This window comes from Monodelphis domestica, chromosome 2 (genome assembly GCF_027887165.1).
Source record: "Monodelphis domestica isolate mMonDom1 chromosome 2, mMonDom1.pri, whole genome shotgun sequence".
NCBI lineage: Eukaryota > Metazoa > Chordata > Mammalia > Didelphimorphia > Didelphidae > Monodelphis > Monodelphis domestica.
In genome coordinates this window covers 79,807,567-79,951,745 of record NC_077228.1, presented here as the reverse complement: position 1 = coordinate 79,951,745, position 144,179 = coordinate 79,807,567, and the positions used below count along the sequence as shown (strand labels likewise).

Genomic DNA, 144,179 nt, shown 5'->3' with positions numbered 1-144,179 from the left:
AATTGACTAGATTTGGCTGATGCAGTATTAATGAACCCTGAGGTCAGGTCTTCCCCAGTTGGCAGCAGAAGCTGAAGGTAAAGGTGAAGGTGTGGAAGCTAAAGGAAGCTATGCTTCCTGCCCTGTTATTAAGGTATTCTATGAGGACTGCAGCCTTTGCCTGAGGATCTGAGTCAGTTGGTGTAGAAGGAATACTGGATATTGAGCTTCCCTGCCCTCTGAAGGCTTCTTATCTCTTATCTGCCCTATTGATAGACTAGACTAGATTAAGCTGGGGCAGATATGATCTGTTGGATGTGCTCTGAGGCCAAAACCTCAAGAAGTTGAGGCCCAAGATGGATAATAGTGTCGACAACTAAGCTGCCCTCCCCTTTGCACCTCTCCTCCAGCTATCTCCTTACTGGCTGTGGTCAGAGCCCTGAGCCTGACACAGCTGTGGCAGCAAGGCACTCCCTCTGGGCTGGAGCCCTCACACCAAGATTCCAGTGACCACTGAAGACTCAGCACAGTAGGTGGGGGAGGAGTCCTGGGTCCTTCCTTCTTCCTTTTCCTTAAATCCAAGAATTCATCCCTCTCTGCATACCTTTTAAGTTGAATAGAGCAGGAGGTTCTGCCCTTTTGTTATATTTGGTTTTCTGTTCCCTCAAAGCACTTTGTTTTTGATTGGTGTGGAAGGGTTTTTTCAGAGGTCTGGACTTTTGCTGCTTCTAAGTGGCCATCTTGACTCTGCCTCCCACCCTTCTATTTCTTAGCAGTATATTGATATAGCTGAGTTATTTAAAGATAAATAATGTCAATGACTACTGCCAGTGGAATTAACATCATCTACAAACCTGTCACCTTCCCAGTGGAAAGATGAAACAATTGACCCACATAAACTCTCTAACACAGGATTACAGTTGCCCTAAAGAGATTTCCTGGGCAATCTTGCCGAATGGGGTATTTACTGTGCTCTACCAATGTGCTAAAGAGCTGTGAAGGGCACCAGTGTCCCTTTTTCTCCCCACAAGAATCGTATTAATTATGACTGTGCTTGGTACTAGCCAAAACATTATGATACAGTCTAGGCTGTATCCTTTAAAGACAAATAATCTGAGACCTATTTGGATATCTGTGTAGGAAGCTTCTAAAAAGGACTTTTGAAGGTATAAAGACCTGGATGGTATCATATAGTGATGTTTTTTGACAAGGCAGCTTTGGGTTGAAAAATGAAAAAATAGAGAGACACACATTTGAATGAGAGGTGAAGATGCTCTTAGCTGTCATTTCCAAGAGAACCCAAGAGATTCAAAACAGTTCATCCATGGGTAGAGGGTGATAGAGAAAGAGACTTAGTACTGGATTCAAAGAATGGGAGAATGGATACTGAAGTGATTTGGTTTCCTTGGCCATTACATCTGCCTGCCTCTGGGATATTCTGATGTGAGGTAGGATTGAAACAGACGGAATTGATCTGAATAAGGCTATAATGGGCTTTCCTGTCCTTCCCATTGAGCCCTAGATAGAATTGATTTCCTGCCAAGTTTCTCTATTCTATTAAGTCTATTCATAATTCTTGATTTAAGACTGACTCACTCTAGATATAAAACCACAATTGATCAAAACTTCTTTGTAATGATGTATAGCCTTATTTGTGAACAAGGTGGTTAGTAAGAGAAAGATGATGGCTAAAATGAAAATCCTAGCTAGGGGCTCCAAGAAAAGGAGAGAGAATTTCAAGAAGCTTTTAAAAGAATCTTTTTTTTAATTAAAAAAAAAAAAGCAAAATAAAACTAGATAGAGGTTTTTCCCTCTGCCCTCAAGCTAAAGCAAGTCACTGGCCATGGCATTTTGATGGAGCCCTTTCCACATTTTTAGGAATTAAAAAAATCTTATCAGAATTTATGAACTTTCTCTAGGAAAACAATGTCAGGAATTAAATCTCCCCCTCCCCCCCAATTTTCAAAGACCTGAGTACTTTGAGTTAGGAAACTGGGTAAAAGTTCAAAAGGGATCTCCAAATTCCTAGAAAAGAATGGGGATGGGAGAAACCCGACAGAGCATGGACACCTTAATCTGGTTAAAGTATTGGTCATTGCTAATCTACACCCTTGACTATATAGAATGGTTCAGGAAAATGATTCTCCAAGGTAAATTGACTTTCTAAGTGACTATTGTTCTGTCTGATAAATTAGTTACCTGAACTTTGTTATTGTGTTTTATCTTATGGTAAATTTTTTCTGAAAGTACTTGTAACTTTAAAATGGCTGTCAAGAAGAGACTTCCAAAAGTAGGCTGGAACTCTATCCCTTTGCATTTTTTCTCTTTTTAAGCAGAAACTTAGAATTGGGATAATTAAATTAATTAATTTTTTCCCCTGGAAGGCTTATGTCTCAAACTCAGAGTGCAGAATTTTCTTTGACACTCTTTTAAGAGTTGGGTGGGGTGGGGTGGGCCAGTTAACTAGAATGTGGTTAAAGTCTAGTGGTTGAAAGAAAGGGCATGGCTTATGAAGTCCAGCCCACTGGCATTCCAAGAGTGAGGGCCAGCTAGAGACAGCAGGAAGGTTTTCTTTCTCCTTTGTCTTACACAGCTGACTCTGCTAAAAGACATAAGGCTACCTCTATAATAGCCGCTCATATAGTCACCACTCTCATTCAGGACCTCATCTCTTCACCTGGGATATTGTAATGGCATCCCAATTGGTCTTTCTGCCTTCCATTTCTTTCCTCTCCACTTTATCCAATTTAAGTTTCTAAATTAATCCATATAAACACAAATCATTCTCCTTCTGCTGAACATCCAAACTCCTCTGACTCCTTATTGCTTATGTGATAAAATACACTTGTATTTTATTCAAATACATTTGTATTATTATAACCTGGTCTGGTACTGGCTCAAAAAAGGTGCTTAATAAATGTTAATTGACTGACATATTTTAGACCCTCTGCAATGTTTCCAACTGACCTTTCTAGCTTCATTTAATATAAATCTCCATTACACCTTTTATGTTCTAGCTAAACTACAGTAATAGCCAGAAAGTTCCCTTATCTTATCCTGCCCTGTATATTTGCATAGGTTGACAGCTCCCCTCTCCCTCCCCTTCAAACACTCATTCCAGCTCTCTAACAGTTGAAATTCTCTTATTTTGAGGCCCAGCTCCAGTGCCATCTCTTTCATGAAGAATTCTCTTGTTTCTTCAGCTGAAAATAATCCCTCTCTCCTCAGACTTTCTAATCGTATTTTGTCTGGCTTTCTATCTTGCCCTTATGAATCTTATTTCATAGATGTATGTGTGTGTATAATATATATAATGTATATTGATACATATATTACACACATATTTATAAACTATTTACAAAATATGAAATATAACATTTAAAAATTACAAAAATATAAACTTTAATTTAATTTTTAATTAATATTTATTTATTTATTCAGTCATTCATTCATTTATTTGTTTGTTTGTTTATAAAACAAGGACTACTCTGACTCTCACCACCTGAAGGGAAGGTAGGTTACATTTCTTTTCTCTCTCCTGGGTATTCTCAGGGAACTTTTTTCATCTCTGCTTGTTCAGAGACTAGCACAGTGCTTTGCACCTAGTAGGGAGTTTAAAAATATTTTCTAGTTTGAAAATATAAGCACAATCATGTATAGTAAACAATATATAGAAGAAAGACTGGTCCCTGAAACCGTTATTTCCACTTGTGATTTATGAATCTTTTTTCAGAAATCAAAGATATCCTTAACTAAAGACTCTCCATCATACCTAAACAAATCAGCTGTGGCTAGAGTTTTTGCTGAATGCTTTCTGGAAAGGTTGAATGGATAAGTTTTTGTATATCCAATGCCTGGCACATAATAGGTGCTTAATAAATATTTGTTACTTCCTGTGTGACTCTGGGCAAGTCACTTAACGCCAATTGCCTTGCCCTTCCCACTCTTCTGCCCTAGAAATGATGCTTAGCATCAATTCTAAAACAAAGGGTAAGAGTTATGGGGGGGAAATGCCAAATGATTGATGTCCTCCAGAAATGGTGTTTTATGTACTTACTTGATTTTTGCTGGCAATTTCTAATCCTCCCTTGTTGAATTGTGCTGAATTTCCTTGTTCCCAGAAACTGTGTGTCAATTAAGATGAGTTCTACTTCTCTCTAGGTTTTCTTTCATTTGAGACCTTGCTTCATAGCTGTAATTGTAGTCAAGGGTATTTTTCATCTGTAGTCCTTTTGTATATTTTGTCATTTTTGCCACTTTCTTTGCTCCTTTAGCTGTGATTTTCTTCCTTATGAGCATGCATATATATATATATATATATATATATATATATATAATGTCCTTCCTTTTCACGGATAATAACATGGATTTAGAGCTGGAAAAGTCGTCATCTAATCTAACACTTCCATGTTACAGATGAGGAAGATGAGGTCCTGAAAGATAGGTGACTTCCCTAAAGTATTAGCTATGGATTTCCTCTATCAACCCTTTCTTTTCATCTCAAAACTTCCTTGACCCCATCCCCAGCTCCCTCAACCTTCACTCAGGTCCCTGATGAGATAGCTCTTCTCCTTGCCAAGCTCACTCTCTCTTTCCCTGTACTTGCCAAATCTGACGTTTTCTACGTTTTCAACGTGTACAGCTCCTGCATCTGATCCCTTCCACCCAGCCTTTATTTTAGTTCAAGCATTCATCATTTCTTGCCTAGTTACTGCAAGAGCCTCTTAACTTGTCTGTCTCCTTGTCTTTCTCTTCTGATCTAGTTTATCCTTCATACAACTGCCAAAATGATTTTCTTTAAGTATAAATCTGACCACATTGCTCTCCTGCTCCATAAACTCCAGTGGTTATCTATTAACTATAGGATAAACTATAAACTCATCTATTTGGCCTTTAACAGACTGGACCCAACTATCCTTCCATTATGCCCTCCTCACATTCTACAGTCTGGTCAAAGTGGCCTTTTCTCTGTTTCTCACTCTCAGCACTCCATTTTTGTGCCTATACAATACCCTATGCCTGCAATGTGCTCCCTCCTCAGCTCTGCCTCTTGGAAGTTCTTTCAAGGTGCAACTCAAACTAAATTCTACATGATGCCTTTCTCGATCCCCACAGTTGCTGATGTCTTCCTTTCCTGATCTGTATTGAGTTCGCGTTGTATTGTTCTGTACCTGTTTCTTTGGTATACATGCGCTGTGCACAGACAGGAGACTCAAAGATAGCTCCCACATTGATAATGTCTTTTCCTGTCCATTAAAATGTAGTGACTTTTAAAATTCTTATGCTATTGTCTGATGCTCAATATGTCAAGTGCTACTATTCTTTTTGTGTTTTTTTAAAGAAAATATTCATGATAAAAGATTTGAGGTATTTGTATAATCTACAAGTCTTGGACCTCTTTCTTCTTCCTGAACCATTTTTTCTCAATTATTTATCCCAATCCTCATCTTTTCCTCCCTTTGAATTGATGTCATCAAATATCCAAGTGTATATACATATTTTTGTATATATAAACATGTATATACATGGATATATATTAGACACCCACATAAACATATATATTATGTATTACAATGATGGACCTTTTGCAAATACTTATTATTAGTACTCAAATCCATTGTGAACAAATGTCCTGTGAAATACTGTTTCTTATAGCCTTGGGGTTCCTTTGCTGCTCTAAAGAGTATCTGTGAGTCATCCATTTATTTAGTTGCAATTTCCTTATTATCCTAGTTTCGTTTATAGCAATGAAGCCTTTCTATGACTGGAGAGAGGGGGAGGGGGAGAGAGAAAGAGAGGGAGAGAGGGAAAGAGAGAGAGAAAGAGAAAAAGAGAGAGAAAGAGAGAGAGAGAGAAAGAGAGAGAGAGAGAGAGAGAGAGAGAGAGAGAGAGAGAGAGAGAGAGAGAGAGAGAGAGAGAGGAGAGAGAATAGAAAAGGGAAAGGGAGAGAAGGGGAGGGAGAGAGAAAGAGAGGGAGAGAGGGAAAGAGAGAGAGAGAGAAAGAGAAAAAGAGAGAGAGAGAGAGAGAAAGAGAAAAAGGGAGAGAGAAAGAGAGAGAGAGAAAGAGAGAGAGAAGAGAGAAAGAGAGAGAGAGAGAGAGAGAGAGAGAGAGAGAGAAAGGGAGAGAGAAAGAGAGAGAGAGAGAAAGAGAGAGAGAAGAGAGAAAGAGAGAGAGAGAGAGAGAGAGAGAGAGAAAGGGAGAGAGAAAGAGAGAGAGAGAGAAAGAGAGGAGAGAGCATAGAAAAGGGAAAGGGAAAGGGAGAGAAGGGGAGGGAGAGAGAGAGAGAGGAGAGGCAGAGGGAGAGAAAGAGTACCTGAATGTAGACTCATGGTTAAGTCTAGAGCTATCCAGAGACTCCCCTTTGTTTTTCTCAAATGGATAGCCTAATCCTTTATAGCAAACACTAACTCAGAATGTAATAAAAATCAGTTCATCTTTACCTGGAGTCAAAATAAACAAGAGTTAAGAAAAAGCACTGCCAAGGTGCCCAGGGCTACAATAGTAGAGGGGAGATAAATTTACCTGAATCCAAAGTGGCAGCAATTTCTTAAAGAAAGTCACTCCTTTGGCAGGTCAGAGATAGACAAGGTTTCCACAATTCATAATTCTTTTCAATTCAGGGTAGCAACACCCTTCTCTTGCAATCAGTTGGCCACTGGTACTGGTGCTGGCAAAAATCTGCCGTGAGGCCCTGTCCTCTTGAAGGAGCTCCAAAGTTCCTAGTTCCTCTATCCCAGGATCTTTTAGTTCTTCCTATTCCTAAGAAAAATTACCCTTCCTCCAAAAAGATGAATGTCAAGGAAGATATGATTTGGCTCCTCTACTAATATGACCATTGGTGGGTCACTGGACAGAGATCTCACATTTAGAGTGCCAACAGTCAAATTTAAGCTTGTTGATCAACTGAAAACTGCTGGATTCTTAGTAGTCTTTGCTCCTTTTCCCACCACTCTGCTATTGTCCCTGAAGAAGTCTAGCCTAGGTGCACAGTGGATAGAGCCCCAGACCTAGAGTCAGGAGGACTGGAGTTCAAATCCAGCCTCAGACACTTACTTAGTTGTGTAACCCCTGGTTAAGTCACCCAGCCTCAGTTTGCCTCAGTTTCCTCATCTATAAAAATGGGGATATTAGGACCTATCTCACAGGGATGTTGTTAGGGTCAAATGAAATAATATTTGTAAAGCACTTGGCACAGAGTAGACATTATTTGAATACTCATTTCTTTCCCCCTAAGGGGACTATTCAGGTCTGGGAACTATTTTTCATTTTTCTTTATGGCTGTTGAAGGGCAGTAACTAAGTTTTTTCTTTGAAAACAGATTTGGTCTACTATTGGACCCATATTTAAGCCTTTCCCCCCATGTTAGAACCTGCTAAGCCTTGCATCTGCTGGTTCTGATTTTGAAAACCCAGTGTTTTCTGAGCAACATGATGAGGCATTGGCATAGAGCTTCATGAAGGTATATAAATAAATTAAAATTTTGGACCTCATTAAAACTTATAAAAGATGGTTGAAAAGAATATCAGTATGATTGATACTCTCCTATCTATACAAAATCTTTGCAAGGGTTATAGATATATACATTGAGGGCATTCTTAAATGATAGGTGTAGAATGTAGCAAGCAGGATTTTCAAGCAACATTTAATGAGAGAACATATCTTTGCTCTCTCATGGTTAACTGAAATATGTAGGGAATAGAAGATCTCACTATGTTTGTTATTTGTTCATTATGAAAAAGCTTTTGATTTAATAAAACAAATGCTTCCTTACAGGTTCTTTTACAACATCGTGTCTCCTGTTCATACATTAAGAACATTCAGGATTCTTTGGAAGATGTAACAATAGAGACAATCCTGTTCAAAGTCTCTCTGATAATAAATCTCAAGTGGGGAAATTTAAAACAGAGATATATGCTCACCAAAAGTGCTTGCTACTGTCATGGAGGCAATGTAGTGCCAAGACAATGTCAACTCTTTGTGGAGAGTGAGGTCCATCCTTTGTTCCAGTTGGCAAATAATATTGTTTTAATTACAATGAGCCCCAAATAATGCAGAGATTTCTAGAAGAGATCTGTAATTATCAAAGAAGTTTGTCCTAGCTATCCACACAGGAAAGACTAAGTGGATGAAGAAGTTATATTACCCATATTTCAACAAGAATTTGAATTAGAATTATATTTGGATTAGAGATTCAGATGAACAATGAACTGGGATTAGAGTTGAAAAGGAGAAAGAAAACAACTTTCAGGATAGCTTTCAGGAAATTATAAATCTCTTTCAGTGGCACCAAGCTTCATATAAAAGCAAAAACTCAGCTTTTCAATACTTAGATTCAATGGTGTTGCAATACGATAGCAAACAGGATGCAGCTACAAAGAACAAGAGTAAAAGATGTCATCAAGAAATTTCATAACAGGAAGAAAAGATGGACTGTTCACATGGAAAAAGCATGGAATGATGACACTTGGACAGCCAGATAGTACCACTGAAAATGTCATCATGAAATGGAAGATCTCCAACAGACTGGGAGGATTGAATGAATTGAACTTTTGGGAGAACATGGATAAGAGTTATATGGGAGGAGCAGGCATAAATGGGTTGTGATTTGGATCATGGGAGGGAATTCCTAAAATGATGAGATATCATATCCATTTAAAAAATTAAATATATTTTTGAATGATGCCTCCTCTAATACTTTATGAGCTCCTTGAAAATAGAATTTGTTTTTGTTTCCCAGCTCCTAATACAATACATTCTTGTTGTTTGATAAGTGGCAAAACTAGGAATTTAAACCAAAGTAACAACTCCTACTTAATCATTCTTTCCACTTCACTACACCATCCCCAAATACATTATCACTCTAAGAGGGAAGATGGGGAGAATGTGGCCGATTGGGGACACTGGAAATGATAGGTTCAAAAGCATGGACCCTGAAAGCAACTAATAAGTTAACATTTATAGAGCACCTACAATATGCCAAGTGTTTTATAAATAATATCTTATTTGATTTTCATAACAGCCCTGAGAGGCAGGTACTATTATTATTCCAATTCTATAGATGAGGAAATTGAAGCAAATAGAAGGTAAGTGCCTAGCTTCAGGGCCACCCAGATAGTAAATGTCTGGGGTCAGATTGGAACTCTAGTAAATGTCTGGGGTCAGATTGGAACTCTAGTAAATGTCTGGGGTCAAATTGGAACTCAGGTCTTCCTGACTCCAGGTTCAGTGTTCTATTTTACTGTGCCACATAATTTTTCTCCCAGGCTATGTAGTTGTGGATATTGACAGCAGCAGTATCTTTGAGTCTGGTTTCTGTTGATGTAATGTTCGAAAATATGTGGACACTCCCTTTTGGCTAGATTTTGATTACCCAGCTCTATCCTTTCCACCTCCCCTCCCCCCTCCCCCATTCTAGCCAAGTCTAGGCTAGTTCCTGGCAATTATTACACATTTCTATTATCAAGAGGGCTATTATTTACCAATCCCACTTTTTTTAAAAAACAAAGATAGATTTGTTAGTGGGAAGAATGCTGGCCTAGGAATCAGAAGGCCTGGGTTCAAACACCAGCTTTACCATTTACTCTTTCTTGTGATTTTGGTAGAGTCATTTCATATCTAGAGGATTTAGTTTCTTTTTTCTTAAATGAAGGTGTTTTCCTTGATGATTTATTTATTTATTTGTTTCTTTGTTTGTTTATTTATTTATTTTAAGCCCTTACCTTCTGTCTTGGAATCTATACTGTGTATTGGCTCCAAGGCAGAAGAGTGGTAAGGGCTAGGCAATGGGGGTCAAGTGACTTGCCCAAGGTCACACAGCTGGGAAGTATCTGAGGTTAGATTTGAACCTAGGACCTCCCATCTCTAGGTCTGACTCTTAATCCACTGAGCTACCCAGCTTCCCCCACCTTGATGATTTCTAAGGCCTATTCCAGCTCCAAATCTAAGACTATGATTTGCATCTCAGGCAACAAAGGTGAAACTTTTTTTTTAATAGCAATCAGACACACTCTCATACCGGATAGATAGCCATTTCAGTAGTGTGGAGGGAAAGAAAAGCAGATTGCAAATAATGTGGAGAGTAAGTAGGAGGAGAGGAAGCAGAGGTAGTCAATTTTATACTGTTTTGTCAAGAAGTCTGAAGGTAGAGAAGAAATAGGATGAAGGCAAGATGTTTTAGACAAAAAAATTTATAATATAAGATCTAACCATGATTTTATACAGAGATGAAAGAGCCACAGAGAGAAAGACTGAAGATGTAAGAGAGAAATAGAATAACTGGTAAGAGTCAGAGACAAGGGACAAATTTTTTAATCTCTAGGGATTTGCTGCTCTGTGTAAGTGCATTGGTTGAATATATGGCTTTAGCAGAGTCATAAAATAAGATTATGAGTGGATATTGGATAAGAAAATTAACATCAATTAACTTTTACAAAGTAATATTTACTGAGAACACAGCACATTCAGTTCAAGCTTAGTAGTCATTTAAGCTCTTCAACCCCATTCAGTAAATGAACAAGAAACAAGCAATCAGACATACCTACAAATAATGTAAAGTATACATTGCAATGGGGAGACAAAGAAAAGAAAATATGAAAGAATAGGATGAAAGAAAATGGACAATTAACTGTGATAATAGTGAATGTGAATGTAATGAACTCACCCACAAAATGGAAGAGGATAACAAAATTGATTAAAGAGCAGAATCTAATCACATGTATATACATACATATGATATATGCATTTAAAGACAGAGAATTTAATAATTCAAAGGAAAACTAAAAAAATTACAAAGAGGAATAGATAATAAAATTATAATAGCAGCATGCTTCAATGTACTTCTCCACTGACCTAGACAAATCCAACCAAGAAAGAAATAAAGAGAATTTTAGAAAATTTATGTGATAGATCTCTGTTGAGTATTAAATGGGAATAGAAAGGAGAATAAAGGAGACTACATGGCTCATTTGTACATGGCACTTGCACAAAAACCATCTCTGGCTTAGGGCATAACACTCTCACAAATACAGAAAAACATGATTATGATCACAATGTCAGCTCTCAAGCCAAGGATTCTACAAGAGATGGCTGGGTCAGAATCCTAAGGGGTTCAAAGCAGTTTTTCAACTGACTCTCAGTCAACAGTCTGGAGCCTGAAGGTGTGGATCTGGACTCTTCCTGGACAAACACATCTATCAAGCTGCCTGTCTTATAATAACTTCAAGCAAAGGTGAAGAGGAAGTTTCCTCATTCAGTTTGGTGGAAAGGGTGAATTGAAGAGGATTTCTCCATTCCCTGAAGCTTCTAAGGACTGTACAGCTGGATCTCTGCTGCCTGACCCACTAAGGACTCTGTGTGAGGAATCTGGACTTTCTGTGTGGATTTATTCTTAATTGGATTTGATTTAGATTACTTGAGACAAGGTTAAGCTTAGAATAATAGCTATAGTGGGTTAAGTATCTGGGATTTATTAGTAAGCTGGCCCCTTATCCTCTTCCTTTCCCCATCATTTCCTATTTGTTAATAAACTTATTTTATTTAACTGTGTGTTCCCCTTTTCCTAAAATTCTTATAACACTTTTGGCAGAGCCAGGATAGGATAGGATAGAATAGGACAGGGTAGGGTAGGATAGGATAGGATAGGATAGGATAGGATAGGATAGGATCGGAAAGGAAAGGATAGGAATTAAAATAGACTTCAGTATAGACAGATAGCAGTTAGAAAGCCAAAGTCAGTTAGAGTCTGGGAAGATTCCATTTTATTCTCAGCAGGTGGAATATTCTAAAGGAGGGGGCAAGGGAACTCTGGGACTCTAACTGAACTGGGAGACATTTAATCTTCAAATCCCCTGGCACATGGAGTAAGTGGCCATCTTGGAATTTTTTGTTGATTTTTTTCCCTCTTTAATTGTGTGTAGATACAAAGAGATCACAGTGGAGTACAATAATACTAATTCTATTGTATATACTAGATTAATGTTAAATATAAACATGTCTGGAGACATGTTAAAGGATTTATTGTATGTGTTTTGGGAGTGTCTTGTACACATCCCTTACATTCTTTTCACATTGTTCTCTAAAGTATGTTATATATTATTAAATTACCAATGGATGAAACCATGTATGTCACTGTCTGTACAAACTGTCTTGTCATATGCCCCATTACTGTGTATCTGTTTGTGTTTTGTCTATAAGTGTAGAGTTGTGTTATTTATTATTGGAAATGGGTTTAAGGCTACCATTGTATGTGTTACCAAGGATTCAGAACTAAAACAAATGGTAATAATGATGAAACAAGAACTGGATCAAATGGAAACATACATGAAAAACAAAAGGTTTACAATTAATGAATATTGTTTTGATGTAAAGGAAAAAGATGGTACACCTAAAAATTTAAATAGGCTACAAAAGGAAGAAGCAGAAGGGAAAGTTACCTTATTCCCTCTGAGAGATCTCCCTGTGGTTTCTAGGGATGAGACCTTTCAAGTAAAAACACATAAGAGGGGACAGCTGGGTAGCTCAGTGGATTGAGAACCAGGCCTAGAGACGGGAGGTCCTAGGTTTAAATCCGGCCTCAGCCACTTCCCAGCTGTGTGACCCTGGGCAAGTCACTTGACCCCCATTGCCTAGCCCTTACCACTCTTCTGCCTTGGAGCCAATACACAGTATTGACTCCAAGATGGAAGGTAAGGGTTAAAAAATAAACAAAACACATAAGAGATTTAGACCTGAAGATTTAGAGTTAATAAAAAAGAGAACTCCTGCCTCTGTGGACAAACTAAATAAGGTGATCAAAGAAATGCAGAGAGCCATTGATCTGTTTGATCCAGACTATAATGATTTTGCTTCATTGATGAAAGAACTTTTAACTAAAAGGGAAAGGAATAAGTTTATAGATGAGAAGAGGCAGGATCTCTTATTAACACCATGGCCACAAGATTATCACGATACAGATATGAACAACAAAGCCCAATATGATATAATGAAAGAAGCTAGACAAGCAATACTAGAAGTTATGGGTAGTTACACAAAAAGGCCAAATGCTTGGTCTAAGTTTGAGGGAATTAAACAAAAGACTAATGAAACACCTACTACATTCCTTGATCACATTATGGAAGCTGCTGAAACATATTTAAACATGGATGTTCTGGAAGAGGGAAGAGTTGCACATATTTTGTCAAGAATGCTATCCCTAAGATCAAAAAGTTTTTTTTAAGAATAACTACCCAGATTGGGAGGAAATGGAATTAGAGGATATAAGAAGGAAGGCGACATACCTGTGTACAGATACTGAGGACAAGTATGAGGAAAAAGATAATGTTGTAGAAGATCTGAAAAGAGCACTAAGGGAAGCAGAAAACAAAGCTAAAGACAGTGAAATTAAAGAAGTTAAGGCAGTGGCTGCTCTAACATCCATGCAACTTAGAAATCAATATAGACCTAGGGATAGAAGATCTGGTTCCCAACAGTGTTTCTTCTGCAATCACACTGGGAATTTTGTCAGGGAATGTAGATATAGAAGTCAATTTTCAAGGCAATTGAATAGGAATGGAGGATTCAATAGACAAAATAACTATAATAGTAACTGGAATTATAATAATAATAATAATAATAATAATAATTTGAACAATAATAATAGTAATAACTGGAATAACTACTTAAGGAGGAATAATGGTAACACATGTCAGAATGCCTGTTGTCAGGGAGCTCAAGCACCAGATCTAAACACCATGCAAGACTGGGTTAAGTCTAGAGCAAGCCCTAAATACAGTCAAGTTGTTAAGGGTGATCAGAACAAAAGAGCTTATTCCTTATGAAGGTTTATGCAGTGTTCTTCTGTATTTGAATCAAGGGAAAATGGATTGAGATTAAATGAAAGTGATTATAATGGTAATAAGGTTAATGAAGTTATATATAATGTGATTGAATCAAAGGATAATGTAATTAATGTTAATAATTGTAAGGAAAAAGAAAATTGTAGTGTAAAAAATTCTAATGTTTGTAAAACAATGGAAAATAGTGAAGAATGTAAACTGGATAATGATAATGTGATTGTAAATGATACCAAGGTAGAGAGTATAAGGACCAAGGACAGTAGTGATAAAGCTGATTATGGTGTTAAAGATGTTAAATCCTGGGAATATCATGCAGTTCAAGCAGAAGTAAACTTGGAAGGACAGGAAATGACTGGCTTTGTACTGATGTTACTGTGCTTGCACCAGTATTGGAAACATTTCAATCTCCAAACAGTACAGACCCATATGTATCTGTTACTATAGGGGACCAGATTTATGATCTTCTGGTGGACATTGGAGTCAGTAAATCAGTTTTGCAAAGTCTTCCTAAGAATTGTAGAGCTATTGGTACAATGGAAGTAATAGGAGCTACTGGTAAACCAGAGAGAGTAGCAAAATTATAACCAAAAATGATTACTTTAGGTCCTTTATCTGTGAAGCATGCGTTTCTTTGTACATCAGTCTGTCCCATGAATCTTTTAGGTAGAGATCTATTGTGTAAATTAAGGGCAACAATCCAATGTACTGATAATGGTGATATCTCATTACATCTACCAGAAGAATCTCTGAAAGCTTTTCCATTGCTGTTCTTAGATTCAGTCAGTACAGAGGATGACTTGGATTTAATCTATCCAATACCTGAGGATATCCCTGAAGGTTTATGGTCAAAGTCTTCCACAGATGTAAGTCTATTGAAACCAGCTACTCCTGTAAGGGTGAGGACTAAGGAAGGACCAGTTCCTTGTGTACCTCAATATCCCTTAACTAAAGAAGCAATAGAGGTTTTCAGACCAATCATTGAATCCCTGATCCAACAAGAGATCATAATACCTTTCTTCTCAGAATATAACACACCTATTCTTCCAATCAAAAAGCCAAAGCTAGATCAAAGTGGCAAAGTGGTATATAGATTCATACAGGATTTAAGAGCAATAAATGGGGGTACCTGGGTAGCTCAGTGGATTGAGAGCTAGGCCTAGAGATGGGAGGTCCTAGGTTCAAATCTGGCCTCAGACACTTCCCAGCTGTGTGACCCTGGACAAGTCACTTGACCCCCATTGCCTAGCCCTTACCACTCTTCTGCCTTGGAGCCAATACACAGTATTGACTCCAAGATGGAAGGTAAGGGTTTTAATTTTTAAAAAAAAGAGCAATAAATGAGTATGTGATAAAGACACACCCTATTGTACCAAGTCCACCTGCTATAATTTCTTCCATTCCAAGTCAGGCAAGATATCTCACCATGGTAGATTTATGCTCAGCTTTTTTCTTAATACCAATTCATGAGGATTCTTAAAAGATCTTGGCTTTTACCTGGAAAAAAAACCAAGGAAACGTGGACTCATCTTCCACAAGGGTTCATGGACTCACCAAGCCAATTTTCACAAATTTTAAATAGAGATCTAAAAACTATAACATTCAAAGAAAGTAAAAATTTGTGCATGATATTCTCCTTGCATCCCCAAATGCTAAAGTGTGTCTCAGAGATAGCAAGATTCTTTTGTTAGAATTATATAAAAGTGTGGGCATAAACTCTCCAATGCAAAATTATAGTGGGTTTTGCCTTGAGTACAATATCTTGGATTTGTGTTATCAGAGGGTCCCAGAAGTATTACACAGAAAAAATTGCAGATATCCAGAAACTGAGTGCTCCTAAGACCCAAAAAACAATTTGGAGCTGTTCTTGGAACAACTGGTTTCTGTAGATAATGGATACCTGGGTGTAGTTAATTAACAAAATGACTAGCAGACTTAACCAGGAATACAGAACCAGAACCTCTGAAACTAAAACCTGAACATCTGCAAGCCTTAAGTAAGCTTAAAGAAGCCATTTCATCTACTCCAGCTTTGAGTATCCCAGACTATACAAAACCATTTCAACTATTTGTAAATGAAACTAAGGGTATCGTCCAATTGGATATTATAGTTGTCAGCTTGATCCAATAGCTGCTGATAAAGTTCCTTGTCTAAGGGGTATAGCAGCTGCAGATGTGTTAGTTCAAAAGTTAGCAGACTTAGTTTTGGGATGCCAATTGACTGTATATTGTTCACATCAAATAGAAGCACTAATGAGGAGATTTCATACTCAAGCTTATACAGATCAACGAATTTCTAAGTATGAAATTATTCTCCTAGGTAGTGAGAACATCCAGTTGAGGAGGTGTAGTGTATTAAATCCAGCTACACTTCTTCCTGATTTGTCAAAGAATGGTGAACCATTACATGAGTGTGTAGAAGTAGTAGATCTAGTGGATATGCCAAGGATGGATTTAAAATAAACTCCATTTGAAAATCCAGACTTGATGGAGCTTCATATTTGTGTAATGGCATTAGATGTTCAGGTGCTGCAGTGGTCACAGAATTTGAGACACTGTGGTATGGCTGATTACCTAGTAACCTTAGTGCTCAAGGGGCAGAGTTGGTCACTTTGAAGCAAGAATATCTTCTAGCTAAGGGTAAAAGTGCAAATATTTATACAGACTCTCATTATGTGTTTTCTGTATGTCATGCTACAGGAAATATCTGGAAACAATGAGGTTTTATTACTGCATCAGGAAAACCAATTGTTCATGCAGAAACAATAACTGAGTTGTTGGATGCTATCCAAAAACCTAAACAGCTAGCAGTGATCCGTTGTAGAAGTCATACTGGTAGCAGAGATTCAGTCTCTAAAGAAAATCATAGAACTTATATAACTGCAAAATTTACTTCTAGGAATGCTCCAGTGTATGTAATGAATTTGTCAACTATTGAATCTGATGATCTAGAAAAAGCTCAGAAATTCAAAAGGAGAAGGAGAAATTTGGAGCAAGGAAAGAACATAGAATATGGGTTGCAGACACTGGAAAACCACTGTTACCAAAAGATTTGTATTCCTATTTGTGTCAAGCCATCCACACAAAAGGTCATTTTGGTACTCAAGCTGTAGTAGACTCTTTAAAAAGGCAATGGGTAGCTCTGGACATAAGTACTGTAGCAAATAAGATCTGTACAAGATGTTCTGTTTGCCAAAAATTCAACCAAGGGGCATTCAGACAGAAAGATTTGGGTGGTAGACCTTTAGCATATTGTCCATTTGAGAGTCTGCAAATTGATTACATCAGCATGCCAAAAGCTGGATAATACAAGTTTTGTTTGGTAATTGTGGACAGATTAACTAAGTGGCCTGAAACATTTCCATCAAATACAAATGCAGCTAGCTTTGTGGTAAAAGTTTTGATTAAGGAAATTATTACTAGATTTGGTGTATCACTTACCATAGACTCTGACAAAGGATCTCATTTCACCCAAGATATCCTGAAAAGTGTCTATGAGAATCTAGGAATTACACCTAAATATCATGTTCCTTATCACCCAAAAAGTTCAGGTCAAGTGGAACATGTAAATAGGGAACTCAAGAGTATGGTGGGAAAAATCTGTGCTGAAACTAATCTAAAATGGCCAGATATTCTTCCCATAGCTTTTTTTACCTACATACAAGACCAAGAGCAGATTTACATATATCATCTTATGAAATGCTCTTTGGACATGCTCCATTATAGGCAAAAACTTGTAAGACAGTGTATACTCCTCTAAGGAGGAGATTGTCAACTAGCTTCATACTTAAGTGCTTTACACTTAGAGAACTACATGATATGGAAGCATTGATCTAATCTGGTACATTGGATTATTCTCGCCATAATTTCCAACCAGGAGACATGATATATGCGACATTTTTTGCTAAAACATCAGCAACAGAAAAGAGTTGGGTAGAACCTGATACAATTGTGTTAGTTTCTCCATCTTCAGTAAAAGTTTTAGGTAGAGATTCATGGTATCCTTGTTCACATGTAAAATTAGCACATGTATTAATAATGAAAATGTACAAATTATAGAGGAAGAAAATGAAGAAGAAGAGATTGTGGAAAGTGAGAATCATCAATCAAATTGAGTCTGCAGTCAGAAAGATCAGTAAGGAGAGGACCATTCCAGCAGAAGAGGACATTTGGATGTAAGAAGACAATGTAGATGAAGAGGAGAATTCAGAAAATAATGGACATTGTAAAAGACTGAAAAACTTATAAATATTTAGACAAAGACTTTGAAGAAATTTGCAATGAAAAGGATCAAGTAATTAATGGACTAATGGATTAAAAAATTTGGGGTAATGTGTTATAACACAAAAACAACATAACATATATTCACAACAAACATTCATAAATATATTTACTACCATGGAGTTGGAGAGGAAGGAATCTTCATTCAAGATGAGATGAGAAGAGATGGAAAGTCTGAAGTAATGGTAAGTATATTACATACAACAGTAGCATAACATTAACATAACAGTAACACTGACATAACACTAACAAAACAACATAACATAGCATGAATAACAACATAACAATACATAAACATGGTTAGATTACATTGATTCACTATTTGAATGAGTGAAACTGTATAGCTACAGTACTAACAATGTTATAATTAGCTATAAATTAGTTACAAACAAAAAATAGTTAGATACTTAATTTAGTATAGGAATATAGGTATATAGGAGACTTTATTAACATAGGGCTTTAGTTAGATAAAGTTAAAATTTAAGGTTGATGATATAAGGTAAGATACTGAATTACATTACAAAAATACATTACCACACACAACACATACATTACATAACACAAATAACATATAACATCACATATCATACAAATTATAAATACATATGTAAATATATGTAAATAGTAGGTATGATAGGATTGCAAATTGATTGTATTATAGTGCACATACATGATTATATGTAATATATGCAATATGTGTATAAATATGAAGTGCATATGTACAACATGTGTGTATGTGTTATATTATGTGTTATATGTATATGTGTAAATTTTGTGTAAATAGATCACTTATGTTTAATTTTATCTATTGTTACATGTATTTTGCATGAGTTTGATGTTTTGGTTCAATTTTCTTTGTAAAACTTATACAATGTTGTGTTTATTGTCATTTTCAAAAAAATGTTCTCTAAGTTTGATGTTAATGTATTACAATAGTAGTAGAATGTTCATATTATTTGATGAGTAGTATCTATGAGTTTAATGTTTTGCGTGAAAGTTGTGTTTATCTTTTGCTTTTCATGTTATTTGCTTGTTGTGCTTTTGCATATGTTTGAACTGTGTTTGAAAATTTGTAATTGTTCATTATTTAATTCCCTTTTTTCCTTTCCTTGATTAAATCCCTAGAATAGGATAGTATTAGATAGGTTAAGATAATTGAGTGTAGATTGTTTGTTATTTTGGGTACATATTTTAATTTAAGTAATATATAAGTAAGTTTGTTAGTGCACAAATGCCAAAATCATGTTTTCAACATGATTTTGGCTTTGTGCAAAGGGAGGACTGGAAGCTGGAAGTTGCAAAGGAAGTTGCAAAGGATTGACTGACAGCCCTCAAGCCAAAGATTCTACAAGAGCTGGCTGGGTCAGAATTCTAAGGGGTTAGACAAAGCAGTTTTTCAACTGACTCTCAGTCAGTCTGGAGACTGGAGTTCAAGCCTGAAGGTGTGGATCTGGACTCTTCCTGGACAAACATATCTATCAAGCTGCCTGTCTTATAATAACATCAAGCAAAGGTGAAGAGGAAGTTTCCCCATTCAGTTTGGTGGAAAGGGTGAATTGAAGAGGATTTCTCCATTCCCTGAAGCTTCTAAGGACTGTACAGCTGGATCTCTGCTGCCTGACCCACTAAGGACTCTGTGTGAGGAATCTGGGCTCTCTGTGTGGATTTATACTTAATTAGATTTAATTTAGGTTATTTTAGACAAGGTTACACTTAGAATAATAACTATAGTGGGTTAAGTATCTTGAGTTTATTAGTAAGCTGATCCATTATCCTATTCATTTCCCCATCATTCTCTATTTGTTAATAAACTTATTTTATTTAACTATGTGTTCTCCCTTTCCTAAAACCCTTTTCCTCTTTCCCTAAAATCCTTATAACAATAAAGGGCCATCGAAGAAACAATTAAAAATTAACTGCAATAGCAGCTAGGTGGCTTAGTGGGAAGAAAGCCAAGCCTGGAGAAGTCCTGAGAGAAGTCCTAGGCTTAAATCTAGCCTCAGACATTTCTTAGCTGTGTGACCTAGGGCAAGTCACTTAACCTCATTTGCCTAGCCCTTACCTGTACTTAGTATCAATTCTAAGACAGAAGGTAAGGATTTAAAAAAAAAATAATTGAAGACTAGCAATCCAAAGGAATCTATTGGTAAAAAAAAAAAATCATAGAAACAATAAATAATTTCATCAAAAGAGGCAACATACCAGAATTTGTGGGATGAAGCCAAAAGAGTCCTTAGGGGAAATACATATCTATAAATACTTACATCAACAAAAGAGAAAAAATAAATTAATAAACCAGATTATGTAACTAAAGCATTAGTAGAGAAAATTGAGATAGTAAGTATACAATGCTTTTTAAACCTTAAAACATCATAATATCAATTTGGTTATAATTTTAATACTAATTATTGACAATTTCTCAAGTTGGAACTTGCATTTCTTAGTTGGGGTCAACAGAGATATGGTTGCTTCTCTTCTTCAGGATAGTTCTGAGGGTCACTGAAGTTTCCATTTCTGTTGGTTGCAAGCCCACACCACTATGCTCCCAGTGCTGGTCAAGTTTCCATTAGTTTTTAGAAAAGCTATAGTAAGAAGGTTGGTATAATGTATTCTTCCCAAACCAGGGTAGTGCAAACCCTTGTACATCCAGTTCCTGAGGAAAAGGGGTTCAAACCTTGAGTACAATGGTCATGGGGTAGATATGGGGGGAACACATAAACTATAAAGGCTGCCTTCAACTCCTTGTTACTAAAAGTCCTTTTTTGAGTCCATAGCTAGCATTCTTTCTTCCTACAAGCAGTCACACACTTTGAAGCTGCTTCCTCCTGCCTGTGGCTATCTTTCCATATCCATCTAGATCTGTGTTTATCTGTGTTTGTCTTCAGGGTTCTCTGAATACATTGTCTGCTACTGGTCCAGGGTCTCTGGTGACAAGGCAAAGGAGCATAACAATCCCTCCAGACTCATTCCTCCTCTTTTCCCTCCCCCAGTCCCATTCCAGGTGTAATATTCGAATTCCTTAAGACCCTCCAGTGCCTACAGATCTCCACTACTTTTCTACTTCAAGCTGTACTACTGAAATTCCTCCACTATTTAAAATCCCCTGGAAAAGCCTTAACTTATTTGGTTAAACAATTTCATTATTTCCACTCTTGACCCATTTAAGGAAGACTTTCTATCCTGTGAAGAGATATTAGAACATAAACTATTTGCTTTATATTATCTAAAACTTCATGTTTGACCACCATTATATAATTATATTAATTGGGAGAGGTATGGAACTTGGCCCTCATACTATTATTTCCCTACCAATAGAATTAGGGATCCTTAAAGTATTAAAGAGTTTTAAATTTTCTTTTTTAGTCATAGAGACTAGATTCTTAAGAGTTATTTCTATATCTGCCCCTAAAGATATAAATCATACCAATAAAGCCATTTTGTAGAATTGCATCTTTGAGTTTACTAATTTAGGACTTCTCTTGGGGGCTCTTCTGTTCTCTGTCCTAATCCTTTCTGTTTGAACTAATGGTTAAAGCTGTGGTGTTTCTGGAAATGTTCATGTCATAGTGATGTATGGAAGTTTAATCTTTCAAGTGGGGTGCACTGGCACAACCCCTTCTACAAACACATTCCTTTCATGCCTCCATTTGCACCAGTCTGTGTATGGGACATCAATTCAAGGAGTAGGTCTGAGGATCACAGATAGACTTTTACTTTGCCATGCTCTGCCCTGATTCATGCAACTGAGCCTTCAAGAGATGGTATCACATAGTGAGTGATTCTTGAAGAGTGTAAAGGGGAGGGAGTCCTCAATCATTAGTAAGAGTGTTAAAGGATCCTGAGACCAAAAGGCTTGAGAATTACTGATCTATGGAAATGGAGGGGATGCCCAACGATTGGGGAAGTGGCATATGCTAGTGATGGAATACTCCTGTTCTGTAAGAAATGATGAGCAGGTTAATTTTTTTTTTAAATATGGAAAGACTTACATGAAGTTATGAAAAGCAGAATCAAGAGAACATTATATCCCAACACCACCACTGCAGCAAGGAAAGGAGGAGTGAGATAAGATTGTGAATCATTCTGGGAGGACTCTGGGGCCCTACTTGTAAAACTGATAGGGCTGATGGGGAGAAACCAAGGTGGAGAGCTGGAATTTGGGATTGACTGGGCATGACAACATAACCATTGTGATGAAGTCAAAATTCTAATACTTTCTTCCCTGCCCCCCAATATCTCAGGATATTCACTAAAGAAATTTACACAAGTCCTAAAATTTACTCAGTGGTTTCTGTTTTATCCACCATTTTTACTGGCTAGAAAAGAGGGGATAGGTGGGGGAGGTGGAGGAATTAGATCTGAACTAAAACAATTCCTATTCCTTGCTATTTGAATATCTTTTTATATTTTGGGCTTACCTGTTACCTAATTTACCTAATCCAATAAATCCCATGACCATTAAGAGTGAATTATCAAATACTATAAACTGAGGCTCATGAAAGAAGCAGGAAAAAGAATGTCAGCATAGCACAGGAACTCAGAGTGTAAAGACAAGCAGTGTTTCATAGTTTGGGTAATTTGTAGGCATATTCCGAATCATAGCTGTAGGTCTCTCTTGACTCTGGGAGTCAGCTTAGTCACACAGGGGCTTAGGAGAGAACACAAATGTTTAGCAATCAAGCTATTCAAAAATAATCAGAGGACTATCTGGTTGCCAAACAATCTATTACACTCCCTCACCTGATTAATTATTAGACTAGTCATATGACAGCCTCCTGCTTTTTAGAGAGCAGAGGAATGAAATAGGTGGGGGTTGATACAGATCTTGGGTGGGCATTATTACTATGTACCCATCTTGGGCCATCAATCATACCCACCTTTCATGGAAGCATTGTTATGGTCCACTCAGAATTATGATCAATCTACTAAGCTGCTCGAGAAATCATCCTGTCAGAAGCCACCCTGACATGTTCTATGAAGCTCTCCAGATTGTCTCTCCCTCCTCTGACATTCAGTAGGAAGGGATGCTTCAGTAGTTATATGGAGGTCGTCCTCAAGGTAAAGAACTTGGAGATAAAATGATGGTGTGATTACAGAGACATTGTTAACAATCTTTCATGAAGGCAGAAGATCTCCATTCTTGTAGGGATCTATCCAGATTCTTCTGTTAACTACCTAAAGAACATTTTCACTTCATAATCTCTCATTATTATTGAGTCCATAGAATCTACTCTCCATCATGGATAATGATGTACCAAGGACTCCCAGGAAGATCAACCTCTCAAAAGTTACTCCATCCTACTCCATGCCCTACCCTACATACTTCTCCCTTAAGTTGAAAATACAGAGAATTGTCTAATGTAGGAAGAAGATCTGCAAGTGGCCTAAACAACTTTTATATTGGGTTTGCGGAATTGAAAAGGAGTCTTCTCACCACTTTTCACACCAACTATAAGCACCATAAGAACTAAGAATATCTTCCAGCTACCTGGTAAGCTAATTGACTCTTTCTTGTCTTGCCATTAGACTTTGATGAGTCTGGAAGAGAGAATGAGACAATCAACTTTGTACAAACCTGTCTCTCTTAAATCAAATTCCCACATAAGCCAAGCTATCACCCCATTATGTCATTTGTCCTCTTCAAAAATAAAGGATGAACAACAACTAAATTAACACCAGATGCTTAGGATATTATTTTTCAGTATGTTTAAATTCAATATCACCTATAGTCCCAACACATCCAAATGGCAGACAGATGTGCTATTGTAAAAAATTTAATTTGGGCTCCTAATGAATCAGTAGGGAGGTTCTACTACTAAGCAATAAGCTTTGTAATTATTCAAGCTTAACTAGAACTACTAGACTTATTCTTCCAGCAGTATGGATTTAAGAAGAAAGGAAAGAAGCATTTATTAAGTGTCTACTATATGCCAGTCACTGTGCTAAGTGGTTTACAAAAATTATCCTATTTAATCCTTACAGCTACAAGAGATAGATAGATATCATTATTAGCCCCATTTTACAATTAAGTAAACTGAGGCAAACAGAGGTTAAGTAGTTTGTTCAGGGTCACACACCTTTACTAGCTATCTGAGGCTAGATTTGAACTCAGGTTGTCCTGACTCCAAATCCAGTGCTCTATCCACTTTACCATATTATACCAGTTAAGCAGGCAAGATATCCATGCTGGAGCTAGTCTTGTAAGGGTTCTTATACTTATATCTATATATCTCTGGGTTTGAAGTCTAATGAGCAAGTCTCAGAGCTATAAAAGACTAGTAATATGCTATAGAATTTTTAGTCACAAGTGAATTTTGGTGATTATGGCTATGACTGTATAACAAAATGTATACAAAGTCATATGAAGTATATGCATGGACCAAGGATACAGTAGGGCACCCAACAGATGTCCTGTGACCCCTGACAATTTCTCTGGGCCCCTGAGTAGCAGTAACATTAGAATTTTTTTTTTTGCAAACTTGTACCATCCCTGGAAAATGATGCCAACTTGATGGTACCAGACACCCTGGCCCTAAAATGGCTTTCCTTCCTTCTTCAAGTTGGGTATCCCATCTCAGCCAAGATATCTATTTATCCTAAAGGAAGCATGTTTTCTAGTTTTATGGCTGCCCCTCTCAGATCACTTCTGATTGGAGTCCCCAACATATCTCACTCTTTGGACTGCACCATCCACAGCCCTTCAGGTATAGACTCATTCTGTCTTAGCATGTCACTTCCAATCTAAAGAAGCAATCAAGTGCAGACCGAACCTAGAGGGCCATCTACCATGAGTTTGTCATACTATGACTACTTAGAATAAGATTAAAAGAGATTAAAAGAGAAGAAAACAAAACCCAGTGGGGAGAGGAGATTTTTTTTTTAACCCTTACTTTCTGCCTTAGTAACAACTCTAAGACAGAAGGGCAAGGGCTAGGCAAAGAAGGTTAAATAGTTTGCCTAAGGTCACATAGCTAGGAAGTGTCGGAATTCAGATTTGAAACCAGGTCCCCCTGACTCCAGGTCTGGCACTCCATCTACTAAGCCACCTAGCTGCCCCTGAGATTTTTTTTTAATCAGCATAGGATGAGTAGATGACAAAGCCAATATGAGAAAGGATATTTGTTATTAATAATAATTTTCCATGGTGCCTATATCTATTTTCAGATCATATCTCAGACGTTTTCTTTTGAATAGAGAGAGAGAGGTGGGCAGACAGGGAAAGGAGAGAGAGAGAGAGAGAGAGAGAGAGAGAGAGAGAGAGAGAGAGAGAGAGAGAGAGAGAGAGAGAGGCAGCAGTATGGGGGTTGGTGCAATTTTTGTCAAAGGGCACTGTAATGTTGCTGAAGTATCTCAGACTTCTGCTGCAGCTGTTGCCAAGCCTTAGCTGGCAGTGGTGTTCCTTAGCTTGCGTGCATGCACTCAAACATTCACACACATGGCCCCTGTTTCTCAAGGGCCCCACCCCACTTAGGGCTTACATTGTTATAATAATTTCATCCATTTATCCACCCCAAACACTCCCTTTTTTCAAAAAAATTAAAGTTAACTCAACCAATATTTATTAAGCAAAGCACTGGGCTAGGCTTTTGAGATAAAAAGATAGAAACTAGAGTCCTTGCTCCCAAAGAATTTAAATTATATTGTGGACAAGCAACACAAATACAAGTTAATAAATACAAAATAGATACACAGGAAATTAAAGTAATTCCCATGAAAAGATAAAGATTAATAATACTAACTTACTTGGTACCAAGCACTGTACTTTATAATTATTATCTCATTTAATCCTCTCAACAACTGTGGGAGACAGGAGGTATTCTTCCAATTTTACAATTGAGGAAACTGAGGTACACAGGGCTAAGTGACTTGCCCAGGGTTATATGGATGTTCTATTTAGGGCATGTTGCTTTGAGATATATAAGGGTGTAGTTGGTAAGGAAGGACAGGAATTCAGGAGAGAGATTGGGGACACCTGCATAAATATGATAATGGAATACATGAGGTATAATTAGATTATTTTATGAAGAGAAAAGGGTCAGGGATAGAGTCTTTGGGGATGCCTGGGGTTCATGGATGTAATGTGGGTAATAATCCAGCAAAGGAGGCTAAGAAGGAGCAGAGAGACATGTTGGAGTGATGGATTGAGAAAGAAGGGATGGAGTCATTGAAGGATGTCTTGATAAGATTAAAGAATAGGATTAAGAAGAATAAAAAGAGGAAGGAAAAGGGGTTGTGGTCTGAAGGAGGAATTTCAGAGGTCTGGCTCTTGGAGGTCTTTGGATAACGATAAGATCAGTATGTGACTGAGGTGATATGAAAGTACAGATTAGAAGATTCTAAGAGATTAACAGAGCAGCTGGGGAGTTTGAAAGGTTTCTGATGCCATGTTGAAGGTCCCATGTGTGAGCTCAACCCCATGTTGGGGGACAGAGGAAGATTGTGAGCCAGATGCTCATCTGCTTGAGAAAGGAGGGAGGATGTGTCAATAGACAGTAGTGACTGAGACTCAGATAGGGTAAAGTAGGTCAATGGAAAATTTTTAGAGTCATGGCAAAGGGAGAATCTGGAAATGGCAGTCCATAATTATCCAATAGGTATGTGTATAGAAGGAGGGAGGAAGAATATGAGGATGAGGGTGTATGGAGAGAAGACCAGGCAGAATTAGAAAAGAGAAAGTGGCAAAGGTTATATTGTCTTCTGGGGGAGCCAGATTTCTCTGAGTTAAAGAAGATGGAAGGAACTTGAGAAGAGGTAGTCTAATGTGAGAGACAATTTGTGCACAATGAACAAGTTTCTAGGGAGCTCAAGAGAAAAGGTAGGTATAGTAGGATACTCAGATGAAATAGGGTTAATATCAAAGGGGATGGAAAAGAGGGGACAAGTAGCAGAGTTTTCACCCAGGAAGCCCTTGATTCTGATTATCAGTGTGAACATGATGAGAAGGTAGGTAGGATATGCTAGCCCTAGGTCATACATTACACCCTTCTCAGTTAGCAAAAATAGATCCCATTCAGATTCCATTATGATTTTTGTTTTTGTTTTTTCTAGTTATGGTTGGGGTTCAAGGCTTTGAGGGTCCTAGGTTGAGTCAGCATGATGAGAAGTCTGGTATCTGGTAACCCTATATCACTAGCTATGGATGGCTAATTTACTCATCCTCCCCATAGATGACCTAAATCATATCTATTCTGCCCCAGATCCCCCACTTAAGTACCTAATTGATTTTCACTTCAGGGGAGGGAAGGAGGATGGAGCTAGGCTTCTTGGTCCTTAGACAGTTCAGGTGTCCAAGTGGTTAGGTTTTAAGAGGAGCATATGGGTGAATGGCAGAAGTATTGACAAAATGATGATTTATTTTATACAATATGCTTCCTTGTAGCTTTAAACTTTTATGGCAAGGATGTGTTCCCCTCTCTACCTTGCTCTAATTTTATATACATCCTTTTTTGACACATAATTTTATTTTATTTTTTTGTATTTTCTTATTAAAATTATCATGTGGCCAATTTCTTAAATGTCCATCATGATTTTAGAGAACAAAAATGGATTTATATGTAGGGAAACTGTGAGGTGTTTTTGTTTTTCTTGGATGAAAGACCACACCAAAGCAACTAGGTTTTGCTGCTGTCAGAAATTTATAATAAGGGCAGGAATAAAGGTTGTGTAAGTGAAGAAGAATGATCTTATCTCTTTAGTTTAACTTTTGTGCTATCATCTCAGATTCCATTTCATTCTAATTCCAAAGAGGGTTATGGGAATATCTCACCTTAAATAAAATAGTTGACTGAAATAGAAGACTTGGATTTCTGTCCAAAATTGGTTAGAAAAGATTCACACTTTTGTCTTAAAGGCACCTATCATGGCTGTTGTTGGCTGGGTACAATTATATCTAAAGAAGTGACTCTAGTTGCTATAGTAGGCTGGAATTTGGGTAATCTGTAAGAAAGTCCTGAAGAGATAAGACCAGAAACTAGTATCAAGGAACAATTATCAATAGACACTACAACCCTAGCAGTTACTAGCAGGCACTCAGAGATATTATCCTAGCAGGGAGCAAGCCTAGTGAGAAGAGTGTGATGATATCACCAGAAAACATCAGCGGTCTTGCAGTGCTAGGCCCAGAAGTACAAGCTGTTCCTCTACACTTGCTCCTTTCATTCATATATATCTATTGATCTTCCTCAGGCATTATCTAAAAGTATATCCACTTTCTCCAATGACAATTGTGTATGTATTTGTGGGAGAATGTGACTTTAGTTTTGGGTGATGAGGATTTTGTTGTTGTCCAACTCTTCATGACCCCATTTGGCTCTTTCTTAGCAAAAAATTTGGTTTTTTCTCTCTGTCTCTCTATCTCTCTGTCTCTCTGTCTCTCTGTCTCTCTCTCTGTCTCTCTCTCTCTTTTCCTCCATTTTCCTTCCTTTTTTCTTTTTCTTTCTTTCTTATAAGAGTAGTTTGCTATTTTCTTCTTCATCTCCTTTTGCAGAGGAGGAAACTGAGGCAAACAGGATAAAGTGACTTACCCAGGGACATAAACCTAGTAAGTGTCTGAGGCTGGATTTAAATTTGGGAAGATGAGTCTTCTTGACTACAAGTTTTGTGCTGTATCCATTGTGTCACCTAGATGCCTGTGGGGGTGAGGATACTCCATTACATCTTCTCTAATAATAGGACTTCATTAAATGTCTTGGCTTTGAAAAAAAATCACATCCTCTAGCTGCCTACAGGAAAAGTAAATCCATCAGACATACCTCATTGGAGGGTTATGAGCAAAGGTCTAGAGAGGATATAAACCCGGACTTTAAATCTGAGGCTATTCTGGGGTCTACGTGTATGCTAGGGAGGGGGGAAGGGTTTCCCTAGTTACTATAAATATTTTCTAGCTTTCAAAATCTACTAGCTTTTTAAAAAAGGAAATATGATGGATTTGCCATATTTCAAAGGAAACAAGTTTATTTTTACATACTCTTAAGGTTTAAAACTATTGTGAATACTATGTAGCAGAAAAACATTTAAATAACATTTCCTTCCTTTAATATCAATTTTATCTGTTACTATTCTACAGACATTATTGGGGGGCTTCCTGATTGAGATAATGATATTAGCACTTTGCAAACATCAGGGCACAACACAAATGTTAACTATTATTTTTTATTTAACTCAGTGTTGTTGTCAACTCAATATTTAGAAGTACTAATTAACCAAGTAACCAAATGAAATTCAAAGTAAATCTCTAACCACCAAATCTGAATAATTTCTACCATAATTAGATATGAAAGAGGGAAATAATATGCTGTATATTTTAGCTAACAGTGATCAAACAGATGAATTACAAAATGTGTTTGCTCTGCATCCTATTTATATCCCTTTGCTGTCACCATTTTTAATGAGATTCTCAATATAACCTCTTTTCTTGATTTTGTTTTGCATTAGTTCATCTGTGTTTTTCCATTGTTCCTTGTATTCTTCAGACTATTCATTTTTATGGCACCAATTGGCTAGGGTTTTAACTCAGCTGTTCTCCAAATCCATAGGCATAAAAGGTGTTTCAAGATTTTTTATTATGAATAAATTACTGAATCATTTTTGGTTACAGTCTCTTCCTTCTTAATGGTTCTTTTCCACATTTTGATATGCAGACATCCCTTCCACAGCCGACTTGGTTTCTCCACATCTCAGTTTTGATATATTGCAGGTCTGCATAAGAAATTAAATGGAAATTTTTTGGGGGGAGGTTGCCAAAGCCTCAGATGGCATTCAAAGGTTGGCACACAACACAGAAAAGATTTAGAAACTCAGAAATGTATTAAATATATGTATAATAATATGTATAAAACGCACAAAGAAAGAATCATTCTCAGTCACCGAGAGACTACTACTAATATTGCATAGTATCAACATATTTTATCTTTTAAGTTTACACAATTTCTTATTTAAAGTTAAAATAAATAAAAGGTTATAGTCTGTAGAAAAAATATGAAATCCAGAAGAAGATACACAAAGGCTAAAAACAGTAGAGATGTCTTAAGATTGATCTATATATAGCCTATAACCAAATAATTAATCCAGATTTTGCAAAAAGGCACTGTAAATATCCCATAAAAGAAAAAGGAAAAAAATCAGACTTCTTCTCTGATACAAAAGGAGGGCTGAAAAATTTTCCATGAATTTTCCAGATTTGGGGAAGCAATGAGCCCCTAACCCCTATCATGTGGAAGGGATTCCTGTTTATATCATTAAGATGAAGTTCTAGTCAAAGGAATCCTAAGTCAAAGGGTATAATCAATTTTGTGACACCAATAATACAAATGATTAATCAACTGTTTTCCCTTAGCCCCATTGACATTGAATTAGATCATTTTCTGCTATATTTTTTTGCCAATTTAATGGAGAAAAGATACTGTCTTAAGATTGTCTTTATTTACATTTCTCTGATTAGAAAAGATCATTTTTTGGAATCTATGTTATGGGAAGAAAGAGGTTTTTGAAAAATCAATTCTGAATATCAGACTTTGGTCTGACATGTTTAATACAAATGATTTTCCCAATCTGTATCTTTTATTATTATTTTAGAGATATTTCTTCCAGTCAATAGGAATCTTTTTTGCATTTGTATGTTTAAGTATGTTAATTTTGTGTCCAATAACTTCTCCCCTTTGTGTGATTATTTCCTTTATTAGAGACAAACTAAATCTTATGGATAACTTCAAATTAATGATTTCAAGGAAAAACTAGCCTAACTTGCTTAAAATTAGGAAAGGTTAAGAAATTGCTCAAATGATAAAGGTAGAGGGGAAAAGATAATTAGTTCTTTTTTGGACATTTTAAGTTTAAGATGACTATAGGACTTCAGTTTCATGATGTCCAAAAAGTAATTGGTGAAAAAACACATCAGTTTAGGAGAAAGTCTGAAGGTTGGTTGTATAGATTTGAGAATCATTTGATAAAGAAGATTAATTAATGCTATGGTGGGAAAGAGGAAGAGGGTAAAGAGATAAAGATCTATATAGTACTTACTATATACAGGTACTTTTACTAATATTATCTTATTTAATCTTCAACAACAATCCTGTGAGGTAGGTGCTATTGTTATCTTCATTTTACAGTTGAGGAAACTGAGGCAAAAGAAGTTAAATTACTTGCCCAAGATAGGAGAGAGAATTTAAGTTGATTTGACAGTATCAGATGCCACAAAGAGATTTGGGAGGATCAGGATTGAGAACAGGACATTTGTTATGACAATTAAGAAATAGTTCATTTCTAGCTATGTGACTTTGGGCAAATCACTTAATCCTGATTACCTCACCCTTATCACTCTTCTGACTTAGAACCAATACACAGTATTAATTCTAAGATAGAAGGTAACGGTTCCAAAAAAATGTTCATAGCTCTACAGAAAGCAATTTTAGTAAATGATGAAGTTGGAAGCTAGACTGGAGAGCATTTGGGGGAAGAGAGAGACAGACAGAGAGAGAAAGACACAGAGAGAGAGAGACAGAGACAGAGAGAGACACAGAGAGAGACAGACAGAGAGAGAGACAGAAAGGCAGAAAGATAGAGAGACAGAGAAAGAGAGACAGAGACAGAGAGAGAAAAGAGGAGAGGAGAGGAAGTGGGGACCCTGGTTGTATATAGATGACTATTTCTTAGTACTTGTTTATAAAACTATTACACTAAGCCAGGCACTGTGCTAAGTAATGGACATAAAAATACAGAAAGTGAGACAGTTCTTTGTATAAACAGTGTCTTGTAAGTTATTTGCACGCTTTCTCTCCCATTAGAGCAGTGGTTCTCAACCTTCCTAATGCTGTGACCCCACAATACAGTTTCTCATGTTGTGGTGACCCCAAACCAAAAAATTATTTTGGTGGCTACTTCAAAACTATAATTTTGCTACAGTTATGATTTGAAATGTAAATACCTTATATGCATTATGTATTCTCATTGCTACAAATCAAACATAATTTAAACATAGTGACTAATCACAAAAGTATTTAATTATATTTTGAGAAATATTAATCCAGCAGGAGGCAGCCTGAGCACTGGGGTGGGAGGTAAGTTCTGCCTGGGGAGGGGGTCCGCAGATGCTGCCTTCTTTTTCCTGTCATCTCCCTCCAGCTCGAGCTGAGGCTTCACTTTGCTGGGGTTACTCAGCTCCGTTATCCACTCCAGGAGTTATCCTCTCCAGGACTCATTCTTTTTTTTTTTTTAATATATTTTATTTGATCATTTCCAAGCATTATTCGTTAAAGACATAGATCATTTTCTTTTCCTCCCCCCCCACCCCCCATAGCCGACGCGTAAGTCCACTGGGCATTAGATGTTTTCTTGATTTGAACCCATTGCTTTGTTGATAGTATTTGCATTAGAGTGTTCATTTAGAGTCTATCCTCTGTCATGTCCCCTCAACCTCTGTATTCAGGCAGTTGCTTTTCCTCGGTGTTTCCACTCCCATAGTTTATCCTTTGCTTATGAATGGTGTTTTTTTCTCCTGGATCCCTGCAAGTTGTTCAGGGACATTACACCGCCACTAATGGAGAAGTCCATTACGTTCGATTATACCACAGTGTATTAGTCTCGGTGTACAATGTTCTCCTGGTTCTGCTCCTCTCGCTCTGCATCACTTCCTGGAGGTTGTTCCAGTCTCCATGGAACTTCTCCACTTTATTATTCCTTTTAGCACAATAGTACTCCATCACCAACATATACCACAGTTTGTTCAGCCATTCCCCAATTGATGGGCATCCCCTCGTTTTCCAGTTTTGGGCCACCACAAAGAGCGCAGCTATGAATATTTTTGTACAAGTCTTTGTGTCCATTATCTCTTTGGGGTACAGACCCAGCAGTGCTATGGCTGGATCAAAGGGCAGATATTCTTTTGTCGCCCTTTGGGCAAGGTTCCAAATTGCCCTCCAGAATGGTTGGATCAGTTCACAGCTCCACCAGCAATGAATTAATGTCCCTATTTTGCCACATCCCCTCCAGCATTCATTACTTTCCTTTGCTGTTATGTTAGCCAATCTGCTAGGTGTGAGGTGATACCTCAGAGTTGTTTTGATTTGCATCTCTCTGATTATAAGAGATGTAGAACACTTCTTCATGTGCTTGTTAATAGTTTTGATTTCTTTATCTGAGAACTGCCTATCCATTTCCCTTGCCCATTTATCAATTGGAGAATGGCTTGATTTTTTGTACAATTGATTTAGCTCATATAAATATGAGTAATTAAACCTTTGTCAGAGGTTTCTATGAAGATTTTTTCCCAATTTGTTGTTTCCCTTCTGATTTTAGTTATATTGGTTTTGTTTGTACAAAAGCTTTTTAGTTTGATGTAGTCTAAATTATTTATTTTACATTTTGTGATTCTTTCTATATCTTGCTTGGTTTTAAAGCCTTTCCCCTCCCAAAGGTCTGACATGTATACTATTCTGTGTTTACCCAATTTACTTATGGTTTCCTTCTTTATGTTTAAGTCACTCACCCATTTTGAATTTATCTTGGTGTAGGGTGTGAGGTGTTGATCTATTCCTAGTCTCTCCCACACTGTCTTCCAATTTTCCCAGCAGTTTTTATCGAATAGTGGATTTTTGTCCCAAGACCTGGGATCTTTGGGTTTATCGTATACTGTCTTGCTGAGGTCGCTTTCCCCCAGTCTATTCCACTGATCTTCCTTTCTGTTTCTTAGCCAGTACCAAATTGTTTTGATGACTGCTGCTTTGTAATATAGTTTTAGGTCAGGGACTGCAAGGCCCCCATCATATGTGTTTTTTTTCATTATTTCCCTGGATATCCTTGATCTTTTGTTCTTCCAAATGAACTTTGTTATGGTTTTTTCTAAATCAGTGAAGAAGTATTTTGGTAGTTCAATGGGTATGGCACTAAATAGATAAATAAGTTTGGGTAGGATGGTCATTTTTATTATATTGGCTCGTCCTATCCATAAACAGTTAATGTTTTTCCATTTGTTCAAGTCTAGTTTTAGTTGTGTGGCGAGTGTTTTGTAGTTGTGTTCATATAGTTCCTGTGTTTGTCTTGGGAGGTAGATTCCTAGGTATTTTATTTTGTCTAAGGTGATTTTGAATGGGATTTCTCTTTCTAGTTCTTGCTGCTGAGCTGTGTTGGAGATATATAGAAAAGCTGATGATTTATGTGGGTTTATTTTGTATCCTGCAACTTTGCTAAAGTTGTTGATTATTTCAATTAGCTTTTTGCTTGAATCTCTAGGATTCTTTAAGTAGACCATCATGTCATCCACAAAGAGTGATAACTTGGTCTCCTCCTTGCCTATTTTGATGCCTTCAATTCCTTTATCTTCTCTAATTGCTACTGCTAGTATTTCTAGTACAATGTCAAATAGTAGAGGTGATAATGGGCATCCTTGTTTCACTCCTGGTCTTACTGGGAATGCATCTAGTTTATCCCCATTGCAGATGATATTAGCTGTTGGTTTTAGATATATACTGTTTATTATTTTTAGGAATGACCCTTCTATTCCTATGCTTTCTAGTGTTTTTAATAGGAATGGGTGTTGTATTTTATCAAAGGCTTTTTCTGCATCTATTGAAATAATCATGTGGTTCTTGCTAGTTTGCTTGTTGATGTGGTCAATTATGTGGATGGTTTTCCTAATGTTGAACCAGCCCTGCATCCCTGGTATGAATCCTACTTGATCATGGTGAATGATCCTTCTGATCACTTGCTGGAGTCTTTTTGCTAGTATCCTATTTAAGATTTTTGCATCTATATTCATTAGGGAGATTGGCCTATAGTTTTCTTTCTCTGTTTTTGACCTGCCTGGTTTTGGAATCAGTACCATGTTTGTGTCATAAAAGGAGTTTGGTAGAACTCCCTCTTTGCTTATTATGTCAAATAGTTTGTATAGTATTGGGGTTAACTGTTCTCTGAATGTTTGATAGAATTCACAGGTGAATCCATCAGGCCCTGGGGATTTTTTCTTAGGAAGTTCTTTGATGGCTTGTTGGATTTCAATTTCTGATATGGGATTATTTAGGAATTCTATTTCCTCTTCTGTTAGTCTAGGCAGTTTGTATTTTTGTATATATTCATCCATTTCTCCTAAATTGGTGTATTTATTGCCATATAATTGGGCAAAGTAATTTCTAATGATTGCCTTAATTTCCTCTTCATCGGAGGTGCTGTCCCCCTTTTCATCTTTAATGCTGTGAATTTGCTTTTCTTCCTTCCTTTTTTTAATTAGATTGATCAGTACCTTGTCTATTTTGTTTGTTTTTTCAAAGTACCAGCTTCTTGTCTCATTTATTAAATCAATAGTTCTATCACTTTCAATTTTATTAATTTCTCCCTTAATTTTTAGGATTTCTAATTTGGTTTTCTGCTGCGGGTTTTTAATTTGATCGCTTTCCAGTTTTTTCATTTGCATTTCCAATTGATTGATCTCTGCTCTCCCTTGTTTGTTAATATAAGCATTCAGGGATATGAATTTACCTCTGATTACCGCTTTGGCTGCATCCCAAAAGGTTTGAAAGGATGTTTCGCCATTGTCATTTTCCTCGATGAAATTATTAATTGTTTCTATGATTTCTTCTTTAACTAAACGGTTTTGGAGTATCATATTGTTTAATTTCCAATTGGTTTTAGATTTGGTTTTCCATGTACCATTACTAATCATTATTTTTATTGCCTTGTGATCTGAGAAGGCTGCATTCATTATTTCTGCTTTTCTGCATTTGTGTGCTATGTTTCTGTGACCTAATTTATGGTCAATTTTTGTGAATGTGCCATGTGGTGCTGAGAAGAAGGTGTATTCCTTTTTATCCCTATTTATTTTTCTCCATATATCTATTAACTCTAATTTTTCTAAGATTTCATTCACTTCTTTTACCTCTTTCTTATTTATTTTTTGATTTGATTTATCTAAATTTGATAATGGTTGGTTTAAGTCTCCCACTAGTATGGTTTTATTGTCTATTTCTTCCTTCAATTCTCCTAGTTTCTCCATTAGAAATTTGGGTGCTATATTATTTGGTGCATACATATTGATTAATGATATTTCCTCATTGTCTATAGTCCCTTTTAACAAAATATAATTACCTTCACTATCCCTTTTGATCAGGTCTATTTTTGCATTGGCTTTATCAGATATCATGATTACCACTCCTGCCTTCTTTCTATCAGTTGAGGCCCAGAAGGTCTTACTCCATCCTTTAATTCTGACCTTATGGGTGTCAACCCGCCTCATGTGTGTTTCTTGAAGACAACATATGGTAGGGTTTTGGATTCTAATCCATTCTGCTATTCGTCTACGTTTTATGGGTGAGTTCATCCCATTCACGTTCAAAGTTATGATTGTCATTTGTGGACTCCCTGGCATTTTGATTGCCTTCCCTAATTCTAACCTTTTCTTCTTTGGCTCTACCTTTTAGTCCAGTGATTTACTTTGAAACAGTCCCCCTTGTCCCCTCCCTTGATGTTTCCCTTTTTATTCCCTCCCTTTTTGTTCCCTCCCCCTCCCCCCTCTCTTTCCCTCCCTTTTTGTTCTCCCTCTCCCCCTCCCCCCCTTGGTTTTCCCTTCTCCTTACCCTTGTTGGGTAAGATAGAATTCAAGATCCCAATGGATCTGGATGTTTTTCCCTCTCAGAGTTGATTTCCCTGAGATTGAGGTTTAAGTAAACCCCCCCCCTCTTCCTCTCCTTCTTATAGGAGTTTTCTTCCCCTCCCCTTCCCATGTGAATCTTTGTGTGAGAATGATTATTCTATTTGGTCTTTCTTTACCCCCTATTTATACATTACATTTTCCCCACATATTAGTATACATAGGTTGATATAAATGTAGTCCTTATAGAAGAGAGTTTGAGTAAAAGAAGAAGATAGCATTTTCCCCTTTCCTTAATATTTACCTTTTCAGGTATTCCTTGCTCTTTGATTTTCGGTATCAAACTTTCCATAGAGCTCTGGTCTTTTCTTTGCAAAAAGTTGAAAGTCTTCTATATTGTTGAATGCCCATACTTTCCCTTGGAAGTATATAGTCAGTTTTGCTGGGTAGCTGATTCTTGGTTGGAGACCCAGCTCTCTTGCCTTTCTGAAGATCATGTTCCATGCCTTATGATCATTCAGAGTAGAACTTGCAAGGTCTTGTGTGACCCTGATTGGTATTCCTTTATATCTAAATTGTCTTTTTCTGGCTTCTTGTAGGATTTTTTCTTTTGTTTGATAGCTTTGGAATTTGGCAATTACATTCCTGGGAGTTGTCTTTTGGGGGTTTAGTGTAGAAGGTGTTCTGTGAGCTCTGTCAGTGGCTGTATTGCCCCCTTGTTCTAGAATCTCTGGGCAATTTTCTTTGATTAAATCTTGTATCACCATGTCCAGTTTGGTGTTTATTTCTGGCTTTTCTGGGAGTCCAATTATTCTTAAATTATCCCTTCTCCCTCTATTTTCCAGATCTATCACCTTGTCGGTGAGATATTTTATGTTCTCTTCTAATTTCTTGGTATTTTGGCTTTGCTTTATTAATTCTTGCTCTTTTACACAATCATTGTCTTCCAGCTGCCTGATTCTGGCTTTTAAAGCCTGGTTTTCCTTTTCAGTTTCATCATACCGGTTTTGTAGATGCGTGAATTTCTTTTGCATTATTTCCAACTTTTCCTCCCAGAAGGCTTCCATCTTTTTGGTCATTTCTGATTCAAATTCTTCATAGGTTTGTGGAGGGTTTCCATTTCCTTTGGAAGGTTTTGGAGCATTTTCTTTTATATTATCTTCTATCTGCTCTGTATTTTGTATTTTGGCTCCATAGAATGTGTCCAAAGTCGCCCCTTTCTTCTTATTTTTCTTGGTATTTTGGGTCTTCTGTGGTTCTGTGGAGTTTGCCATCTCTGAATGTGGAGGATTAGCTTTTCTTGTCTCTGTCTGTTGTTCAGAGGCTTTAGTCCTGGGCAGATGGTTCTATGAGCTTTCCCTGGGTTAAACTGAATATGCCGCACTGGAACTGGAATGGAAGGGTCGGACCACGTTCTTTCCGGAAGTTGCCTTCAGAATCGCTGGCCGTGAGGCTGTTTCGTCGGCCTGCGGGGGGATGGGCTGCAGCTAACCCAAGCTCCGAGGGCAGGGACTTTCACTGAGACTTGGATAGCAGGATCCAGCCCCTGAGGCTGTCTTGCTCCAGGCAGTGACTTTCACTGGGACTCGGATAGAAGGCCCTGAGGGTTGTTGTTCCGAGGACCCTGCTCTCTGAGCCAGGCCAGGCTGCGGCTTCCGGGAGCCGTGGACTCTGCGCTCCTACCCCTGAGGTCCGAGGGATCTCGGGTTCTGGCTTTTAAGGGGAGCCGTACCTTTTGATCCGGGTCCAGGTCCAGGAGGAGGGTTCCCAGGGTCTGTGCTGTTGATCGTTTTGAATTTCGGCACCTTGGGAGCTTATAGTTTGAGATCGGTTGGGAAGGGTTTTCCGGAGATCTGAACTTTAGCTTTCTCTAAGCCGCCATCTTAACCGGAAGTCTCCAGGACTCATTCTTAACCCCTCTGGAGCCAGGGAGCCAGCACCATGGTGCTCTCTCTGGGTCTCTGTTTGAGTCCGGTCTCCAGGCAACAGGGTAAATCCATCGCCCCTCATAAGGGGAGGGCTGCTGATAGGTAACTAATATTAGTACAATGTGCCGGCAGCAGGGTCCCCGTTCTTTCTGAGATCTTGCTGTAAAGTAGCGCACTTTCTCAGCGGCTAAAGCCATCGGAAATATGTATTTTCCAATGGCTTTAGGCGACCCCTGTGTTTTGGTCGTTTGACCTGGCAACTCACAGGTTGAGAACCGCTGCATTACAGGGTAAGATCCGTTTCTGCCTTTTTCTTTGTGTATCCAGCATTTCGAGTAACTGGCGCAAATGAAGTGTTTAATATAATGCTTGTTGGCTGATTATATGTAGCTATAGGTTAATGTAAAAATAATTAATACACAACAGAGGAATTCCAAGCATTCATAAATAAAAGACCAGACCTGAACAGAAAATTCGAAGTCCAACCACAGAATTCAAGAGAATCATCAAAAAGTAATTAAAAAAGAGGGGAAAAACAACAACAACAACAAAGGTTTTTTTTTAAGAGACTCAATAAGTTAAAATGATATGTATCCCTATAAGAAAAGAGGTCATTGGCAACTCTTAAAAACTGTTGCTATCACCTAAGCAGCTAGAAGAACTACACTCAGAGGGAATAGTGACAAACTGTATAGGATGAAAGGACAAGACATAAATAGGTATATAGAGATATGCATGCATAAATACATATACATGTGTATGTATATATATATATACATGACTAAAGCTAAAAAATAAAAGAGGTTATGACTAAAAGAAATGGGAAAAGAAACAAATGGGGGTAAATTTATATGTCACAAAGAAGCTCATGGCGGGACGGGGGAGAACATCGATACACTGGAAGGGTAAAGAGGTTAGAGACAGGAAATATTCAACTCTTATGTACTTTGAAACTGACCCAAAGAGGGAAGAACAATCCAATCCATTGGGGAAGAGAATAGATTTGCGCCCTATAGGGGAGTAGAAGGATAAAAAACAGACTGGTGGGGAGGGAAGCAGTACAAGGGAGGGAGAGGGTGGGGGGAGGGGTTTTAAAAAGACTACAGGGGAAAATAAGAGAGGGAATAAGAAGGGAGGGGGGTAGAAAGGGAAATACAAGGGAGACTGATTTAAAGTAAATCACTGGACTAAAAGGTAGAGCTGAAGAAGAAAGGTCAGAATTAGGGAAGGATATCAAAATGCCAGGGAGTCCACAAGTGACAGTCATAACATTGAACGTGAATGGGATGAACTCACCCATAAAATGTAAACAAATAGAAGAATGGATTAGAATCCAAAACCCTACCATATGTTGTCTACAAGAAACACACATGAGGCGGGTAGACACCCACAAGGTCAGAATTAAAGGATGGAGTAAGACCTTCTGGGCCTCAAGTGACAGAAAGAAGGCAGGAGTGGCAATCATGATATCTGATAAAGCCAAAGCAAAAATAGACCTGATCAAAAGGGATAGGGAAGGTTATTATATTTTGTTAAAAGGGACTTTAGATAATGAGGAAATATCACTAATCAACATATATGCACCAAATAATATAGCACCCAAATTTCTAATGGAGAAACTAGGAGAATTGAAGGAAGAAATAGACAGTAAAACCATATTAGTGGGAGACTTGAACCAACCATTATCAAATTTAGATAAATCAAATCAAAAAATAAATAAGAAAGAGGTAAAAGAAGTGAACGAAACCTTAGAAAAATTAGAATTAATAGACATATGGAGAAAAATAAATAGGGATAAAAAGGAATACACCTTCTTCTCAGCACCACATGGCACATTCACAAAGATTGACCATACATTAGGTCACAGAAACATGGCACACAAATGCAGAAAAGCAGAAATAATAAATGCAGCCTTTTCAGACCACAAGGCAATAAAAATAACGATCAGTAATGGTACATGGAAAACCAAATCAAAAACTAATTGGAAACTAAACAATATGATACTCCAAAATCGTTTAGTTAGAGAAGAAATCATAGAAACAATTAATAATTTCATCGAGGAAAATGACAATGGCGAGACATCCTTTCAAACCTTTTGGGATGCAGCCAAAGCGGTAATCAGAGGTAAATTCATATCCCTGAGTGCATATATTAACAAACTAGGGAGAGCAGAGATCAATCAATTGGAAATGCAAATGAAAAAACTCAAAAGTGACCAAATTAAAAACCCCCAGCAGAAAACCAAACTAGAAATCCTAAAAATTAAGGGAGAAATTAATAAAATTGAAAGTGATAGAACTATTGATTTAATAAATAAGACAAGAAGCTAGTACTTTGAAAAAACAAACAAAATAGACAAGGTACTGGTCAATCTAATTAAAAAAAGGAAGGAAGAAAAGCAAATTAACAGCATCAAAGATGAAAAGGGGGACATCACCTCTGAGGAAGAGGAAATTAAGGCAATCATTAGAAATTACTTTGCCCAATTATATGGCAATAAATATACCAATTTAAGTGATATGGATGAATATATACAAAAATACAAACTGCCTAGACTAACAGAAGAGGAAATAGAATTCTTAAATAATCCCATATCAGAAAATGAAATCCACCAAGCCATCAAAGAACTTCCTAAGAAAAAATCCCCAGGGCCTGATGGATTCACCAGTGAATTCTATCAAACATTCAGAGAACAGTTAATCCCAATACTATACAAACTATTTGACATAATAAGCAAAGAGGGAGTTCTACCAAACTCCTTTTATGACACAAACATAGTACTGATTCCAAAACCAGGCAGGTCAAAAACAGAGAAAGAAAACTATAGGCCAATCTCCCTAATGAATATAGATGCAAAAATCTTAAATAGGATACTAGCAAAAAGACTTCAGCAAGTGATCAGAAGGGTCATCCACCATGATCAAGTAGGATTTATACCAGGGATGCAGGGCTGGTTCAATATTAGGAAAACCATCCACATAATTGACCACATTAACAAGCAAACCAACAAGAACCACATGATTATCTCAATAGATGCAGAAAAAGCCTTTGATAAAATACAACACCCATTCCTATTAAAAACACTAGAAAGCATAGGAATAGAAGGGTCATTCCTAAAAATAATAAACAGTATATATCTAAAACCATCAGCTAATATCATTTGCAATGGGGATAAACTAGATGCATTCCCAGTAAGACCAGGAGTGAAACAAGGATGCCCATTATCACCTCTATTATTTGACATTGTACTAGAAACACTAGCAGTAGCAATTAGAGAAGAAAAAGAAATTGAAGGCATCAGAATAGGCAAGGAAGAGACCAAGTTATCACTTTTTGCAGATGACATGATAGTCTACTTAAAGAATCCTAGAGATCCAACCAAAAAGCTAATTGAAATAATCAACAACTTTAGCAAAGTTGCAGGATACAAAATAAACCCACATAAGTCATCAGCTTTTCTATATATCTCCAACACAGCTCAGCAGCAAAAACTAGAAAGAGAAATCCCATTCAAAATCACCTTAGACAAAATAAAATACCTAGGAATCTACCTCCCAAGACAAACACAGGAACTATATGAACACAACTACAAAACACTCGCCACACAAATAAAACTAGACTTGAGCAATTGGAAAAACATTAACTGCTCATGGGTAGGACGAGCCAACATAATAAAAATGACTATCCTCCCCAAACTTATTTATCTATTTAGTGCCATACCCATGGAACTCCCAAAAAATTTCTTTACTGATTTGGAAAAAACCATAACAAAGTTCATTTGGAATAACAAAAGATCAAGGATATCCAGGGAAATAATGAAAAAAAACACTAATGAGGGGGGCCTAGCAGTCCCAGACCTCAAACTATATTACAAAGCAGCAGTCATCAAAACAATTTGGTACTGGCTAAGAGACAGAAAGGAAGATCAGTGGAATAGACTGGAGGAAAGCGACCTCAGCCAGATAGTATATGATAAACCCAAAGATCCCAGGTCTTGGGACAAAAATTCACTATTTGATAAGAACTGCTGGGAAAATTGGAAGACAGTGTGGGAGAGATTAGGAATTGATCAACACCTCACACCCTACACCAAGATAAATTCAAAATGGGTGAAAGACTTAAACATAAAGAAGGAAACCATAAGTAAATTGGGTAAACACAGAATAGTATACATGTCAGACCTTTGGGAAGGGAAAGACTTTAAAACCAAGCAAGACATAGAGAGAATCACAAAATGTAAAATAAATAATTTCGACTACATCAAATTAAAAGGCTTTTGTACAAACAAAAGCAATGTAACTAAAATCAGAAGGAAAACAACAAATTGGGAAAAAAATCTTCATAAAAACCTCTGACAAAGGTTTAATTACTCAAATTTATAAAGAGCTAAATCAATTGTACAAAAAATCAAGCCATTCCCCAATTGATAAATGGGCAAGGGACATGGATAGACAGTTTTCAGATAAAGAAATCAAAACTATTAATAAGCACATGAAGAAGTGCTCCACATCTCTTATAATCAGAGAGATGCAAATCAAAACAACTCTGAGGTATCACCTCACACCTAGCAGATTGGCTAACATGACAGTTATGGAAAGTAATGAATGCTGGAGGGGATGTGGCAAAGTAGGGGCATTAATTCATTGCTGGTGGAGTTGTGAACTGATCCAGCCATTCTGGAGGGCAATTTGGAACTATGCACAAAGGGCGATAAAAGAATGTCTACCCTTTGATCCAGCCATAGCACTGCTGGGTTTGTACCCCAAAGAGATAATGGACAAAAAGACTTGTACAAAAATATTCATAGCTGCGCTCTTTGTGGTGGCCAAAAATTGGAAAACAAGGGGATGTCCATCAATTGGGGAATGGCTGAACAAATTGTGGTATATGTTGGTGATGGAATACTATTGTGCTCAAAGGAACAATAAAGTGGAGGAATTCCATGTGAACTGGAACAACCTCCAGGAAGTGATGCAGAGCGAGAGGAGCAGAACCAGGAGAACATTGTACACAGAGACAAACAAACTGTGGTATAATCGAATATAATGGACTTCTCCATTAGTGGCGGTGTAAAGTCCCTGCACAATCTGCAGGGATCAAGGAGAAAAAAAACACTATCCAAAAGCAGAGGACAAACTGAGGGAGTAGAAACACCAAGGAAAAGCAACTGCCTGACTACAATGGCTGAGGGGACATGACAGAGGAAAGACTCTGAGCGAACACTCTGATGCAAATACTAACAACATGGCAATGGGTTCAAGTCAAGAACACATATGATACCAGTGGAATCACGCGTCGGCCACGGGGGGTGGGAGGGAGGAAAAGAAAATGATCTTTGTCTTTAATGAAAAATGCATGGAAATGATCAAATAAAATACTATAAAATTAAAAAAATAATAATAATTAATACATTTGATGCACTGTAAATGGCATTTCTAAGTTACTCTTGATTTTTGTGGTAGTTTATAGAAAGTCAGAAAATCTTTATGAGTTTATATAAGGTTCATCTACTTTGCTAAAATTATACACTACTTCAGCTTCTACTGTTGAAGGTATTGTATTGTCTAGACAGATTTACAAACAGAATTTTATTTCCTCATTGTTTATTTCTTAAAGTTAAAAAACGTTTATTCCTTTAATTTAATTTTTCATGGCATTTGAAAGGGATGACAAATAGGCAGATGATCAGAATAGACAGTATTATTTGTACCTTTTAAAATTAGAAATTCTTTTAATATTTCTCTATTGAATATTTTATTGTGTATATTAAATATATCTCATATTAAAGAAAAATCTTACTATTCCTCAATTTTGGTATATTTAACATGAATAAATTATTTTACTAAAGCCTTTATATCTAAGGATATAACATATTTTTCATTTTCTCTGGTTTATATATGATTTATTATTTTAATGCCTTCTCTGGGCTACCTCCCAAATTTGTACTCCAAGTCAAGGGTTGGATTTGCTCCTGGATGGCTTCTATCGAAGGTTCTAAGATACAAAATCTCTACACTCTCAAAATATAGCTCACAAATCAGGTTTCATTTTAATAGTCAGCCAGCTGATATAATTAGCTCAAAGCAAAAGCATTTATTAAAATTACATACTATGAACACTAGCTACAAAATTCTTCCCCCCTTCCCACCAAACTTGGGCTAAGAGTATGATGTTAGTGTGGCACAGTACCATTAGGAATGAGGCCAAAAAAATTCCTGCTTTCAGTGATGAAAGGCCCCATGTCCTTTCTCTTCTCTTAGTAGGCTTAACATTGCCAAACTGCCTTGGTTGTAGCATCTTCACCAAACAAGTTGTCCAGCTGGATTCCTTGAATCTACTTGTCCCCACAGCTTGACTCTACACAGCAGAGTTAGTTGTCTTGAATTTATAGTCAACTCTTTTTTCTCTGAAGCCAGGAATCTCCTTAAAGTCACTTCCAGCCTGGAATGTTGCTCTTCTTTGTGTCTGTGTCTCCACAGTGGGCATCTGTTCCATCCTGGTTCTATTTCAACTGTGCCTCAAATTCTAACTGATGTGGAAAGGAAACAAGAACAAGTTCTGAACTTTCTGCCACTGTGTTGAAACAAGCAAAAGTGGGAATATCAAGAGAGAGAAGAAATCATCAAGAATATTCCTTATCCCCTGTTTTTTTTTTCAATTCCCTATCTTTCCCTATAAATATTACCCTGATTAACTCTCAAATTTTCTCTTTGCTTTTTGTGGTTGCCATTCATCCATGTCCATCTCTTCCTGACTTCTTTTGGGGTTTTCTGGGCAAAGATATTGGAGTGGTTTTCTTTTTTCCTTCTCCAGCTCATTTTATAGATCAGGAAACTGAGACAAAATGGATTAAGTGACTTGCTTAGGGTCACACATTGTAAACCTCAAAATTTCTTAGACTTATAAATGTTGGAAATTTCACCATTGGGAAATTTCATACTTGAAAAATTTCCTATTGATAGTGGGTCTTGACTATTGGAATGTGAATCCCATTGGCATGGGAGGTTCCTTCTCCTTCCCTTCTTAAGATTACTTTAGGACAGAAACCTTTTGCTGAACAATGGAAAGGACTTTGACCTATGCTTAAGCATAGAACAGGAATTTCTTTGAGTCATGATTGATTTTAGAATTGATACAATGGAGATACTTGGAATCAATCTCCACCCTATTCAGTCCTAACAGGATTGAGTAAGGGCTGCAGCCTAGATCAAAATTTAATTATTCCAATCTCTACCCTACTCAGGTTAACAGGATTTAGAAAGGGCTGTGGCAAAGGATCAAAGATTTAATTATTTGAAAATATGACCTTCAACAGACATGTGCAAAAGCCAGAGACCTCTGGGCGGTCCTGGGTTAAGCTAGAGCCTCCATTGGCACAGGGAAATTGATGGACAGGTGATTGGTAGATGTGAGAACTGAGGGGAGACAACTTGGAGGGTTTCCTTAAGGATAGGGGGGTCGGAAGGCTCGAGGGTGGTTGAGGAGTTGGCCGGAGTGGTTGCGGTGTGCTCTGAGAAGCTTGCTCTGAAGGAAGCTGAAGGTGGCGGCCTCTGAGACTGTTTCTCCATTTTGGTCACGTGAGTAATAGGGACTGATCTCTTTTCTTTGCCCCAGCTATCTAAGGGCTTGGGCCTTTTGGCCCAGCCTAAACAGAAGGGGTATTTAAGCCCTATTCCCTTCTCTCCCCTTTCTCTCTCTATATATATCTCTAATTCCTTTCTTGCTCCTATTGTAATTAAACTCCATAAAAGATTTACTGCTGACTTGAGTTTTCATTTAGGAATTACATAGCTGAATTCCTTGGCGACCTTAAATTAATATATATCAGTCTTTTAAAGTGATTCCCTTGTAACAACATTTGGCAAGTTTACAAGGTCGGATTTGAAATTAGGAAGAGGAGACTTTCTGACGACCAGGACTGGCCTTCTAGAGTGCAGTGTTTTGGGGTATCAAATGAGATTATGTTTGTAAACACACTTAGTACAATGCCTAACTTAATAAACATTTGTTTCCTTCCTTCCTGGGCTTTGGGGAGAATATTAGTCAGGGTCTAGTTTTTGCCTCTCCTCTTTACATTACATCAATTCCTCTTCTTGTTTTACACCATCTTTACCTTATGGTTTTAAGTCTTATTTGTTAATAACAAAAAATGTTTATTTAACTGGAAAATTGGTTGAAATACCCTGATCACTTAATTCTCTTCCATTTTCCAGTGGCTAAAACAACAAAAGAAGAAGACAACAGAGAGAATAAGGTGTTCATTTGATAAATAAAATACAAATATGTATTAATGCTATATTCCTCCCTTTTGCAGAATGAAAAAAATTCTCCTTAAGTAAATTAGAAAAGATTTAAGTCTTAGTTGGTAAAAGATATGCTCTACCTCTGGTGGCTTTTAAAAAAGAAAGGAATAGGTCTCAACAGAGAGGAGTTCAAAGAAGGATTTCCCCTAGCATTCTAGAAAAAAAAATCCTTTTTTGCCTATAACTTTTCAGCCTTTGCCAGAGGGCGGCAGAATAAGGGAAAGGTATTTCTCTCTCTCAACTCCTACCCACACTGGCCATTGCAATGGTATATTGAAGCAGCATTATTGGCTCAGCAGGAAAAAAATTACATCCAGCAGGGTGTGAAAGAGACAGTCAGTCAGTGGAGGCAGTTCTAAGGATGGGGCCCCTGCTGGGCCAATACCTAAAAGAGATCAAAGAAAGAAGAAAATGTCTTTTATGTAGAAAAATCTTTATAGCAGTTTTTTGTGGTGGCAAAAAAAACCCAACACAACAACAACTGGAAACTAAGAGGATGTCCAACAACTGAAGAATAGTTGAATAAGTTGTAGGATATGACTACATTGGAGTTCTGTCATATAAGGAAATGAATGATTTTTAAAAATGACATGTAAAGATATGTATGAACTGATGCAGAATGAAGTGAGCAGAACCAGAAAAAAATATCTCAAAATATCAATATTATAAAAATAAATGCTTTGGAAGAGCTTTTATAAATTAACGAAGAATAAAATGCAGAAAGCAATTTATACGATAACACTAAAAAATGAACCACTTTGAAAGCCGTGATAACTCTGATCAACATGATGTCCATTCATGATACCAGGATGAAACATGTTTTCCATTATAGGAAGGTGATAAATTTAGGGTACAAAATAAAATGTATTTTTTAAATATGTATGGTCACTGGGGGGAAGGGATTCCTTTTGCATATTTGCTAGGTTTATTTGCTATAAGAAATGTGTTTGCTTTATTTTTAAATCTAATTTAATAATTTAAATAAAAATTTAAATTTTATAAATGCCTATTGACTGAATGACTGATGATACCCATTTCTGTCAAAAATTTCCCAAACTAGGGGCAGTTAGGTGGCTCACTGGATAGAGAGCCAAGTCCTGGGTTCAAATCTGACCTCAGATACTTCCTAGCTATGTGATCTGAGGCAAGTCATTTAACTCTAATTGCTTAACCCTTAACTCTCTTCTTCCTTGGAACCAATGCTTAATATTGATTGTAAGACAGAAGGAAATTTTTAAAAAAATAATTATTTTTTTAAAAAACAATGCCTCAAACCTTTCTCCAAAAGGCTGGCAAAGCAACTACTCTTCTATATCTAGAATTAGCCAAAAATGATGAAAGTTGCTTCTCATACCTTGTTCACTTCAGCAGCTCACTGCTAACAAGGAAAAGAAATGTCTTCAGTCAAGGAAAATGATAAGACTTTAAAAACCATTGGTTGATTCCAGTTTCCTTATGGACATCCTTCTTAAACAGCCCAGAAGGACCACGGAACAGCAATGTTTTCCATAAGGTCAGTTTAAGGCTTCAAGCAGTGAACATCTACTGTGAGGAAAATAGTTGCTCAAGTTCCAGTTATACTGAAGGTGACTAATCTCTTAAGGCTGGAAGAGACTAGAATGGTTTGCTCAAGAATTCTCAGGATTTCATGTCAAATCAAAGCTCTAAAAGGGTATCCAACCTCCTTTAGGACCTCTTGCCAAATTCTGTTTCTACTTTCTATTATGATGATTATTTCTTTGGGGAAAAAAACGATAAGAAAAAAATTGATGAGATAAAAATTATCAAACTTATCAAGTATTTAAAAACAGTGAGACTTCCGGTTAAGATGGTGGCTTAGAGAAAGCTGAAGTTCAGATCTCCGGAAAACCCTTCCCGACCGATCTCAAACTAGAAGCTCCTAAGGCGCCGAAATTCAAAACGATCAACAGCACAGACCCTGGGAACCCTCCTCCTGGACCTGGACCCGGTTCAAAAGGTACGGCTCCCCTTAAAAGCCAGAACCCGAGATCCCTCGGACCTCAGGGGTAGGAGCGCAGAGTCCAAGGCTCCCGGAAGCGGCAGCCGCGCCGGGCTCAGAGAGCAGGGTCTGAGGAACAACAACCCTCAGGGTCTTCTACCCAAGTCCCAGTCCGGGTGAAAGTTACTGCCTGGGGCCTCCGCTGCAAAGAGCCTTAGGTCCGGGTGAAAGTTACTGCCTGGGGCCTCCGCTGCAGAGAGCTGGTCAAAACAACAGCAACCCTCAGGGCGGGCAAGACAGCCTCACGGGCTGGATCCTGCTATCCAAGTCTCAGTGAAAGTCCTTGCTCTCGGAGCTTGGGTTAGCTGCAGCCCATCCCCCCGCAGGCCAACGAAACAGCCTCACGGCCAGCGATTCTGAAGGCAACTTCCTGAAAGCAACGTGGTCCGACCCTTCCATTCCAGTTCCAGTGAGGCATATTCAGTTTAACCCAGGGAAAGTCATAGAACCATCTGCCCAGGACTAAAGCCTCTGAACACCAGACAGAGACAAGAAAAGCCAATCCTCCACATTCAGAGATGGAAAAATCCACAGAAGCACAGAAGCCCCAAAATACCAAGAAAAATAAGAAGAAAGGGGCGACTTTGGACACATTCTATGGAGCCAAAATACAAAATACAGAGCAGATAGAAGATAATATAAAAGAAAATGCTCCAAAACCTTCCAAAGGAAATGGAAACTCTCCACAAACCTATGAAGAATTTGAATCAGAAATGACCAAAAAGATGGAAGCCTTCTGGGAGGAAAAGTTGGAAATAATGCAAAAGAAATTCATGCATCTACAAAACCAGTTTGACCAAACTGTAAAAGAAAACCAGGCTTTAAAGGCCAGAATCAGGCAGCTGGAAGACAACGATCGTGTAAAAGAGCAAGAATCAATAAAGCAAAGCCAAAATACCAAGAAATTAGAAGAGAACATAAAATATCTCACCGACAAGGTGATAGATCTGGAAAATAGGGGGAGAAGGGATAATTTAAGAATAATTGGACTCCCAGAAAAGCCAGAAATAAACACCAAACTGGACATGGTGATACAAGATATAATCAAAGAAAATTGCCCAGAGATTCTAGAACAAGGGGGCAATACAGCCACTGACAGAGCTCACAGAACACCTTCTACACTAAACCCCCAAAAGACAACTCCCAGGAATGTAATTGCCAAATTCCAAAGCTATCAAACAAAAGAAAAAATCCTACAGGAAGCCAGAAAAAGACAATTTAGATATAAAGGAATGCCAATCAGGGTCACACAAGACCTTGCAAGTTCTACTCTGAATGATCGTAAGGCATGGAACATGATCTTCAGAAAGGCAAGAGAGCTGGGTCTCCAACCAAGAATCAGCTACCCAGCAAAACTGACTATATACTTCCAAGGGAAAGTATGGGCATTCAACAAAATAGAAGACTTCCAACTTTTTGCAAAGAAAAGACCAGAGCTCTGTGGAAAGTTTGATACCGAAAATCAAAGAGCAAGGAATACCTGAAAAGGTAAATATTAAGGAAAGGGGAAAATGTTATCTTCTTCTTTTACTCAAACTCTCTTCTATAAGGACTACATTTATATCAACCTATGTATACTAATATGTGGGGAAAATGTAATGTATAAATAGGGGGTAAAGAAAGACCAAATAGAATAATGGTTCTCACACAAAGATTCACAGGGGAAGGGGAGGGGAAGAAAACTCCTATAAGAAGGAGAGGAAGAGAGGGGGGGGGGGTTTACTTAAACCTCAATCTCAGGGAAATCAACTCTGAGAGGGAAAAACATCCAGATCCATTGGGATCTTGAATTCTATCTTACCCAACAAGCGTAAGGAGAAGGGAAAACCAAGGGGGGGAGGGGGAGAGGGAGAACAAAAAGGGAGGGAAAGAGAGGGGGGAAGGGGAGGGAACAAAAAGGGAGGGACTAAAAAGGGAAACATCAAGGGAGGGGACAAGGGGGACTGTTTCAAAGTAAATCACTGGACTAAAAGGTAGAGCCGAAGAAGAATAGGTTAGAATTAGGGAAGGCAATCAAAATGCCAGGGAGTCCACAAATGACAATCATAACTTTGAACGTGAATGGGATGAACTCACCCATAAAACGTAGACAAATAGCTGAATGGATTAGAATCCAAAACCCTACCATATGTTGTCTTCAAGAAACACATATGAGGCGGGTTGACACCCACAAGGTCAGAATTAAAGGATGGAGTAAGACCTTCTGGGCCTCAACTGATAGAAAGAAGGCAGGAGTGGTAATCATGATATCTGATAAAGCCAATGCAAAAATAGACCTGATCAAAAGGGATAGGGAAGGTAATTATATTTTGTTAAAAGGGACTCTAGACAATGAGGAAATATCATTAATCAACATGTATGCACCAAATAATATAGCACCCAAATTTCTAATGGAGAAACTAGGAGAATTGAAGGAAGAAATAGACAATAAAACCATACTAGTGGGAGACTTAAACCAACCATTATCAAATTTAGATAAATCAAATCAAAAAATAAATAAGAAAGAGGTAAAAGAAGTGAATGAAATCTTAGAAAAATTAGAATTAATAGACATATGGAGAAAAATAAATAGGGATAAAAAGGAATACACCTTCTTCTCAGCACCACATGGCACATTCACAAAAATTGACCATACATTAGGTCACAGAAACATAGCACACAAATGCAAAAAAGCAGAAATAATGAATGCAGCCTTCTCAGATCACAAGGCAATAAAAATAATGATTAGTAATGGTACATGGAAAACCAAATCTAAAACCAATTGGAAATTAAACAATATGATACTCCAAAACCGTTTAGCTAAAGAAGAAATCATAGAAACAATTAATAATTTCATCAAGGAAAATGACAATGGCGAAACATCCTTTCAAACCTTTTGGGATGCAGCCAAAGCGGTAATCAGAGGCAAATTCATATCCCTGAAAGCTCATATTAACAAACAAGGGAGAGCAGAGATCAATCAATTGGAAATGCAATTGAAAAAACTCGAAAGCGATCAAATTAAAAACCCCAAGCAGAAAACCAAATTAGAAATCCTAAAAATTAAGGGAGAAATTAATAAAATCGAAAGTGATAGAACTATTGATTTAATAAATAAGACAAGAAGCTGGTACTTTGAAAAAACAAACAAAATAGACAAAGTACTGGTCAATCTAATTAAAAAAAGGAAGGAAGAAAAGCAAATTCACAGCATTAAAGATGAAAAGGGGGACAGCACCTCCAATGAGGAGGAAATTAAGGCAATCATTAGAAATTACTTTGCCCAATTATATGGCAATAAATACACCAATTTAGGAGAAATGGATGAATATATACAAAAATACAAACTGCCTAGACTAACAGAAGAGGAAATAGAATTCTTAAATAATCCCATATCAGAACTTGAAATCCATCAAGCCATCAAAGAACTTCCTAAGAAAAAATCCCCAGGGCCTGATGGATTCACCTGTGAATTCTATCAAACATTCAGAGAACAGTTAACCCCAATACTATACAAACTATTTGACATAATAAGCAAAGAGGGAGTTCTACCAAACTCCTTTTACGACACAAACATGGTACTGATTCCAAAACCAGGCAGGTCAAAAACAGAGAAAGAAAACTATAGACCAATCTCCCTAATGAATATAGATGCAAAAATTTTAAATAGGATACTAGCATTAAGACTCCAGCAAGTGATCAGAAGGATCATTCACCATGATCAAGTAGGATTCATACCAGGGATGCAGGGCTGGTTCAACATTAGGAAAACCATCCACATAATTGACCACATCAACAAGCAAACTAGCAAGAACCACATGATTATCTCAATAGATGCAGAAAAAGCCTTTGATAAAATACAACACCCATTCCTATTAAAAACACTAGAAAGCATAGGAATAGAAGGGTCATTCCTAAAAATAATAAACAGTATATATCTAAAACCAACAGCTAATATCATCTGCAATGGGGATAAACTAGATGCATTCCCAATAAGATCAGGAGTGAAACAAGGATGCCCATTATCACCTCTACTATTTGACATTGTACTAGAAACACTAGCAGTAGCAATTAGAGAAGATAAAGAAATTGAAGGCATCAGAATAGGCAAGGAGGAGACCAAGTTATCACTCTTTGCGGATGACATGATGGTCTACTTAAAGAATCCTAGAGATTCAAGCAAAAAGCTAATTGAAATAATCAACAACTTTAGCAAAGTTGCAGGATACAAAATAAACCCACATAAATCATCAGCTTTTCTATATATCTCCAACACAGCTCAGCAGCAAGAACTAGAAAGAGAAATCCCATTCAAAATCACCTTAGACAAAATAAAATACCTAGGAATCTATCTCCCAAGACAAACACAGGAACTATATGAACACAACTACAAAACACTCGCCACACAACTAAAACTAGACTTGAACAATTGGAAAAACATTAACTGCTCATGGATAGGACGAGCCAATATAATAAAAATGACCATCCTACCCAAACTTATTTATCTATTTAGTGCCATACCCATTGAACTACCAAAATACTTCTTCACTGATTTAGAAAAAACCATAACAAAGTTCATTTGGAAGAACAAAAGATCAAGGATATCCAGGGAAATAATGAAAAAAAACACATATGATGGGGGCCTTGCAGTCCCTGACCTAAAACTATATTACAAAGCAGCAGTCATCAAAACAATTTGGTACTGGCTAAGAAACAGAAAGGAAGATCAGTGGAATAGACTGGGGGAAAACGACCTCAGCAAGACAGTATACGATAAACCCAAAGATCCCAGCTTTTGGGACAAAAATCCACTATTCGATAAAAACTGCTGGGAAAATTGGAAGACAGTGTGGGAGAGACTAGGAATAGATCAACACCTCACACCCTACACCAAGATAAATTCAAAATGGGTGAGTGACTTAAACATAAAGAAGGAAACCATAAGTAAATTGGGTAAACACAGAATAGTATACATGTCAGACCTTTGGGAGGGGAAAGGCTTTAAAACCAAGCAAGATATAGAAAGAATCACAAAATGTAAAATAAATAATTTTGACTACATCAAACTAAAAAGCTTTTGTACAAACAAAACCAATATAACTAAAATCAGAAGGAAAACAACAAATTGGGAAAAAATCTTCATAGAAACCTCTGACAAAGGTTTAATTACTCATATTTATAATGAGCTAAATCAATTGTACAAAAAATCAAGCCATTCTCCAATTGATAAATGGGCAAGGGAAATGGATAGGCAGTTCTCAGATAAAGAAATCAAAACTATTAACAAGCACATGAAGAAGTGTTCTACATCTCTTATAATCAGAGAGATGCAAATCAAAACAACTCTGAGGTATCACCTCACACCTAGCAGATTGGCTAACATAACAGCAAAGGAAAGTAATGAATGCTGGAGGGGATGTGGCAAAGTAGGGACATTAATTCATTGCTGGTGGAGCTGTGAACTGATCCAACCATTCTGGAGGGCAATTTGGAACTATGCCCAAAGGGCGACAAAAGAATATCTACCCTTTGACCCAGCCATAGCACTGCTGGGTCTGTACCCCAAAGAGATAATGGACACAAAGACTTGTACAAAAATATTCATAGCTGCGCTCTTTGTGGTGGCCCAAAACTGGAAAACGAGGGGATGCCCATCAATTGGGGAATGGCTGAACAAACTGTGGTATATGTTGGTGATGGAATACTATTGTGCTCAAAGGAATAATAAAGTGGAGAAGTTCCATGGAGACTGGAACAACCTCCAGGAAGTGATGCAGAGCGAGAGGAGCAGAACCAGGAGAACATTGTACACAGAGACTAATACACTGTGGTATAATCGAACGTAATGGACTTCTACATTAGGGGCGGTGTAATGTCCCTGAACAACTTTCAGGGATCCAGGAGAAAAAAAAACACCATTCATAAGCAAAGGATAAACTATGGGAGTGGAAACACCGAGAAAAAGCAACTGCCTGAATACAGAGGTTGAGGGGACATGACAGAGGATAGACTTTAAATGAACACTCTAATGCAAATACTAACAACAAAGCAATGGGTTCAAATCAAGAAAACATCTAATGCCCAGTGGACTTACGCGTCGGCTATGGGGGGTGGGGGGGAGGAAAAGAAAATGATCTATGTCTTTAACGAATAATGCTTGGAAATGATCAAATAAAATATATTTAAAAAAAAAAAAGCACAACAAAAAAAAAACAGTGAGTTAGAAAGTAAATTCTAAACGATCACCCTAGTACAAATATCAATAATATGGAAATAGGTCTTGATCAATGACATGTAAAACCCAGTGGAATTACATGTTAGCTATGGGAGGGGGCTTGGGGTAGGGGAGAGAAAGAATATGAATCTTGTAACCATGGAAAAATATTCTTAATTAATTAATTAATTAATTATTTTTTTCCAAAAAACAAAACAAAAAAGTGAGTTACAGGATATACATCTTCCCAGTGTCACATGGGCTACATGGATTCTCTTATTACCAAAAAAGCAGGTAGCTTTTTAGTCTATTGTAGCATCTGATAACTAGGGATGAATCCTTATCCTTGAGGATCCTTGAGTATGGAGGGACAGTCACAGGGATATTAAAACAACATGGTGTTTGTACTGGTAGTACTAGAAATATTTCTGGACTAGCAAATTTCATGTTGATCGGGAACAAGAATTGGCAGATCTCCACAGGAAAAAATGCAGCATTATTGTTTTCATCTTGTTTTGTTGCTGTTGACTTCACTTTCTTCATTTTGGCTAAGATGATGCCAGACTGTGACATTTATTCTAATTCTGAGAATCATGAACCCATGATCCAAGGAATTTGAAGTAGCAGAGTGCCAATGTAAATATTTCACCATAATGAAGTAAGCCACCTCAAAGAGAAGCTTAAGAAATCAGACCCATCAGTCCCCAAGGTTGTTGCATTTGCAATTGTTCACTCCATGGATGGAGCAATATATCCATTTACAAGGAAGAATTATGTGATTTGGCCTGAGAACATTGGGCAATTGTCTTTGTAGATTAATACCATGTTGTAGGATTATATGGAACTCAAGATGGCAGAATAGGTGGTCACCTCCTTATATATCTCCTCCATTTTCCAGACATATTCAAAAAAGACATCTATAATTTGTTCTTTACATTCTTACTTCCTAGTAATTGCTTAGTCCCTTGTGTTTATTCCTCCTTAAACTTGAAAATGGGCTGTCTGGGGTTACCAAAACCTTCTTTTTTTTAAGTTTTGGAAATTTTTATTTAACTAATTAATTTAGAATATTTTTCCATGGTTACAAGATTCTTGTTCTTTTCCTCCCCTACCCCCACCTTCCTCCCATAGCCAATGCACAATTCCATTGGGTTTTACATGTGTCATTGATCAAGGACAATTTCCATATTATTAATATTTGTACTAGAGTGATCATTTAGAGTCTACATCCCCAATCATATCCCCATCAACCCATGTGATCAAGGAGTTGTTTTTTCTTTTGTGTTTCTATTGTCACAGTTCTTCCTCTGAATGTGGATAGTGTTCTTTCTCATAGGTCTCTCAGAATTGTCCTAGACCATTGCATTGCTGCTAGTAGAGAAGTCCATTACATTTGATAGTACCACAGTGTATCAATCTCTGTGTATAATGTTCTCCTGGTTCTGCTCCTTTCACTCTACATCAATTCCTGGAGGTTGTTCCAGTTCACATGGAATTCCTCCAGTTTATTATTTCTTTGAGCACAATAGTATTCTGTTAAATTGTGACTGAATATATTTAATTGGTCACCAGGGATTTAATTACTAAATCCCAAAAATGTATTACTAAAGTCAGCCTTTATACCCACCATGTGTCTGTTCAATCAGCAGATTCTTTATCAGCCTCAACTCCAATAGAACTGCTTTTTATAGGAGGTTCCACTCAAAGTGTGAATCTCCATTCCAAGTGGGTCTCTTCACTCCAAATGTGTCTCTTCACTCCAAGTGTGTCTCTTCCCTCCAAGTGTGAGTCTGTGTGTGTCTCTGTTTCCACTTTTAAATACCTTTTTCTCTTGCATCACTTCTCCCAAATTTTTACATCTACCAATCACAGCCAACACTCCACTCCAGGACTGCCCACTCTTTCACATGTGGGTCATAGACCTCCCACCCAATGTATGAAATGGGTGTTCACACATTTTTGTGGTTAAAATCCAAAATGGGTAGATCTCCATACTCAACTTTAAGTACTGTGCTTACATTTTGGGGGATTAAAATCTAAAAATAGACAGGGGGTTAAAATTTAATCTTCACAATCAAGGAAGAGCTAAGTACCTTCATTGTTACAATCAGGGGAGAGTCAAATCCAATCTTCATAATTCCATCACCAACATGTACCACAATTTGTTTAGCCATTCCTCAAATGGAGGACATCCCCTCATTTTCCAATTTTTTGCCACCACAAAGAGCACAGCTATAGATATTTTGGTATACCAATGCCTTCTTAATTAAATCAAATCAAGTCAAGAAGTACCTATCAGGTAATGGAGATAGAAAAAAAGGCAAAAACCAGTTCCAGTTCTCAATCTAATAGGGGAAAAAAACATGAAACTTTTGATCCTGTTGATAGCTATTCTATTCATGTATTCTCTCCTTTCTAGGTTTTTGAAACACTGCTTCTTCCTGGTTCTCTTCCCTTCCCTATCTATCTGTTCTCAGTCTTTTTGGCTAGAGTGTTGCTCATGTTCCATTCATAATATTGAGTATTCTGTAAGCCTCTGTTCTAGGCACTCTTCTTTTCTCTCCTCCTTCACCCCCATATACAGTCATAAGATCAAATTTGTCATCTACTTCTATAATATCTTTCATATTCTCTAATTTCACATGGCTATCATGAATTTGTTTAAATCCTCATCACCTCTCCCCTGGATTATTAAACTACAATAGCCTCCTAATTGGTCCTTTGATTCTGTCAGTGTTTCCTGTCCCCAATCCATCCTCTACTCAACTACCAAAATACCAAAATGACATAAATCAGAGCCTGATCAGAAATCTTAAGTGACTTTATTCCTTTTAGGAGAAAATACAAACTCTCTCTTTGATATTGTAAACCCTTCATTTTCTGGCTCCTTAACAGACATTTCAAATCACACACCTTCCCATACCATCTGTTCCAACCAAACTTTTCTACTTGCTATTCCACCTCTTGTCTTTGCGTACACTTTATCTGCATTTCTTAGCATCCTCAACTTCCTTAGAGGTTCAACTGAGACATTCTCTCCTTGGGAAACTTTTCCTGATCCCCATGATTGTCAGTGCTCTCTCCCTTCTCAAATGACCATGTACTACTTTATCTGTGTAAAGATTATATCCCACCCACAGAAACGTAAGCTCCTTGAGGAGTCTATTTTTGGTTTTATCTTTGTATATCCAGTTCTTAGAATAGTGCCTTACATAGTATATAATAGGTATTTTACATATAGTATAATATACTATGTATATCTTTATGAAAGAATAGTCCTTTTAACCACAAATAATAGGGTAGGGCTAACCCCAGTGGAGAGGTGTTAATCTCTATTCAGGTAATTATTTCCAGAGAGTCTATCTATCCATCTATCTATCTATCTATCTATCTATCTATCTATCTATCTATCTATACCTATCTCTGTCTGTCTGTCTATCTATCTATCTGTCTATCTATCTATCTATCTATCTCTTCATCTATCTATCTATCTATCTATCTCTGTATATCCATCTATCTATCTATCTCTTCATCTATCTATCTCTGTATATCTATCTATCTATCTATCTATCTATTTATCTATCTAATAGATATTTATACCTATAAAATAGGTAGGCACATATATAGTAGGCACCTAATAAAAGCTTATTGAATTTAGTTACTGCTTTTCTGACTCAATCGGGCTCTAATACCTGTTTTATAATTCATTCTCTAATTTTATTGGAGATTTATGTTAAACTCATTAGTCTGTAGAGTCTGGAATCCACTTAAAATGCAATCTTGACCAAGAAGAAAGCTGGTTTTCTATCTGAAGATTTTGAACACTGTATCTGGCATCAGAGAACTCCCCAGGTTTAAATTCCATCTCTTATGATTACTATCTAGGTGAACCTGGGCAAGTTCCTAAAGTTCTCTGGGTCAGCTTACTCATCTGTAAAATAGAATTTGTTATAGTATCTAACTCACAAAGTCATTGAACGAATCAAATGAGATAATGTATAAGTGCTATATAAATGCCAGCCATTAATATTAAGGGACAAGGTCACCTGCCCGCTTTGCTTTGATGCCTATGGAAGATAGAGGTGACTCTGGTACTTGTTTCTGAAACCCTTCCATTATTAGCCTAGTTTAAAATTCCATCCTGACTTTCTAGCTTCACTACACAGCAATGTTCAGCCATGAGGAAATGAGTCAATCTTTTTCTCTTGGCTCAGAGTTCACCTGAGCATGCACCAAGGTCCCTTTGTTTGGTTGGGTGGGTTCAGCTTTATGAATGAATAGCCCCTTTAACAACAAATAATAGGGTAGGGCTAAACCCAGTGGAGAAGTGTTAATCTCCATTCAGGTAATTATTTCCAGAGAGTCCCTATTGAACTGAACTTGTTTGGATTTCTACTGCTTTCTGGAAAATTAACAGGCAACAAAAGGTGTAACATTAAACTTCCCTTTAATTGGGCAAATTTCTCCTGCTTAGTGTTTTGTTCTTCTTATGTGTGTATGTTTTAACTTGAAAACTAAATTCTACTAAAAGACTAAGCAGAAAAATAAATTTTCAGCTGAATTTGTTATTAATGTGGAATTTAGAGACTGGGTGATTCATCTCATTAAAGAGTTTAATTCCCATTACATCTTTTAACTCAAAAAGATATGACAGCAACCTTTACTACTCAAGGTAGTTAACCAAAGTTCACCTTTAGCTTATCCTCTGAAGCCATGTTTCAAACTCCCAATATGTGATTCTGGTGACCTGAAAATGTTTGCTGTCAAGAGGTTAAAGAGTTTATAATGATGTCTCTGATTGCAATTCCACTCTTCCCTATATATCCAACTCCCTTTATTTTTTAGCCACTCCAGCTTCACAGAAAAGACAAGACTGATCTCCAGTCTTGGACTCTTGTACAGTCAAAGAAAGAAGATGCATAGCGTTCTTAAAAAGCCAAAGGAGAGGCTCAGTAGATTGAAAAACAGACCTAAAGATGGGAGATCCTGAGTTAAAATCTGGCCTTAGACACTTCCTATCTGTGTGTCCCTGGGCAAGTCACTTGACCCTCATTGCCTGGCCCTTAGTATTCTTCTGCCTTGGAACCAATACAAATTATTGACTCAAAGATGGAAGATAAGGGTTTGTTTTGTTTTGTTTTGTTTTGTTTTTAAGAGAAACTTAAAGGAATGGAAAAAAAATTCTGTAGCTTTATTTTCCAAACTTAAGCCATGTTGGACACCTCTGAAATCCTTCCCTTGGTTTGTATTAATGGAAGAAGAGGAAATTGTATGCTGCCCAAAATAATGAAGTAGAGAAAATATGCTCAATTCAGCACATGAATACAGGCAAAATGTATCTAGCACTATGGAATCCAGGTGACTCCTTTGGTGTTGTTGGGTTCTGGATAGAGGGAGCTTCTGAATGGGATCTGCATTTTCCCATCCATCTCTCCTGCCTTTTTGTTTGACCTGAGTTGTAATCTGTGCATACAGAATTTCTGTTGAGGCTGCTAGAGCTGCTGTGTTTTTAAGTATGCATGATTGGATACAACAACAAAATTGTGGTTTGGAACCATGTTTGTACCTTGCTTTGCATGGATTCCATTCCAACAATTTTTGTGTGTCTCGTTTCTCAACTAGTTTACTTTTCTCTTAAAGCCTTAGATTTCTTTAAAAGCATATTGTTGTTTCTTGATTTAGTCTTACTATCACTTGTATTCCAAGTATCTTGGATGGGGAGGAACTATTCCCTCAACAGTATCTATCAGCTTTCAAGTAAAGGCAAGAGTTTACGTATGAGCAAAATACCTCAGACTCCTGAGATGGCAAATGTCTCCGATGATAATAAGCAGGCTTCGTCTTTATAAGGTGGTCCTAGCCTCTAAGACTTCCTAATTCTCTCATGATGAGTTATGCAATATCATCATGCAATGTCACATTTATAATTGGAATCATAGTCTGTGGTCAAGAAATGAATTCCCTTTAATGCGATAACATTTCAGGACGACCAACTGTGCCAAGATATTATGCTAGTGCAGGTCACACTAAAACATGGTTGAGATAAGCTAGGTACAGATTAGTAAGTCCTTCTAGTGGAGATTCCATTTTGAAAAGGCCTGTGTCCTTTCATGAACATGAGTGTTCTCTCACCAGCTTCTTGAAAATGAACAGATAAGCTACATTTTCCATTTTAAGACTAGTATGGTGGAAAAGCAATCAAGCCCTACTCCAATGCCTCATCTCAGCATGATGGCGACCCTGGATTCCCAAAGGCTATGCCAGCAGAGCAAGAACTCTGACAGTTCCAAAGCTGGAAAACCTCTGAGCATGGGCTCCAAGGGGACGACTGTATGTCTGTCATCTGAGGATCAGCCTAGCTATGTTTGAAAAGGCTTATCACTCTAAGGTTAGCCATGGGGTAAGGAATTTTGGTTCAGCCACAGTAACTCATAGAATCTCAGAGTTGGAACACCAGGGGATAATTAGTCTGTGCCCTATGTGAACAAAAATACCCTCTATAATATCTAAACAAGTGATAATCCAGACTTCATATGAAGAGCTTTATTAAAGGGGGGGATTCCTCTTCTTTCTTTTCCCACCTCCCCCCCTCATTTTTTCCCTTTTCCCTTCCCCTTTTTCCCTTCCTTTTCCTCCCTTTCCTTATTACCTCCCTAGGCAATTTTTCCCATTTCTGAATAGCCCTAATTGTTGGGAAATTCTTCTTTACATGGTACCAAAATCTACCACTCTGCAACTTTAACTGTTCCTCCTTTGGGGGCCAAATAAAACAGAATGAATAGGGGCAGCTGGTGGCACGGTGGATAGAATTCCAGTCCTGGATCTGGGTGACCTGGCTTTAAATCTGGCTTCAGATACTTCTAAGTTGTGTAACCCTAGGCAAATCACTTAACCCCGATTGCTTAGCTCTTGCCACTCTTCTGTTTTAGAATTGATACTAAGACAGAAGTTAAGGGTTAAAAAAATATTCTAGCCCATTGAGATAATAATAATAACAATAATAGCTAACATATATAATGCTTTAAAGATTTGCAAAGCTACGTAAACTGTGTGAACTCATTTGATCCTTACAATCAACCTCTGAAGTAGGTACAATTATTATAACCCATGTTTTATAAGGAAAAAGCCCCCAAAGCTCAGAGATTGTAAGTGTCTCATCTAGAGTCACACAGTAAAGTTAGTTCCTGAAGTCGGATTCAAATTCAGTTTTTCCTCACTTTTTAGTCCTAGTCTTTGTCCACTGTACCACTTAGCTGTTCCTTTCTGGGATTGACATTCTGTCACTAACTAACCCACCCAGCTTTGTGTCATATCCAAATTTTATAAGCATTCCTTTTATGCCTTCATCTATAGCACTGGTAAAAATATTAAATGGAAAGACTAAGCAGAAATCTCTGCAGTGCTACACTATAGTTCTCCCCTCCGAGCTGATAGGGAGCTACTTCTTTCTATGTCTGATCATTCTGCAAGTACTATGTCTGCTAATTATATTACTGAATAGTCCCTTTCTCTCTGTCTTATTATTATCCACAAGACTAGCACAAGAGACGTTTGTCAAATGCTTTGCTAAAATCTCAATCAATTACAAACTGATGTAAAGTGAAGTGAGCAGAACCAGAACAATTTCCACAGTAACAGCAATATTGCAGAAATAATCAACTATGAAAGATTTAGTAACACTGATAAATACAGTGACCCTCTTCAATTCCCAAAGACTTGCGATAAAAAATGGTGTCAGAGTATAGAATAAAACACCATTTCTTCCTTTATTCATAGACTTCCCTCTCCTTTCTCTTTTAAGAATCTGGACAACATTTGTCCTCTTTTCTCATCCTCCATGACCATTGAATAGCAACCATCCTACAGTGCCCTGGAATGCTGGGCTTATTGACTTGATCTCATTGAGGACACCTAGGTGCTCCCTGATCCTCTATTTATTTTGGGTTTCAGTTCCTTATTAGTTATCTGTGTCTGTTCTTTTCAGGTCAAAGATCATTCTCCAATGGAGAGAAAGGAGCAGCAAAACAAGATTTGGGCAGCTCTGACTTCTATCTGCTGTCAGTCAGTTATCATTGTCCCAGACATCCCAAACAGCTGTCCTATCTCTCTTTTATATTCTCTTCTTTTCCCCAGGATAACTTTCAAGAAGTCTTTTTGTTGTCTGTAGTGTTCCTTGCCAGTCTCATTCTGGGCTTCAGCATGACTGTTTTTCTTACAGGTCTGGATTCTGTTTTTATATTCATCTTCCTTTCCCTTGCCCTTGTTTCTATATCTTACATTTGTTTTTTCAGCTCTAAGTCAGTTGATGGGTTTCCTGTGTCTCCCCACAATCCTTTTCATAAAACTCTGACTTTTCCTCTTCACTGAAATTTTTCCTCTCTCTGCCTCCAAGAGAGATTTCTATCCCTTCTGGGCTGGTTTCCCAAGCATTGGCCATGGAATCCAGTCTTTCCTTTCCCCAAACCTTTTGAAATGTGCTCTCATAAAATCTAGGGTGAATGGCAAATAACTTCTAAACATTTCTCTTTGTCCTTATCATAGGTTCTAAGACCAAGAAGCCATTTGCCCCCAAAGTTCCCATAATGTTCTTCTTCAGTAACCAGTTGCTCCTTGTGGGTAAGAATCAGATCAAGAAAGAAGTTCATTTAATGATGTTATCATTAAGACAAACTAAGTTCAAAGGGTGAAATTTAAATGGCCCTTTGAGTTTCATCAGACATTCTAAGGAACAAGTCATTTCAATCTGGCATATTTGGAGGATTTGTCATTGTTCGGACTGTATTATGCAAGAGATTTCACAATCCCCTCCTAATCACATTTAATTTGGCAGGTTTTTGATACCTGAATCTTTTTAAATATGTGATCAGTCTAAACAATAGACACAGATAAAGCCTTACTAAAATCCAGACCAATGGAACATCTGCATTGCCATAGGAATGTAGCTAATGGTTCTGGTTTCATTCAGCATTCAATAAATATTTTGCTAAAAGCTAAATTCAGAGATATAATATTAGGGGACATTTATGCAGACCTTTAAAGTTTGTAAAATGCTTTACTTACTTTATCTCATGTGTGTCTCAAAACAAGCCTGTCAGGTAGTCATTACAGGTATTATTTCCTCCATTTTTCATTTGGGTAAACTGAGTCTCAGAGACATTTTTTTTTTGGTGACTTGTTCAGTTATTCACAGATTCCCACAAGGGTGGGATCTGCATACAGGTCTTCCTAACTCTAAGTCCAGAGATCTATCCAAGTGCCAGGAATACAAACATGAATAAGCCACAAGATAAACAAATCACTGCCTTTGAAATTTTTACACTCTTGTTGAGGAGATATGGAACAACAGCCATAAAAAGTGAAATAAGACAAGAAGCCGCTCCATTAGAAATCCATTTAAAGTCTTCACAGCTGTGAAGGAGAGGAGCCAGGAAAAAAAAAATTTAACAGACTTAGAGGGACTCCAATCAAATATATTTGGGAACAACTGAACTGAGGCATTGTTTTAATTATCTTGAGTTATTGAGCTATTTTTACTCGATTAAAAAAAAGATGGATGTAATGAAATGCCACAAGAGTCATGAAAATGGGGTTTGAGGGAATGATCAACAGTTTCTCAATAACAATTGATCCTACAATAAAAAAAAGCATTTATTAAGCACCTACAGTACGCCATGCATTGTGCTCGGGGCCAGGGACACAAAGACAAATTGAGAAACAGTCTCTGATGTGGAGCCTTACATTCCATTTGCAAGGAGCCCATATTTTAGAATGTGAGTCAGCAAACTATGACCCAAGGGCTAAATCCTGGTCATTGTCTGTTGTTGTATGACTTGCAAGGGAAGACTTTTTTACATTTCTTTGAAAAACTTTATTTTAAAATGCAAAAAAAAAAAAAACAAACCCAACCATTCTTAGCTGGCTGACCTATAAAAACAAGATGAGCTCAACTGGCTGTTAGGCCATGATTTGCTGACCTGGGTTCTAGAACACTGCCAAATGCCTCACTATTTTATATTTCTAGACAACTTTCTAGCTTCAACTGCTGAAAGTTAATCAATCAGGTTCTTCTGCAAAATATGACTTCTTTGAGACTATAATTTCTACATTAAAATATTATAGGACTAAACTATGTTAGATAGTACACATACTGTAATATTACAATATTAAAATGAATAGATGACCACATCAAGCTCATAATAATTGTGTGGTGATTTTGGTTAATGGCGATGGTAACTATGACTACAAAAACTACCTCACTAAGAGCACCACTGATTTAGCCCATTGGCTAATTGGTTAACCCTTCAGAAGTAAGTTAGGAAAGATTAAAAAATTAAAAGGATAAAAAAAATTAGGAAGAAGTAGTAACTTTTCAAGACAGCTTGGTAAATTGGGTCACCTGGAAAAGTTATGAGTCCAGACTCTTGACTAGAAGGTTTTTCACCATTCTGTTTCTGCTTTCTTGTCTAGGAAGGCACATGGTAATTTGAGGGAACTCAAGAAATGAGGAAGGAACACTAAGAATGAATAGAAGAGCTCTGAATTTGGAGTCCACCAAATGAACTTGGTTCCAGTCTCAGTTCTGCCCTTTACTTCCTGTGTGACCCCAGGGAAAATCAATTAACTTATCTGGGATTCAATTTCCTTATATATAAAATACAGTCATTGAAATGGATGTTCTTTAAGGGATTTCACAGTTTAAAAAAAAATCTGTGATACTATGATGCTCTTTTTTCAGACATTTATAAACCAAAGGCAAGGCTCTTCTCTTCCTCCATAATTCCAATGTTTTCCTTCTTTTCTTTTCTCCTAACATACCCTCTCACTGCCATACAAGTACAAGTTCCTCTTAGTCATACCCTCCAAGATCAAAGAGATACATATAGAGAAGCAATATTTAAGTCAAACTATTCCTTATCTAAATTTCAGCCTATTTCCCCCTTTTCTCAGTCTTAGGTATGTTACCCCCCAGCAATATAGCCACAGAAGAGGGATGGGTGAGTGGTTGCCTTGAACAGGTGCCTGTTCACCTCAGGTCCCCCAGGGCCTGAGTACCTTTGGCTAACCCTTAGTTGGCATAAGGCCCAGAATCAACAGTAGAGTACTTCTGGATCTCTCAGCCAACAGTAATTGCTTAACTTTAAAGTCTGCAACCAATGAGTTGACTTTTGAAGTAATGCTTATGACTTAAATTTTAAAACATCTGAAATAAATGTACTTGAAGACAAATTTTTAAGGAGATAGGGTTTTGAGTTTCTGGTGTCAAGGAACAAATATACTTTTGATAAAATTTTGGTTTAACTGTGTAGAGGTATGAGCCTTCTAAATTTTATGAATCAGTAACTCAGTTGGCTTTCCCAAACCCCTAAATGGATAAGAAATAAACTGACTTTCCAAATCCTCCTTGTTCCATTGGGATATGTAATAATAACTATTCTGGTTGCCTTTCATTAGAAAAAAATGGAATAATTGGTAAAGTAAAAGAGTAAAATAATGTCTATTGACAAAGGATATCTGAAAAGAAATTGGAAGACAATAAGGAAAACCCATAGATGCTAGCAGGTATGAGGAAACCTGTTACTAATACCAGGTAGAAGAGATCTAGGGGTAGTGGTGAATTCCTCTGTACCCCCCTGTAGGTACAGGGGCACCCTTACCTGCTGAGGGTACAGAAGTAGTTTTGTATAGTTTTGACATGACTAATCAGGAAATGTACTCTCTGAACTGGGACTTAGGCTCTGCCAGGACTTATGAAATCCACTAATTACTCATCCTTGTGGGTATAAATATTACTATTAGGGGGAAAAATTGGTATACATTTCTAATAACATTGATACACTGCTTAGGAAACTAAAGAACTTGGGAGGGCCAAATGCTGTTTCTATTACCTCTCCTTTCAGTGGTTGGTTTTATCTTTGGATGAGAAAGGAAGATGGGAAATGAATGCCTTGCTACATGGATGACTGAAAACAGAACATGTACTTGGAGAGGGACGTAGAGCATTTCCAAAAGACTGGAACTACTATGTTTTCACTAGAGATGACTAAATAAAAAAGAAAACTGGCCACTAGAGAGGGAAACTTGTAGCACTTAATTCACCAAGAGTGAAAGAGGCATCCAGTTCATTGGAGAAATTAGCTAGGAAGAAACTTGGAAACAACCCAGAAAAGAATATAGATCAGATATCTAAGATTTGGTACCCCAGAAGATCACTGTGACTTTGGGTTCTAGAGGTGACTTTTTGAGGTTGTACTTCTAACTCTATAGCTCACAAGCCTTCATCAGTGCCATTAATAATCAGCCAACGGATAGAATTAGTTCTTAGAAAAGGTATTTGCCAAAAATAGTCGCTGTAAAATGCCTTTCCTCCACCCACCTATCTCTCAAAACACACAGCATCTGTGGGAAGAGTAAATTCAAATTTAGAATTCAGTGGGAATGAGGCACACATGTAGGATATACGTTTGTGATGAAGGCAAACTCACAACTCCTGGTATTTCAGAGCTCTGAAGCCTTTTCTTTCTTTGCAAAGTCTTCATATAGTTCCCCTTGGGTTTGACCTCTGCTGGATGGTTACTTTCTGGTTGTTGTTTTTTTTTTCCTGAATGTGCTGCTTTGTACAGTTCACCTCTCAATTGCCAGAGTTAGCTCAGTAGACTCTCTTTGCGGCATGGGATCCCATTCCTTGAAGCTACTTCTTTCCTCAAGTGACAGCTGTTTTATATTCATGTCTGTCTAGAGTGTCTATCTACTGATCCTTCAACTAGACATAAAACACTCTAGAACTGACACACTTGAATTGTGGGATGGGCTGCCTTCCTCTGGATAAGTCTATGCTTAATCAATGGAAACCTTAATTAACTTTAATCAATGGGAAGGAGGAGAGAGAAATTTTCTCTTCTCTCCATCTCATTACAGGAGTTTTCACAAAACATTCTCAAGCCTAACCTTCCCAGGACATAGCTACTAAAAACTCCTGGCTATGTGCTTAATTTATTTTCTCAGCAAGTCATGTGGTATCCCACCGATTTAATCAAAACATTTATCTGTACCTCATAAAGGCAGGGTCACAATTTTAGAGTTAATTAAATGCCTTATTACAGTGGGCAGCTAAGTGGCTCAAAGAATTGAGAGCCAGGTCTAGAGATGGGAGGTCCTAGGTTCAAATCTGGATTCAGACATTTCCTAGTTTGGTGACCCTGGGCAAATTCTTTAATCCCCATTGTCCAGCCCTTACCACTCTTCTGCCTTGGAACCAATCCACAGCATTAATTCTAAGACAAAAAGTAAGGCTTTAAAAAAGAAAAAGAGATGAAGAAGATGATGATGGAGGCCAAAGCAGAAGAGTTATAAGCTCTCTTCTCAGTCCAGCATAATAGCCTTACTGCTACATCCAAAAAAAAAATTCAAAGATATTTTCTTTTCCCAATTACACGTAATGATAATTTTCAACATATGTTTCCCAAAATTGGAGGACCCAAACCATCTCCCTCCCTCTCTTTCCTCCTGCCGTTCAGAGATTTACCACTACATTTAAAAGAAACAGTGACAAAATGATAAGAAATTCATCCTGACCAGTATATGTTCCATATCTTGTCCTCCTGACAGATTTATCTGACTGCTCCTTAGTGATATGAATCATTAAAAGGTCGAGGCAAAAAACTTCTTTAGACATAATTTTCACTCCATTTCTTCTTTCTATTTTATAAGGTTATATGGTTGATAATCTTTTAGCATCCTCCTCTGTAGTGTTTTACTAACGAGTTTATATTGCTAACAGATCTTATACTTGGCTGCCACATTTGTTCTTGTGGCAAGGAAATGAGATATTTGCTGGCTAAAGAATTTTCCTACCTCTTTTGGCCTCCTCATTGTGATGACTGCTTTATTTCATTTAAATTTTTCTGATAACAAAAGCCAATTTTTTCTTATCCTATTTTTCATATCAACTTCTCATTTGCAAGTAACAAGTTAAAGTTGTTCCAGTTGTTCACTGTCTGCTCATATTTATCCTTTCTTCTAATTGATGTTAGTTTTGACCTTTGCCTTATCTAATTTATGGTCACACTTGCAGAGCTCATATCAATAACAAGTTCTCTGTCATCTGTTGAAATCAGTCAATTTCATTTTTCCCCTACTATTTTTCAATGCTCATCACTTCTAATATCTTTTGAATCTTTTCTGGAAGAAAATATTCACAAAACTTCTGAATAATAATGTACAAGTCTTTGGCCTGTTTTTTTCATTCAGATCTGAGACACATTTTCCAACATGTTTCTTCCTATTCCCTGAGTTATGAAAATTCAAAGTACATATTGACTTGGTTTAAAGATTCTTATGAAATTCTTCATAGAATTTCTCTTCTTTATCCCCAATTAGTTTGTAAACTCCTTGAGATCAGGAACTGTTTTTAGCTGTGTTTATAAACTTAGTGCTTTGCAAAGCACCTTGCTTTTAGTAAGCACTTAAATAAATTCTTGATTATTGGAGATGCTGGAGCATAAGTAGCAATTATCTTCATGATGATCTTTTTGTTTATATTCATCGTAAGTATTACAAGGTAAAATGACCAAGTATACAATGAAATTATGTTTCTGGTCACCTTTGGATGCATTTGTCTCTCCAAGGAGAACTTATAAACCATTCTTCTATTTACTTCAATTTCTTTTACTTTCTGGTTTTGTTCATCACAATAATATCAATATAATGTTGTTCCTTTCTCTTAAGAGTATGGCAATTCATTGGTCTTTGGATAAAGATCTCATATTTAGATTATCTACAGTTATATTAATGCTTCTAGATATAAAAACTGTGGGATTTATTTTTAGCACCCCTTGCATCTCTTCCTGCCATTCTACTGCATCATTGTGGATGTAAAAATAATAGGAGTTAATGACAGGTTTAACTTGAAATTAAAAGGATAAATATGAAAGGTCTACAAATAGAACTGTAATAGCTTAAACCCAAGCTATTTAAATGAACTATTGCTGGAAAAAAAGGGGGGAAAATAGATGTTGACTCTGATTACTACTACTCCTTTGAAATGTTTAAATGGTATAAAACAATCACCACAATAAAGAGGTCAAAAGAACCCAGAAACTACCTCAACCAACAAACAAACTTCTCTGTATTCTTCACATTCATCATTTTGGATACAGACCAGGAAGACTTTCATAGTTGATTTTGTATAGCAGACACTTAGTAGGCACAAAAATGAATGTGAAATTGGGGTTTGACTTGTGACTTAACAAGGAGTACCTGTAGAGGTAGTACCATCTGCTAATTCAGATGAGCACCTTCTTTACTACTTAAAGTATCAGAGTTGCCTAGAGCACTGAGAGATTAGACAGTTTGTTTTAGAGGCAGTACAGATCCAGTACAGTCCAGATCATTCTGGTATTGAAGCAAGTTCTCTATCCACCACTATATTATATAACCTCTCTTTTTACAGAGAAAACAAAATAAATTAACAACTCTATTTCCTCTGAGTTGTCAATAATCATTGTGCCATCTACTCCAACCAAAATTCCCATCTCTACTTTGATTCTCTTTAATTTTCTCCAGATATTTAAAAGCTTGTCCTATAGAAGAGGAATTGGGGGGTAGATAGGTGGCTTAGTGAATTGGGAGCCAGGACCAGAGACAGGGAGACTCTGGGTTCAAATATGACCTCAGACACTTCCTAGCTGTGTGACCCTGGGCAAGTCATTTGACCCTCATTGTCTAGCCTTTACTGCTCTTTTGCCTTGGAACCAATTCTCAGCATTAATTCTAGGTTGGAAGGTAAGGGATTTTTATGAAGGAGAAGGAGAAGGAAAGAGAAGGAGAAAGGAGGAAGGGGAAGAGGAGAAGGAGGAGGAGGAGGAGAATTGGAATGGGAAGCCATGATAGATATGACTTCATAATGAGAACTAGAAGTATTCAACCAGAGGCTTAGTAACCTTAACTGACCTCTAATATCGTTCTCAATCTTGTGACTCTATAAATCTAAGAATATAGATAGTAATCATCTTGGGTCCTTAGTACAATGTGTATTTTCAGCAGAATGTAAACTCTGAGGGCAAGGACTTTTTTTCTATTTTGTATTTCTGAGCCTAGCATATTGCCTTGCATATAAATATTTGATAAACTGATTTTTTTCATTACTTTCTACCTCATGAGATATTGTAAGGAGAGTTCTTTATAAATTATAAGGAGCTTATTAAATATGACTTACTACTACTACTTTTTGTAGTACTAATAATAAAAACTATTCTGTAGCTGTCTCTTTGCTTTCATCTCTATCCCCAACTGGCATGTGGGTTAATTTTTCCAGCAGGATATGACTACTGTGGCTAGCATATAGACATTTTTTTCTGTGTTACTGTCTGTATTTTTTCCGGAAGGGTGAGGTACAGGAAGAGGAGAAGGAGGAATTCCTGCTGGTGTACTTCATATTCTTTCTACCCTTGCCCTGCCCATTACAAAGGATGTCACAGATTTCTAGAAGCTTTTGCCCTAAAAGTCCTATTTCTGAAAGTCCCAACACCGTATAACATCCAGGCAGAAGAGCCAGTCTACCACTGTTTATCCCAGGGTGAATTAGGAGATCCAGGGGATAACACAGGGGTACCTCTTTACAAGGTTCATAAATCCCCTGTTGAATTAATTAGGTAATATAGAATTAGGGCTCCTCTCATACAGACACCTATATGTTGGCAGATAATATTAACCATTATTTTTATACTATGTGGTTATAGGATCTACTTTGACCAAAATTCCCATCTCTACTTTGATTCTCTTGAGGTTAGGGTATGATAAAAAAAAAGGGTTATCTTTATGATCTAGGTTGGAATCTAAAAACTCAAGAAATAAAAATAATAATTACATTTCTACCAATGACAGAGGAGATCTTTGCCTTATTAATTTAGAGCAGTTCAACATTCCTGAACCTCTCTTGTATATAAAGTAAAATAGATGGAGAGGTGGTCTCCTACTCAGTAACTGGACTTGGATTCAAATCCTGTCTCCGATACAAACTGACCTGGACTGTTTTGGCAAGTCACTTAATCTCTCAACTTTCTTTTTTTTTATCAATGGACATTTTTAAAAAATTTAAACATTATTTTATTTGGTCAATTTCAAACATTATTCATTGAATACAAAAATAATTTTCTTTTCCTCCCTCCCCTCCCACCAAATCTCTCAACTTTTTAAAACTATAATTTCCAAAACAGTTGCTGTTTTGGTAGAAGGAATTTCCTATTCTTTTTAAAAATTTAATTTTTATTGACATGCAAAACACATTTCCATATTGGTCATTCATTGTTGTAAGAGCAAAGTCATAATAACCCAAACCCCAAAATAAAACCATAAATACAGTGCTGTGAAAGATGACTCTAACAGTTCTTTCTCTGGAGGTGGACAGCATTCTCCACCACAAGTTTTTCAGGCTTGTCCCCCATCATTGCATTGCTGAGAGTAGCCAAGTATTCACAGATAATTCATCCAATATTGCTGTTACTGTGTACAATCTTGGGGATCCCAGGATTAGGATGGGGGGTAGAGTAGCAAGAAGGGAGGAGAGATTCTCACACTGGCAGACTTATAACAATCTAGCTTTAATCCACCATGTTACTCTATCAACAGACTTTTTAGGCTACTGCTTGCTCTCTCAGGCTTCTGCTGTTCCAGCCTCTCAACCAGAAGCAATGTGCATATTTATCTACTCTCTACCAAGGTAGCTTATTAAGGGAAGCAAATGGTCAACAAAAATAATTTTGACTAGAGTCCGGCCTCTGGAGCCAGGGAGAGAGTTTTCTCTCTGCTTTCACATCATTATACTCAAGGTGACGGTGCTCTTTTCTCTGCACCTGTGTCCTCTTTGTGAACTTATAGGATAGAGGAGGGAGAGTTGGGGGGGGGGTCCCCTACACACAATGTTCTCCCAGTTCTGCTTATTTCACTCTGCATCAGTTCCCACAGATCTTTCCAGCTTTTCCTGAAATCATCCTGATTATGATTTCTTATAGGACAATAATATTCCCACACCTACAGGTACCACAATTTGTTCAGCCGTTCCCCAGCGGATGATGGACATCCCTTCAATTTCCAATTCTTTGCCAGGAGTTTCCTAGTCTAATGAAATCATGTGTACAGACCAACCTAAGCTAGGGACAGGGCAGCTATAGGTGGCACATTGGATTGGACCCAGAGTCCGGAAGACCCGACTTCCAATCCAGACTCAGATACTCACTAGTTGTGTGTCTCTGTTTGTCTCTGTTTCCTCAGCTGTAAAATGAGCTGGAGAAGGAAATAGCAAACCACTCTCGTACCTTTGCCAAGAAGGTCATAAAAAGTCAGATTTGACTGAAACGACTGAAAACAAAATGCTAAGTTTGAGGGGCACAAAAATTTAAAAAACCCAATAAAGTCCTCAAGAATGAAATAGAGACAGGGTCTAGACAAAGTCCTGTGAAAAATAGGAAAATAGTATCCTGCATTAGTTAAAAATCTTCAAATTTACATTCAGTAAAATCTTGCCTCTTGGACATAATTATTTATCTGTGGAAGGAAATAAATAGTATCAAAAGATTCAATTCTCCACCCTAAAGCAAAAATTTATGAACTATCTCCTATAGCATTTGTTAATTACCTTAGTACCAAAGGTGTTAGAGCCATCATCAGATGAGATGAAGCTTTTAAGCATGTAATTAGAATCTGTTGTGTCCTCATGCCATGATACCAAATAACTGGATGGCAAAACATTATTTTACCCAAGTATGAAGCAGTTCTGTAAAGGATGGGTAACCTTGGGCACAGCCCTCAACCCCACTCAACCTCAGTTTCTTCACCTGTAAAAAGAACATTAGATGATTCCTAATGTCCTCTTTTGCCTATAAAATCCTATTCTAGATTATTTTTTGTCTTTTACAATGTAAACCGAGTTGTTTTCCATCTACGGAGGTGTTAAGACTTCTGGCAAACAGATCCAAGACATTTTATCAGATTTTTAAAAATCAATTTTTATCAAAGATATAAAAATATCATTTTATCAAATTCTTCAAGCTCCTTTCCAACTAACTCCAGAGCCAGGAAACAATAGTTTCTGTTTCTACACTTCTTTGAAGGACAAGCACATATTATGTGGTTTTAGGTCACACGTGGTCCATAACCTCCACTTCCTCTCTTTAATAGAGTCTATTTAGCCTCTGGACATAATAAGTAGTTATAATTATTCCTCTTTTATAATTTTATCTAGAATGAAATTAAAAGTTGGACTAGTCTCTTTAAAAAAAAAAAGAAATTAGTACAAAATAAAAATGCCGAAGAAAAACAAAGTGCCAAATGCTGGAGGTCTAGCAGAACATCACTTGGAGGGCGAAGAAACTTGAAACATTAAAGAAATATGTCTAGGCTTGTCCTGCAGCAAAGCAGTGTACAACTCAGTGCTAATTCAGAGCATGGACCAGAGGAATGCTTCGGGCACCGCCCAGTCCTCTGGGTATGTGGCATTCAATCAGCCCCTGAAGTTCTCTAGTGACCTCCTCTGGCCAGCACAAGGAGAGAGGTTCTTCCAAAAAAAAAAAAAAAGCAATCCCTCCACGCCTCTCTTTGGATACAGCTGGAACACACGTAGACCTTTCAGAGAGATGACAAAGTAGAAAAACCTGAGCATGCTGATGGACAACAAGGAAAATGAAGGGAAACTAGAGCTTTTGTGTGATGTCAATACTATATTTTATAATAGTTATATATCAAAATATAATAACTAAGATTAATATTATGCCTTCATGTAATAATAATAGCTAAATTTTATATATTACTTTCTGTGTGTCAGGCACCACGTTGACAATGTTTTACAATTATTATCTCATTTGATCCTTACAATAATTTTTCGAGGTAGATGCTATTATCATCCCCATTTTATCTATGAAGAAACTGAGGCAAACAGGCTAAATGACTTCGGGTTATTAGGTATTTGAGACCATATTTGAACACAGATCTTCTTGATTTCAAGCTTGGTGCAACTTTTTAGTATTTACTAAGAAGCTATTATTTAAGGACTTATAAAATGAAAGAAAAATATCGACAGATAGGTCCAGCTCCAGATGGAAAATTTCTAAAAAAGGAACAACATTCTAAAAAAAAATGTAAAGGTAATCAATTAGAGCTCCTGAATATTCCAAGCCTTATTTCCCCCTTAAATCATTTATAGGATGATGATGACCCTCTATATCCACACTAGAGCAATTGGAAACATTGGTTCTATTTTACTCTCTTTTCCTGCTCCTCCTTCTCTCCAACCCCCAACAACGTACATTTTTATGTGCCACATAACTATTTCTGGGGCCCCATTAGTATGAAATTCCTGCAAACACCCCAGGGCTATGGCGGCAGTATTTCAAATAATTCAACAATATACTCATTCATTCAGCAAATATTTGTCTAACAATATACTAAAAAAACAGCCCCCCCCCCCATCTACAAGCTCAAACAGAGTAGCACATTCATATGTTGTTGACAGGTATGACCCAAACCAAATTCAAATATCCTGACACAATCTATAATGGTCCCAAATCCAAACTTTTAAGCAAGATGGGAGTAAGAAACAGCTTCTTAGAGTAGAGTGAATCAAAGATTGACTTGAAGACAGAAGACTTCTTGGGATTTCAGTTTGGTTTAGCAACCACTCTTCTTGAAGGCTTATTTTCCATATCTGTAAAATAAGGTGTCTGAACCAGACAATCTAAAGTTTCTTCCAGATCTATTAGGCTGTGATTTTTCCTCATATCAACTGGCCTCCTAATCAGGGGAAATTACCACACACAAAAAATCAAGAATGAATTATTGGGGGGGGGGGACAAATTAAATTTACACTGTTATATATATTGCAGAGGACATAAGAATATCAATATTTATGAGGCAGAGGGAAATAAAGGAAAGTCAGGTGAAGAAAGTTATGCTTATAAAATTGTAACTTGCTTCCCGTGAAGTTGGTAGATAAAACACGCATTTTAGAGAACATGTGAACTTAGAAGAACAAACCCCTAGGTTAGCATTCCTAGCTGTCTTACTTATCAGCAAGACCAGGACAAGTCAATTCCCCTCTATAGGTCTATTCTTCATCTATAAAAGGATATTCATTCATTGGACTAGGGGAACCCTCAAACATCCTAAGTTGCTTTTTTAAACAACTTATACAGAGCTGTTTGATGGCATGTTATTTTGCTAGTATATGAGAAAATGATTAAAGTATTTTTTTTCTTTTTTCCCTTCAAGTCCTTCTCTGCTTCAGTTACTTTTTCCCACTCCCTTAGGTAGAAATGGGTCAGATGTTCATCTGCTGGGCAAAACTGGAACATATTTTCCTTTTTATCTATAAGAAATTATTATAGTTGTCCTGAATAATCTCTACTAAGCCTGACTTCCCTGATGGATTTACTCTACTCTTACCCTCATGAAAAAGTATCTGCCAGGGGCAGCTGGGTAGCACAGTGGATAGAGCACCAAGACCTGGGTTTATATCTAGCCTTAGAGACTTCCTAGCTGTGTGATCCTGGGCAAGTCACTTAACCCCAGTTGCCTAGCCCTTACCTCTCTTCTGCTTTTGAAATTTACAATTTAGTAAGATAAGAGCTTTATTTATTTATTTTAAAATTTATTTTAGGAATTCAGAGCAGCATAGGAAGTTTTGTATGAATTGATACAATGTTAAGTTTAAGCAGAATCAAGAGAAAACAATAACCACAATGGCTACAAAAATGTAAACAAAAAGAATATTAAAACATAATGGAGCATTAAGTTATGATTATGATAACCAATTGCAATAACCAGTGTTGGCCCTGGAAAAATGAAGAAGTAAGGTAAGAGTTTTAAAAAAGGAGAGAAAAATGTATTTGCCCTAAGTCAATATTAGAATCAAGAAGAATTGTAGACACTTACTATATATGTGACCCTGGGTAAGTCATTTAACCACTATCTGCCTCTGTCTCATCAACTGTAAAATAGAGATAATAACACCTATTTTACAAGGTTATTATGAGGATCAAACAAGATAATCTTTGTAAAGTACTTAACATAGTGCCTTGCTAATAAATATTTACTTCCCATTTTCTTTAGATTGCTGCCTTGGGAGATGAAAGCTAGGGCTAATATGGTAGTAGTACTAATGATAATAAAAATAACATTCAAATTCGAGTAATATTCATATTTGACCAGAATTTCCTGAACATATATTGCCTTTACCCAAAAGAGAAATTTTAAATGTAGGCATTCAAACATTACAGAGGTCTTATTTCCAAGATATTTAAAGAACTGATTCAAATTTACCATTTGAATTCTATAATTTTAAATAATAGTCATTCCTCAATTGATAAATGAACAAAGGAAATGGATGGTCAGTTTCAAAGGAAGAAACCAAGCTATCAATAGCTATGTGAAGGCATGTTCCAAATCCTTAAATACTAAAGAAATGCACATTAAATGAACTCTGAGGATCCATCTCATATACATCAAATTAGCAACTCTGACAAAAAAAGGAAAATGTCAAATGTTGAATGGGCTATGGGAAAACACACATGGCTGCCATCCTATTAAAATTTGAAGGCTAAAGTATTATATATAAATCACAATCTTTGTTGATCCAATCAAGCCATATCTTTCATATCCATTTATTATTTTTTCTAACTGCTTACTCCAAACATATTAAAAATCTATAATTGCCTATTCATCAGTTAGCTATATAGGTCTAGAAAATATTGCTGCTCTAATACAAACTACCTGAAACTTTATAGGAGCAACAAACGTAATAATGGAAGCAGATAGATAGTGCAGTGAATATAACACTATACCTGGAGTCAGGGAGATCTGAGTTCAAATCCAACCTCAGACTCTTACTAGTTTTGTGAGCTTCAGCAAGTCACTTAAACCTTATAAAAAGGGAAAATATTGGAGAAGAAAATGGCAAACCACCCCAAAATCTTTGCAAGAAAATCCCATTGACAGAGTCCATGGAGTCACATAGAGTCAAACACAACTGAGCAAGATATTAACAACTTTAATAATTGCCTATGATTTAACTAACATTAATAAAGTATTGATGGAACTATGAATTGGTCCAGCCATTTTGAAAAGCAATTTGTTACTATGGCCAAGAAACTATTACACTGTGTTTATCCTTTGACTCAGCAACACCACTGTTAGGACTTGAGATCAAAGAAAGTAGAAAATGACCCTAGATGTACAAAAGCACTTATAGCAGGTCTTTTTATGTTCGCAAAGAATTGGAAACTAAGGGGAATGCTCATCAATTGGGAAATAAGTGGACAAATTATGGTATTCTGAGAAAATTTAACACTAGTTGATACCTTCTTTTTTGTTACCCCCAAACAATCTTTGGATTGTAAAGCAAATGATCTTACTCCTGAGCCTCTGAACCATATCTCTATGAGGCAATGGGGGAAATCCTCCTTACCAGGATGGAAGATCTATACCAGTGCTATATCACCATTCTGGAGACTGCATGGTGACTACTAGCATCTGGAATCCACCTCTTGTCCATCCGCCTCTTGTCCAGATGGAAGCCAGAAGCCTCCAAATTGGAGTGGCTCTGGAAAGGGACATCACAGGGAGCATAAATTGAAGTAGAAAAATAAAGGTTCTTTTTCCTTGGAACTTCTAAGAGAAGAGATGGCTAGGAGAGTGCTAGGGGAACCCTTGGCACACACACACACACACACACACACACACACACACACACACACACATATATATATATATATATATATATATGGCTGCCCAGGAAAGTGCCAGGGCATCTGAGGTCTGGCTGTGAAGCTGGCTCAGACAGTCAGGGGAAGAGGCTTGCAAAGGGAAGAGCTGGCCAAATATGACCAGTACCTTTTCTTTCTCTGGTCCACTTTTTATTATTTAATAAATAATAATGAATTAAGACAAGACCTCCAGAGAATTTTAATCTTAATTTGAATATAATGAAATACTATTATGCCATGATTCAGTCAATGAACATTTATTAAGCACCTAATTATTGATAGGAAGGATTTTGGGAAACATCAACAGACTGAAATTTAACTAACATTATTTAACAACTCAATTACCATCTTAAAATCCCATCTTACATTATGTACTGGGTGTTATGTAAAGAAATAAAAAAATGATCAAAGGGACAGCTTCAGAAAAAATTGGGACGATTTCTATGAACCAATGTAGAATAAAAGGTACAGAACTGGAACAATTTGGGCAATATACACACTACAGGAAAAATTAACCACCTGAAAGATTTAAGAACTCTGTTCAACTCAGGGACCAAGCATGAGTCCAGAGGATCAAAGATAAAATATATTCTCTTCCTCCTGACAGAGAGATGATGGACATAATGTAAAATAAGAAAATTTTTAAAAATTGTTTTGAAATTTTGTTTAGTTTGAATTTGCATATTTGTTACAAGGCTTTTTTTCTTTTCTAATGAGAGAGAGAAGGTGGGAGGGTTAGAAAATAGATTCATTGAAATATATATATAACAACTTTAAAGATTAGTCTTTCTTAATTTAACTGTAAAAGATTAAACTTAAGTAGTAAGGGAAATAGTACATATTAAATAACCTCTAGTATTTTGTAAGGTGTCCCTTAGCTCCAAAATTCTATTATTGTTTTACTCACATGACAGAGGTAGTTTCCTGCTCTGCCTACATATGTAGCATCTTCCAGGACAGATGTCTTTTATTACTTTATTATTTATTAAGACTAAAAGAAAGGAAAGTAGGATTTATGAGAAACAAACTTATTTGGGAACAGAGTATATCAAAACAGTTCTTGTTCTCAGAGAGTGGAATCTGCATGATTGCATCTTGGTTTAGTAACATCTGGGTTTCCCAACAAAAGGGCCAGACTAAGTAAGATGACCCCAGAACATGATGAGTATTGTAACTGTTCCCTAAACTATGTTAACATGATAGCTAATGTTTTCCTCATGTTGGACCCAAATCCTAACAAAATGTTCTTCCAGATGAATGTGAAGGAAGGCAGGTGTTTTCCCAGTATGCTAGGGTGATGTCAATACTTCCAGTGTTTTCATTGCTAAGTTGTAAATAGAAATTGTGGCAACCAATATAGTGCTTATTCAGTAGGAAAACAACACCAGAAATTCTTCATGCAGTGTCTTTATCAACCATGTATTACTTTGAACAGATTTTCAATTCCAAATGTGGTCCCAGACCAGTCCTCTGGCTGTTCTCAGATGAAAATTCCTGACCAAGTATTGAATCACAGTCACCCTTCAATGTGAGAATTCTAAGCTGTCTGTAAAGTACATCACAATAAAGTTGGGAAAAGAGGCCGTGGGGTAGTGGAAAGAATGTACTATTATTGGGTTTCTGAGGACCTGTGTTTGAATCTCAGTGCTGGCATATACTTATATAAATATGACCTAGGGCAAGTCCCTTCACGTCTGTGGGATTCAATTTCCTTTCCTTTTTTTTCTTTCTCCAACCCAGGAACAGAGCCCAATTTTATTTTCTCTGTTTTTTAAATTTTTAAATATTATTCCATGTTTACATGACTCAGGGAGTACAAAGGCTGACCACTTTGGTCTCACTACAAGTCTAGGTCATCTTTTCCCATTATCCATTTTTCTTTTTACTACATCTCTTGCCTAAATCTATTGAAGTGTTAGTATCACTACACTGCAGAAAGAAAGAAAGAAAGAAAGAAAGAAAGAAAGAAAGAAAGAAAGAAAGAAAGAAAGAAAGAAAGAAAGAAAGAAAGAAAGAAAGGAAGGAAGGAAGGAAGGAAGGAAGGAAGGAAGGAAGGAAGGAAGGAAGGAAGGAAGGAAGGAAGGAAGGAAGGAAGGAAGGAAGGAAGGAAGGGAGAGAGGGAGGAAGGGAGAGAGGGAGGAAGGAAGGGAGGGAGGGAGGAAGGGAGGAAGGGAGGAAGGGAGGAAGGAAGGAAGGGAGGAAGGGAGGAAGGGAAGAAGGAAGGAAGGAAGGAAGGAAGGAAGGAAGGAAGGAAGGAAGGAAGGAAGGAAGGAAGGAAGGAAGGAAGGAAGGAAGGAAGGAAGGAAGGAAGGAAGGAAGAAAAGAGGAGGAGGGGGGAGAGGGGAGGAAGAAGCCAAATGTTTGTACTAATTTTTGGTAGTCTTGTAAAAGCTCTCTTTGTTCTGTAATTCTGTTATTTTATCCCCATGACAGAAGCAGTTGCCTGCTCTTACCCAAAGTGGGTCTGCCAGTACGGATGACTTTGATTATTCCAAATCTCAAACCAAAGTCCACTAGGGCAGATGCCTAGGCAGGATATATAGTTTGCATGTACTTATGGGTATATATGTATACCTACATAATCAGAAATACACATATATTGTGAGTACAGGTAAAATGTACGGAGGCAACTAGATAGTAGATAGAATGCTGGGCCTGGTCAGGAAGACCTGAGTTCAAATCCAGCCTCAGACACTTACTAGCTATCTTACACAGACCCTAGGCAAATTACTCTGTTTGCCTTAATTCAATGGAGAAGGAAATGGCAAACCACTCTAGTATCTTTGCCAAGAAAATCTGGGGGAGAGACTGGTACCCAGGGTCACCAAGAGATGGATACAACTGAACAGCAGCAATAGAAGGGTAAATACATAAAGCTAAGGGACCCAGATAGTAGCACAGTGCCCATGATAAATAAAAATTTCCTGGCCATTTCAGTTATTGGCTCTGTTTGATGAACACATATTGGCTACCTGTTGTCCGTCCATGCCCAAAGGCTGTTTGTTTCATTTTTGTCCTTGTGCATTTCACAGATGTTTAATTGATAAAACCTTCTATCCATCTCATTGTTTGTAAATATTTATGGGAAATGAGTGTCCAAAGCCAGTGTCCTCTGGCTCAGTGGGGTTGTAAATTTTCCATGACCCTGTCTTGTGCGTGTTTGCACATACATGAGGGCTCAGGTGCATAGCATTTGGGGTCAGAGAGGGCGAAAATTTTATTTTAATTCTCATTTATTCAGTGTGACAACTTGCATTTAGTCAAAAAAGGGAAAACACTGTTGTTCCAGTATCCTCCGGGGAAAAGGGAGTAGTCATGGCGACGCCACCACCTCCCTGGTGATTCTCCAGAGAAAAGGGCCGTGTGTGGGCAGCATAGGGATAGCTGGATTGTGCGTGCGCACGATGAGCATGGGTGTCGGGAAGAAGGGAGGCCTCGAGCCCATGTGGCCGCCGCCCCCTCCTCCCATAGTAAACCGCGCGCAGTCGCTGCCGCTCGTTGCGACGCCGGGGAGCGTGCCGCGTGCCCATTGGCCGACCTTGCCCTGGGCGGGAAAAGTAGCCAACGGTTCTACCTCGGGGTCAGGCTGTGGACGAGATGGCGTCGGGACCCGACAATACCGAGACTGGGGACTCAGCTGCGGTGATCAGCCCCGGGAGACGCGGGGAGAAGACCGTTTTCTCGGCCCTCGATGACGCGACCGCCAAAAGCAACGTTTCCCCAGTGCGGTCGGTAGTGGCCTCGCCGAGGCCCGTGAAGGGCAAGGCAGGCCGAGAGGCGGCAAGGCGGCGGCTGCAGCTCCTGCCCATCCCCCAGGCTGAGGGCCCCGCCGAGGGCGAGGAGGAGGAGGAAGAAGAGGAAGGCCTGCTCTCGGTGCATGAGGAGGAGGAGGAGGAGGCACAGCCGCTGCCGCCAGTCTGTGTGTCCCCCATGAGGGGCATGTGGCGGGACGAGAAGGTGGCGCTCTATTGTGACCAGGTGTTGCAGGGCTGCAAGGTGAGGTCGGCCCGGGCCAGCCGCGTTAGGGGAAGGGGGGGACAGAAGTGGAAGGGACGTCGGTACCCCCACTTCCCTGTCCCTCGGGTGCCTGGGACAGCGGTTTCCAATTAATTCCCCTAAGCCTCCCACCAGCTCTCTAGGAGGGCCCTTCCTATTTTATACTTGAGGGAAAGTGAGGCAAACCAGTTTAAGCAACACCAGGGGTCACCTTGTGAGGAAGAGTAGGAAGCAGGATTTGAATTATGCTCTGTCCGATTCCAGGGGCCACCACCTCCCTCCTCCCTCCTTGATATTCCTCCCGTGGTTATAGACAGAAAAACTTGCCAGGGGGATGATATGGCCTCTGACCGGACTCATCCCAATTGGAATCCAGATGTAGCCGCCTAGGGTCACCCCCTCCCCCACCCAAAGACACCCAACTGAATTCTGAGGGGCCCCTTAGATTGGCTCCACAGAAACTCAGGAATTTGATGTACTTATAGTGTATGTTTCTAAAAAATTTAGATGTTTGCTTATTCTCCTATCCTGGGTGAGAGTGAACACAAGATAGCATTTCAACAAAAATTTTAATGTTAAAGTTCTATTTCTTAATGAGTCACATGCATCAGATACTGAAGTCTTGGACCCAGTGGGTGTATGGAAATACTCATGCAAATAAGAATATTAAAAATATCTGGTATTTATAGAGCACTTCAAAATTTAGAAATGTCTCAAGCTAAGGAGTTGCTGTTGTTAATCCCATTTTATAGATGAGGAAGATGAGGCAGACAGAGGTAAAGTGACTAGCCCAGGGTCACACAACTATTAAGTATCTTGAGCTAGATTTGAACTTCCAAATCCTATCCTTCCATAGTGGACAAAGTGCCCTGCTTTGAGCCAGTCAACTAGCATCTTTTTAAGTGCTTATTCTGCTCAGGCACTCATTGTGTTAAGACAGCCTCTGCTCTGTAGGAGAATTTAGAGAGGAAGTTTATCAAAGAAGACAACATATAAACCATTTTATCAAACAAGCCAGTTATAGGATAAATTGGAGATCATTGATAGAGAAAAGGCTCTAGAATTAAGGGGGATGTGGGAAGACTTCTTATAGAATATGGGGCTTTACCTGAGACTTCAGGGTGATTTCCCTAAAGCACAGCTATCCAGCCTACCCTCCTATTCAGTGTACTTTAGCAGCTTCAGGATCAAATATAAAAAATACTTTGTTTGACATTCAAAGTCCGTCATAATATAACACACACCCCCCAACCTCCCCCCCCCCCCTTCCCAATCTCTTTATACTTTACTCCTTCCTCATCACATACTTTTTGAACCAGTGATACTAGCCTCCTGCCTGTTTCTTGATTAAGATACTCTATCTCTTGGCTTTGAACATTTTCTCTGACTGTACCCCATGCTTGGAATGCTCTTTTCATCTCTGCCTCCTAGCTTCCTTCAAGTCACAACTAAAACCCAACTTCCACAGAACTCTTCTTAATTCTAATGCCTTCCTTCTCTTGATTCTTATCTATTTTTCCTGTATATAACTGGTTTTTTTAGATAATTGTTTACTTGTTAACTTCATTAGACTATAAACTCCTTGAAAGCAAGGCGTCTTTTGCCTCATTTTGTATCCCCAGTGCTTAGTACAGTGCCTGGCCATTTTCAAGTTTTGTGAGCTTGAGCAAGTTACTTGACCTTGGTCTGCCTTAGTTTCCTCATCAGTAAAATGAGGGTAATAGCAACACCTCCCTCCAGGATTTCTATAAGAATAAAATGAGATGATACGTAAGCCCTTAAAGACTATCTTTTACTATTACTATTATTATTGCAATATAAATAAGCTTGTTAACATTATTTTCCCACAGACTTTGAAGTATTCTTTAAATTAGTGATCCCTAAAAGTTGAAGACATGTGTCTCACCATTGTGAATTTGCTACCTCTAGGGGTTTTTTTTTCAAATTTTTATTTTTGGATTGGATTATTTAGAATTTGGACCTTTATTTGACACATGTTCAACTTTGATTTGTGTTCAAAGAGGGGCGAAATCCTCATTTTAGGAATAGTCATTTCTCAAATGGCCAATATTTGTAATGTACATTCCTAAAAAATTAAATTTTTGCCTGTTATATATACCCTGGGTGGCAATAAATATTAGATAACATTTCAATAAAAAATTTAAAGTTAAGATTTTGTTTTGAATGGACTGCATGCATTTGATACTAAAGTTAATCTAAAAAAGAATACTAAAAATATTTATAGCAATGGGTAAATGAAATTTACAGTAATCATATAAATATGTAAATTATTGTCTTTTATTAAAAAGTATTTAATACATCATTTGTCAGTCTTGAATTGAACTTTTAACCCAGAGCAATCCCATAAAAGCAAGAAAATTTGGATGTTGCTGATATTTGCTTCTATAAAATGAACACATTAGATTTTCATAGGCTAAAATCTTCTGAAAAGTTCTCTCGATATTAAACCATAGTCCTCTGCAAAAGTTAGTTTGAGGCAAAGGATTATTTGCTTTGTTTTTATGTGATCGTTTTACTTATAGAATTACACATTTGTGCTTCTGGATATTGTGTTCCAGTTTTGAGTGAAAGATACATTTGCAAAATATTATATTATGCTTACAGATTGCTTTCCAGTTTAATTCTAAAGAAAATGCTTAAATGGTATTTTTACTTTTCTTTCTGTTTCTTCAAATTTCCTTTTTTCATGAAAAGGAACATTCCTTTTTCCTTCATAGATTTATATTTAAATGGGAATCAGCAAGAAAACTTAGTTTTTAAAATTTAGACATAAACACAATGTTATTAATATTTTACATTATGCTTGTGTGTTAGGCAGAGGATGCTGATGAAGCAATGAGCAAATATCTGTCAGAAAAATTAAAGATGAAAGACAAATGGCTTGGTGTCTGGAAGACAAATCCAGAGTTGTTCTTCATCAAATATGAAGAAGCTTCTATACCGTTTGTTGGAGTTCTTGTTGAGGTAAATTTAATTTACTCTTTTTTAAATAAAGTTATAAAGCCCTTTTAATATTCTTAAATAAAACCCAAGTGATTTGGACATTATTATTTTAGAGTTAACTTAAATAGGACTTGGATGAGATCTATCTTTTCACAAATTTTTTTTTTTAAGTAATGTTAAGCCTAAACTAGGTTTAGTGAATACTCATTTTGGAAAAATTTTAAGTATGTTTAAAGTGCCATTCGACATGAAAACTAAAATGCAATTTTAAAACTTCTGTGTATTAAAATGTTTATCAGACAAAACTCCTGTTATCCTAGTTTGAATTGCTGTATGTAATTAGATCCAGGTTTGGAATAAAAAGTGAAGGACCAACGCACTCCGCAAAATTCTTATCTTCTCATATTTTTATAGTGGCATGCTTCTACATGGACTTATCTTCATCAGATATGATTTGGGCCTGTTAAAGCAATAGGTTAGAATAAGTTACTTCAAAGGCCAAGTTCATAGATTTGATTACCCCGAGGGTCAGTTAGCTTTTTTTGGAAAAAATCTCATTTCCATAGACCATTTATTTCTCCCCTCTTCTAGCCATATATCTGATTATTCTGTAAATCAACTTTAGTTAAAGACAGACAAGTTTCAAGAATGTGGACAGTGTAATGCAAATACCAACAACATGGAAATGGGTTTGAATCAAGAACACATGTGATACCCAGTGGAATCGCGCATGGGCTATGGGAGAGGTGGTGGGAGAGTGGGGAGGGAAGAAAAGAAAATTATCTTTGTTTCCAATGAATAATGTTTGGAAATGACCAAATAAAAATAAAAAAAAAAGAATGTGGACAGTGCAGTATAATCCATTATTATTAGAAAACTAAAAATGTCTTTTACCAAAAAGTGGGTCAGTACAATCATCTTCATATAAAATATTTTTAATCATGTAGAATCTGTGAACCTACAGAAACTTAATAGAAAAAAGATTTGTGATTTTAGTTAACTTGCTCATAATTCTTTGGGATTTTTTCTTTTTCCTAACCTGTGATTTAATTAGTATAGGGAACTCTCAGGAGGGGAAACTTCCTCTACCAAAGCAGGCCCACACCTTCTTTGCTAGTTCTAGTGTCAGTTACCTAGAGCACTAAGACGTTAAGTGACTTGCTTAGGCTTATGCAGACAATGTTTCAAAGACTGAAGTTGAACTTATGTCTTTTCTGATTCCTTTTGAGTTTTTCCTTGAATGTTGGTCTTAAAATTATAAGTAACATTTACTCAGTTTAAATGCTATTTTTTACAACTTGCCTTTATTATTACCTACTCTCTTACTTCCCTCTGTTCATAGACTTCTCCTTTCTCGTTAAGGTTCTGTATTGCCATCATACTTCTTGCTTCCTAAAGAACACTTTTATTATCTATTCCTTTGCCCAGAAGCATTTTTAGCTTCTCCACTAAATCCTTGCTGTCTATCTGTAAATATGCTCAAGTATCTTTAGTTCTTTTGACTCACAAGTTACATTTGAAAACTCTTACTAAACATATTGGTAAAGTTATCTATCTGCAGTTCAATTTCTTTACTACTTTTACCTTAATTGCTTTAAAATTTGTGTTTTCCAACACCATTTCCCTGACTCTTAGATTTCAAAGATGACTAATACAAATAACCTTTCTCTTGCCCCTTATTATTATGTTCCCCAAAGATTTGACTTTGTTGCACTGTCTTCCTCAGCTATTTCAGAATTGAAGGGGAACTCAGTGGCCATCTAGCTTTTGCTTAAAGAATCCCAATTAGAGATAGTCAAGATGTCAGAAATTCACTTTAACTCTCCCAAATTCCCCTCCAAACAACTTTTTTTTTTTAAACCCTTACCTTCCATCTTGGAGTCAATACTGTGTATTATCTCCAAGGCAGAAGAGTGGTAAGGGCTAGGCAATGGGGGTGGTCACACAGCTGGGAAGTGTCTGAGGCCAGATTTGAACCTAGGACCTCCCATCTCTAGGGCTGGCTCTCAATCCACTGAGCTACCCAGCTGCCCCCTCCTCCAAACAACTTTTAAAAAATGCCCCAAATTAAATTCTGGAGTGACAGAGCCAAAAAAAAAGGTTGAAATGAAACAATTTTCTAGTCAAGACAACTTAGAAAGACAACAAGAAAGATCTGTCTTGAGTGAAATGAGCAGAACCAGAACATTGTACACAGAAAATAAAACACTGTGGAAAAATATAATGTAATGGACTTTGCTACTAGTAGCAATGCAACAAGCCAAAACACTCCTGAAGGAATTAAGTAAAAGAGTGCTATCCACATTGAGAGGAAGAACTATGGGAGTAGAAATGCAAAAGCAAAACATATGACATCACTTATCACGTGTATATACGGGTATGTGATTTGAAGTTTAGGCTTTAAAAGATCACTCTATACCAAAATTGAATAGTATGGAAATAGGTATCAAGTGATAACATTTGTACAATCCAGTGGAATTACTTGTTGACTCTGAGAGGGGGGAGGGAAAGAAAATCATGTAAACATGGAAAAATATTTTAAAGTAAAATTGAATAAAAAAAAAAGAAAGCTCTGCCTCATCAGGGTGATGGCTGGGCCTTCACAATGACAGCAGCAGGCCTAAGAGATGGCTGCAGTATTGGTGGCAGCAGAAGCTTTGGAATCTTTAAACCCATGGATGATAAGAAGGTAGGAAAATTGATCAGAAAGAGATTACAGGGGACCCCTTTCTGGTACTGGGTTCAGCACCCTGATGCATTGTCCAGATGCAATTCTGAGTCATTGTTTAAGAGTAAAAAAGAACAACCACAGGGGAGTAGGTGCCTGGCTAGAGGGTGGAGAAGAGTGCTTGTGGTTATTCCTGAGAGATTAGGGGTCCTGGTCTCAGTTCCAAGGCAGAAAGGACCACTATAGGAGAGAAGGGAATCTAGTCATAGATTCAGGGCCAGGAGGAAGATCCTAGTGGCTAGAAAGGGATAAAAGTCCCTTCCTAGGAAAAGACCAGACACAAATGAGGAGAAAAGGTATGATCTCTCCTTAGATCATACCTCCTTGGAAACACCAAAAATTACAGACCACTTGAATTTTCTCAGAAAACCTCAGCATGAAAAAACTTGAAGCCTGAAACAGTATCCCTCCACCTGGAGCAGAGCCCAATTTTAACATAAAGTTGAAAGTTGAACAATAGATTGAAAAAAATGAGTAAACACCACAAAAAGAACCTGATCATAAAAAGTTACTATAGTGACAGGAAATATCAAGACACAAACTCAGAAGAAAACAATGGTATCAAAATGTCTACAAGCAAAACTTCAAAGAAAAAAAAAATGAATTGGGCATAAGCCCAACAAGAATTCCTGGAAGAGCTGAAAAAGGATTTTTGAAATCAAATAAGGGGTAGAAGAAAAATTTGAAAAAGAAATGAAAGTGATGTAAGAAAATTATCAAAAGAGAACCAATAGCTTGATAAAGGAAGCACAAAAAATATTCAAGAAAATAACATCCTAAAAAACTAGAATTGGCCCTAAATGGAAAAAAGAGATACAAAAATTCATGGAAGACCTTAAAGAATATAATTGGCCCAAAGGAAAATGAGGCACAAACTCACTGAAAAAATAATTCTTTAAAAATTAGAATTTGACAAGTAGAAGCTAATTGTCCATAAGACCAAAAAAAAATCAAAAGAATGAAAAAAGAAAATGTAAAATATCTCATTAGAAAAACAAATAACATGAAAAATAGACTTAGGAGAGAGAATGTAAGAATTATTAGATTACCTAAAAAGCCATGATTTTTAAAAAAATTGGCATCATATTTCAAGATATTAAGGAAAACTAAGATCCAATGGGCAAAATGGAAATAATTCATTGATCATTTCCTGAAAGAGATCCCTAAATGAAAACTCCAAGAAATATGATAGCCAAATTCTAGAGCTCTCAGATCCAAGAGAAAATACTTCAAGCAGCCAGAAACAAACATTTCAGTTACCATGGAGCCCCCATCAGGATTACACAAAATAAAGCAGCTTCCACATTATAGGATCAGAGGGCTTAGACTATCATTTGAGAAAGTTATGGCGCTAGAACTACAACCATGAATCATTTAGCAAAACTTGAGTTTAATCCTTCAAGGGGAAAAAAGTAAGTATGTAATGAAAGAGGAAATTTTTAAGCATTTCTGATGAGAAGACAACTGAATAGAAAATTTGACTTTCAAATACAAGACTCAGAAGAATAAAAAGTTAGACATGAAAGAGAAATCCTAAGAGATTTAATAAGTGTTAAATTACTTATGTTCTTATATGGGAAGTGATATTTATAACTAAAAATCTTTATAATTATTAGAGCAATTAGAAGAAATACATAGAGGCACAGGTGTAAATTGACTATGATGAGATGATTTTGAAAAAATAAAATTAAGGATTAAGAAATAGGATGTACTAAGAAAAGGAGGAAAAAGAAAATTATATCATAAAAGAGGCATGAAAGGAAGGTTTTACAGTGGATGTCAAATTTTGCAGAAATGGGGTGCAGCCCTACTCATTGGAATTGGCTCAAAGGGTAATAACACATTTAATTGGATAGAGAAATCTCTCTTACCCTAAAGGAGTGAAAGGGGATGTTGGGGGGGGGGGAGGGTTGCTTACAGAAGGGAGAATGGATTGGGAAAGGCAGTGTTCAGAAACAAAACAGACTTTTGTGGAGGTACAAGGTAAACAGAGAAGAATAAACTGGGGGGGAAACAGTGGAGGGAAATACACAGTAATCCTAATTGTGAATGTGAATGGGATAAACACCCATAAAATGAATTGGATAGTTGAGTGGATTAAAAACCAGAATCCAACAATGTGTTCTTTACAAGAAATAAACTTGAAACAGTGAAACACATAGTGAAAATAAAGGGCCTGGAGTAGAGTTTATTATGCTTTGGCCAACGTTTGAAAAAAAATCTGGAATAGCAATCAAAAATCTGAAGACAAAGTAAATGCAAAAATAGATCTAAAAAAGAGATAAGCAGGGAGAATGTTTTACTAGCAGCTGCTATATGTAAAAGTAATAGCAATATTAACATGTACATCTGTAAAGATTAAAATTTAGGAATATAGGGAGACTGAGGCAGGTAGAAATTAGTTTCTCTCTGCAAGGAGTATTATATATTTTTAGAGGTTTATTAAAGATTAAGAATTAAAGAAAATACAGGATAAGGAAAACGTGCCTAGGCCAGAGGCCTAGACAAGACCTCGCCTACATTATGGAAAGAGCCACATCTGCTCCAAAACGGAAGTCCAAAAAAAGAGCCCCAAAAACCTTTGCCACCAGCTTAAATCCTTCCTCGATCTCGGCCCACCTCAGAATTCCCGTGAGATTACAAGGCATTTTGGGGAAGTGGAGCAAAGGCTTGTGGGGATTGTAGTCCTGTATTCGAGTCTATTTTTTACACATCAAATGAAAAAGTTAAATGAGTTAAAAGAGAAAATGGGCAGTAAAACTATACTGGTGAGTGACCTCATCTTTCCCCTCTCAAAACCAGATAAACCTAACCATTAAAAAAAAAGAGAAAGAAGTTAAGGAGATGAAGAGAATTAAAAAAAAATTAGATATTACTAGACCTCTGGAGAAAATTCAATGATAATAGAATGAAGTATACCTTTTTCTCAACTATATATGGCACCTACACAAAAACTGACCACATAATAGGGAATAAAAGCTCACAATCAAATGCAGAAAAATTAAATGGATCTTTTTTAGACCATAGTAAAATAAAATTACATTCAATAAAGAGTTGTGGAAACAGATTAAAATTAATTGGAAACTAAATCTATTTCTAAAGAATGAATAGATCAAAAACCATATAGAAACTATACATAATTTCATGAAAGAAAATGACAATGATCAACACACCAAATTAGTCAGCCAAAGCAATAGTTGGGGGAAATTTCATATCTTGATAAATGTTTATATCAATAGAGAAAGAACAAATTGATAAATTGGACATTCAAGTAAAAACAAAACTATAAAAAAAAGGAAAATAATTTAAATACCAAATTGGAAATCTGCAAATCAAAGGAGAGATTAATAAAATTGGAAGTAAGAAAATCAATGAGCTAAGTAAGATTAGGAACTGGTTTTATGAATAAAATATAATAGATAAGCCATTGGTTGATTTCATTAAAAAAACAAATTACAAGGATCAAAAATAGAGTGAATTCACCAAAAAAATGAAATGTATAGGAATTATTTGGCATTATTTTGTCCAATTATATGCCAATAGATAGAACAATTTAGGTGAAATGGATTAATATTTACAAAAATATAAAGTGCCCAGATTAACAGAAGAGGAACTAGAATACTTGAATAACCCTAATTTAGGAAGAAGTAATTGAGCAATCCATCACTGAACGCCCTAAAACGTACCACCCCCCCGCCCCCCGCCCCAGGATCATCTGTATCCACAAGTGAATAAAACCAAATATTTAAAAGCAACTTTCAGTGTTATATAAATTACTTGGAAAAATTTGTAAAGGTCATGCCAAATTACTTTTATAACACAAATATGATGCTAATACATAAACCAGGAAGCGTGAAGATTATGGGCCAATTTCCCTAATGAATAATAATGCAAAAATTTATACAAAATACTAGCAAGGCTGTTACAACAATATAGTATAAAGATCATACATTATAATCAGGTGGTATTTATAGTAGGAATGCAGGGCTAATTCAATATTAGGAAAACTATCAGCACAATTGACCATATCAATAACAAAAGCAACAGAAATTATGATTATCATGTAGATGCAAAAAGAGCTTTTGACAAAATACAACATCCATTCCAATTTAAAACCCTAGAAAACAATGGAGCCTTCCTTTTGACTTTGCTTTATTAATTCTTGCTGTTTTGTGAGATCATTGGCTTCCAGTTACCCAATTCTGGTCTTTAAAGACTGGTTTTCCACTATAATCTTTTGATTTTCCTTTTTGGTTTGGCCTAGCCTACTTTTCATGGCTTCCAGCTATTTAATTTTGGTCTCCAATTGGGAATTCCTGTCTTTTAAACTGTTATTTTCTTTCTGAACTATTTCCCACTTTTCTTACCAATATTCTTCCACCTTTTTCATAAGCTCTGATTTAAATTCTTCAAGAGCTTGTGGCCAATTTCCATTTTGGGGGAAGGTTTGGATGCATTTATTTGTTCATCCTCTTCTGCTGTTTCCTCAGTAGTCTGAATTTTTCCTCCATAAAAATTATCCAGGGTCAAAGCCTTCTTGTATTCTTGGGTTAGGGAAGTTGTTTTTCCTGGGTATTGTTTGCCATCACTATGCTGGTTTTTCCTTCCCTTTCCAGTCAGAAGTCTGAGTGAGGAGGGCAGGCTCACTGTGTATGGAACTAAGGGCGAGGTTTTTGTCTGAGGCCACCTTTCTAGTCTCCGCAGCTTCTGCTGTTTGCAGCCCTTCTCTGCACTATCTCCACAGGTGCCCAAGGTCTGCGCTCTTCCACCTGTTGGGGTCTCAAGTCTAGCTGCTTTCAGGGGTTAGGTCTTTGGTGGTCTTAGTCAGCAGCCAAGGACCTAATGATGTCCCTTGCTTGCTCACTAGCTCACTAGCTCCACTGGCTGAGTCTAGCGCACTGGCTCCATAGGTGGAGTGGGGGAGGGTAGATCAGCTTGCATTTTATTGAAAGCTATTTCACCCCCTTATTATACAGTATGGAAATGCCTAAATCTCACCTACCTTCAATTCTGTGCCCTACTGTGGAGTCCCTTCATTCATATGAATTTGGGTTTTGGGGCCTTTTGAGGTAGTCTATATTGATAGGCGATGAGGAGAGGTAGATTCTTGCATCTAAACCGCAGTCATATTTACCTGGAAGTCTGGAGCTTTCCTTAAAATGATAAGTACTTATCTAAATCCTCAAGAAGCATTATCTGTAATGGGGTTAAGCTAGAATCCTTCCCAGTAAGATCAACAGTGAAACAAGGATGTCCATTATCGCCACTATTACTTAATAATATCTACCATTGCCAGTTGTGTTAAGAAAAAAGACCTCCAGCAAGGCAAGGGATTTTTCTCAATACTTTCAAGAGCATCTCATTACACTTTTAGATATTGCTAATTAATAGTGTTCCTTACTGGAAGCTTAAATTCATCCTTTTGTGGCTTACCACTGTGGGTCTTGGCTCTGCCCCCATCAGTACAAATTTAATTGCTCTTCAGGTGACAGTCCTTTTCTGATTTCACTGAGTCTTATCCAGGCAAAACATTCCTATTTCTTCAGCTGACTCTTGTGGCATGACCTCAGGCCCTTTTTGCCATTCTTTTATAGTGAGCTTCTTGTAGCTTAAGCTAAAGTTACTGTATTCAAATTACTTCCAAATCACTTCTAATCATTAGTAGAAAAGCAAGTATCATTCTCATTTTCTCATATTCAGAGGTCTGAAACATACCCTTTCCAATTCTGAGCTTTCAGACTTGCATCTCAAACCGATCTTATTACATCCCAAAACCTTAACTCAGTTTTTTTCCTGTGGAAACACCATTTAGCCAATCTTGCATGATAATTTGGATTTATGACTTTACTTGTCTCTCACATCTTTTATGCTACTAAGTCCTGCTGATCTCTTAAATCCTTTCTGCTTCTAAGTCCTGCTGATGGCACTACTGCAACATTTTTCAAATCTCATCTGTTACCTATCCCTACTACCACCTCATTAGCATCCTTTTGGATTATTGCTGAAGCCAACAAATTGGTTTTACCATCTTTACTCTCTTTCCTAACCACCAGTATTTTTCATCTTGTTGCCACAACTAATCATGTCTTTTCTTTGCTCACAAATTTTAATTGTATCCTTTTTGCCTGGTATTCCAAGTCATTCACTGTCCAGTACCACTCAGTGTTTATAGTCCTAGATTATTATTCCCTTCTCAGTGTTTTATCTTTTAGTCAAACTAGACAATCTCTGTCTTCTAAATATGTCCTTTGCCCACCTGATCCTCTCCTTTGTTCACATTCTTCATTATACCTTGAAAACCTTCCTTCATTTATTTCACCTATAGAACTCCTGCCTAGCCTTGAAAGCCCAATTAAATTGCTATCTTCTCTATGAATGCCCTGTGTTGTCCCATCTTCATTCTTTGCTTACTCTCTACTTTTCATAAGGTCTTGATTCCTCTGCAGCCTTTGAAGCCCAATTAAAATTGGGTTTTCTTTGATCTTTTAATTAATAATAGCATTTGCCTTAAACTTCCCATAGCACTTTTGATTTTCAACTTTATACTCTCATCTGATATTATATATTATAGTTATCCATGTCTTGGGTCCTGATTGGACTATAGTCTCTATGAGGGCACAGATAATGTTTCATCTTAATCTTTTTTTTTTTTAGTCTTGACTTTCTGTCTAAGAGCAGTAAGGACTAGAGAGCTGGGGTTTAAATGACTTGCCCAAATTCATAAAGTTAAGAAGTGTCTGAGTTCAGATTTGAACCCAAGTCCTCCCAATTCCAGGCTTGGCTCTCTATCCACTGAGCTACTAAACTGCCCCATTTATATCTTTATATCTCACTCAGAACCTGTATACCATAAGTGCATAAAATTATATGTTGAATAACTGGGTAAATTAAACAAAAAAAACCTTTAATAGGTCATTAACCTTTTTAAGCCTCAGTTATCTCAATAATTAAAAGATTTGAATTAGATAGCTACAATTTAGCTAAAGAAGTTTTAGAGGAAAGATGATACAGCAATTTATGAAGTCCAAATCTGTTTGTGTCCTTTAGAACTTAATAGCAGAGGCAGAAAAGTAGCAAAGTAAAATGGAGAACAATGAAAAGCAGCACAAATTCTGCCTATGCATGATAGGAGTTTGTGGAAAGTTTTTGTTTATTTAAAATGAATAGTTTGCTTTTAAGCTCCTCATTTTAAAAGGGTGGTTATGTCAAGTGTGATTTTTGTTATATCTTCTGACCAGAAATTTTTTATCTTAAAGGAATTTATCTACAGCTTTGGATTCAGTAGGAAAATTAGGTTCTATACATAAAATTTCTTGTCATGGCCAATTTGGGGGAAAATCTTTGTTCTTTGTATATAAATAGTAATCATTGGGTCATATTAATTGAGGCTTGGGTAAGACTTTAGAGATCATTTAGTCCAACTTCTTTTTTTGACAGATTAGAGACCTGACCCTAGAGGTGTTAAGTGACTAGTCCTCGGTATTAAATAACATGACATATGATTTATTTCCTATGGTTAAATTTTTGTCCTCAAATCTCCATTCTAGACTAGAAATATTTTTTCTATTTCATAACTTGCCTTTTTCTCATGGATTTCTATTACAAAAGTACATTTTTAGAAGACTAGATAATTCAGATAGCAGAGGCATAATCCATAATAATAACTAATGTTTATATAGCACTTAACTGTTTGCCAGATACTTTGTTCTAGCACTTTACAATTATTAACTCTTTTAATCCTCAAAACAATCCCATGGGATAAGTGCTATTATTATCTCTATTTTACAGAGGAGGAAACTGAGACAGACAGGTTAAATGGCATAGCTATTTTCTGAGATTAGATTTTAACCCATGCCTTTCTGACTCCAGATCCAGCTTTCTTCTGTACCCACCAGGTCCTACATATCATGCCTATAATTGTTTTTGCCAAAAGATGTTAAGGATCCCTTTACAAGAAGCAGCTGATTCTATAAAAGGTTAAAATTGGGAAGTTGGTCAAAAGATGTTACATCTGAGATGTTGGAAAGGGGATTGTTGAATGATGTGTTAACAGTTATTTTTAAAATAATTTTGGCAGGAAAAATGCAATATGCTACTGTGGAGTAAGCATTCGTGAAGGCAAAGGGCCTGAATTTGAATCCTGGCTCTATCACCTACTATCTATGTGATATGGCAAGTCACTTAGCTCCCTGGGCCACAGATGACTTCTAAGGGCCTTTACTTTATAGCTTAAATCCCTGTTATCTAGAGTACCGAATAGTTGTACATAGATAATTCCCTGTCTGCTGAATTAGTTTTGCTTTATCTGAAGTAAATTGTCTTATCATGGCTAGATAAATTTAGTACTTTAGTATTGCAATATACCTGTAAATATTTACTTAAAATATTTAGTAACTGACTAGTTTATACTTCCAAAATATTTCAGTGAAGTTGTAATCGTTATTTAAACAAAAGTACATTTACTACAATAGAACAAATATTGAAAATATGCAAACTGTGCTCTCATTTATGCTAATATAATTTACAAAATACAAACTACAAACTACAAAAGGTTTTGAGTTTTTTTATGAAGCAGTTGACACAGGATTAGAATTAAATAACAATTATACAAATTGGTTTGTTAAGTCAGAAAAACTTTTAAAAACCACAAGTAAGCCATATTTAAAAATTCATTAGAAAAGCAAACAAAATCTTTAATTATATATTTACTAATATTTATTTTAGGTAACTTGTAAACCACGCCAAAGTTCATCATCTTGTTTCAAAGTTACCGTATCTGTTGCTGAGCCCTTTTCATCCAATATTGCAAATATTCCAAGGGATTTGATTGATGAAACTTTAGAAGAACTAGAGCACAGTGTACCTCTTTTGGAAGTTTATCCAGTTCAAGGGCAAGATGATGATATACATGATATTGCTCTGGCCTTGGAAGTTGTAAGGTATTAGTATTTTTGGTTGGTTTTAAGCTAGTCACATTCATTATCCTGGTTTTACTTGATTTGTAATCCGTAAACATGGAAGATTCTCAGTAAATATTTTTTTGATTTGGTTTTATTTTATTTTGATTCTGTAGTACTACATTCAGTTCATCTAGAACATATCTAACTTATACTGTATTTGAAATTATGTTCTTAAATATTATTCTTTCTGGCAGGGATATACATAAGGATAAGAAAATTCTATGAATCAAGTTTAATTTTTTATTAAGAATTTGATTTTTTAAAGTCTAGGAAATAAGGAGAAAAATTCTATCTACATTTTAAAAAATAACCAATACATACTTATTAGCACTAATTATCCTTATTTCTGATCATCTCTTTCCTATTTCTCTTGCTGGAGCTCCTTGTTTCATGAGACGCCCACACTCCTTGTCCTAGGACCTTTCTAATATGTTATTAAATTAATGCGCTTTCACCATAGTTATAATGTGTTTATTACAGCCACCTCACTATATCCTGTATCCTCACATGACAAAGTCAGTTGAGTTCTGCCAGTATGGTATATGAATTAGCTTTCTTTGTTTTCCTGTTTCTTAATTGCTACTTATTGGGAAGAAAACCAAAAATATTTAACTTTAGAGCTTTCTTTTAATAACACTACTGTTATTTTTCCTATAGGAAACTATGATATTCTAAAGTATAACACAGGACTAACTAATTTTTAGTCTCTATCTGACTATCTCTAACTCACTAATTATTAGTCCCTTTAAGAAACATTTCAAGACTTTAATTCTTGAGAGAAATTAAGTTTTCAATTTTATAACTTATTGATAATTCTTTAGGTTATGGATATTTTTTTAATTTAACAAAAGATGAATACAAAGCTTCAATAAAACCAAATTTGCCTATTTTAGTTTAAATTCAGTACCTAAACTATAGCAGTTTTGAAAATATTTTTCCAATAACATGTAAAAACAATTTTTAACATTTGTTTGTTTTTTTAAGTTTGAATTCCAAATTCTCTTCTTTCCTCCCTCCCTACTCACCTTGGGATGGTATGTACAATGTCATGTTGTGAAAGAAAACAGACCAAAAAGATATGAAAAAGCAATTTTCAAGATGAGGAAATCAAAGCTATCTATAATGTTATGAAAAAATGTTCTAAATCAAAATTAAAACAGCTCTGAGGTACCAATCTGACAGTAAAGGAAAGTGATAAATATTGGAGATGTGGCAAAATTGGTGCACTAATGCATTGTTGGTGGAGTTGTGAACTGATCCAACCATTCTGGAGGACAGTTTGGAGCTATGCCTAGGGGCTATAAAACTGTGCATACCTTTTGATCCTGTAGTAGTGCTACTGAGGCTGTATACCAAAGAAATCATAAAAAAAATCATAAAAAAGAAGAAACGACCTACTTATAGCAGTTCTTTTTGTGGTGGCAGATAATTGGAAGTTGAGGGAATGTCCATTAGTTGGGGAATGGCTGAACAGATTGTGGTATATGATAAAAAATCAAACATATGTTGAACATTGTTATTACACATAATTGGAAAAATAAAATGTCTTTGAATAAAACATGAAAAAATAAAAAGGCCAAAACCCCCCCCAAAAACCACGTCATGGAAAAAATAAAGGATGTAAAAATTGGAATGCTTCAGTCTGCATTCAGACTCCATCAGTTCTTTTTCTCTAGGTAGATAGCATTTTTTATCTTAAATCCTTTGGAATTATCTTGAAGCTTTATAATGTTGAGAAGAGCTAAGTCATTCACAGGCAATCGTTGCATAATATTGGTGTTGCTGTGTACAATGTTTCTGTGATTCTGCACTCTTCATTTTGTATCAGTTCCTGTGTTTCCAGGTTTTTCTGAGAGGATCCTGTTTATTATTTCTTATAGCACAATAGTATTCCAGCACAATCATACCACAATTCATTTAGCCATTTCCTAATTGGTGAGCATCCCCTCAATTTCTAGTTTTTTGCCACCACAAAAAAAACTGCTCTCTCTCTCTCTCTCTCTCTCTCTCTCTCTCTCTCTCTCTCTCTCTCTCTCTCTCTCTCTCTCTCTCTCTCTGTGTATATATACATATATATATATATATGTATATATACACACACACACATGTCCTTTTTCTTTTTCTTTAACTCTCTTTTTATTGCTATTATTGGGTCAAAGAGTATGCAGTTTTTTAGCCCTTTGGACAGAATTCCAAATTGCTTTCCAGATTGGTCAGATAAGTTCACAGCTCCACCATCTGTGCCCCAATTTTCCCACATCCCCTTCAACATTTGCCTTGTTTCCTTTCTGTAATATTAGCCAATCTTAGAGGTGTGAGATGATACATTGGAGTCGTTTTACAATTTGCATTTCTTTATTTTATTTTTATTTTAAATCCTTACCTTATGTCTTAGAATCAACACTGTCTACAGGTTCTAAGGCAGAAGAGCAATAAGGGTTAGGCAATTGGGGTTAAGTGACTTGCTTGGGCTCACAAAGTTAGGAAGTGACTGAATCCACATTTAAACCTAGGACCTCCCAATCTCTAGGCCTGGCTTTCAATCTACTAGCCATCTCCCTGCCTCAATTTATATTTCTTTAATCAAAAATGATTTAGTGTATTTTTTCATTTTACTATAGATAGGTTTTATTTCTTCAGAAAACTGCCTGATCATATCATTTGACCATTTATCAATTGGAGAACTTGCATTATGTTTTATTCATATATTTGAGAAATGATACCTTTATCAAAAAAACTTATTAAAAAATTTCTCCAGTATTTTGATTTCCTTCTAATCTTGGTTTTGTTTGTGCAAACCCTTTTTAATTTAATGTGATCCTAATTATTCATTTTGTATATAGTAATGTTCTCTATCTCTTGTTTGGTCATAAATTCTTCATTTATCCATACTTCTACAAGTAGACTATTCCATGCTCCCCTAATTTGCTTGTGGTGTCATCCATTATGTCTAAAGTTTTTTAGTTAATCTTTATCAGTCTTCTTAAGGAATCTTTCTCCATTCATACTCCTTCACTTTTCCTTTTAGATAATCTAGTTAGTATGTCCTCCATTCTTCTAGTTCTGCTATTTTTTACTTTGCATTGTTTCATATAGATTGTTCCAGATTTCTAACTACTTCTCATATCTTTCTATCTTTACTATATTATAGGAGCTCACTAAATTATTGTACTATTTTATCAAACCCAATTCCTAGTATTTTTGATAATTTTTTTACCATAATAAATAAAATTTGAATTTATTATAGATTTTTCTATGACTTCCTTTGGAGAGACTGGGATGATGAAGAAAGTTGTGAAAACTATACAGCCCTAATTGAAGAAAGAATTAATCTGTAAGTATATTTTGACAAATGATCTAATATAATAGTGTCAGACTCAGAAATGGATCCCTTTTTTCAACATATTAAGGTCGAAAATCACAAATTAGCATTATCTATGTTGTATTTTTACTTATTTTGTTAAACATTTCCCAGTTACATTTTAAAATGGTGAGGCCCCATATTTCGGGATTTTGTGAGTTTGACACCTCTGATCCTATTGCAAAAAGTACTGAATTTTGAGTTGAAAGACCTGGATTTGAATCCTAACTCTGCCTACTTTGGGACTTAATAAACAAGTCACTTTTACCCATCTCAGCTTTGACTTATTTTCTTCAAAATTAGGATCAGACTAGATTATTACTACAAAACTCCCTGGTAGTTCTAAATTTTATGATCCAAATTATTATATTTCAGAAGAGAAGAGTCCTTTTATGTTTTTATTTCTTAGGTGGTGTGATATACAAGATGGTACAATCCCTGGTCCTATTGCACAGCGTTTTAAAAAAACTTTGGAGAAATACAAAAATAAGCGTGTGGAACTAATTGAATACCAAAGCAATATTAAAGAAGATCCATCTGCAGCAGAGGCTGTTGAATGTTGGAAAAAATACTATGAGATTGTGATGCTATGTGGGTTGTTGAAGATGTGGGAAGATTTGCGCCTAAGGTAACTATATCATTTCAAACAGCAATAAAATAGAGTGATTATTTTTTAAAATAGGTTATTTATTATGAACTTTAATAATGCTAAAATTAAATAATACTTAAGTCAAATTACCTTACCTTTTATAATTAAACTTTTAAAAAATTATATATCCACAATTTTTTTTAAACCCTTACCTTCTGTCAGTATCAATTCTAACACAGAAGAGTCATAAAGGCTAGGCAATTGAGGTTAAGTGACTTGACTAGAGTCGCACAACTAGGAAGTGTCTGAGCTCAGATTTGAACCCAGAATCTCCCAATTTCAGGCCTGGTGCTACTGTGCTATCCAACAGTCCTGACATATATTTTCCTTTTATGTAGTTATAGTCAATATATCTACTGCTCTTCTTGTGCTTCCTTTATCACTTCACATCATTTCATGTCTTTCCATGTTTCTTTGTATTCCACACTTAATATCATTAAGAATAACAATTAATCTTATCACAGTGCTATGCTACCAGTTTTTTCAACCTTTCTCTAATGATTCAATTCAACTCAACAAGTATTATTAAGTGTTTATTGTGCTCTAAGCATTTGGGATAGGAGATTTTTTTTTTTCTAGAGAGAAACAGCCGATACATGATAAGTAAATAAAAAGTAACAAAAACAATTTGAATAGAATAGAGAAGCAAGTGCTGACAACTAAGGAATGGGACAGGACTCTCAGGACAGGACTCTCGATAGCAGAGTAGAGCTGAGTCTCAAAGGGGCTGTGGATTCGAAGAGGCAAGGCTGAAAAGGAACAGGATTGTAGGCCATGGGGATGACCTATCACTATGCAAAAGCAGCAGCAACAGACATTTAAAATTGTTTCCAGTCTTTTTATAATTACATACACTATCAACTAGTGGGCTGGCTTTGGAGCCAGGAAGGCTGTGTTCAATCCTTCCCTTGACACATTGACTGTGTGACCCTCAGTGAGTCTACCAACCTCTCAGTGCACTGTAAAATTCTCTTAAGACTGTAAATTGTGGAGAAAATACCAGTCTGCACTGCAAGGAATTTCCTCATTTGATAGTTCTCTGTATCAATGAAAATCCAGTCTGTATCCTAACTTTTGAACAGATGGAGAGCTTTTAAAAAATGATCCTTTATTTGTCAGCACCTTGGTGAATTATTTAATCCATTACAGAACTTTTAATGAGGGAGTACAAACCTTTCACATTTTTAAAAAAACCCTTACCTTCTGTCTTAGAATCAATATTATGTAATCAAAGATTGAAAGAAAGAAAGAAAGAAAGAAAGAAAGAAAGAAAGAAAGAAAGAAAGAAAGAAAGAAAGAAAGAAAGAAAGAAAGAAAGAAAGAAAGAAAGAAAGAAAGAAAGAGAAAGCAAGCAATACTAGTATTGATTCTAAGACAGAAGAGAAGTAAAAGCTAGGATATGGAGGGATTGAGTGACTTGCCCAAGGTCACATGGCTAGAAGGTGTCTGAGGCCAAATTTGAACCCAGGAACTCCCATCTCCATCCCTGGATCTTTTCCTACCTAGCTGCTCCTGAACTTCTCACATTAGTGTTATATATGTCAAACTTGATTAGTCTCTTGTCATTTTTTCCTCTTTTAATTTTTAATATTGACAGTAGAAAATGATTGACATTTTCTTTTCCCATAATCAATCAGTAAATATTAAGTGCCTTAGTTTAGTGCCAGGCACTTTGTTATGTGTTAGGAATACAGATATGAAAAAAGACAGTCCCTGCCCTCAAGTTGCTTATAATCTAATGGTGGAAGAGATCACATAAAAGGATGTTGAAAAGCTGAGCATGTCAGTCAAGAGAAGTCAGACAAGTTGGTCAAAAGAAGTCCCAGTGCTGCCAGGTGAGAAATGAGAAGATGCCAGTTATTCTCTAAAACTGATTAATAAACCAAGTGAAATTTCTGGTTTTTACACTTTTCACTCATAGGATTATAAAAGGAAGGGACTTTAGAAGCCATCAACACCAACCCACTCATATAATGAATGTGTAAATAAGCTCTGATAACTTAAATGAGTTGCTCAGGGTCACATAGCTAGTAAGTGTCTGAGGCAGGATTTGAACTTGAGTTTTCCTTACTCCAGTTCCATCTAATTCCATACTGCCTACATACCTGCATGATTCCCTAAGACTTGATTCCTGTTTTAATAGAATAGCTAGATCTCTGTTTCTCCCCTTTTCTTGTTAGTATTTACAATTTTTTTTCTGTTTTTAAAAGTGTTCTATGTTTAATAGTTTAACTTTTGATTCTTCTTTATTAATTACAGTATACATATTGTATCCCAAGTCAAGTTTGTTTTTTAGAACTCATATACATTACTTTTGTACTATGATTATAGGTAATTTTGTTGAGTGCTTGGCACTTGATTGATCTGAAGGACCTCAGTTCTCCGAGGTAATTGTTTCAATTGTGGACTTTTTTAAAAAAATAAATTCTTTCAGATTGTTTTGATTTTTGAATGACATTTTGCTGTCTTTGATCAGAATATTTATGTCTATTGGATACATAATTTTTTGGATCAGAAATATAGTAAAGATTTTTTGACCAGCTTTTTAGTATCTTCCCTGTGTTGTTGCTGAGATATCTGAGATTCCAAGTTGATAGGCTTTGTTAAATAATTCCTTCTTCATGCCTGAATAATTCTTGTTTTTGTCATTTGAAGCTTGATAATTATATATCATATAGATTTGGTTTGGGATTTCATCATGCTAACATCCTATGAACTTTTTAAAATTTTTGTCATGTTGCCTGTTCTTGACCATATTGAGAGATTGTCTCTATATTTACAAATAGGGCATTCTCTCCCCATCCCCTTTTTAATCTATACTGGATTCCTTTTTAATCTAAGATTTGATCTTGATCTCTCTTCCAAGTATTTAAATTTATTCTGCCTTGTTCTAATTTTATTTTGGGGTTCCATGATATTTTGGGCTTCATAGTTTCACCATCCATTGATCTTTGCTTAATTACATTTATTCTGTTTTTGCAAATGCTCCTTTGTGTACGTTTTTTCCCCTTTATTTTTTCTCTTTATTATATATTTTATTTTGTCTCACTTGATATTTTACAAATATTCTTGATTGCAAAAACTGTATTCGAGGTCTCATCAATTCTTATGTCAGCTGTGATGAAAGTCTTCTAATTGTTCTTTTTTTCAGTTCATTCCCTCTGCAATACTTCCTTCACATCACTGCCCAAGTATTATGGCTTATCTACCCCTTATTATTTTATTCTCACTCAAAAATCTATAATAGTTCCCCATTGCCTACTGAATAAAGTATACATTTCCAGTATAACTTTTAAGGTATTCAAGGTCTTTCATAATCTGACTTCAGCTTTATCTACATTTCTTGCTCATACCACTCCATTTCACATATTCTTGTTAGAGACAAAAACTGGATTCTCTTTCTTACATTGCTTTTTTCCTCCACAAAGCTTTTTTAACAAGAAAAAAGTTTTCTTCCATGTTTAGAATGTATTTCTTCCATCTCTCATCTCATCTCTTAAAGCTTTCTCTCTTGCCTTTTTTGAAAATTATTGTCCCCTCTCCCTAGGGTGAAAATAATTTCCCCTTCCTCCAGTCTCTCAGAATTCTTTTTTTTGTACTTCCCATTTATACTTTGCACTTATCACCTTTTTTTAAAAATCATGTTATTTGAGTGCCTATCTTTACCCAGATTCTATTTTAATTATAAGCTCCTTGAGAGCCAAATCAGTTTTATTTAAGTATGTGTTTGTATGAATATATATATATATATTAATGCAATATATATCATGTAGGGCTCTGTCAGACACTAGGGAACAAAAATAAAAGTAAAAGTGCCTTCTAGTAGTTTCTAATTTAATTTAGTGTGGGAAAATGGTTATAGTCTAAACACAAGCATGGTACAAGGTAGACTATAATGAGGAAAGCAATAGCAGCTGAATAGAGCCTTGAAGTAAATCCCCCATTACTACCTTTAAGAAAATGAGAGATAAATGGAAAGCATCTCCCAAACATGAAGGCTATTTTAGAAGTGTCACAGAGATAGAAAAGAGCAAGCCAAAACCGGAGAGGATGAATAGTAGTAATCTGATTTCCCTGGAACTTCAAATATATGAAGAAAAGTAAATAAGAGTTAAGACTGGACATGTAGCTTAGAACAAGATTGTGGAATGATTTGAATGCTAGGGTTTACCATTTAAACATTATTTGATATGTAGTGAGAGAACCATGGAAGGTTTTCAAATAAAGCAGTAAAATTGACCATTCCTATGTATTAGGGAAATTACTTGGACAGTAAAGTGGTAGATGAATTAGACTAGGCACAAATTCCAGTTAGGCTTTTATAGTAATCTAAAAAGAATAAGCGTTTGAACTGGGGCAGGAGTGGAGAGGGTGTTATTAGAGAACAAATTGTGCAGCAGTGTACTAGAGCCAGCTTTTATATATATGTACACATATATATTTATACACACACACACACATAGACTCTAGAAAACTAATTGTTAAATTTTTAGTGTGAGCATTTTATACCTCAAAAATTGGCAAATGCTACAAATTAGGACTTGAATTGTTCTTTTGTTGAGTATTAAAAGTGATGGATATGTTAATAATGCAAATTAAGCTTAAAAGTGTGTTTTGTGCATTTTTTTTTTCCTGGAGAGCCAGTTCTTAAACATTTACCAGCCCACCCTTGGTTGCGAATGGAGGAGAAGGGCCTTTTCCTTTAAGCTTCTAGAGAGAGAATTTATAGGCTTTGGCAATTGATTGAATGTTTGGCCTGAAGAACAGGGAAGTCATGACTTATTTCAAGGTCACTTGTCTTTATATTCCTAGTGCCTGGCATTCTCTGTAGTAGGAACTTAACAAATATTTGTTGAATTGAAGAAAAAAAAAAGATTCATGAAAATGAATTTTTTATTGGACATTAGCCAGTACGTTGCAACATTAATTCTGAATTAAATTTCATGGATCTTAACACTCCTATGCAGATTGAACGTGCCCTAGTCCAGGTTAAATAGCCCTGATTTTCTCACTAATTAGGACAGAGGCCCCCTCAGGGCTATCTGATATCCCAATTTTATTTATTATCTTCATGCCCCACAACCATTGTTTTTTGTCTTTATATGATTCATAGGCACATGTTTTGCTTTTAAAATATTTCCTGGCAGCTAGGTGGCCAAGTGGATTGAGAGCCAAGCCTAGAAATCAGACCATAGGAGGTTCAAATCTGGCCTCAGACACTTCTTATCTCTCTAACCCTATTTCCTAGCCCTTGCTGCTTTTCTGCCTTAGAACCATTACACAGTACTGATTCTAAGATGGAAGGTAAGAGTTATTAAAAACAAAACAAAACACAGGTAACAGCCCAGTTCTTGTCCTTTCAATATTCACTTCTAGTACCTACTTTTTTCTTATCTATAAACATTACAATCTAATGCTAGATTTTGTTGCACTACCATGGCTCATATGTGTTCAAGCATAGTCTAAGCAATGCACTATATGTTGTTTTTTTAACTTTTGCTTCCTGTCTTAGTATCAACTCTAAGACAGAGGGGCAGAAGCTAGACAATTGGTATTAAGTGACTTGCTCCAGGTCACACAATCTGAGGCCAAATTTGAACCTAGGTCCTCCTGATTCTGGGTCCAACACTATTCACTGAGACACCTGATTGCCCTTTGAACTGTGTTTTCTTACCAAAAACTAGCTTAACTACAGAGATTCATTGCCAAGAGATAAAGAATGAAGAATTCTTTGGCCATAGCAATCTGTGAAATTTAGAAAAATATAAAATGGTGTTCAGTACTGTGAAGTATCCTTCCTCTTCTGCAAATGGCAGAGCGATAGAATTAAGGGGTAAGAGGTACCAAGAATTACAGTTTTATATCATCTATGAACATTAACCAGCTGATGGAACTCCTTCTGTAATGACCTCACAATCAGATATGCTACTAAAGAAACTAAATTATATTAGTCTTGATATTTCTTACCAGAAGTCAAAAGGAATTTGCAGTTGAATGGAATGATTGATTTACAGATCCTCTTTGGAAAGGCAGATTTAAAAGTGTGTAGAAGTCTTATTTTGTATTTAAAGGCAATAGGAAACATGTAATGGAATTTCTGAATCATTTTATATTTCCATGCTAATGATAACCCCCATTGCCTAGCCCTTACAACTCTTCTGCTTTGGAACCACTCCATAGTATTGATTCTAAGATGAAAGGCAAAGGTAATTTTTTTTAAAAGACACTGAGATCACACACACACACACACACACACACACGTATATACAAAGGCAGTTTTCTAAGGAAGAAATCCAAATTAACAGCTATATGAAAAAATGCTTCAAATTGCTAATAATTGGAGAAATGCAAATTAAGGCAATTCTGAAGTTCTACCTCACTCTCATCAGATTGACAACTTTTGGAGGGCTTTTGGAAAGATAACAATGTTGGTAGAGCTATTGGCTTAGCCTTTCTGGAAAAGCATTTGGAATTGTACCCCTTAAATCACTAAACTACACATGTACATATACCTTTTAATCTAATAAATACCACTACTAGGCCTATGCCCAATACCCCCAAAAAGAGCAATGGGGGGAAAAATCATACACATGCAAAAATATAACTATTTTTGTAGTGCCAAGAGCTGGAAACTAAGGGGATGCTCATCAGTTGGGGAATGGCTGGACAAATTATGGCAAATGAAATGAGATGTTATTGTGCTGTAACAAATTATAAAAGGAATATTTTTTAAAAAAACCTGGGAAGATTTGTATAAACTAATGCAGAATGAATGAACAGAATGAGGACAACTTATACAATAACAAACAACTTTAAAAGATTTAAGAACTCTGATCAATGCCATGGCCAATGATAAAGTAATGGGCTCAAGAAAAAAGAAGACATACATTTTCAGATGGGAACAGTGTGGAAATTTTTTGCTTCACTATGCATATTTATTATGAAGGATTTTTTGTTTTATTTCTTTTTTCAATGAGAGTAGGGGAGAGGAAAAGGGAAGATTATTAGGATATCCAAAAGAAGAAAAGATCACTGAACAGAAGGAAGGCAAGAAAGAATCACTTATAAATAGAACAACTTTGAAAAGACATTAAATTTACTATATTTTAAAAGCTTAATATATTTTTAGTTTTCTGTACAATCCTCTTTCTATACTACTATACCTGTGGGAATACACATTTTCTTTGGTATTTCAGTTCAGAATTTTTTAAATTTAAAGACATTGATGAAGATTTTTTTAATTTATGCATCAACATTTGTTGCAGAGGAAGTAGAGCCATTCCATGAAGAACAAACTCTGACTAAACTAGAATAATGTTTATTCAGTGACTTAAGTACAAAAGTAGGAAGTGATGAGGATAGTAGAAATATGGTTTAGTAGTAAGAAATAATAGAAGATAAAAATTTATAGACCTTCAACAGTCTCATGTCTGTATATCATGAATATTTTATTAGAGGAGAGAATGACTTGGAAGGCCCTGAATGTGGACAATGTTAAATAACATTTAAAAAAATGAAATTTATTATATTTTAATAGAAAGAAAATTATATTACCATGTGGGTCATTCCTGAATGAGTTGTGTATGTATATAGTTAGACCAACTTCTTAACGCAAAGATTAAAACTAAAATCTAGTAGATTGTACATTCTTCCAGATGCACCTCTTTGCAAATGATTCAAAAAGATTTTGACAGCCTGGAACAATAAGCTAAATCTAGTAAGATGAATTTAAATGTATAAAGTTCTACACCTGGGTTAAAAAAATTTACCTAGACAAACAGAGTAAGGTGAAGTTGTGGTTAAACATTAATTCACGTGAAAAATAGGGGTTTAAGTATGGGGTAGCTAGGCAGCACAGTGGATAGAGAGCTGGGCCTGGGATCAGGAAGACTTCCTAAATTGAAATCTGACCTCAGACCCTTGTTAGCTTCTTGACCCTGGGCAAGGTACTGTATCCCATTGGCTTCAGTTCTTTATCTGTAAAGTGAGCTGGAGAAGGAAATGGCAAACTATTCCAGTGTCTTTGCTAAGAAAATCTCAAATGGGGTCACAAAAAGACAGGACTGAAAAAGACCTGAGCACATTATCTTTGGCCTCTTTTTGTATCACTAGCTCTTAGCACACAGGAGGTACTTAACTAAATGTTGATTGAAACACTATTCTGTTTTGTATGTGTAGATGCTACAGATAGAAAGATAAAAATAAAACAATCCATCCCCTCAAGGAACTTATCTATTCTAATATTTTAGTTTTCCAATATAGATACTCCCTTATCTGGGCAGAAATCAACCATCAAGTGTGATTCTCATGTTCTCCAAAGATCCTGTTTAGAGAATCTACCCAATGTGTTATGGACTCCTCTCTTGTGCTTTTTCCATTTTGTGGGTACCAGTGCAGTCTTTTGAACTAGCCATTTGTTAGCTCTTACTACAACATGTTTCATCCACTTGTCTCATCAAAAAAATTTCTTAGATATTTCTTACACTACTTTTTGTATTTAAATTGTGCTGAAAATATGCTATGGCCTCTTTATCACCCATTGGGTCACACCCAACTTTGTTCCAAGATTGTGGTGATCCAAGATTTATGACCATTTTCAGCATACTGGGAGAAAACTGCAGAAAGGAATTTGTTGGACATTAGAACGTAGGCTTGAAAACAAAGATTTTCACTTTTGGCTTTATCAGGCACACTGAGAAGCTTGGAAGCATTCTTTTATGCCCCATTTGAGGTTAATAATCAGTTTTTAACAATTTTCTATATGGTTATATTTATTAAGGATACTTGTATAACTTCCTTGTACATAATAAAATTCATACAGGTGAGAAACCTTATGAATGTGGGAGTGTGTGTATAATTTTAATAGATGTCATAACCTCTCCATGCCTACCATACTACTTAACTTCAATCACAATTCTTTGGAGTTTATATCATTTCATTCTCAGAAGAATTTTTTGAGGATGAAAATTGGATAGTAATTTTGTCTATAATTTTTTATCTCTTCTTTTGGTGATTTCCCCTTCTTTAAGTTACCTGTAGAACAGTCCCTCAGAATGTATGTTGCCCTCTATATAGATTTCTTCTGTAGGTTGTTCTCCTGGGACAGTATCCTTACCCAGTTTTTTCTTATTAAATGCTATTTCTCATTGAGACTGAGACGCTATATCAGTAGATTGCTTCAGAAAAGCTGAAAAATCTGTTCTTCCACTTTCTTCTTGTTGTCCATTCCCACCATCACCACCCCTATTGTTGAGGAGGAGATGTTATTGGATATAGATTGACTTGGATGGCCCTATGAAGTTTCTTTCAACTCTGAGATGCTGTGATTTTTGAAAATTTCATCTAACTACTTTTGGGATGGTATGACTACTTAGATTAGGCTCAAGCAGATAAGTGCTGGCAGATATTTCACAGCCGGCTGTCCAGAAAAGATGTGCATATGACACACTTTTAAGTTTCAACTTACATTATTAACATTTTCTCCATTATTAAATCTAGACAATCAACAAAACAAAAAATAAAAATGGTATTTTTCTATTTCTGAAGTGCAGAACTGAAATTGAACATTTAACAGTCAGCTCTCATACCTCTGAGATTCTCATACCAAGCTTTCAACAGACTTGCCTTCCCCTTTTTGCTATCAGTGAAACTAAATGCAATACTGCTTCTCATCTTCAGATATTCCCTTATGTTTTTTTTCCTAGTATCTTATAAATTTATATTCTAAACTCATGTTACCCTTGACTGCTGTTTCTCTACATGGCAAGGCAGTGAATATTGGGTGGCTAAGGCAATGTGATGACTACTTTATATCACTCTTGGAGAAAATGGTTAAGTCAGTAAATATCTTTTTTTTCCAATTTCTACTTTTTTAGCATGTGTAGCCCATTTGAATAGGTGAGGTTGGAATCTATTGCATTTGTATTTAGCATCTTTTTTATTCTAATTTGAGGTCACTTGTGACATTTGCTCTAGTTTTTGGTCTTCACTCAGATATCCAATTCTAAAATGAATTCCACATCAGTAACAAGTCATTTCCTATCTGTTAAAGATAAGTCAGTTCCTTTTTTTATGCTGTGGTTAGTTGCTTATCATATGCAATTTAAAAATATTTAATACCTTCGATTTTCAAACTTGGGATAACTTCATGTTTCTGGAAAATCAACAATGGTTAATACTTAATTTTTATTAAAATGTTATTTTAAACTTAATAGCAATCTCCAAAAATGAACACATATGGGCTAAAACTAGTAATTGTTTACATTTTTTTAAAAGAACATAGATTTTTACAAATAATGATAGCAATTTACTTACTTTGTCTTCTTATTGACATAAATTTTACCTTACCTTGAACAAGCAGTTATGGGAGAGAGAGAAGGAGAATTGAGAAAACTAAAACCCTTTTATCTACAAAAGTATCTAGAATGGCTCATTTCTCTGGGATGCTAGATAACCAAACATAATAAATAAAATCAGGCTAGTCTAGTTCATGATTCATTTAAAACTTTTAATGTAAATAATGTAATTGAATTTTTAAATTACAGAGTTCATGGACCTTTCTTCCCAAGAATCTTGAGGCGTAGGAAAGGAAAAAGAGAATTGGGGAAAACTATAACTCATATTGTAGCAAAAGTGATGACGACTGAAATGGTAAGAAATATACTTTAGGCCTCTGCTAATTCAAATTTAACTTAGTCTACATCATTGTTACTGAAGACAGTTATTACATGTTTCTTTGCATGTGGTATACTATGCTAGGTACTACTTAAAGAAAATAAGAGATTATTACCCTTGCCTTTTGGAAGTTTAAAATGTAACTTTACAGGATCCAGACAAATGAAGTATTTTTTAAATGTTCAATCAGATGTATTGAGTGAAGGTAGAGAGGAAAGAAGAAATTCTGGGAATTTAATCATATTTAGTGATAAGATCATATTTTTTTCTCTAATTCATTGGGCAAAGTTTCCTGGAAAAGTTTGAATAATGGAAATTTTTTGAATGATGGGAAGGTCAACCCCATCACCCGGGAGGAGGAGGGCATTTTAGTCAGTACTATGAAAAGAATAACCAGAAATTGTTTGATAAAAAAGAAGCTGGATCATTGACTAAATCTACTTAGGGAAAAGTGGGATATCCAAAAAAGGGAGTATAGGAGAACACAGGAAATGAGGTAGTATGAGGTGGCACAATAAAATTTAAGGTTTAATGTAGTAAGATAATGTTGCTTCTGTTTTAACATCTAATTCTAAAAGAGGCAGCTGGATGGTATAATAGATAGAGAGGCTTAAGTTCAAATCCATCCTCAGATACTTACTGGCTGGGTGGCCCTGAGCAAGTCATTTCATCCCAGTTTGCCTCCATTTACTCATCTATAAAGTAAAGATCATAATAACACCTACCTACCGACCAGAGTTGCTGTGAGGATCAAATGGTTAGAGCAATGGCAATAGGAGAAAATGGGTTACTAATATGAAATTGACCCCAAAAATTGTAAACTAATTTTGTATGTGCGAGTGAAATCTTTATCACCTCTGTGGAGGCTTGCAGAGGGTGAGTGTTCAGCAAACCACTGTACAGTTTTTTCCAGGTGCTAAAAATTAAAACAAGCAGCTTAACAATGAAAAAAAAAAGTATTTGAAAAGTGCTGATCACAGTGCCTGGCATGTAACAGGTACTACATAAATGCTTATTTCTCTTTCCTTTCCCTCTTCCCCCCTTCCAAAATAAGTCTCCATCTTTCAGAAAATCAGATGTTGAATTTTTGTGATGCTGAAATTATTAGACTTCTGAGTGACTCTCCTAAGTTCTCCACTATAAATAAAACCTTGATGATTCACCTTAGAAAAGAATAAGAAAAGCAAGTAGGTTCTTCTAAACTAATGGAGAAAAAAGTATTAGATACTTTTAAAGAAGTGCATTTCTATAAAAAACTTTTAACTTCTGTCTTAGAATCAGTACTGAGGGGAGAAGCTGGCTAGCTCAGTGGATTGAGAGCCAGGCCTAGAGATGGGAGGTCCTAGGTTCAAATCTGGCCTCAGACACTTCCCAGCTGTGTGACCTTGGGCAAGTCACTTGACCCCCACTGCCTAGCCCTTACCACTCTTCTGCCTTGGAACCAATATACAGTATTGATTCCAAGGGTTTTATTAAAAAAATAAATAAAAGAATCAGTACTGTGCCTTGTTCCAAGGCAGAAGAGCAATAAGAGCTTAGGCAGTTGGGGTTAAGTGACTTGCCCAGGGTCACACAGGAAGTATCCAAGGCCAAATTTGAACCCAGGACCTCCTGTCTCTAGGCCTGGTTGTCAATCCACTGAGCCACTCAACTGCCAGCAGGACAGATTTTTTACAGTGGTAATAAGTAAATCTACTAGAACCTCAGCCCTCAAGATGATGTTGTTTCCATCATGGCATGAAACCAAGGGCTCATTTTTGCAGTACTTCTCTTGGTATTATAATATGGCAGCAAGACATAGGGTACAGCATACAAGAGGCAATGGGGAGGTTCATGGTGATTGGGAGGAGACTGTAACATATAACCAATGAGGAACACTGAAGAATAGGAATAAAAAATATCTTGAAGGTCAGAGAAGGAAGGGAAGACGGGCTGACCATGTGCACAAATGAGGGATAAGAGCATCTCTTCCCTTATCCATTCATCCAATAAACTCAGTTGATAACTGATTTACCAAGTGAGTGGCCTCTGAGGTTCCTTCTTAGTCTGACATTGTATGACACCAAGTGTACTCAACTGTGTGACACTAAGTTTTGCTGAGACAAAACCTTTGTTTTACTCATTGTTTTGCATAATGAGATGGACAATCAAGTGAAAAAGTGAAATGAAGAAATACTTATTACAACTAGTTTGTAGATGAGCCAGGACAATAGTAAAGATAAAGCGCACAGGGTGTTTTTTAACCTAGAATCCATGAACATGGATTCCAGGGGATTCATGAACTTGGCTGGGGAAAAAAATGACATCTTTAGCTCAATAGAATGGCTTTCCTTTGTAATTGAGGATTTTATTTTTATGCATTTAAAATGTTATTTTTGAGAAAATACAATGCTTTGTAAAAGTTAAAATTAAATCTCAATAATAAAAATATTATATTTTACGGAGGTTTATTAATGATCATTAGAAATCAAGGACTAAAGAAGATACAAAATAAAGACCACATGGCCATGGCTGATCAGCCAGTTTAAACACCCTCCTTACCACCACCAAACCCGGGATCGGAAGTAAAGAGATGGGACCCTTCATGTCCTTGCCTAATATCCCCTGTCTATAGGAAGTATGCAAGAACAGGAAGTCAGTGGGCTCCTGGGAAATGTAGTTCTTTTTTTAGGGTAACAGATTTTCAGTTATACATCCTCCCCTGAAATCCATGGAAGACTAGTCTCTCCAATGAATCTTGTAAACATAACCAACTTTGAAATTACTATAATTCGAGGATAAGAGGAAAAGAGAACAAAACCAATGATTGCTAGGCGCATTGACAAAAAGCCAGTTATAGGGCAGTCCCCTTCGGCATAAGAGTATACATCCAAAATAAATGCATTCAACCCCACATAGTTCATATCACAACATCCAGTAGTTCACTCTGGATCTTCTGATGCAGCTTGTGGTCTGTGGAGGTGTCTTCATGGTGCCTTCTCCAAATAGTTCACTTTCTGGATTCAGAGAGGTATCATGTTTCTTAACCTAAAATTACTCCCAAAAAGAATTTAAACTTTGCAATTTAGAATAATTATACATTCCCTCCTGAATGGCTGCATTATGAGGTGTATGAATCAATTGGCAAGAGAAATAAAAAACAGTAAAAAAATGCAAATAAAAAAGATAATTTATGGATGAAATATAGACTATCAAAGTCTTATGTGTAAAAATTCTAAGTAAAGGAAAAATAAATCTATGTAACAGGTCCTTAAATCAGGGCCCAATTAAAATGATTAAAGCAATTATGCAATTGCCCAATCAGTAGCCAGGACTATAGAAAGTTTTGCCACACCATGAAAGACAGAAAAGGGACTAGATTATAGGAGCCAAGTAGGAGTCAAATTTGAGATACTTGGTAGAATGTGGGACAAGGAAGACCTGCCTGTAACACATGTTAAACAGCTGCAACCTCGAACCTCAAACAAGTTCAAGTCCTCTTGTCTTGGCTTAAAATTTTCATAAACCCCATTGGGATTGGTTGGTCTCTTTGACCTTGTGCTCTATTGGCACTATGCAGTTTAGTTTTGTGCTTCTTTTTGTATGTTCTTGTCCTGGAATCAGACAGAATCATTAAGCAAAGCCCCATAATTTATTTTTTAAATAATTAGTGGCATCATTTTTATAGTCTAAAGCTTTTTGGAGTATGTATTGACATTATAGCAAATGTATTTTAAACTTATATTACTGCAAAATAAAAAAAAAGTTAAAGAAAAGCTTCTCAATACTGGTGACATATTCTTCAAATACAAAAAGGAGAGAAAAAATAAAACTCAAATAGTATATTGCACATGCAGACAAAAACAATAAAAGTTTTAAAATTAAAAAATATATAGCTTATAATCATTGACACTCTGTGTCAGCTAAGGAGAGATAGAATACAAAAGTTTCTCACCAAAAAAATGAGATCCATTTCCTTTTTAACTTAACCTCTGTGTGAGTACAAATGATTTTCAGAATAAAATAGTAATACAGTAGATAATGCACATTCAAAGAAGTAGCAAAGTCCCCCAAATTCACAATAGCCCAGTTAATTACAATAGCAAACAAACCCACTATCATATTTCATATAAGACCCCCCCAAAAAAAACCCTTATGAACTGATGGATATTTGTCACAATTTTTATAGACATACCAAATCTTTCAACCTTGGCAAATATATTTTTAAACAAAGTAAAGCTTATTTGGGTCTATAATATTACCAAGAAATCTAGATTGTTCTGGTGGAAGTAAATTAAACTGAAGAATTTTGCAGGAGCTCTTTTTGGCTCCCTGCTTCATAGAAACCCCTTGGTAGGAACATTTTTTTGTTTCTCTACCTTTAATACAACATTCTTTATAATATAAATATTTTTTTTAAAAACCATATCCATTCAATAAACATTAGTTAATTAAAAATATTTCTGAAGACCCCATAGAATCATCATTAATTTCTTAGCTTATTAAATTCTCTAAAGGTTGTTAGGTTGAGTTCATCCATCACCTTTGTGACAATTAACAAATGAAAAATGGAAAAAAAAAACCATTTATGGGCTTTTACAATATTTTACAATATTTTGTTCAGAAGCCATAGGGGAAAGGTAACTATATCTAATAGTTGAAACACAGTAGATTAAAATGACTCAGTGTAACAAAACAGTATCAAATACATTAATATATGAACTTAAAACAACAAAGTTAAATCTTAAACAAAACAATCACCAAAATACAAGAAGATACAGAGACTTTCATTTAAAAAAAAAAAAAGGAGGCTGAAAAAAAGGCTTAAAATTTCACCTCCAGACCCTTTAAAGTTCATTTTTCTAAAATTCAGATCCCTATTGTCAGCACTGTGGAATTTCCCATAGCAAGGAGATCATGGGTTTGAGGAATCTCAAACTGGATGAATCTTAGAGACTAGGTAGGCCCAAATGGCAAAGGGTTGTAGGGGGATGAATTTCTCCCCCGAATTTCAGGCAAGATAATTGAAAGGATCAGTGGTAGAAAGAAAAAGCTTCCTAAAGCTGGAAGCTGTTTGTCCCCCAGCTAAAAATAGCCCAGCCAGTAGGGAGAGCAAGCAACTGGGCAAAAAGTAGGAAAAGAAAAACACAGCAGCTCCAAAGAGAATTGGAGTTTTTGAGGGTGGGTGGGGTGGGCAAAAAGCCTTGGCAGGAGAAACATGGCTAAAAAAAATTTATCTAGGGTATCTTAAAAAATTGAGAGGTTCTTCTCCGACTAGTAGTTGCCATTAAATGTAAAAATTAAATTTAAATCTCAATAATAAAAATATTCTATTTTAAGAGATTTATTAATGATCATTAGAAACCAAGGAATAAAGAAGATACAAAATAATGGCTGATCAGCCAGTTCAAACACCCGCCTTACCACCACCAAACCTGGGATCAGAAGTAAAGAGATGGAAGCCTTTGTGTCCTTGCCTAATATCCCATGTCTACAGGAAGTCTGCAAGGACAGGAAGTCAGTGGGCTCCTGGGAAATGTAGTTCTTTTTTTAGGGTAACAGATTTTCAATTATACAGCTTTCACCAGACTGCCAAGGACATCTATGACACAAATATGGTTAAGAATCCATGCTCTATTATAACAATAATCAAGTGTGAAAGACTTAGCTACTCTAATCAATATAGTGATCCAAGACATTCCAAAGAACTCATGATGAAAAATGCTATTTATACCCAGTGGGAGAACTGATGAACTCTTGAGTGCAGATTAAAGCATACTTTTTACATTTATTTTATTTTTTACCTTTTTTTTTTGCAACATGGCTAATGTAGAAATGTTTTGCATGACTTGTATAATTGATATTCTACTACTTGCCTTCTCAATTTGTGGATGAGGGAAGGGCTGGAAAGAGGGAGAGAATTGGGAAATAAAATTAATTTAATGAATGTTAAAATAAATTAAATATAATTTTTTAAAAAAAGAATCCTTGTGCTAGTATTTGGGACCTTGACTTCCCCAAAACTATGCAATCTAGGATGATATTATAGCTATCAATGTAGTTATAAATGGCTATTTTCAAATAGTCAAGTCATTAACATGGTAAGCATTTATTAAATACCTTCTATATGCCAGATACTTTTGTAAACCCTGGCTTATCAAAGAATGCAAAGAAAGGCAAAAACTCTCCCAGCCTTCAAGATCTTCACTACCTATGTATAAACAAGATAAATAAATTAGAGATTATCAGTAGAGGAATAGCAACTAACAATAAAGACCAGGAAAGGGTTCCTGCAGAAACCTTTTTAAGGAGTTTAGCTGAGTCTTTAAAGCCAAGAAAGCTAGGACACAGAATTCCAATAGGCCTTGGGTCAGCTAGGGAAAATGTAGGGAGTTGGGAGTTGGCCTGAGTTGTTTGAGGAGCAATAAGGAGGCCTGAGGCCCTATCACAGAGCACCTGGTGGAGGAGAGGGAGGTGGGAAGAAGACTGGAAAGGTAGGTAGGGATGAGATTACATGAACAGCTTTTAAACCCAATTAGTTTTTACATATGATTCTGGAGGCAACTGATAAGTTGTTTGAATTTACTGAATAGTAGAGTACCTGTACTTTAGAAAGATCATTTAGATGCCTGAGGATGGAGTGGAATGGGGACATTCTTGAGAGAGGCAAGTAGTCTAGCCATGAAGTGATAAGAGCCTCTACCAGGGTGGTGGCATTGAGAATCCAAAGGACTTGGCAACAGATTAGATTTGAGAATGTTTAAGGAATCTGACATCTAGATACCTACTTTGGAAACAAGAATGTGGGTGTGATGTAACTATGGGAAGGAACTAATTTGAAATCAAAGGACTTAAAACTTGAAATTGAGCTCTGCCTTGAGCCAATTACTTTCCTTATTTTTTCTTCAGAAGGTGGGAGAATTAGTTTAGTTGATCTATTAAATTACCTTCTTGTTCTAAATCCTATGATCCTATATAAATTCATAAGTGAATCTATCATTAGGAGTTGTGTGTGTGTTTTTGTTTTTACAGGTTAAAGATTTATCCTCAGATACACTTCTCCAGCAACATGATGATTTAGATCTGGCTTTGGATAGCTGTTACAGTGGTGACACAGTAGTCATCTTTCCTGGAGAATATCAAGCTACAAACCTTGCCTTATTGACTGATGACATTGTTATTAAAGGTTAACCTAGCTCTTTTTCTATTCTTGAAAATTAGTATAATTGTATATTATAAAACTTATGTTTAATTCCATAGTTAGAAGGAAATGTGTAAGTTATATAGTCTATAAATGTATTTTTGTGTCAGCTATCATGTAGTTTTTTTCCTCTGGAAAAAATTAATTTTAAGAGTTTAACTTTTTCTACTATGTCCACCTTTTACTATTAGATCAAGGATCTTTGATTTTATTACTGTAAGGATCCCTCCATTGGGACTTCAGTCCATCTGTAACTTAGGCATATCATGCCTTAAAGAGTTCCCCAAGGTTCCTTGACTATGCTACAGCGGAGAGTACTGGATTGGGAGTCAAAGGACTTGGGTTCTAATGTCGACGACTTGCATGACACTGGGCAGGTTCCTTCACTTCAGTGAGCTTCAGATTCCAGCTCCCTAAAGTGAGAAGGTTGGTTGATGTGACTTACAGCCCTTCACATCGGTGGTCTATAGCATAATTAGTTCCTGATCACTACCAGAGGTAGGGGTTGAACTAAAATCCTTTCCTATTGTTTATTTCACTTGATTTTTTTAAAAAATCATTCAATAACTTAAATTCATATATAAGTCAATTTATTTAATTGAAAAGAAAGTCCAGATTTATTACTTTTCAATTTATTTTGGATCAGAACAAATACTACCTACCTCTACCTACTCGTCTACCCAGGTCTTTTCTTAAATACAGATGGACTTTCAGTATTGCCTTCACATTAAAAATATTTTTTTATCCAGTGCAAATATCTCTAGATTTTCTTATATTCAAATAGTGATAATGCATCTGATGGTAGTGACAATAATCTGAAAATTAATATGATAATAGCTCATATCAGTTAAGGTTTATGAATCATTTTCCTCACAGCAGTCCTATGAAAGAAGTAGTACATATATATATAGGCCCATTTTACAGTTAAAGAAACTGAAGCTCGGAGAGTTGAAGTGACTTGTCCATAATCATTCAAATAGTAAGTGCCAAATTTGGTATATCAGGTTTTCTGACTCAAAGTTCAGAGGTTTTTCTGATATACTCTGTTCCATATATTAGTATGGGTTGCTTTTCTCAAGGAATTGAATGCCAAACTCCCATCTTTCTTATCTTGACTCCTGCCCTTCCACCAGGGGGATGGACAAGGGGTTTTTGGTTTCTGCTGTTCAGTAGAGGACTGGCAAGGAGAAGAGAGAGAAAATAAATATTTGCTTATCAAAATATATAATAAAATTACATTTTAAACATCATATTATGTAACCTCAACTGGATTCTCACTGCATGCAGCAAGGCAGTCCTTTTATTCCTCCCTAAATAATTGCTTCTCTCACTCCCTATTTTAGATCTTTTCTTTCCTCCATAAATAGACTCTGCCTTCTTTGCCCCTCCTCTTTACTCTCTTAGCTCAGCATCTCTTTACTGAGAAAATTGAGACACTTTGGCAAAAGCCTCCTATTTAACCATTCGCTTAATTTCAAAACCTTTAGACATTACATTCTATCTTCTTTTTTTCCCCTGTTCTTTGAAAAAGAGGTGGTCGTCCTTGCCCAAGCCAGTGTCTCTACACATGCAGCTGATTGTGAGCCCCTGAAGAACAAGAATTGTCTTCCCTTTCTGAGGATTCTCTGAGCTGGGCCCAGTGTCTGGCACACAATAGGCATTGAATAAATGCATATTGTCTAGCTGATCCATCTCCTCCAGTAGATTCATTCAGCTCTTCTTTCTCTTTCTTCAGCCTCTGTTGGTTCTTTCCCTGCTGTATTCAAACATCTTAAATCTTCATTCTTTAAAAACAAAACAAAACAAAAAAGAAAACCTTCACTAAGGCTAAGCCCTTATTATCTCTTATGCTCTCCTGTATATCTTCTCCCCAAACTCCTTGAAAAACTGTCTTCTTTTCATCTCCTTCAGTCACTTCATAATTTTTCAGTCTGACTTCTCCCCCTCATCATGTAGTCTCCCCAAATTTAACTTTGATTTTTTAAATTGCTAAATCTCATGGCTTTTCTCAATTTTCATCCTTCTCACCTTTCTGCTACATTTGATCCTGTTGACCCTGTTCTTCCAGATAGTATTTCCTCTCTGGGTTTTTGTGACATGATTCTCTCCTGATTTTCCTGGCTGTCTGACTTGCCTCATCTCTCCCTATTCCTCTACACTGCAAGTAATCTACCTTAAGCAAAAATCTGACCATGTTACAGGACTCTTATCAATTCCAGTGGCTCCCTATTACCTCTTGGGTAAAGTAGGAATACTGCTTATCTCATGAAGTCCTTTAAAACCTATTCATAAGGCCTCAGACACTTCCTAGCTGTGTGACCCTGAGTGGGTCACTTAACCAACCCATTACCTAGCCCTTACTGCTCTTCAGCCTTGGAACTGATACAACACAGCACTGATAGTAGAGTGGGGGGTAAGGGTTTAACTATCTCCAATCTATGCTTTTGGCCTACACTGTTGACCCTCCCATCTCCTTTTTCAGTGCCTTTGTAGTAGCCATCCTACATCCCTGAAATGCATATTCTCCTTACCTCCACCTCATAAAGTCCCTTTTGTCTTTAAGATGCAGCCTAAGCACCATCTTCTGCCAGTAAACTTTCACTACTTGGCTTAGTGCCCTCCCTCTCCAACACTCTTGTATTTCATTAGTTTGAAATTCATATTCATTCACTTTATATTTATGCTCTCTATATTTACATATATACTCATTTCCCCCATTTAGAATGTAAGTTCTTTATAAGTAGAGATCTTTCTTTTTTGGTAAATTGTACCCTCAGGGCCTTGGACAATGTTTGGCACACAGTTGGCATTTAAGGTAAATGCTTAGTGTTTGATTAATATACTTTCATCAATGTGGTCACTTGCAGAAAATGTTTATTATACACCTTCCATGCCTTGATAGATAAGTAGTTGTGGCCCAAATGTCATTATCTTGTGGCTAACCTTTTGGGAATGAGATTCTCTGAAATAGGCAAGTCTATTCTTCACATGACAGTCTTTTACTTGGTCCATGTGTCATACCTTTCCAGCTTCATGGAACCACAGCTTGTACCGGGCTAGCATAAACTTCAAGAAATGAGTCATCTCCATGTCACCATGGAGTAGGGTTCAGTGGGGCATTAAAGTAAGCCTCGGGTGAAGGATTTTGAATAGAAGCCATGGGTAAGTTTAGAGGTTGTTTCCATTGCGATACCCTATAACTGAGAAAACAATTGTGGAAAAAACAAGCTACTATAGATAAGAGTCTTCTTAACAGTTTCCTGGACATTTTGTGGTGAATATGAAAAGGCATTTTTAAAATTATTAAATGACTAAAAGACTTTAAATATATTCTTCTAGAATTAAATAATTATATATTTTCTTCTATAAATTAGGAGTTGGAAAGAGAGAGGAGATTGTGATCACTTCAGAGCCTTCTCGTGACAGTTTTGTAGTATCTAAAGCTGAAAATGTGAAACTGATGCATCTTACTTTGATACAACAAGGGACTGTTGATGGAATTGTGGTGGTAGAATCTGGTCATATGACCCTAGAGGACTGTGTATTGAAATGTGAAGGAACAGGAGTCTGTGTTCTTACAGGAGCTGCTTTGACTATCACTGACAGTGAAATTACTGGAGCTCAGGTAGTTTATTTTAATAACATCACTACTTGGAACAAAGGCAGCTTGTTTTGATGTGCAAATAATTGGCAGCTATTTAGAAGAGATTCAGGGTTTAAATTACTTTGTAAAACTAGTCAAAAATAAAAATAAGCTAATCAGAAATAGGTGTGAGATGTGAGAGTTCGTGTGGTGGGGAGGAGCAAATTATTCTAATTCAGGATGAGAATGACTAGCTTTAATGGAATTTTGAGTAACAAATGTGAATCAATTATGCAAAGTTCTTACCTTTTAAAAAAAACTTTTACATTACACAAACACACCATTTATGAAGTGTCAGATACTGCTACAGAGTAATGGGTTTAACACAGCCTAAAAAATTCAGAGAGGTTTATTTGAGAGCCAAAAATATTACTAATATAGAAGAAGAAATCTATTAAAAAATTAACAGAAAAATTAGGAATCCTTTATAATGTTAACTATTAGAATGATAATCCATTTTTTATTTCTACCTAGGCAAAAAAAAATGGACCTAAACTAATGCATAAGGAGTAATTTCTTGAATCAAATTAACATTGAAGGGGAAATTTTAGAATATCTTTCCCTAGAAATTACATTTGTCTAGGATGTCAGCAAATTGGACTAGGTGATCATACTATCCTTTCTAGCCCTCTTTTCTTCTTTTTTTTAATATTTTTCCAATTACATGTAAAAACAATTTTTAAAATTTTTGAGCATCAAATTCTCTCCCTCCCTCTCTCTACTCCACCATCCCTGAAAAGGCAAGCGATTTGATTTAAACTGTACCTGTGCAATCATGCAAGAAATATGTCTAGAGCAGCTAGGTATCTCAGTGGTTGGACATCCAGACCTGGAGACAAAAGGTCCTGAGTTCAAATGTGGTCTAAGAAACTTCCTAGTTGTGTGACCCTGGGCAAGTCACTTAATCCTAATTGCCTAGTCTTTACCACAATTCTGTCTTGGAGCCAATATACAGTATTGATTCTAAGAGAGAAGGTAAGGGTTTTTTTTGGGGGGGGGATATTTCTATTAGCTGTGTTCTGGCCCTATTTTCCAAAGGAGTTTTATGCAAAAAGTTGCTATACTTATATGTTCTTTCATGGCATTTCAAAATATAAGCATGTCTTCCATACTATGAATTTCCATAAATTAAAGAGCAGCTTCATTTCTTTAAAAAGAAGTCTGTGGGGTTTTTTTCCTTGTAATTTTTATTGGCTTTTTGCTTTTTTTTTTTAATTTGCAGGGTGCTGGTGTTGAACTATATCCTGGCAGCATAGCCATTTTGGAAAGAAATGAAATTCATCACTGCAATAATCTTAGAACTAGTGACAATTCAAAAAGCACCTTAGGAGGAGTGAATATGAAGGTGATCTCATTTTTAACAGTTGTTTTAAAGTTTTTACTAAGAAGAATTTAAAAATATTAGTTCTAGGAATTCATATGGTTGAAATAAAGGATAATGGAGCATCAGATTTATTCTATAGTGTATGAGAATATAAGTGCTGGGAAGGCTCTCGGAGGCCAGTTAGTCCAACCTGTATCTAATGAAGAATCCCGTCTACAACATCCTAGACAAATGGTTTTCTGGTCTCTATTTGAAGGGGGGAATCTCCTACCTTTCAAGGAAACACATTCCATTTTTCTTAAGGAAGTTTTTCCTTGTGTAAAACTTAATCATCCCTCTTTGAAACCTCTGATTGTTATTTCTAGTTCTGCTGCCTTGAGTAAAGTAGCACAAGTCTAATCCCTCTTCTGCATTAACAATCCTTGAAATCTTTAGAGATAGCTATTGGGTCCCCTTTAAGTCTTCTCCAAACTAAAACCTGCTAATTCTTTGTATTGATGAATGAAGAAATAAATGAAAAGCCATTTATTAAGTGCTTACTATTTGCCACACACTATTCTAGATGCTGGGAAATAGACATTTAAAAGTGCCCTTAGGGAGCTTACATTCTTTTGAGGGGGGGGGGGATTTTAATCTTTTTTTTTTTTAATTTTAATTTTTTAGTCAATTTAGAACATTATTCCTTGGTTACAAGAATCATATTCTTTCCCTCCCTTATCTGCCCCCAACCTTCCCATAGCCGACATGCAGTTCCACTGGGTATTACATATGTCCTTGATCAGAACCTGTATCCATGTTGTTGATGTTTGCACTAGGATGTTTATATTTAGAGTCTATATCCCCAATCATATTTCCTCAACCCATGTAAAAAAGCAGTAGTTTTTCTTCTGTGTTTCTACTCCCACAGATCTTCCTCTGAATGTGGATAGTGTTTTTTCTCGTAGATCCCTCCAAGTTGTACAGGATCACTGCATTGCCACTAATGGAGAAGTCTACTTCATTCGATTGTACCACAGTGTATCAGTCTCTGGTGTACAATGTTCTCCTGGTTCTGCTCCTTTCACTCTGTATCAGTTCCTGGAGGTCATTCCAGTTCACATGGAATTCCTACAGTTTATTATTACAGTTTATTATTTCTTTGAGCAAAATAGTATTCCATCATCAACATATGCCACAGTTTGTTCAGCCATTCCCCAATTGAAGGGCATCCCCTCATTTTCTAATTTTTTGCCACCACAAAGAGCGCAGCTATAAATATTCTTGTACAAGTATTTTTCCTTATTATCTCTTTGGGGTACAAACCCAGCAGTGCTATGGCTGGAGCGAAGGGCAGACAGTCTTTAGTGTCCTTTGGGCATAGTTCTAAATTGCCTTCCAAAATGGTTGGATCAATTCACAACTCCACCAGCAATGCATTAATATCCTGACTTTGCCTCATCCCCTCCAGTATTCATTACTTTCCTTTGCTGTCATTTAGCCAATCTGCTAGGTGTGAGGTGATACCTCAGAGTTGTTCTGATTTGCATCTCTCTGATTATAAGAGATTTAGAACACTTTTTCATGTGCTTATTAATAATTTTGATTTCTTTAACTGAAAATTGCCTATGCATGTCCCTTGCCCATTTATCAATTGAAGAATGGCTTGATTTTTTGTACAATTGATTTAGCTCTTTATAAATTTGAGTGATTAGACCTTTGTTAGAGGTTTTTGTTATGAAGATTGTTTCCCAGTTTGTTGCTCCCCTTCTAATTTTGGTTACATTGGTTTTGTTTGTACAAAACCTTTTTAATTTGATGTAATCAAAATTATTTATTTTACATTTTGTGATTTTTTTCCCTAGCTCTTGCTTGGTTTTAAGGTCTTTCCTTTCCCTAAGATCTGATATATATACTATTCTGTGTTCACCTAATTTACTTATAGTTTCCTTATATTCAAATCATTCACCCATTCTGAGTTTATCTTGGTGTAGGGTGTGAGATGTTGATCCAAACCTAATCTCTCCCATACTGTCTTCCAATTTTCCCAGCAGTCTTTATCAAATAGTGGATTTTGGTCCCCAAACCTGGGATCCTTGGGCTTATCATAGACTGTGTTTCTGAGGTCACTTACCCCAAGTCTATTTCACTGATCCTCCTTTCTATCTCTTAGCCAGTACCAAATTGTTTTGATAACCACTGCTTTATAGTATAGTTTGAGATCTGGGACTGCAAGTCCTCCTCCCTTTGCATTTTTTTTTTCATGATTTCCCTGGATATCCTTGATCTTTTGTTCTTCCAAATGAGCTTTGTTATGGATTTTTGTAATTAAAAAAACAACTTTTTGATAGTTCAGTGAGTATGGCACTAAATAAGTAAATTAATTTGGGTAGGATTGTCATTTTTATTATGTTAGCTCATCCTACCCATGAGCAATCGATGTTTCTCCAATTGTTCTAGTTTTAATTGTGTGGAGAGTGTTTTGTAGTTGTGTTCATATAGTTCCTATGTTTGTATCAGCAGATTCCCAAGTATTTTATATTGTCTAGGGTGATTTTAAATGGAATTTCTCTTTCTAATTCTTGCTGCTGAGATGTGTTGGAGATATATAGAAATGCTGATGACTTATGTGGGTTTATTTTGTATCCTGCAACTTTGCTAAAGTTGTTGATTATTTTGACTAGTTTTTTGGTTGTTTCTCTAGGATTCTTTAAGTAGACCTTATCTGCAGAGTGATAGCTTGGTCTCCTCATTGCCAATTTTAATACCTTCAATTTCTTTTTCTTCTCTAATTGCTACTGCTAGTGTTTCTAGTACAATGTTAAATAATAGAGGTGATAATGGGCATCCTTGTTTCACTCCTGATCTTATTGGGAAGGATACTAGTTTATCCTCATTGCAGATGATGGATGCTCATCCTTGTGTGTGTGTGTGTGTGTGTGTGTGTGTGTATATATATATATACATATATATATATTGCTTATTATTTTTAGGAAAGGCCCTGCTACTCCTATGCTTTCTAGTGCTTTCAATAGGAATGGATGTTGTATTTTGTCAAAGGCTTTTTTTGCATCTATTGAGATAGTCATGTAATTTTTGTCAGTTTGCTTGTTAATATGGTCAATTATGTGGATGGTTTTCCTAATATTGAACCATCCTTGCATTCCTGGTATAAATTCTGCCTGGTGAATGAGGGTTATTCATGGTGAATAACCCTCCTGATCACTTGCTGGAGTCTTTTTTACTAGTATCCTATTTAAGATTTTTGCATCTATATTAAGGAGATTGGTCTATCATTTTCTTTCTCTGTTTTTGACCTGCCTGGCTTTGGAATCAGTACCATATTTGTGTTGTAAAAGGAATTTGGTAGAACTCCTTCTTTGCTTATTCTGTCAAATAGTTTGTATAATATTGGTATTAGTTGTTTTTTGAATGTTTGATAGAATTTATTTGTGAATCCTGGGGATTTTTTCTTAGGGAGTTCTTTGATGGCTTGTTCAATTTCTTTTTCTGATATGGGGTTGTTTAGGTAGTCTATTTTTTCCTCTATTAGTCTAGGCAATTTATATTTTTGTAAATATTCATCCATATCACCTAGATTGCAATATAATTGGGCATAATCGTTTTTAATGATTGCCTTAATTTCCTCTTAATTAGAGGTGAGGTCTCCCTTTTCCTCTTGGATACTATCAATTTGGTTTTCTTCTTTCCTTTTTTTAATTAGATTGGCCAGTACTTTGTCTGTTTTATTTGTTTTTTCAAAGTACCAGCTTCTAGTCTTATTTATTAAAGTCAATAGTTCATTGACTTTCAATTTTATTAATTTCTCCTTTGATTTTTAGGATCTCTAATTTAGTCTTCATCTGAGGATTTTTAATTTGTTCACGTTATAGTTTTTTAATTTGCATGCCCAATTCATTGACCTCTGCCCTCTCTAATATGTTAATATCTGAACTCAAGGATATAAATCTCCCCCTGAGTACTGCTTTGACTGCATCCCATAGATTTTGAAAGGATGTCTCATCATTGTCATTTTATTCAATGAAATTATTAATTGTTTCTATGATTTGTTCTTTAACCCAATTTTGGACAATCATATTCTTTAATTTCCAATTAATTTTTGATTTGCCTCTCCATATACCCTTAGTAATTATTTTTTTCATTGCATTATAGTCTGAGAAGTTGGCATTTATTATTTTTGCTCTTTTGCACTTGTTTGCAATGTTTTCATGGCCTAGTACATGGTCAATCTTTGAGAATGTACCATGTGCTGCTGAAAAGGTGTATTCTTTTTGTTCCTATTTTTCTCCACATATCTACTAACTCTAATTTTTCTAAGATTTCATTCACCACTTCTCTTTCCTCTTTCTTATTTATTTTTTGGTTTGATTTATCTAGTTCTGATAGAGGAAGGTTCAAGTCTCTCACTAGTATGGTTTTTCTATCTATTTTGAGCTCCCCTAGTTTCTCCTCTAGAAATTTGGATGCTATGCCATTTGGTGCATACATGTTGAGTGCTGATATTTCCTCATTGTCTATACTGCCTTTTATCAGGATGTAATTACGTTCCCTATCTCTTTTTGAGTAGACCTATTTTTACTTTGACTTTGTCAGATATCATGATTGCGATTCCTGCCTTCTTTTTATCAATAGATTTGGCTCCATCCTCTTACTTTTACCCTATGTGTGTCTACCTTTCTCATGTTTGTTTCTTGTAGACAACATATGGTAGGGTTTTGGTTTCTGTTATTCGCTTGTGTTTTATGGGTGAGTTCATTCCATTCACATTCAGTTATGATTACCAGCTGTGTATTTCCCAACATTTTGATTTCCACTCCTAGTCCTGCCCTTTCTTCTTTCACTATTTCCTTCTACATCAGTGTTTTGTTTTTAATCAGTCCCCCTAATTCCCACCCTTATTTTACTTCCCTTTCTATCCTCCTTCCCTTCTTATTCCCCCTCTTATTTTCTTTACAGTCTTTTAAAACTACCTCTCCTTCTCCCTCCCTTGTATTGCTTCCCTCCCCATCAGTCTGTTTGTTACTCTTCAGTTTCCCTATAGGATGCTAATCAGTTCTCTGCCCCAATGTATTTGATTGTTCTTCCCTCTTTGAGTCAATTTCAATGCACGTAAGAGTTGAGTATTTCCTATCTCCAACCTCTTTACCCTTCCAGTGTATTGATGTTCTCGCCCCTCCCACCATGCGCTTCTTTGTGACATATAAATTTATCCCATTTTGTTTTCTTTTCCCATTTCTCTTAGTATTAACCTCTTTTTTTAGCTCTAGTTGTGTGTGTGTATATATGTATATACATACACGTATTTATGCATACATATATCTATATACATATTTATGTCTTGGCTTTTCATCCTATACAATTTGTCACTGTTCCCTCTAAGTATAATTCTTCTAGCTACCCAGGTGATAATAACAATTTTTAAGAGTTACCAATGACCTCTTTTCTTTAGGGATACATATCATTTTAACTTATTGGCTCTTTTTAAAAAAAAAAGTTTTTGTTTTGTTTTGTTTTTTTGTTTTTCCTTTTTACCTCTTTCATAATTACCTTATGATGATTCTCTTGAATTCTGTATTTCGGCATCAAATTTTCTGTTCAGATCTGGTCTTTTCTTTACAAATGCTTGTCAATTCTTCTATTTTGTTAAATGACCTTGGTTTCCCATGTAAGAATATAGTCAGTTTTGCTTGATATAGTTCATTCTTGGTTGTAGACCTAGTTCTTGCTTTCCAGAATATCATATTCCATGCCTTTCGGTCCTTCAGCGTAGATGCAGCCATATCCTGTTATCCTCACTGTGGTTCCATGGTTTCTGAATGACTTATTCTTAGTAGCTTGTAATATCTTTTCCTTGGTCTGATAATTATTGAATTTGGCTATAACATTCCTGGGTGTGGTCAGTTGGGGATTAAGTACAAGAGGTGATCTGTGGATTCTTTCAATCTCCACTTTTCCCTCTTGCTCTAGAATATCAGGGCAGTTTTCTTGGGTAATTTCCTATAGTGTGATGTCCAGGCTTTTTCTTTTGTCATGGTCTCTTGGTAGACCAATGATTCTTAAGTTGTCTCTCCTAGAACGATTTTCTATATCTTATGTTTTGTGAATGAGGTGCTTCATATTTTCCTCAGATTTTTCATTCTTTTGATTTTGTTTTATAGTGTCCTACTGCCTTGTGAAGTCGCTTGCTTCTAATTGTTGTATTCTAGTTTTTAAAGACTGGATTTCATCCCTGGCATTTTGGTCATCCTTCTCCTTCTGGTCTGATTTTCTTTGAAGGTCCTCTTTCACCTCCTTTGCCTCATTTTCAAGCTGATTAATTCTGGCTTTCAAGACACTGTTTTCTGTTTCCAGATGACTTATCTTGATTTTTAAGTTCTTTTCTCAATTGTCTTCAGCCTCTCTTAATTGTATTTTGAATTTTATTTTGAATTCTTCCAAAACCTGTATCCAGTTCGCTGGAATTTCTGTTTTTTTGCTTGGTGTTCCTTCATCCTTCTCTGTTCCATTTGCCCTTTGTTCATTGCCTATATAGAAACTGTCAATTGTAATTTCTTTTTTCTTTTTCTGTTGTTTGCTCATATTTACCCCTTCTTTACTCTCTGTAGTTGCCTGCGCTCTTGCTTCTCTTATTTTGTGTTGGATCTGTGGTTTTGGGCTTTTCTGTCAGCCTTCACCCTTGGAGCTTAGCAAATCTCTCAGCACAGTCTGTGGGGGAGGGGTGTTGGAGCTTGAGCTTCCTGGCCCTCTGAGGGCTAGATGAGATTAAGTCTAGCTGAGTTGACCCTGCAGAGCTGAATGTGCCCCAAGGCCAAAATTTCAGGAAGGGTGGGGGCAATGTGGAGTGTCTCCACTGCTGCAACTGGGCTGCCCATTATGCGCTTCTTTTCCAACTGCTTCCCCACCGCCTGTGTTTGATGCTCTGAGTCTGGCACAGCATTTCTCGCAAGATACTCCCTCCAGACCAGCACCCTTGCTCTCCCAGAGGTTCCAGCCACCGCTGGAGGTTTAGTGCTCTAGATAGGGGTGGGGTCCTGGGACCTTCCTTCCTCCTTCCCCTTCAACCCAGAGTGTTCTTGAATTCAGGCTTTTTTTGGGGGGGGGGGCTGTACCTTTTAAGTTGAGTCCATCAGGAGGGTTCCTTGGCTCTGTCCTGTTGTTAGGTCTGCTTTTCAGTCCCCTAGGAGCATTTAATTAATTGGTATGGAAGGACCTTCAGAGGTCTGAACTTTTGCTGCCTCTAAGCCTCTAATTTGTCATCTTGACTCCGCCTCTGGGGAGCTTACATTCTGATGGAGACAAACACACATGTATGCATTGATGGCCAGGGAGCTGAATTTTGGTCTGGAGAGTCTTAGGGGATAGCAAGTTGGTCCATGGTCCTGACCAGTTGACTAACCCTTTGCAGAGGCAGTAGTAGTATAGAGTTGGTTATTTTTTTGACAGCAAAGGATAGACAAAAAAGCAGGAATGGGGAGGGAAGTGGAGGACAAGACAGATGATGATGGTCAGACTGTCTGGCTTGTTGGAAACATGGTCTGGTTTGGGTTCCAGCTCTTTGTAGCAGTCTAGGTGAGTTTAGACTATTGAATCAAGCCAGTTTATCCTGAAAGCTCTAAAAATAAGATTTCTGGAGGTTTCATTGGTTAGTTACACTTTCACAGAAGGTGAATAGGGAGAATGGCAGGGCAGAGGACAAGACAGGTCAGGTGGACTGCTAGATGGTATGTTCATCCTCATGTGGAAACTTCTGTGATCTTTTCATCATCCTGATGAAAGATGAGTCTTTTGGACAGAATTCATCTTGTCCTACTTTCTTAAAAATTAGTTCCTAGAACTAAACAAAGTGTTCCAGACATACCTGACCAGTAGTTTACCAGCTTCTTGGTCATAGAACAAGTAGATTAATACTTGTAGACTGTATTATTCTTTAAAAAAAAAACACCTTTAACTTCTGTCTTAGAATCAATATTGTGCATTAGTTCTAAGATAGAAGAGTAGTTAAAGGGCTAGACAATGGGGGTTAAGTGACTTGCCCATAGTCACACAGCTAGGAAGTATCTGAGGCCAGATTTGAAACCAGGACCTCCCATCTCCCATCTTTCAATCCATACTCCACTGATCCATCTAGATGACCCTATTCATAAAAACCTTTCTCTTTTTCCTTACTGCTACCATCATTGTAAAAGTGTAGTGTCACTACTATAAACTATTTCCTGGGTTATTCTGGTAATAATCTAGCTAAATTTGTCCTTAGACAACAGATTCATTCAAAGGGCCCTGATTCTAGAACCTCCTAGAGCTTACTAGCTCTAGAATTGCACCATCTCCAGGAAATGATAAAGTCTCAGAATAGGACTTGTCTAAAAGAGCCATCAATTAAGTCTGAATAGAATAGTCATAAGCATTTTTAAAGGGTTATTTATACAATTCGGTTTTGTAAAATGTGAATCTAGATTTCTTAAATTGACAAATTGGCCATTTTGAAGTATATAGTTTTTGTTACTCAGAGTATGGAAAAGCAGCAGTTGTTAAAAACTGAAGCAAATTGCACTATTTCCAGTTAATGTTTTTAAAGATATTTAACTAATTAAGCTAAAGTTAGGTATTAATAACATGTTAATTACCTTTATACTTTGTAAGGAAAAACATGAAATAATCCTTTAAAAAAACTAACTAATTTTAATGCCCCAACAGGTTCTTCCTGCCCCTAAATTGAAGATGAATAATAATCATATTTATAGCAACAATGGATATGGAGTAAGCATTCTACAACCAACAGAACAGTTTTTTATTATAGCGGAAGGAACTCTTAACAAAGGAGCTGCTTCAGGAGATAAAAAAGATGATGATATGCTTTCCAAAGTAATGCAAAATCTGAATCTGGAAATGAATAATAATAAGATAGAGGCAAACTTAAAGGGGGATATCAGAATAGTCACAAATTAAAGCACAGGATTCATGTTGAGGATGCATATTTGGGATATTTGTTTAATAAATAGTTGCTGATTCCCAAGGAAATGGTAGTTGTAATGAAGTTTTGAGTTTGTTTAATTAAACTATGAAGATTTTTTTATTAATGGTCTTGGAGGGAATGATTCATTTTAATACATATTTTTATACTTTTGCTTTGGATAGTTTCTAGTTTAAAATATTTTGATCACAAACTTGATTATCCTGTTCAATTCAAGAAGCCTTTAAAAAATAAGTTTGGCAGTAAGGGGCTAGAGCAGAGAGTAGTTACTGAGAGAGAGAACACACAGTGTGTGTGTGTGTGTGTGTGTGTATATATATATATATATATATATATATATATATATATATATATATATATATATATATATATACACTAAGTTCTTGCAAGACTGAGAGCTTTGTGAGGCCACTAACCATGTGACCTCCAAAAGCCTCTTTTAGATTATCCCTGAGCTCTGCTGTGAAGGACTCTAAGAGGTAGATGTGAGGACAGTGGGTAAATCACCTGCTCAAAGACATGGAAGGGGGAGATGGAATGTCATGTACAGAGCCAACAGCCAGCAGGCAAGTTTGGCAGGACCAATACTGTATATGACATGAATCTTCAAAGCCAGAGTGTGAAGGGCTTTAAAAACCAGTGAGAAGAGGCAAAAGAGGAGTGCCCTAGCCATATCTGTGCTTTGGAAATAACAGTTTGGCAACTGTTCAGAACATGGATCAGAGAAGGGAGAGACTTGATGCAGGGAAATGGAGTAATAAAAGATTGTTGTCTGAGCAAGAGGAGATAAAAGTGGCCTGAACTAGGGTAGAATGGAGAGAGGCAGCCTCAATAAGGTATGAGAAGACAACAACTGACTGGCTCAGTGGAGCAAAGGAGGGGGGAAAGTTTTAAGGATGATCTTGAGATTATATCCCAGACTTAACAAACTTGGAAGTGGATGGGTTTGGGGGATAAAGATGAAGTTCAAGTTGGATATGTTCAGTTTGAGGTGCTGATGCGGTGTCCAGCAAGGTAGTCATGGAACTAGAGTTGGGAATAGATATTAGGGATATGGGAATAGATTTCACTGGCACAAAAATGACAGATGAACTAATAGGAGCTGATAAGAATCCTAAGGGAAGAAGGTCCTGAGTTTTGGCCATGAATTTATTGGGTAGCAGAATGAGGATTTAGTAAAGGAAACTAGGAGGAGCTCTGAAGATAGGAAGAAGCAAGAAATCAGCATAGAGAGGAACGAGTATCCAGGTGGACAGAGGACAAGAAGTCAGGGAGGAAGAAGGCTGAGCAGACTGTTGAGAAAAGAAATTTCAGTTGAGTGATGGAAACAGAAAACAGATTACAGTGGATTGAGAAGTGAGTGGTGGGTAAAGAAATAAGATACACAAATGTCATACATAGGGGTGTGGTGGAATTATTTTGCCCCTTTCAGTCTTTTCCAGCTTCTTCCCTTCTGGCATGGTAGCTAAAGAAAGCTCTCAGCTGCCACCAAAAATTTGACTTGTACATGATAGATGATGTTATGAAAAAAAAAAAAAAAGCCAGGCAGAGTTGTTCCCTCAGTTTGGTAAGAGAAAGGCCTAATATGCACTTTTAGGACTTCTTAAGAGGAGCCACAAAATCAAAAATTCCTAATCACAGACATATGGCTCCTTCTCATATTTTTGTTGTTTTAAGCTCCTTTGTGCAATATGTGAAAATTTCCAATTCAAATCCAGCCAAGGTCAGTAATTTTACTCATCTGGAGAAATGTGTTTATTTTAACATTAAAGGATTTTAGAATAGAAATCTTCAACATGTCCTTAATTCAAATTCTTAAATGATTGAAAGTACAGAGCAAGCCTAAGTTGATATGGAAAGAAGATAACTAAAAATTATATAGGATTTGTTTATGCAAGGCTCTATAATCATTAAAACCCAAGATGTTTTGGGGAAGATATGGAAATCATTTAAGGATAGCATCATCGGAAGGGCACTTAGACCAACTCCCTCCTTTTAGATAAGGAATGCAAGACCCAGAAATTGAAGAACTTGACCCAAGCTACATAAGGATTGAGTTAGTAAAGCCAGATTCTTCCAAATCCAGTATTTCTTCTCCTGTACCATGTATATGAAATGACTTCTAGCTAGCCAAACTAAGATTCAAGGTTGAGAAATCCTGTCCATTCCCAAGTCTGAATAAGGGTGTATGTGAATAACTTGTCAGGATGGATCATAAAGGTGTCTTGAGTTTAATTGATTAGATTGGGCATATTTATCCATATTTGTAAAACCTTAAAAAAGAAAAAACAACACTGATTATTTCATGAAAAATCACTTTCTCCAAGGACTCAATAAAATTTGAGTAAACGTATATAAGGACATAACTTCCACTTTTCTTAAATGAGGATAAATGACAACATGGATATACTTAAAGAGTTTAAAATTTTTTTTCAAGTACTTTGAATCCATGATCTGTGAGAGGCTTAAAAGTGGTCATCTGACTGCAAGTAGAAAATATTAAGGATTGCATAAGAACATGTGATGTTTTTAAAAATACTTCGAATTTATTTAGTGGAAGAGACCATATTTTAAAGTTGCAAATGGTAACATTCACCCTTAACTAGCTGAATGTTTAATGGTTTGCAAATAATAATTTGCTTTTTAAGCCTCAAAAAGTTGAGAATTTTGTAGGGTTACTATATATATAGGAAACATTCAGATTATGTAGACCAGTTTTCCATGTTTTAGTTGTGGTAGCATGAGGTGGAAAGCAGAAAAGACCAGAGAACAACAGAAATATGATGTAGAAGATGTGATAAAACACAAATAGTTTTGAAAGGTATACTTTTGTTTGGCGCTAATAAAGAGTAAGTATGGTTTGTTGGGAGGATCTGGATTGTGGTTTGTTGGAAGGATCTGGATTCAAATGTGGCTTGACTTGCTACCTGTATCACCCTGGGCAAATTATTTAACCCCCATTGCCTAGCCAGGACCACTCTTCTGCTTTAAAACACAGTATTTATTCTAAGACAAGAGGGTGAGGGTTAAAAAAAAAAAGTACGGTTTGCTTTATAAACCCTATTGCTAAAATAATATTTCAAAACCAGTAGGTTTATTTTTTAACCTAGAGAACCAGAGGGGCAGAGAAGACTAGGGTTCCACCTTTTGCAGAAATAGAGGTGGAAGAAAGTGTGGGGTCTGGGAACTAGAAGGCCCCAGCAGGCAAAAATGGAAGCTGGCGCATCACACTGAGTCAGAGAGCTGCAGAGGCCTGGGGTATTCCTGGCAGCAGTGGGGAGGCCACCAAACAAGAAGCACAGGAGCGGCTCACCACCTCCACCAGCTCTGTGTGAGCTTAATGGGCTGTGGTTATGCACCAAAGAGGAATTGAGTAGCAGAGCCCAGCAGGCACTATTCTAACAGTATAAACGAAAAGGAAGCCCAGTAGGCAAGAAGCCCAACTCTTGTCCCAGGATGTGACTCAAACCCCTGCTCTGCAGGGAGCCTTCCCAGCTTTGCAGACTGGCTCCATCCTTTTGTGGTGCTCAGGCAGGTTTAGAATGAGAGGGGACCTCAGAAGCTAGAGGCAAACAAACTGAGGCCTTCAGCCACACAGTCCCAGAGGAGCAGCCTCTGCAGCTTCCTCCCATCATCCATCTCCCATCCCTTTGGCTGTCAGTAGACAAGGTGTTGCTCAGGACCCGGGGAGTGGGCGGAGGTGGGGGTGGGGTCAGCTCCATTCTCACAGGCCCCTTCCTCCCTGCTCTTGTTTTTGCAATACAAATGGCTGCCCCCCCCCCCCCCCACACACACACGCTTCCTATGACTATTCCCTAGACTGTCCCTAGCATCTTATTCATAAAGCCAGTGGCCAAATGCATTAACACTTGTACCTATACTAGCAACTTTTGATGAGGTACCTGTTAAAATTACTTACATACGAAGTACTTAAAACGGGGTTCTGAGATTTTCTCTGACCTTTCTTCAGTCACCTTGTGTCAGGGTGAGGGCGGAGGCATGGTCCCTGAAGGAAAAAGGAAAGAAGCCAGCCCAACTCACTTTCATGGGCCCCAAAGTCCCCTTGCTTCCTACCCCGCCCCCTCAAACCTTCCTGGCACAGCAAGCCCTGATTTAATGTCAGGGTCTGGGGGTGAGACACCCCTGGGGCCAAGAAGTCCATTTCTGGGTGCCCTGCTGGAGGGCTGCCCAGCCTGGCCTGCACCAGGCACCTATCTCCCAACCAGGATGTGGTGCCAAGAGGAGCAGATTCCAGGCCTTGGGGTCCCATCTCCTGCCTGTGGCTGTGAGGGAAGAGGAAAGTCGGAATTTCCTTCCCTCTTGCTGACGCTTCCCGGGCCTCTCCTCCAACCCCACCTCCACTACACACCGAGACATTCCCGTCTTTGGCATAGCCCGGGCCCACGAGGGCACACTTCCACGTTCCCAAGTCCCTTTATCTGACCTGGATCAGCTGGTTTTCTGCCTCTCCCATACCGCCCCTCACCAGGTTCCACTCTTCTGCACTATCACAGTAGCGGGAGCTCTCCACTCTGAGGCCAACCCCCAGCACTTGCTAAGCCCCTGCCCCGCCCTCAAGGCCCTGGGCCACTCGTGCCCTGCTGAGGTGGAGTGCTCAGGTTGGTCGGCACTGCGCATGTGCTCCTCTCCAGAGGTTCCCCCATCAGTTGGTCTCTCACTTTGAATCCCATCTTTCCACCCAACCTGCCCTCTGCAGTTATGGTGTCAGCTCTCGCCCTGGCAGCCTTTGATGCCGTTGTCCCAGTTCTTCTACAGGGCAATTCCTCAGGCTCTTTGTTGGATCCACCCTGGGCGATGCCTCTAAGCACAGGATCTCACTAGACTGGCCTGGCTGCCTTCTTTTCTCCCTCTAGACTTCTTTCCCATGCTGAGGACTCTACAGGCTCCTCCTCACCCCCTTTCACACTTTAAACCAAATGACGGGGACACCTGGAACTCAAGTGTGCCCAACGGAAGCCACTCTGTCTCCCTCCTAAGCTCGTCTGGCCACTTACGCTCCTTGTCACTCTAGAGTGGGGAATACCAACCACCCACCCCCAATTGCTTAGGCCAGGGACAGTGAACTTTTTAGAGACCAAGTGACACAATGTGCCCAGCCTCCCCTTAATTACACATACACACAGGGGAGGGAAAAAGCACTCCCATTGAGCTGCTGGGCATGGAGAGAGGGAGGGGAGCCACAGTAGGTGGGCCTACAGAGAGGGCTCTGTGTGCCTTTGGCACATGTACTGTAGGTTTACCATCATGATTTTAAGCTGACAACCATGGGGTCATCCTTGGCTCACCTCCATATCCAGTCTGCCACCTGTAAAGTGGAGATTTGAACCCCAGACTTCAATTCCCAGAAGTCCTTGGTAGTTTCCAGAATTCCCTGATATCTCACTGGAGGTCCTCACCTGGGCAGAGAGCAAAAGTGGTATTTAAACTGACTACCGGCTACCCGCTCGCTCTCCCTCTCGGCTTCTGCTTCTGGGCACACACAGCTCTCTACCAGGCAGGAAAGATGTAGGTTGCACGTGCTTTTCCTTATTTTGTATTTTCTTTATTTCTTAATCTTTAATAAACCTCATAAAAATATAATACTTTTAGCAGAGAAACTAATTTTTATCTTAACAGTTATGGTGATCAAATAGGACAAAAAACTCAATTAAAAAAAAAAGATAGCCTAGATAATGATTTCTAAGCCATGTTTCTCCAAGGCTTTTTAGCAAGCCTCTTGACTCACCTCGCTCCTGCCTGCAATCCGGACCCAGACTGTTCTCACCTGGTCTCAGTCCTGCCTGCCCTTCCCGCCCAGCCTGGCTTGGCTCCTGTTGCCTGCTTCTCTGCTCCAGCAATTCGGACCTGTGCTCTCGCTCACCTGGTCCCGACCTGTCCGGCAATCCTGGCCTCCAAGCAGATGGCTCATCGCCCTAGCAGATTGCTCATCGCCCCAGCCCCAAGACTCACTTCTACCAGCTGGTAAAAAACAGGGGTTTTTTCCTTGGGCTACAATTATCCTCCACATGGACTGGAGGCAGGGGATCACAGGGAGGGAGAGAAGGAAGAGACTTTTCCAAACAGGAACTTAGCATGGCTACTTTAAAAGGATATCTTTTGACTGCATTGATCCTTTTATTTACTTCACCTGAGTGCCAGGGAAAAAATTCAGCTCCCTGCAACTCTTCAGCCAAATTTGAGATTCCTAAAATCCATGCTTACTATGGGAAGGCAGTTCAGTGGCTCAGTGAATTGAGAGCCAGGCCTAGAGACAGGAGGTCCTTGGTTGAAATCTGGCCTCTGACACTTCCTGGCGGTGTGGCCCTGGACAGGTCATTTAACCCCATTGCCTAGCCTTTACCAATCTTCTGCCTTCTGACAAATAGGCATCTAAATGGATAAAAAAATCAAGGAACTTTAAAGAGACTGGAGGTTATATTTTTAAGGCATTTCAGACTCCAATGTTTCATATATAATCTCTGTATTCTATTGCATTTGCTAATTATTTTGTTTAAGGTTTAACTTTTTTTTTTAAGTTTTTTTTTAAGTGATTTTAAGTTCATATATTATTACATTCAATACTATTGTTACACTGAATCATTTTAATGTACTGGGTTTTAACTACTGTTAAATTCTGTTGCTTTCCCCCTATAACCATACTGAACAAACATTATTGAGTAAGCCCATATAAAATAGCTTTTCTATTTTTAACTTTGTAAATTATCACATAGAGGACAGATGGACTCCATCAGAAAATTGCTATAACAACCTTTGGAAAATTTAATGAGCTAAATATCTCAAATTGATTTTAAGGGTTCTTTAGACACAATTTTTAGAATTTTTCTTAACAATCTCTGGTCATTTTGCCTGCCTCTAACACAAGGTAAGGCCCATTTTAATAGATGAAGTGAAATACAATTATAACCCCCAACTCCCACATATAAGAATGTGAATGGAAGTTGGGAAGTTAATCCCAGGGCATATAGAACCCCTGGAAGACTCCCAAAAGCGGAGCATCTCTCAACTCTTCAACTCATTTTATTTCCACCAGAATGATATCTAGATTTCTTGATGATGTTCTAAACCCAAAATGAGTTTTACTTTGTTTAAAAATGTTTACCAAGGTTGAAAGATTTGCTATGTTTGTAAAAATTGTGACAAATATTGATCAGTTCATAGGCTTTTTTTAAAATGCCATATAGCAACTTATGTAAAAATGATAGTGTGTTTGTTTGCTATTGTAATAAACTGGACTATTGAGAATTTTGGGGATATTGATACCTACATACTTGTACTACTGTTTTTTATATTAAAAAAGTTACCTTGTAAAATTCATTTGCTTGTACTCACAGTGGATCATGGCCAGATATGAAGAGGAAATGGATCTCATTTTGGTGAGAAAGCCTTCTTTCTATATTTTTTTAGCTGACACAGTGTGTCAATAATTATAAGCTACATTTTATTTTTTAAACTTTTATTATATTTTTATTGCATGTGCAATATATTATTTCAGTATTTTTTCTCTCCTTTTTATATTTGGAGCACATGTCACCAACATTAAGATTTTCTTTAACTCTTTGATTTTGCAGTAATATATTTGCTATAATGTCAATGCATGCCCCAAAAGCTTGAGACTATAAAAATGATGCCACTAATTGTTTAAAAAAAAATTATGGGACTTTGCTTAATGATTCTGATTCCAGGACAAGATATACAAAAGAGCCATTGCACAGGGCCAATGAAGTTCAAAGCTAAACCTGATTAGTGCCACAAAGCACACAGGATATATTAGTGTGAAGACTCAAATGTTAAGATGTAGGCTTTCCTTGTATCCACACTCTCTCTGAAAATACTTACAGATGAGTATCCCAAACTTGGCTCCTACTTGGCTTCTATAATCTAGTCCCTTTTCTGTCTTTCATAGTGTGGCAAACTTTCTGTAGTCCTGGCTACTGACTGGGTAAATGCATCATTGCTTATATCATTTTAATTGGGCCCTGATTCAAGGACCTGTTATAGATTTACTTTTCCTTTACTTGGAATTTTTGCACATATAAAACTTTGATAGTCTATATTTTCATCCAGAAATTATCTTTTTTATTTGGATTTTCCTGATATCTTTTTAATTTCTCTTGTCAATTGATTCATATACCTCATAACTCAGCCATGCATCCCTAAGTGATCCTGTGTTTTTCAATCACCCTCTTCAAAAGGGGAATGTAAAAATGTTATTTTAAATTGCAAAGTTTAAATTCCTTTTGAGAAGAATTTTAGGTTAAAAAACATCTCCGAATACAGAAATTGAACTGTTTGGAGAACACCATGAAGATAAGATGCCTCCAGACCACAAGCTGCACGAGAAGATCAAGAATGAACTTCGGGTATGGTTGATTGAACATTTATTTGTATGTATACTTTCATACCAACTGGCTTTTTGTCAATGCATCTAGCAATGATTGCTTTTGTTCTTTTTTCCTTTTATCCTCAAATTATTATAATCTTAAGTTTTCATGATCCTTTTAGGGAAAATCTTTCCCAATAAGGATCAAACGGAGATATGTAAAATGGAGATTTGAACCCCAGACTTCAATTCCCAGAAGTCCTCGGTAGTTCCCAGAATTCCCTGAGATCTTCTCCTCTCTCTCTTTCCCTCTCTCCCTCCCTCCCTCCGCTTATAGGCACATGCAGCTTTCTACCAGGCAGGAAAGATGTAGGTTGCACGTGCTTTTCTTTATTTTGTTTTTTCTTTATTTCTTAATCTTTAATAAACCTCATAAAAATATAATACTTTTAGCAGAGAAACTAATTTTAACTGTAACACGCCTAGGCCCATAGATCTCCCCTTTGCCCAATCTCTCCACAGGCCTGTTGCAGTGGCTGCTGGGAGTCTGCTTGCCTTGAACCTGGCCCCTCTGAGTCACTTCCCTTCAGGCGGTGCCCATGTGCCCAGGGGGTCCCACTTGAAGTTCAGTGGTTCCCTATTGCCTCCAGGTCCCAACAGAAGCCCCTCCATCTGGCAGTGAAGGCCTGCATCATGTGGGTCCCTACAGACTTCTGACCTTCCTCTGGCTGGCTTCCTGTGAGGGCCAGCTAAGAGCCCAGCTTTTACCAGAAGCCTCTCCCACTCTCTGTGTGACCCCATGCCCTCAGCACTTGCCTTGCCTCATGTCACCAATTATCAACTCCAAGGACTCTTAGTGTCCTGGCCCTTAGCCCTTATTCTGACACAGCAGGCCCTGACATGTTTACTGATAAGGAAGAACTAAGGGACAGAGGGGCTGAAGGGCAGTGAGGAGAAAGGGAAGAGGTCTGGGGTTGCAAGGCAGAGGGAGGTGGTGACCAAGCAAGGTAATCTCAGAGTTCTTGAACCTTGTGTGTGGGGGATCAGAGACCAGCATCTGTGTGTGGCTGAGAGGACAAAAGGAATGGGGTCCTTCCCCATCCTGTGGAGGGCATGGAGTTATGGCGGGAGGGAGAACCTGGAAACAATGGAGAGCAAGAAGCAGCACAGAAGGTCTAGCGTGACCAATGGGAATGCAGGTCATGCAAGAAGTGGCACTGTCAGAAGGGAGCCAAAGCTCAGTGAGAGCAAGGAATGGTTAAGGAAAAGACAAGGCAAGATCAAGCGAGTCTTGTCCTTGGAGCAGGTATTTCGGAGCCCAGTGCAAAAAGTGGAGCTTTAGAAAGAGTATTAGGGGGCTGGGGGTGATGGGAATAGGGTTGGGTGGTAGAGGGCAATCCAAGCCTAGGATATGCCAAGCACTAGAAATGTGAAGTCCTTCCTCAATTTTATAGTCTAAAAAGGAAGCAAAAAGGGGAGAGGAGAGGGGGAAAAGAGCACCACCAGAGTGCCTTCCACACAGGACCATCATATCCCTTGGAGTAATGCTGATGGAAAAGTTACCTGGGTCAGAAGACTGGGTTCCAATGACAGCCAGGAGTTCAGAATCACTGGGAGAGTAAGCTCAGAGTCTGTCCATTTTGTCATTAGCAGTTTGGCCTTAGGCAGTTCAAACTTGTCCAAGGGCCAAAAGGACTTCCTGTTAATAAGATTCTTCCTGTCATTTACAAATCACAAGTATTGACTATGGAGGCCCAGAACAATATGGCATTTCACTAAAATCCAGACTGGCTCAATCATCCAAACAGCCCAGATCATGAACATTGCTTGATAGGTTCCATTTTCTATTAACATTTTCCTCACGCAGGCATGACTAGCAAAAGAAAAGCTATGTTGGACCTAGAATTGGATTTCATTTATAAAATTATGCATTTTTGATGATTCCGTACTAGCTGATGTACCTTCTCCCAGATGGGCCCATTTCCACCTTTCTCCTGATTCGGAACACTGGTTTAAGAGTTTTCTTAAGGAAAGCAAAATGCAGAGACCATAAAGTACATTTTTTGAACTCTGCAAGTTCCCTGTGTAATTTCTAGTAGTGTCTGTAACTTTGTTCACAAGGTTTTGGATAGACTAAGTAGTAGCCTGATGGCACAATGGATGGAATGCCAGGTCTGGAGTCAGTTCATTCTAGCCTCAAGCACTCCCTAGCTGGGCAGCTCTGTGCCTGTGATTAACCCCGATTGCCTGGCTTTTGCTGCTCTTCTATAATGGATTGTTCTTCATCTCCTGCCTCTGAGCATTTTTGTGGACCATCTCCCAGGCTTAGAAGCCTTCAAACATCAATGAGCAGCTTTTTCCAATGCTCCCTGTTTATCATCTCCAGTTTATCCTATCTAAATTGTCTGTACAGTTGTTTGCAAGTTGGTTTCCCTTTTGGGTCTTTTGAGAGCTCTTTTTTTGCCTCTCTCCCCTGTGCTATTTATTATTAGCACAGAGCCTTGACAAATGCTTGACCTAACCTGGGGGGTTGA

At 37.0% G+C, this 144,179-nt stretch overlaps 1 protein-coding gene and 1 long non-coding RNA gene across 2 annotated transcripts; one reads left to right on the top strand and one right to left on the bottom strand.

Moving 5' to 3' along the window:
* The first annotated feature begins 82,389 nt into the window (after window positions 1-82,389).
* SHCBP1L (SHC binding and spindle associated 1 like) lies at window positions 82,390-133,351 on the top strand. Its single transcript, XM_001375282.3, has 10 exons — window positions 82,390-82,853; window positions 85,689-85,838; window positions 97,270-97,484; window positions 100,753-100,839; window positions 101,276-101,494; window positions 112,060-112,165; window positions 119,201-119,354; window positions 122,744-122,994; window positions 124,235-124,357; window positions 133,028-133,351. The coding sequence occupies exons 1-10, from the start codon at window positions 82,455-82,457 to the stop codon at window positions 133,277-133,279; spliced, it is 1,956 nt and encodes a 651-aa protein (XP_001375319.1). The 5' UTR covers window positions 82,390-82,454; the 3' UTR covers window positions 133,280-133,351.
* LOC103096621 (uncharacterized) lies at window positions 117,493-118,939 on the bottom strand. The gene is made up of 3 exons (XR_008916119.1): window positions 118,770-118,939; window positions 118,289-118,379; window positions 117,493-118,071 (listed from the first exon to the last, which is right to left on the bottom strand). It is a non-coding gene; the product is annotated as an uncharacterized LOC103096621 (long non-coding RNA).
* Window positions 133,352-144,179: the final 10,828 nt, after the last annotated feature.

Excerpts from the sequence above, each read along its gene's own strand:
- SHCBP1L (XM_001375282.3), top strand. The coding sequence starts at position 82,455 with ATGGCGTCGGGACCCGACAATACCGAGACTGGGGACTCAGCTGCGGTG. Across the intron at positions 100,840-101,275 it reads ATTGAAGAAAGAATTAATCT|GTGGTGTGATATACAAGATG; the intron begins GTAAGTATATTT and ends TTTATTTCTTAG. Across the intron at positions 124,358-133,027 it reads TAGGAGGAGTGAATATGAAG|GTTCTTCCTGCCCCTAAATT; the intron begins GTGATCTCATTT and ends ATGCCCCAACAG.